This window comes from Dendrobates tinctorius, unplaced genomic scaffold (assembly GCF_039654945.1).
Source record: "Dendrobates tinctorius isolate UK_male_01 unplaced genomic scaffold, ASM3965494v1 ptg000029l, whole genome shotgun sequence".
In the NCBI taxonomy this organism is placed as follows: domain Eukaryota; kingdom Metazoa; phylum Chordata; class Amphibia; order Anura; family Dendrobatidae; genus Dendrobates; species Dendrobates tinctorius.
This window is the reverse complement of record NW_027361697.1, coordinates 55,451,768-55,591,175: the sequence shown is the minus strand read 5'-3', so window position 1 is coordinate 55,591,175 and position 139,408 is coordinate 55,451,768. Positions and strand designations below refer to the sequence as shown.

Sequence of the window (139,408 nt, the reverse complement as noted above, 5' to 3'; positions counted from 1 at the left end):
GTTCAGTAGGTCTGCCTAGCAGCTTCAGGCTGAGGGTAGCAGAGCACCCTTCGTGGAACCCTGCTTCGTAACACGAGATGTGCTGGGAGGTGGGTGGAGTTAGTATAAAAAAGAGGGGGAAAGTGGAAAATTGTAGGTCAGTCTGACAGAAGGTCAGTCTGGGGTGAGTCCCAGAGAAGTTCAGTTCTGAAGTTAGTTTTGAGTTCAGTTTAGAAAGAGTGCTGCAGCTGCCTCAGTGATCTGAGCCAGCTGGCACGGGAAAGAGAAGAGAAGGAGAAGGATGTAGACCTGCAACCTCGGCTTCCATAAGAGAGAGAAGAAACAGCGCGGAACGAAGGAGCAGGAGAACAGAGAGGAGTTGTGGGTTGGAAAAGGAACCCTGCCTATAGGTTCTCAGCGCAAGGCCGGGGCCCGGTCCCCAAGGTTGTATGGACACTTATGGTTCTGCAGCAGACACCGGTGGAGTAGTTGGCTGTAAATGCACTACTCCCATCAAAGACTTGGGACACAACAGCAACTGGATAGAGAGCCAGGACTTCTGAGAAGGGAGTCCCCGATAGAGGCTACAGGTGTCTGTCATACAAGTAAGGTTCTAGGAACATCTGACTCCTCCGGCCGCATCCTCCAGCACTGACAGGTGCAGCTCTCCTGCGGCCGCATCCTCCAGTCCTGACAGGAGCAGCTCTCCTCTGGCCGCATCCTCCAGCACTGACAGGAGCAGCTCTCCTCCGGCCGCATCCTCCAGCCCTGACAGGAGCAGCTCTGCTCCGCCTCATCCTCCAGCACTGACAGGAGCAGCTCTCCTCCGGCCGCATCCTTCAGCCGCATCCTCCAGCACTGACAGGTGCAGCTCTCCTCTGCCGCATCCTCCAGCACTGACAGGAGCAGCTCTCCTCCGCCTCATCCTCCAGCACTGACAGGAGCAGCTCTCCTCCGCCTCATCCTCCAGCACTGACAGGAGCAGCTCTCCTCCGCCTCATCCTCCAGCACTGACAGGAGCAGCTCTCCTCCGCCTCATCCTCCAGCCCTGACAGGAGCAGCTCTCCTCCGCCTCATCCTCCAGCCCTGACAGGAGCAGCTCTCCTCCGCCTCATCCTCCAGCACTGACAGGAGCAGCTCTCCTCCGCCTCATCCTCCAGCACTGACAGGAGCAGCTCTCCTCTGCCGCATCCTCCAGCACTGACAGGAGCAGCTCTCCTCCGCCTCATCCTCCAGCACTGACAGGAGCAGCTCTCCTCCGCCTCATCCTCCAGCACTGACAGGAGCAGCTCTCCTCCGCCTCATCCTCCAGCACTGACAGGAGCAGCTCTCCTCCGCCTCATCCTCCAGCACTGACAGGAGCAGCTCTCCTCCGCCTCATCCTCCAGCCCTGACAGGAGCAGCTCTCCTCCGCCTCATCCTCCAGCACTGACAGGAGCAGCTCTCCTCCGCCTCATCCTCCAGCACTGACAGGAGCAGCTCTCCTCTGCCGCATCCTCCAGCACTGACAGGAGCAGCTCTCCTCCGCCTCATCCTCCAGCACTGACAGGAGCAGCTCTCCTCCGCCTCATCCTCCAGCACTGACAGGAGCAGCTCTCCTCCGCCTCATCCTCCAGCACTGACAGGAGCAGCTCTCCTCCGCCTCATCCTCCAGCCCTGACAGGAGCAGCTCTCCTCCGCCTCATCCTCCAGCCCTGACAGGAGCAGCTCTCCTCCGCCTCATCCTCCAGCACTGACAGGAGCAGCTCTCCTCCGCCTCATCCTCCAGCACTGACAGGTGCAGCTCTCCTCTGCCGCATCCTCCAGCACTGACAGGAGCAGCTCTCCTCCGCCTCATCCTCCAGCACTGACAGGAGCAGCTCTCCTCCGCCTCATCCTCCAGCACTGACAGGAGCAGCTCTCCTCCGCCTCATCCTCCAGCACTGACAGGAGCAGCTCTCCTCCGCCTCATCCTCCAGCCCTGACAGGAGCAGCTCTCCTCCGCCTCATCCTCCAGCACTGACAGGAGCAGCTCTCCTCCGCCTCATCCTCCAGCCCTGACAGGAGCAGCTCTCCTCCGCCTCATCCTCCAGCACTGACAGGAGCAGCTCTCCTCCGCCTCATCCTCCAGCACTGACAGGTGCAGCTCTCCTCTGCCGCATCCTCCAGCACTGACAGGAGCAGCTCTCCTCCGCCTCATCCTCCAGCCCTGACAGGAGCAGCTCTCCTCCGCCTCATCCTCCAGCCCTGACAGGAGCAGCTCTCCTCCGCCTCATCCTCCAGCACTGACAGGAGCAGCTCTCCTCCGCCTCATCCTCCAGCCCTGACAGGAGCAGCTCTCCTCCGCCTCATCCTCCAGCACTGACAGGAGCAGCTCTCCTCCGCCTCATCCTCCAGCGCACAGCCACACACACTGACGTTTCGGCGTCTTGGTCTGCAATTTGCTGCACGTGCCACGAAAATAACGCAGGCTCCGCCCTCTTCCCGTGACGTCAGCTCAAGCAGTCGTCCCTATGGTGGAGGCTGAGCGGATGTGACGTTCCCGGATGTGTTCCCCCTGCCGTCCGCCAGTCTGTGCGGAGGACTCGGCTGCAGTCAGCTGCTGTGGCTGCTGCTGGAGAAGCGGAGGCTTCTGGGTCTGCGGTGGGGGGGAGGCGGCCATGTGATGGGCGGACGGTGACATCGGACGTGTCGGCGGGGGCAGTGTACCGGTCACACTGCGTCCTGGGCGCTGCCGTCTATGTCACCTGAGCCCGTCCTGTACCCCGGGGTGATGCGCTGAGTACAGCGGGCAGGGGCCATTTTTAGGATTTTAGATGCCACTTTTAACCATTTGCTGCCAGTCTAAATTTTAATGTTTTTTTAGACAATGAAAAAAAAAAGAAAATTCAGTCCAAAAACTGTTCCTCTGGTAGAAGCGAGTGAGACGGAGTCGGCCGCTGCCATGGCCGGTGTCCCCACTGATCCGACCAATGGTGCCGCTGATCCACACCCCCCCGATCAGAGGAAGCTCCTGAGCTCTCACCACTACAACCGGAATCTCCTGCGATACCTGAACGATGACCGTCAGCGGCAGGGGTCCTTCTGCGATCTGCTGGTGGTGGTGGAGGGAGAGGAGTTCCCGGTGCACAGGGTGGTGGTGGCAGTGGGCAGCAGTTACTTCCACGCCTGCTTGAGTAAGACCCCCGGCACCGAGGTGCTGACCTTAGAGCACGTCACCAGTGCGGTTTTCCAACATTTGCTTAACTTTCTGTACACGTCCGAGTTTTCGGTTCTGGAGAAGGAGATCGGCGCGTTGCTGGAGGCCGCAAAGTTTCTGGATATCATAGATGCCGTCACCTTGTTGGCTCCTGAGGATGAGCGCTTGTCTCTGGTCACACCAAACAATAAGCTGGAGAGCAACCATAAGTGTCCCCAGTGCCAGCGCAACTTCTGTTATAAGAAATCACTGGAGAATCACATGGACAGAGCCCACCCGTTCACCAAAACTGACGATGTGAAGGAGCCAGACTCCTCCACCAGGAAGTCCACCCGTCAGAGAAAGTGTCCAGCCAAGTTTGAAGATCAAGAGGATGGAGAAAGTGACAGTTCCTCAAGTAGTGACTCCTATAAGAGCAGTCAGGGTGCATCCAATTTGGAGGATTCTAACAGCGAGGGGAACGACGAGGGCAATGGAGCGGAGGAAGGGGACCAGTCTGTGCAAGAAGAAAATGGGGAGGCGGTATCGGAGGTTAGTCATGGACCAAGTGAGGACCTGGACAGACCTGAAGAAAGGAACGACAGTCCTGGTTCTCTTGGAAACTTTCCTGATGCACTGGCCCCTATCGTGTTAGAGAAAAGCAGCAAAAAGAATTTAAAGTGTCCAAAGTGTGAGAAAGTGTTTGATCGCGTAGGTATGTAGCATTTCTTACATGTTAGGAGGGGTGAGGATTGCGGGAGAGCATGGTGGTCTTCAGACTTGTCATTTACTCCCCAGGAAAATATGAAAGTCATACACGTGTCCACACGGGAGAAAAGCCCTTTGAGTGCGACATCTGCAACATGAGGTACTCTACCAAATCAAACCTGACCGTCCATCGGAAGAGGCACAGTGGTGAGACTGAGCTGCCCAGGAAAGACCACAAGTGTCCATTTTGTAGCAAGCTTCATGCAAGTAGGAAGACTCTCGTTAAACATGTCAAGAGGTGAGCGACATGATTAGTTTCTCGTGTCCATTTCCCGAGCGGATTGTTTTCTATGGGATGTTAAAGCAAAAGACTGAAGTCCCTGCTGTGTACTGTGTAATGGCCGTGTCTGACCGTGCAGGAACATGGTCTGATTACACCACATCTCCTGGGCAGGGGAGGAAGGAAAAGAGTATACTGACAGGGCAGTATGGGATCACAGCTGATTTATTTCTGTGAGGTAAAACATTACTTAAAAACAGGCAGAGAAATGTGTTACCTCACAGAATCAGCTCTCATCCAGTGCTTACAATGTCTGTACACTCTTTTATTTCCTCCCCTGCCCAGGAGCTGTGGTATGATCAGACCATGTTCCTGCACGGTCAGACACAGCCATTACACACTACACAGCAGGGACACATTTATTTATAAAATTATCTCCGCACAGGAACCCTTTTTTTAACGCATCCCATTTTGGAAATTATTATTCCAAGATCTATTGATTAAAATGTACTTTGATCGTGGGAAAACACCTTTTAAAGAGGTTGTCCATTCCTAAGCTACAAGTCTGCTGTCTCTGTGATGACAGACTCGTGAATCCTCACATTGCACGCACTGCTCACTCTGAGGAGTGGGGCGCGACCGCAGGTATACAATTTGAATACAAGCAATCACTTGTTGACTCGATTGTATCCGACCTTGAGTATACATATCGCATACTTCGGTCACATGCCCACCGTACCCGGTGCCGACATCGGCGAATCCTCAGAGTGCTCAGTGCGTGTGATGTGAGGATTCATGAGTCTGCACTCACATAGAGATGTTCTGCTGAAGGAGTTACAGTTCTCCATAGAACTTTATTTATTTTTATTTATTTTGCTCATTTATATAACGTCATCAGCACCAGCTGTCATGTCTTAACTCCTTATTGGGATAATCTGTGTTCAGTGAAGACACATTTTTACACGTTTTTAGACGTGAGGCGATAGGTGAGAGGCGCTCTGTCTCCCCTCCCAAATACAGAGAATCTTATCAGCAGCATCTGTCATCTTCTGTGGTCCTAATTGGGAGGCTCTTCTGTGATTTTCATATGGCCTAAGAAGTCAATTTAAAAGGGTATTCTTCACTGATTGCCAGATCTGAGGACCAATGTCCCCTGTTTTCCACTTGTAGAGATGGGCGGACACCTGGATGTTTAGGTTCGGCTGAACAGTAAAGGTACTGTCACACTTAGTGATGCACCAGCGATCCCGACAACGATATGGATCGCTGGTGCATCGCTAAGTGGTCGCTAGTGAGCTGCCACACAGGCAGATCTCACCAGCGACATAGCAGCTGTCGGGGTTGCTACTTGCCTGTCAGACAAGGCGATCCTGACGTCCTCCTCCCGCATCCACATGTCGCTCGTCGGCGCCACAGGAAGCCCAGCAGGAAGCTGACGACGAGAAACAGCCCAGGCCGTTCTCGCGCGATCAGCGATAATCAGCGGGGGAGCCGGTCGGAGGTATCACACACAGCGATATCGCTGCTACGTCACAAAACCAGTGACGTTACAGTGATATTGCTAGTGATATCGCTTAGTGTGACGGGGCCTTGACAAAAAGTTTGGGTACCAGGACAGGACCTTGACCCCATTCACTTGAATGGAGGGCCCCAAGCATCAGTGTTTGCCACGCTGTCATATGTATGACAGTTCAGCAAATAACGCTTATGATTGGGGGTAAAATCATCACCACCAGTCAGACATTCGCGACTCCCGCACACAGCTGTGATCAGAGGTATAAACTTTACCTCCGATCACTGGTGTCAGCTGATGGGACTACTAATAATGGGTCCACTTGTACATGAGGCCTAATCCTCAGATCCATGCTTAAAGGGAATCTGTCACTCTTTTGAGTTAATAATATGGGCATACAGGTAATATTAATCATTCCTGTAATTCTCCTGGATGTGGCCTTATGCAGTAAAAATCTTTTTATAGCTTTCATCTTCCAGGCTATGGGGCGTAGGCTGCCCCTCAGATAAGACTGCGTCCAGTCTTCATTATGCAAGATTTCTCTTCCCCCTTCTCTTCAGTGTCCATTTGACGTCATATGCGAGGCCAGAAATCCCGCGCCTGTGCATTCTTCCTGCTGTCGCTCCCCTTCCCTGCTACTCTTTTCTGTGGACACTGTCTTCAATATTAATGTGGCAGGCGAAGTAAAGTTCCTGTAACTTCTAGTTACAGTGGTGTCCAGCACAGAGTCAGAATGCACAGGCGCAGGATTGCTGGTCGCACGCATGATGTCAAAGGGACGTCTGAAGAGAAGAGGAGAAATCTTGTTTTAAAGGAACCTGTCAGGTCCTGCGTGTCCTCCACCCTAGCAGCATTCGCCTATGTGTGATTACACTCCCTCCCTAACCAGCCTTGTTTAACATAATTCAGTTAAATATATGCTTTAAAAACTCATTTATAACCTCCCCATTCCCTATGGTAATTAAGGCTTCAACTAGTTGATGGGCGATAGTTGCCCAGAATAGTCAGTCCTCTTTCCATGTTATCACTCCCCTGTGGGTGTGAGAACATAATTTGCACAAGCGGCGTCATCGCCACTCATGCAAATCTGGGAGCGTCACTGTGTCTCTGAAGCCAGGTGTACGCTTCCCGGCTTCAGAGGCGCACTGCGCATGACCAGGAGTTCAGAAGATGGCTTTTGGTTATGATCTGTGCGCGCCTTTGAATCAGGGAAGTGTACACCCAGCTTCAGAGACTCAGTGACGCTCCTGGAATGAGTGGTGGGCAGACTTGCATGAGCTGGTGATGACATCGCTTGTGTAAATTATCACACCCACAGTGGCGTGATAGCGTGGAAAGAGGGCTGACTATTCTGGGGAACTAGCGCCCCTTTGACTAGTCAAAGCCCTCATTAGCATAGAGAAAGCAGAGATGTTTAAATGCTGTTTTAAAGAATTTACGGTATTTAACTGAATTCTGTTATACAGGGCTGTTTAGGGAGGGAGTGTAATCAGTATATATACTTTACTTTTTCTAAAAGGTCACAGGGGCTACAACACCATTAACTTAGAGGCTTCACTAACCAAACACCAGTAAGACCAAATAGATTTCCAAACAAGTCGGGGACAAAGTTGTTAAGAAGTTCAAGTCAGTGTTGGGTTCTAAAAAAAAAAATATCCCAATCTCTGATGATCCCCCAGAGCACCATCAAATATATTATCATCAAATGGAAAGAACATGGTACCACAACAAACCTGCCAAGAGAGGGCCGTCCACCAAAACTCTCAGCCCTTGCATGGAGGGCACTAATCAGAGAGGCAGCACAGAGACCAAAGGTAACCCTGAATGAGCTGCAGAGTTCCCAGACAGAGACTAGAGTATCTGTCTACACAACCACATTAAGCTGTACACTCCATAGATGTGGGCTTTATGGAAGAGTGGGCAGAAAAAAGGCTTTACATACACCCAAATTGTAAGGCTTGTTTTGAGTTTGCCAAAAGACACATGGGAGACTCACCAAATGTATGGAGGAAGGTGCTCTGGTCAGATGAGACAAGAATTGTACTTTTTGGCTATCAAGGTAAATGCTGTATCTGGTTCCAAACCAACACAGATCATCAACACAAGTGCACCATCCCCACAGTGAAATATGGTGGTGGCTGCATCATGCTGTGGGGATATTTTTTGGTAGCAGGTACAGGGAAAATGGTCCAAGTCGAGGGTAAGATGGATGGTGCAAAATATGGGAATATTCTTGAGCAAAACTTGTTTGTCAGTGATTTGAGACTGGGATGGAGGTTCACCTTCCAACAACACAATGACCCAAAGCATACTGCAAAAGCAACACTCGATTGGATTAAGGGGAAATGTGTACATGTTTTGTAGTGGGCTAGTCAAAGCCCAGACCTTAATCTAATTGAGAATCTGTGGTCAGACTTGAAGATTGCTGTTCACTAGAAGAAAACTTCTAACTTGAAGGAGCTGGGGCAGTTTTGTCTTGAGAAATAGGCAAAAATCCCAGTGGCAAGATGTGGAAAGCTCATAGAAACTTATCCAAAGCAACTTGCAGCTGTAACTGGTACAAAAGGCGGCTCTACAAAGTACTGATTTTAGGGGGTGAGTAGTTAGGCACACTGAAGTTCTCAGATATTTTGTCCAATTTGTTTCGCAATAAAAAGAAAACCAAATGGTCACACTTGTAGGCATGTTCTTTACATGAACTCATGCAAACCCTCAAAAAAAACCCCAGTGAAATTCCAGGTTTTGAGGTAGCAAACCATGAAAACTGCAAGGGGGTGAATACCTTCTCACACCACTGTAGGAAACTGACCATCAATGCTGTCCGGCTTGTAAGCGCTGCACTGAAGCTAGCCGGGGTTATGAAATAACAGTGCTCCAGAGTTGTCTACAAAAATAATATCAAAGAGCTTGTAAACACTGCACGTCCAGCCACTGCAGCTAGACAGCAGTAGTGGTCAGTCACCTAGGCGACAAGCTGTATACAAAAGAAGAGTTCTAATATCATAAGAACGGCTAAAACTAACACAGTAAATTGCTAATGTGCTTTTTTTGTTTTTACAAGCCCTGTCCACATCATCCATTTTTGCATATGGGAATAACCCTTTAAAGAAGGCAAGATAAGACTCGTGCATAAATTCTATTTTGGATTGTGGAGTTAATTTTAATGACCGTCTGACGCCAAATGTCTCTTACATCCTTGTCTTCCATATTAAAAGTGATGGACTCCTACTAGAATTGTGAAACAAAGATTGTCCTCTGGCCCTCGGTAACCAGTGGGCACTGCTGTCATTTCTGTATAAAGGATATATTGAATCTTGGATACAAGGTGTTATTGGCGACGAGGCCACTCTTGTCTATAAGGCTAAGTGCACACGTAGATTTTCGTCCTGCAGATTTTTCCGCTCAGATTTGAAGAAATCCGCAGGTCAAATGACCTGCATTTTTCCAGCGGATTTCTTCCTTTTTTATTGCGGTTTTCCAGCGGTTTTTGTGCGGTTTTCCCCCTGCGGATTTGGAGAATGGAGCAGGTGGAAAACTGCACAAAAGAAGTGACATGCTGAATTTTTTGTACCGCGCGGAAAAAACCGCAGCGTCTGCACAGCGTTTTTTTTTTTTTGTTTTTTTTTTGCATTGATTTACATTGTACTGTAAATCATTTTGCGTTTCTGCGCGGTAAAATCTGCTGCGGATCCGAAGGAACAATGCATCGTGTGCACATGGCCTAAGAGAGTTATAATACATGAGGCCAATTATGTCTTATAGATTCCATGCTGAGAATGCTCAAGAGTTCCTCGCCATCAAAAGGATAAAGAGCGACGGATGGAAATGCGATGTGAGTAACGAGATCCTGCGTGCACACTAAGAACTGAGAAATACAGTATATTCAGTCCGAGTCACGCAATCTAACCACACAGGGGCAGATTTACTACAGATGTCTAATGTTTCTGCCACATGTACACTAGTCTTCAATGATGTTTGAATGACATCATTATTTTTATCATATAATCCCCTGAAAAATGGGGATGAAAAAAAATGCAGTGAAATAGCTCAAGTGCAGCATCGTTTTTCTGTTTTTCCTTCTTGCGTCATCCATTGTGTGGTACAAATGATCGGGCAGTGTGATTTTCCAGGTATGATTGCAGCAATGCCAAACTCTTTATCCTTTTGTATAGAGAGATGAAAAAAAGAATTAAAACTTTGGGGTGAGCAAAATTGGATTGTGTCGTCATTATCAGAAATCCATAACTTTTAAAGAGAATCTGTCACCAGGTTTTGTCATCTAATTTGAAAGCATCTAAAAGCCGTTCTCCCATCAAAATGTTCATCCTCTTAATATGTTGCAGTCATCATATTGTAGAGCACTGTGCACTTCCAATTGCTCATTTTGCCTTTCTATCCAGCTAATTCTCTTTTCCGTCAGGTCTATGACGTCACGTGATTAGCAACTGACTAGCTGAATTCTTTCTAAACGCTATGAAGAAGCAGGAGGTCAATTTTCCCTGTATGGCTCCTGAGTCACTGCAAAAGTCCCCAGGCAGGGAGAGAAGGGAGCAGCTGGGTCAGGCGTTGAAGAGGGGAATGCAGGGACAAGAGACTTCCTGTTTCTCCATCGAGCAGAGAAAAGAATTAACTTTGTAGAAAAGTTAATAGAGCAATGGTAAGCACACAGTGCTCTACTGTATAATTCAATAATTGCAATATATTAATAAACACTCTATGGGAGTGCTTCTTTAATGTGAGGACAGAGACCCTGATTCCACTTACTTGGCTGCTTGCTGTAATTTTGATAATTTCCTGCTGCTAAAATAGTGATTTTTGTTTTTTAAATTTTTTATCACTAGGGGACTAGTAAACCTGCTGTCATGTAGTCAATATTCACAAGCTCTGTATAACTCTGCCCCACCTGGTAGTTTTCTACTTATGCACAGTGTACACTTAAAGCTGCCAAACAGAGATGTAGAGGGGGTGGGGGGTTATACAGAGCTCATGATTTACAGAACTGGCAGATCGGCAACAGAGAAAAGTGATTTTATCACATCTTCAGCAAGTAGCTGCTCTCAAAAACCCAGTGGCACATTCTCTTTAATTATTCTGTGGACCTGTGAGGGCTTGTGTGTTTTTTTTTTTTTTTTACGAGCCCCGTGCTTACATCTTTACTGTTGCAATCATAGGGTTCATAACATTTTTTTTTAATTTTTATTACATTTTTAGGCTGGTTTCACACTAGCGTATGGAGGAGCTGCGGAGGGATGCGGACTTCTTCCATGAAGCTCCGCCCCCTGCCACGCCTCCTACGTTCAGCTCCTCCTCCATGGCCTGCATTGGGTACGCAGGCCATGCTGATGCCTCTGCATGCGTCGTTTTGACGGGGCTAGTGTGAAACTAGCCTTATTTTGGAGACCTGGTGAGCAAAAAAAAAAAAAAAAGATGGGGCTGAATATCCTTCTATTCCGACAAATGCATCGGCATCAAATATGGTATTTTTTATATATTTTGATATTTTTATTTGGAAAAACATTTGAAGATTTTTGTTAATGTTTTTCATGCTTGCCATGGTACAGGGATACATACACAGAGTTCATAACACACACTGAGCAGATATGACAGGTTTTATCTCCATTGATGATTCTGCTCGCCTGTCCTGTAATATTCAGGAATGCATTGTTGCGTGCAGCATGAACAACCGCACAGATCATCCTTGTGTTTACATAAATGTGGCGCTTGACATGTATGCCAGAATTGTAATGTGTTATAGAATCTGTCAGCAGATTTTTGTTATGTAATCTGAAAGCAGCATGATGTAGGGAGAGAGACCCTGATTCCAGGGATGTATTACTTAGTTTACTGGGGATAACAGTTGTGATAGTCAGTTTTCACCACTGTAGAACTAGCAGAGCTCGGAATACTGAGCTTTGTATAACCTTGGCACCACTGGCAGCTTTCTGTGTACGTTGTATAGTGACAGGGAGCTGCTAATCACTGGTGGAAGTGCTCTTGGACCAGGAAGCACAAGACCCCTTGTCCTGTAATAATAATCTCCTGCTGATAAAAAACTGATTTTCTTGAAACTTCGACACACAGCTGGCTAAGTGACACATCATTGTAATCAGGGTCTCTTTCCCTACATCACAGTGCTCTCAGATTACATAATAAATCTGCCCTAGTATGCTACAAATGGGATTATAAGCAAGGAAATTATTTGAGTATCAGATTGGGATTTTGTAGGTTACATTTGTATCAGATGAGCAGATGTGAAGTCTGGCACGCACACAGGAGTTCTTCCACAAATGTCCAAGCCTTTCCACTTTGCGCCTCTCCAGTGTTGGATTTCCGTTGCCTGTGGATTGCTCACGTTACTGTCGTTCTGCTTTTAGATCTGCAATAAATCGTTCACGCGGCGGCCCCACTTGCAGGAGCACATGATTCTCCACTCGCAGGACAAGCCCTTCAAATGCACTTACTGCGATGAACAGTTTAAATCGCGCTTTAAAAGGCTGAAGCATCAAGAAAAGAATCACCTGGGTAAGAACTTTATATTGTACACGGACATGAGGGGTTTAGTAACTGGAAACCCCAAACTGCTTGTCTGTTTATGAGAAGGAACAGTCAGCCAAGTTTTCTCTATAGTCCTCTCGCCACACATCTGCTACGGCCAGGCGGATCTCTGTGCATGTTATCACACAAGGGGAGGCCGTGGGACTATTGCTGCTGGTTGTCACGTCTTCCTCAGTAGATGACACCCACTTTAGGGTGTACTCTGAGAGCGCAGGGTGACAGCTAGGGCGGTACTACGCTGCATGGAGTGATCATACGTTTTTTACCCCCTGTCCTCTGTGTTGTGGTATAGAAACACCACAGGATAACTGATTTGGGAACTGATCGTCCTCATTCATCCAGGACATCAGTTATTGCGCTGGTTTAATTTACAGTTGAATCAGAAAGTGATACTTTTCCAACACTACTGTGGACGATGGACCGTTGCACAACTCTGCATTAATTGTGTTCAGCTCAGGCTTAAACAAATAGAAAAAAACTAGCTGATAATTGAAACCAACCTGTTCTTTGACTTTGTTCACAATAGTATAGTGGCTTCTGTAACTCCAGACAAAACATTAAAAAAATGTACATGGATATTATCTGGCTTCCATGTTTAAAAAAAAAAAAAAAAAAAAAAATGAAATATATGTATTGTTTTACTTTTAAATACGTGTATATTTCAACATACGTGACTAACATAATTCTTCTCCTATATGCACGTCCGTTAACAGGATTGTTCATCCTTTGAGTACAGGTCTGCAGTCCCTCTATGTGCTGCAGACTTGTGAACCTCGCAGTGCGTTCCATGAGCTTGTGGTCATGACCACAAGTGTGCAATTTGCATGCGGCGGCAAATGCATATGGGTCGCCCTCCCAGGGATGTGGGGTACTCGGTACCGGGCCCGATGAGCTTCAATGGGAGTTGTCACGGCAGCTGGGACCCGGAACGTGGCCCTGGGCGCCTATTGTAAAAGGGGGGAAAAGTTCAGTGTGATTAAAGTTTATGAATGAATGAGTCGTGACGCCACCTGTGGTGTTCGGCAATGAAGATGTTAAGCCGATGCTGCAGACAGATCCTCTGGGACAGATGGTGTGGTGCAGCAATGATGTTATAGCCCTCCTCAGGCTGTAGTTCCAGGGCAGTGAGATGAAGTGACACATAGATGGTGTAGTGTCGGGCGCAGGGGAGGTAGCAGTGCCGGGCAGGTTGACGCTGGAATAAGTGGAGGACACCAGGGCATGTAGTGCCAAAGCTTTACTCACAGTCTGTTGTGGCACAAGAGCCCGCATCCGTGCCGTGTCCTCCGGGTCAGGAGCTCAGCCAACCTCCAGGCAAGATAAAGTACTCCTTTCCAACACTCTGCCAACATATGTGCCTTTTCTGAACGTCTCCCTCTTGGCGCCTTTAGTGAAGTACTCCCAGACTGAGTTACACTGGAGTTCCTCCGGTCAGATGTTCCTATGAACTCTAGTTGTACGGCAGACAGCTGTAGCCTGCTTCGGGGACTCCTTACTACCTAGTCCCGGCTCTCATACGATGCTGTTGTGCCCCCAAGTCTGGTGTGGGAATAAAGTGGTGAGAACTTCTATTCCTCCGGTGTCTGCTGCAGGACCATTAGTATCCATACAACCTCGGGGACCGGACCCTGGCCTTGCGCTTAGAACTTGGGAAGGGTTCTCCTCTAACCCTAATCCTTAGTTCTCTTCTCACGTTCCGTACTAATCCTTTCCTTCTTATGGAGAGTCAGGCTTTCTATCAAAATCCCTTTCCTGTGCCAGTGGACCAGGGTCACTGAGGTCGGCTGCAGCACTTCCTTCATCCATCCCACTCAGGGGATCTTCTCTCCTCCTCTGACTCTGTCAGACTCACTAACTCACCAACTGACTGAATCCTCAACTCTTCCCGCTCTTTTAGTGCAGACTAAACTCCACCCGCCTCCCAGCACACTTTGTGTTCAAAGCAGGGAGCCACCAAAGGGTGCTTTGCTACACTACTGTGTTGTGTGGGATGCAGGTGTTGGAGCGTGGTCAGGTGTCTCCACCTTACCTGAATGGTGGGGTACCACACCTCAGGAGGAGGTGCAGTACCTCTGTGGCGACTGAACCCTCAGGGGCGCCACATACCCCCCTCGTTAAACACAGCACGTCCGTGGGCTGTAAAAAGAAGCAAAGATGGACAAATACAGGAACATACAAAATTTTGTAATGCTGAATAAACAGTTCTTATCTAAACTTGCCAATGTGGTAGGCACTGAGTCTTGAACGTTACAAACATTTTAACTATCTCTTACTACAGTTCCTAATTCAAAGTGCTATTTCAAGTCATCATCTCTTCTTTCACATTTTCTACTTTCTATTATTAATGTTAAGTGACAACCGCTGATGCCTGGTTCGTCATCTGCATTTTTCAAATCTTTATCTTTATTCAAATCCTTCATCTCTTTATTAACACATTCCTACTAGTCATTGCTATTAACTAGATTCTATATAAAAGCTGTTCTCTAAATATTAATACTTTCATAAGGCACATTATAAAATACTTCACATCAAAACTTCAATAATTCTTGTAAGTGCTGGACACTGCTCCCAGCCGGGATCTCTTGCAGTGTCCTTTAGGTGGGAGCCATACTCCAGGTGAGGTAGTCCTTATTCCAAAAAGGGCTATGTAAAACCAAGAAAGGGCACCTAAAGAGGTGCAACTATATTCATTAAAGTTCTGGATCATTCAGTGTCCACGATCTCCACAGTTCAGTAAGAAAAACGCTGCCAATATAACTGGGCAACAAAAACTGGAATCAACAGGGAAACAGCATGATAACAAAAATAGAAAAATAGAAAAACAGGCACAATGGTGCAAATACCCTCCTGGGTAACAAAATTAGTTAGTTATCTTTAGTGTTGGTGGTCCCCTCCTAGGGTACTGGAAGCTGAAGACTTGGGCTGCTTCCAGGGAAGAACTTGTGAGCATCCTCTTCCTGCTTGTGGGTTCACATAGGAGGAGGTGGTGGCAGCTGGGCTGATTGCTGCCTGAGGTACAGCGGGTGCAACTACCTGTACCATAGGGTGGCTAACAGGGGTGGAAGTAGTCTGTCTGACCTTGGCAGGTGTGATCACTACAGTGGGAGGTATTCCTGCCGGTGGGACATAGGCCTTCTTTTTCTTGTAGGCCGCAATAAAATTTTCTGGGATTCGGCGTATGTTCATGGCGTACCAGCCACGCAGCCCCCCATGCCGGGTAAAAGTAACGTATTCCCCCGGTTGCAAGTCTCTTGCAAGATGTCCCTTCCGGAGGTGTGACTCCACATCCCTCCTACTAAAGAATAGGTCACTGATCCGCTTGGGGTCTGCGATAAAACCAAACCCCCGCTCATGATTCACATTGAGGACCTGTCCCCATCCGGCTGAGTCCCGGGGACCGTAGTGACCGGCACGGACCTTTTCCTTCCGGTCCAGATCAGGGCCCTGCACAGCCAGCCTTCAGCCAATGCGCCGGGGAGGTTCAGCTCAACCTCCATGCGCTCTTCGGGCCTCCCTCCTTCTTCCATCATGGCGTTCTCTTTCTCTTCTTCCTGTCTGGACTGTTTTCCCGCCACCGGCCCTCGCTCCTCCTTCTGAGGGCGGCGTCTTCTTCCTACTCCTCCATACCAGGCCAGTATACGAACCCCTCGGGGGGTGGGCCATGTTGCAGTTGCATAGAAGTTCAGTCATGGGAGGCCCAGGACAGTTCGCAGTCTTTTCTTAGGACCACCCATATTGTCACGCCCTTCTCCGCGCCGGTGGCCGTTTTTGGAGTCCATTTTACAGTCTCTTAATTTGGTTATTCTGCACATTTTCAGCAATGTTTAAGTCCAATAAATCCTAGGCACACAGAACCCGGTGGCACCGGGCTTCGTCATCCTGCTCTTGACGCCAAGTTGGGTCGCCCTTCCAGGGCTGTGGGGTACTCGGTACCGGGCCCGATGAGCTTCAATGGGAGTTGTCACGGCAGCTGGGACCCGGCCCGTGGCCCTGGGCGCCCATTGTAAAAGTGGGGGAAAGTTCAGTGTGATTAGAGTTTATGAATGAATGAGTCGTGACGCCACCTGTGGTGTTCGGCAATGAAGATGTTAAGCCGACGCTGCAGACAGATCCTCTGGGACAGATGGTGTGGTGCAGCATTGATGTTATAGTCCTCCACAGGCAGGGCTGTAGTCCCAGGGCAGTGAGATGAAGCGACACGTAGATGGTGTAGTGTCGGGCGCAGGGGAGGTAGCAGTGCCGGGCAGGTTGATGCTGGAATAAGTGGAGGACATCAGGGCATGTAGTTACAAAGCTTTACTCACAGTCTGTTGTGGCACAAGAGCCCGCATCCGTGCCGTGTCCTCCGGGTCAGGAGCTCAGCCAACCTCCAGGCAAGATGAAGTACTCCTTACAACACTCCGCCAACATATGTGCCTTTTCTGAACGTCTCCCTCTTAGCGCCTTTAGTGAAGTGCTCCCAGACTGAGTTACACTGGAGTTCCTCCGGTCAGATGTTCCTATGAAATCTACTTGTACAGCAGACAGCTGTAGCCTGCTTCGGGGACTCCTTACTACCTAGTCCCGGCTCACTCACAATGCTGTTGTGCCCCCAAGTCTGTTGTGGGAATAAAGTGGTGACAACTTCTATTCGTCCGGTGTCTGCTGCAGGACCATACAACCTTGGGGACCGGACCCCGGCCTTGCGCTTAGAACTTGGGAAGGGTTCTCCTCTAACCCTAATCCTTAGTTCTCTTCTTCTCCTCACGTTCCATACTAATCCTTTCCTTCTTATGGAGAGTCAGGCTTTCTATCAAAATCCCTTTCCTGTGCCAGTGGACCCAGATCACTGAGGTCGGCTGCAGCACTTCCTTCATCCATCCCACTCAGGGGATCTTCTCTCTGACTCTGTCAGACTCACTAACTCACCAACTGACTGAATCCTCAACTCTTCCCGCTCTTTTAGTGCAGACTAAACTCCACCCGCCTCCCAGCACGCTTCGTGTTCTAAGCAGGGAGCCACCAAAGGGTGCTTTGCTACACTACTGTGTTGTGTGGGATGCAGGTGTTGGAGCGTGGTCAGGTGTCTCCACCTTACCTGAAAGGTGGGGTACCACACCTCAGGAGGAGATGCAGTACCTCTGTGGCGACTGAACCCTCAGGGGCGCCACACATACCTGCGCACAGCCTGCGTACCCAATGCTAAAGACACCTCTACAATGGAGAAGGTGTGAAACCGCTGCGGATTCCGCACAAAGAATTGACATGCTGCGAATTTGAACCCGCAGCAAATCCACGCGGAAAATTCTGCAGCATGTGCACAGCGTTTTTCAGTTTACCATTGAAAACAATGGTACTGTACAACGAAGCTAAATCTGCTGCGGATCTGCAGCAGAATCCGCACTGTGTGCACATAGCCTTAAGAAGCCTTTCCTCCACATGTAATGAGTGCCCACTGGTCCTTTGTGAGGTGTGTGGACGAAGTAAGGGTCGCGTTTCACTTAGCGACGCACCAGCGATCCCGACAACGATACGACCTGGTAAGGATCGCTGGTGCGTTGCTAAATGGTCGTTAGTAAGCTGCCAAACAGGCAGATCTCTTCAGCGAAACAGCAACGATCCAGCGATCCGTGTAACAACCTCGCCGGTCATTGGTACCGTGTCACACAGCAGCTGACGACTCACGCCTGCGTCCCTGAGTTCTGCGTCGCCAACGAGGTCGATGAAAAAATGGCCCAGGACATTCCAGCACGATCAGCGATATCCAGCGGGGGGGGGGGGGGGCGGTCGCCTCTGCGTGACACATGTAGCGAGATCGCTGGCACGTCACAAAATCGGTGACGCTTTAGCAATCTCGCTATGTGAGAAGGGGGCTTAAGTCATGGGCTGTTCTTGATAAGAGAGGATTATTATTAAGAGGTGAATTGCAACGTTGCTTGTTTTTATAAGCGCTTAGTGATTTTAATCTTTAAACTTGAGAATAATCCTTTGAACTGTTAGGGACATGCCTGACACTGAGCCTTTTGGTGGCTTCCAGTGGCAACCAGCAGAACTGTAAATGCAGCTCTTTCCTTGGAGACCCGTTTTTCTGTTGGTTTTCTAATAAATGCTATAACTCGGAATAAGTTCACAATGGTCTAAAGAAGTTTTACAATTTTTAAAAACTGTTTGCAGATCTTATAAATGCAGTATTCTTTATTACCTACCAATTTACAGAAGTAGCAAGCACCGGATGAACCACCTTCATGCTATTAACGTAGTACCGCTAATGCCTGTTTACTTGCTAATGCCAAGTTTATCAATGGCGCACTCTGTTATTGACTTCGAGTCATAATTTTAATTTATACGTAAGAAAACAGGAACCGGGGATTTCAAATGTGCTGCTAATTCCAAGATCTGAAGACAAGATGGTTAATTGAAAGTGGACTCCTTCCTCAGGGCAACCAGATGTCACGTGCCATGCAATCTCCTCTGTGCTGTTAATGGCACAGCTGGCAAAGTTCAGCTTCAGCAACTCTCCCTCTGTTTTCCTCCAGGTCTTGACATGTGATACACGGTCCTTACTCAATCAGTAAACCACGCTCTTGCTATATATTTGCTGCCTGTATGGTGTCCTATACTTAGGGCCCCATGTTTGAATAGGGATCCTATACTTTTAGAAGACCACGCTCCTGCTGTATATTTGCTCTTGTATGGTGTCCTATACTCTGGACCCCATGTTTGTATAGACTTCATGTATCACATACTATCAGAAGACCACTCTCCTGCTGTATATTTGCTGCTTGCGTATTGTCCTTTACTCAGGATCCCTACACAGAAATGGGGTTCTGAGTATCAGTAGACCACACTTCTGCTGTATATTTGCTGCTTGTATGGTGTCCTATACTCTGGACCCCATCTTTATATAGACTTCATGTATTGCATATTGTCCTATACTCAGGATCCCTACACAGAAATGGGGTTCTGAGTATCAGTAGACCACACTTCTGCTGTATATTTGCTGCTTGTATGGTGTCCTATACTCTGGACCCCATCTTTATATAGACTTCATGTATTGCATATTGTCCTATACTCAGGATCCCTACACAGAAATGGGGTTCTGAGTATCAGTAGACCACACTTCTGTATATTTGCTGCTTGTATGGTGCCCTATACTCTTGACCCCATGTCTGTATAGGGTTCACGTATTAAATGCTGTACAAATTGTTTTACAACTGTAAGCCTCAGTAGAAAATCTTCATAAATGGATATCTTTGTTTTATAGTTTAGCAAATAACTACCAGCCCAGAAAAATGACTTCCGTAAAGGCACAATTTCATGGATTGTCTTTGCCTTTTAGGACCCTTCCCCTGTAATATTTGTGGCCATCAATTTAACGACTCGGGAAATCTAAAGCGTCACATTGAGTACACACACGGAGGAAAGAGGAAGTGGATGTGCTTCATCTGTGGAAAATCGGTAAGAGAAAGGTAAGGAATGTGGGAAGTGGAGATCAGCAGGCAGTATGTTATATGTAGTGCGTGTGATAAGTCAGCCGGGTTAGACATGTTACGAGATCCTTTGTCTTGAGAAGTGTAAACCGCTCTGCTTCCACACCTCTCCTTCCTGCTGCAGGGAATTTTCGTTTTTGCGCTTTTCTTGTATTTTCTTTCAAGACTATAACATTTTATATTTTTTGATTTTAGGGCTTGTTTTTAGCACAGAGGTGTAATTTTGAGAGATTAAAAAATTCCCAATACGATAAAATAATGCAAAAATGCATTCCGATTGTGTTTTTTTTTTGGGGTTCTAGTCTTCTGGGGTCCTTTGTGTAAAAAAAAAAAAAAAAAATCTGGCAGTGTTATTCTTCAGTTTGGTACTATTGCACTGATTTTTATTATTTTTGAATAAAAGGTTTCAGACATATTGTATAAAATAAAAGCCATTGTTTGAAACCCCCGAACGTTTTGATTTTTCCATTGGTGCAGCTGTGTAAGGTCTTGTTTTTTTTGTTTTTTTTTTGCATGGAGCGTTAATGTTTTTATTGATGCCATTCTAGGATAAAATTCTTTTAATTGCTTGTTTTACATGAGGTACAGTGACTAAATTAAGTTAATGCTGATGTTTTTTCTTTATGGTGTTTACCAAAGGGGTTAAATAATTTTATAGTTTAAACAGACTTTACCCAAGATAAAAACATAACAAGGAAATACCCTGCAGTAAGTAAATAAATAGCAATGGTAAATGAAAATAATGTAGGATGCTTTGTTAACATAATTTTGATGAAAAAAAATCATAAAAGCCATCCCACCACGTCACGGTGACCCTATTCAGGGTGGTCCTATCCTCTAGTATTAAAACCTTGCCATTTGTCGTAAGTGACTTAAGAGCTGAGAAGGACCGAGACCCCCGGCTAATGCACACCCAGACATGGGGAGCTGCATGAGTGATATGTCCAGCTCAAAGAGAAGGGTGAACAAATCTTTATTTGCACAGAGCGCAAAAAAACTGAAACAACCTGCTAGGGAGATGAACTGGAATATAAGTTGGTGTGCATACAGCTTGTAGGCTCATGTTCACACTGTCCATTAAACAGACAAAACGTCACTTGACAAATGGTAAGGTTTTAAAACTAGAGATTAGGACCGTCCTGAATAAGGTCGCCGTGACAAGGTGGAATGGCTTTTACAGTTTTTTAATCAAAATTGTTAACTAAGCACCCTATATTATTTTCATGCACTATTTACTACAATGTATTTGCTTACAAAACCTAGAAAAGACAAAATGAAAAAACCCTGCTGTAATTAAATAAGTAAAAAGCAAAAGTGCATTTAAATCATATAGAGTTCTTAGTAATACTGTATTTAATCAAACATAGCATAAAAACCGTCCCACCATCGACAAGGTGACTCTGTGGTCGGGGCGGTCCTACACGGTCTAGTATTAATAACCTTATGTGTCAAAGTTGACGTCTGTGTGAATAAGGGCAGACAAGGACCGGGTCCCAACCACCGGACACCAGTCAGGGGAAGCCTTTAAATACAATTTCCAGCTCAGGAGAGGGAGGCCACACCCCAGCTTGCACAGAATGCAAAAATACAAAGAAAAAACTCAAAAACTGAGATTGGTTTGAGTTGGTACACATGCAGCATATAAATGCATGTTCACATGGCCAAAAAGCATACAAAACCTACAAAAGACAAAATGGAAAAAAAACCCGGCTATAATTAAATAAGTAAAAAGCAAAAGTGCATTTAAATCATACAGAGTTCTTGGTAATACTGTATTTAATCAAACATAGCATAAAAGGCTTCCCCCGACTTTCAGTATATTTGCTTATAATGTGTTTATCTTGGGTTTTCTCTGTTTATTGGCCTGTGTGAACATGCACTTACACGCTGCATGCAAACCAACTTGTATTCCAATTCATCTCTTAAGTTTTTTGTTTAAACAGACTTTTCACAGTTTCACAGGTGCAGTAACATGGCAGGCAAGTGGGCTTTCTGCATTCCTCCTCCTGCTATGGCATCTTATCAGCACAAGGCTCATTGTACGGGTGGTGATGGGCACCTGGATTGGTGCTTCCCTGAGGACTGCACACTTTAAATAATAATAATAATAATAATAATAATAATAATAATAATAAATTTTATTTCTATAGCGCCGACATATTCCGCAGCACTTTACATTTCAGAGGGGACTTGTACAGACAATAGACATTACAGCATAATAATAATCACATAGATCATAACAGATACCAAGAGGAATGAGGGCCCTGCTCACAAGCTTACAGTCTATCAGAGATTTACAGCAGCATAAAAGGGGTTATACAGCAGCGATCACTGCTCCAATCGCTGATGTTATGGGTAGATTGCTAACTATATAGCAAAACTCGCATTACCAAGAAAGAAGCAGGCTCAGTTTCTGAGCAAATATATATATACACACACACACCACACATCGGGAAGTTATTAAAGACTGTGAAGAAACGTTGAAGCATTCTAGAGCTTGTCACATATGGGGCCCATTGTAAGTTTCTAACATGCTTACTGAGGTGTAAACGTGTGCTACCCGCAGATTTCGAGGATTATCTGTTACTTTTTATAGGTCTTCGAAGATGCCCTGCACATCATTATATTATTGGGAAAAACATTTATAAAAACTTCCAGAATGTTTACAATCAAGTCAGGAAATGTGTATAAATGTACAGGAGCTGAAGTTTTATATTTTTTTTAACTTTTTCTGCAGGACAACATTAAAGGAGCATCTAAGAATCCACAGTGGGGAAAAGCCACATCTGTGCAGTATTTGTGGGCAGAATTTCCGACACGGTAGTTCCTACAGGTAATGAAATCGGCCGATGTGTAGCAAGTTCACAATGGTTAAGAGTTTCACTGTTGGACCTGTAAGGCCATGATCACACGTTCAGGATCTGCTGATACTGGCAGGTGATTGGAGTACTTTATACCCAGTCTGTCATAGCAGTGATTGAGCCTCAGGTGTAATGTGCACAGGTTCTCCATAGCTGTGCATTCAGTATGGAGAAGCTGCAGATCAGCCTCTTCTAACTCCACAGTGGATTTGTCCATAAAAAAAAATCCAACACGTGTGAGCATAGCTTAACCATCGTGTGTTTAAGATATATTTGTTTTAAATTGAAGCAAGCCAAAAAAAACCATGTCCCTGTCTCATAGACTCCATCTTCGTGTCCATCATGATGATAAACGCTATGAGTGTGATGAATGTGGGAAGACGTTCATACGCCATGATCACCTCACTAAACACAAAAAGATACATTCTGGTAAGGTGATGTTAACCATATATTAAAATAATCTGTATATTAGATTTCCAATTATTTTTTATAACTATGATGTAAGAAGGGCCAGAAATGTTAGCATTAGGCTGTATTGTAATTTTATCTCTAAGGGTTTTTTTTATAGCATTTGGAGAAATATTGTCTGGTGGCTCCATAGTATGGACTTTTTTTTCTTTCTTACATCAGTAAGGTTGTCCCAAAATCTTGGAAAGAGCTGACCACAGATCTTTTAGGCTTCCTGACAGCCTTCTGCTCAGTCTTGATGATGTTGAGATCAGGACTATGTGGAGGCCATATCCTCACTTCTAGAACTCCTTGTTCTTCTTTCCTCTGAAGACAGTTCTTACTGACATTGGCTTTATGTTTAGAGTCATTGCCCTGCTGCGTAATAAATTTGGAGCCAATGAAATGCCTCCTTTAGGGTATTGCATGATGGATAAGTATCTGTGTTCCTCACCATTTGAAGACACCAAGAAGTGGGCAATGTTAAGGACCGCAGACATTGCCCAAGGAAACTTGGTGGAGCAGATGTAAAACACATCATGCTTACTTCTCTTCAAAACTGGTAGATGTCCTGCAGTGCCATGAAGAGACAAAAAGACTTGTGCAGCGCTGCATCCACCAAAGATCTGTGGTTAGTTCTCCAAGATGTTTGGAACAACCTCCCTGCTGAGTTCTTTCAAAAACTGTGTGCAAGTACCTAGAAAAATGTATGCCTTTTTGAAGACGGAGGATACATGAAGCGTTTTAGACCTTATTGTGTTGATTTGTTACTGAGATGCTGCCACCTTGTGGATCAGCATGTGGCACCTATATAGGTGAGCCAATAAAGGGGGCTTGACTCCTAATTGTTTGTACTGTAGAGGACGCTGTGGGACGCACTCACCAGCCTGTTGGGTTTTAAGGATAACAACGCCGTGCAAACCACTCACCAGTGTAGCGAAGAGTGTCTCCTGCAACACACTCAGAAGCTCTGTACGGTGTGATGTAGGTGGTACCAAGCGGGGAGCTGTTTCATCCAAGATCAGATAGATATATAGTGCCATAATCTATAGACATTGAATTTGTAACCTCAAAAAGGAAAAGTTGTGGAATTCTATAAATCACAGGACTAATAGACATATTAATGATATGCAAGTTGTGAAGAAATGGAAACAACATTTTTAAAATGGTGAAAGTGGACTAAATTCTTCAAGTTTATTTCTGGAACATAAATGTAGACAAGACAGCTCAGCCAGCAAAACCAACGCGTTTCAGCTAGATGGATAGAATCATGATTAAGACCTGTTCGGAACGTGTTGGTTTTGCTGGCTTAGCTGTCGTGTCTATATTTATGTTCCCGAAATAAACATGAAGCTTTTAGCCCACTTACGGAGTGCCAGATATCGCTTCACCGCCTATGTCTGACAAGCTCCTGTGCCCGTGCACCTGTATGAGGATTATACAGCAAGACTGGTGAGCTGGAATCCCTGTTCCCTGCAAAATTTTCAAAACATCTCAGTTTATTCCGTATTAGATATGAGCGCCACATGCACGAATGCCAGCACTTACACACCTTGGCTGCTATTAAGGGTATTAATGGTTGTGTGAGGAATGTTCTGCCACACTGAATGCACTTGGGCAAATCATCAAGATCCGCAGCTGGCAGATACCTCTGTAAGTGCCGACCGATGATGTCCCAGATGTAATTGGTGGAAGACCAGTTCGGCAAAGCTGCAACGCTAATAACATGCGGCTTGGCGGTATCGTGCTGAAAAACGGCTCCTAGGACATTTTAAAGAAATGGCCTCACCGCTTGTTCCACAATTGATCCATTCTGTACTGCAAGTGAAATTGGACTTCACATTTGAAGCCTAAGGTGTCAGTGGTCACAGTGTTAAAGGGAACCTGTCCCGTGAAAAAACACTATTAACCCCAGCACTGCCTGACAACAGCTCAGCATTAGGGTCGGCTGTCAGTCAGTGCCATGGGCTCGTGTTACAGCTGCCGCTCTCTACACTGAGTGGTGATTGAACCCACGCAGCGCCACCCCTCCTGACAGAAGCCCGAACACTACAGGGAGGAATAAAGTTAATTTGCTCCCTGCAGCAGGGGTCTATATGATAGCGCTGTGCAGGGCCAGAATGCGATAAACCTGCAGATTAACCTCATATCTGCAGATTAATACCAGTTTTGCCCGTGACTGGTTCCCTTTAATACAGCCATTTTGATCTCATTGGTAGCATGTAAGTGCGGGTATTTCTGCATGTGGTGCTCATATGCCACACTGGATGAATTGAGAGGATTTCAAAATTTGGTCTCCATTTTTCACCATTTGCATATCATTAACATGTCTATCGTTCCTGTGATTTTCTATGAATATATAACTACGTATAAACACATACATACACTGTTTTTTCCCCTTATGTTAATTGCAGAAAAGGGCTGTATATGTGGCTACATATTGATGCCACAGTAGTATAAGTGTATTATTCATAGGCCTGCCCTACAATAGCTCCTGTTATTGAGTGTAGATCTGTGCGACCTACATACAGTATATACACATAGATATTTGGAGTAGGAACGTACATTGATATAAAAGATGAGAATTTGTTTTATTTTTTTCGAAGGTGAGAAAGCCCATCAGTGTGAAGAATGTGGGAAATGCTTTGGCCGTCGAGACCATTTAACTGTCCATTTTAAAAGTGTTCATCTGGGAGAGAAGGTTTGGCAGAAGTAAGTCTGATATAACCCTATATATATGACGCTGTGCCTCGTCCAGTTGCTGTGACCATCGCAGCTAGATGTGCAGTGTGTAATGTGTGTACATGTTTGCATACTTACATCATGCTTGCTCTCACTATTCTATAGGTTCTTGTAAGTTGGGCTTTTATTAAACATTCATTTACACTTAATAATTTTAAAGGGAACCTGTCAGCAGGTGTCAGGTCGGCGCCGTTATACTGATTAAAATTGTGATGTACAATGTCTACAAGATATGATGTTTTCGGTTGGAACTTTCCAGCAAAATCCGGCATTCTATGACATTGTAAACTGCCAGCCTGGCGGTGGGGCTGCAGCCCCCTCTCTTCCCCTTCTGAGTTACATGGTACACTGTAGTAGTTTCCCCTCCCCCAAGTGTTATAAACCAGGACACTTCCTGTCACACCATTTGGCTTCTCTCAGCCTCAACTGAAAGGAAAAAAAAAAGTGCGGGAAAAAAAAAAGTGCGGGAAAAAGGTCTTTGTCTGAAATAAAGGTTAGAAGTAAACCTTTAAGAGCCTGCCCTGCGAAAGCCCTATAACATAGAGATATAATAACCATATCTCTGTGATCCGAGCGGTCCCAGCTCCGCTACAGTGTCGCTTCCGCAGTTCTACCATGTCCAGAACCTGAGATATGATTTGCTCCCAAATGGACTGTCATATCGCATAGATGTTTGATGTTTTCTTGATGGGCTCGTTACGCTGGGAAACATGATACCACTGATGAGTCCATACCAGCTTCTCCCATAAAGTTATAGCTAATCTAAGTTTTGTAGCCAAATTATAACTTGGATGAGAGAGGTGGGATTAACCCAGAATGCACTTCTCCGTGATGTCGCATCGCAGAGTCTATAAAGCATTCCCTTGGCAAAACCAGCAGAAGAGCTCCAATCCTCGTGCTGACAAGAACTCCAGATGAGTGGAGATGTGTGGCTCCGCCTTCTTTCTCCGCCGCATGGTTTGGCCTAAAGAGCCATGAACAACCGTGAGTGTTCTTTCTATGTTCATCCATCTTTTATTTTATATTTGTAACTGTACATAATTAATGTCTGAACTTTATAGCAACTTTTATCTGTAATCACTGTCCTCTTTCAGAAAATAAATGATTTGATATTTAGTCTGCCTCCATGCTCTAAGAATCGAACTATACGCCTTTGATAGATAATCGCTACTAATTCAAGGGGTTTGCCACGGACCCTCTTAATTTAACACTGTGAATTAAGTAACCGTGACTGGTGGCAGCGCTTTGTGTACGTCTATTGCGGCTTGCTGGCAGTACAGAAGGGTCTTATATTGCTGAATGAGGGGCTGCGGCCACAGCATTGATAATTCCCTTACTGCAGAAGCCTAATTGCCGGTTCACAACAGGCAGCCCGTCCGGCGACTAATTATCCTAGGTGCAGTTCCCTGACTGACCTGAGGGTAAGGGGGGTGCCGGAGAGCTGCGAGTTCCAAAGTGGAACTGAGAAAGTGGGATATACATAAATCCCTGCAGTACTTGGAAGATTGATAGCAGTGGTGGGGCATCCAAATTAAACTCCCCCTGCGGCAAATTGTCAAAGCGAGATTAGCTTGCTGGATATTTTTGGTCACATGGTGCCAGTGGTGGGATAACTAAGATAAGCCCCCACTGTGCCTGTGATAGCGGTGTGCTGGCAATGTGTCTCGTCCCTCCGTCCGCTGATACACCTGTGTCAGTGGTGGGACTGTGACATAGTGGTGACACAGGGTCCGCTGTCCGTCGCGTTTTGGTGGCAGCGGGACCCCCGTCAGTCGCCCGTAAGTGGCGAACAGCGGTGGGCTGTTCGTCACATATTGGTGGCACCGGGTGGATCGCCACCGCCGTCCCTCACAAAAATGATACCCTCTTGTGGTTGTTATTTAATCTTTATTTCCAGGACGTCCACCTGACGGCACCATGGAGGATGTCCTCCTCCTGCTTACAGGGACAGGAAAGCACACGAGAGGTTAAAAGGTCCCATCACACCCCCTTTCCCTCAGTGTCTTTCCTGTCTCTGCATGGAGGGACACGCGAGAGGATTGCTCAGGAGCTTACCGGAGGGCCCAGGGGGATCGGGCGGCCAGTCCAAACCTTCCCCCTGTCAAGACGCCCGGGGCCGAAACTTCCCGGTGGGGTGTCCCTCTGCCCCAAAGGCCAGGAGCAGGACGACGCTCCTGGAGGGAGCCACGCCTGGCGCAGACCACCCTCCCCACAGGCATCCCCGCAGCCCAGGACGACTGACTTGACTATCCCCATCTTATATCAATAGGATAAGGGAACCCCAGCAGCCCCCCCGACAGTGACTAAGGACCCCGCCAAGGCCACATCCAAGTCAGTCAGATGCCTTGTATGCAGGGTAAAGCTGCCAGACACTCATAGCAAAATCCTCTGTGGACCCTACACATCAAGGGTCATAAAAGATGAGCAGCCATCCCTCCTCTCGGAGATGAGACCCCTGATATGGGAGGAAGTCCAAGCCTCCAGATCCAGCCTCGCATGGCAGCAGTCCCCCAGTCCAGGGCCAAGCCACAAGCGTCCGAGGTGGGAGGCAGAGCCAGTGTCTGAAGCAAGCTCTATCGAAGGGTCAGACTTCTGGGACTCTGATCCAGAGGAGGAAGGGGAGATCCCGGCGGACAGGCAGGACCAAGGCAACAAATACCTGTTCAGGCTAGAGGACACGGACGAGTTTGTCCAGGCGGTGAGGAACACTATGCAGATTGAGGAAGTTCCTAAGCCGCAATCCAGACAGGACCTGATGTTCGGAAGACTGGTGGCTCGGAGACGGACTTTGTTCCCTGTAAGCGAACATATCAAAACGATGGTCCTAGAGGAGTGGAAGGAGGCAGAACGCCGACTCGTACTATCCTGTGACTTTAAAAGTCGACTACCGTTTGATCCCGAGGAAACACGATTGTGGGTGGAAATTCCTAAAATCGATGTTCCCGTAGCTAAGGTCACCAAAAAGACCGCCATCCCGTTCGAGGACTTATCAAGTCTCCGGGACCCGATGGACAGGAAGGCGGACGTTCTATTAAAGAGGACATGGGAGACGGCGGCAGACCTCATTAGGGCCAACATAGCAGCCACTTCGGTGGCCAGTTCCATGTTCTTATAGATGGGGCAGTTGGAGGAGCACCTAACCAACAAGACTCCGAGATCCTAGCATCCCTTCCCCTCATGAAATCGGCCACGGCGTTCCTGTCAGATACGTCAGCCGAATCAGTAAGGTTTGCAGCCAGGAACAGCTCCCTTTCTAATGCAGCTCGGAGAGCGGTCTGGCTTAAATCCTGGTCGGGGGATAACACTTCTAAGGCGAAGCTATGCTCCATCCCCTTTTTGGGCCTAAGGGTGTTCAGACCAGCCCTAGATAGCATTTTAGAGCTAGTGTCCGACAAAAATAAAGGTTTCCCAGAGGAAAACTTAAGCGGCCCCAGTCCTTTCAGAGAGGCCCTTTCCCCAGGAGACAGACCGAATTTAGGAGCCAGGGTAGGTCCAACAGAAGCTCCTATAGAAGCTCCCACAGCCAGGGTGGGAGAAGCAAGGGCTCCCTTTTCTTGTCAGCCTCCAGATCTAGGAGGCAATGACGCCATAGGTATCGGGGGAAGACTTCACAACTTCGCAGTAAATTGGGCCCGGGTTACCCACAACCAGTGGGTTCCCAGAACCATTGTGGAGGGCTACAACATAGAATTTTGCTCCCCTCCCCCCGACAGATATATTGCCCCTACCGTAGTCCCGGCGAACTCCGCCATGTGGACGGACCTACAGGACATGCTCAAGTCAGAGGTTATAGTACCAGTTCCTCTGACAGAGAGGGGAAAGGGACACTCCTCCCTGTTCTCCACTGCAAAACCATCCGGCGAGGCCCGAACTATTATAAACTTAAAACCTCTGAATGCCTGGGTCAGGTACAAGAGGTTCCGGATGGAATCAATTCGGTCGGCAATACATCTAATAGACAGGGATGCTGTCATGTGTACCCTCGACTTAAGGAGTGCGTACTATCAGTTCCCTATCCATCCCTCATCCCAGAGACTGCTAAGATTCACAGTCAGACTACCGACCCGGACCTGCCACTTCCAGTTCCAATGCCTTCCATTCGGACTGGCTTCAGCCCCCCAAATATTCACAAAGCTGGTAGCCGAGGTAGTGGCCTACCTGAGAAGTCAGGGTATCGTGATCATACCTTACCTAGACGACTAGTGGCAGGATCCGAAGAAGACAGGAACAGAACGCTTAGAGTAATGTAGTTCCTCGGCTGGGTGATCAACTGGCAGAAGTCAGACCTGATACCAGAAAGCAGAACTTCTTCCTGGGAGTTCTCCTAGACTCAGGGGGAAGAATATCTTTTCTACCAAGAGAGAAGCAAAAGACTATTCAAAACAGAGCCGAAGACCTCTTGAAGCACCGCTCCTCCATAAGAGGGGCAATGGAGGTTTTAGGCCTAATGACGGCTTGCATTCCGTGCATCAGATGGGCCCAGTTCCATTCGAGACCCTTACAAAAGGAAATCCTCGCAATATGGGACAGGCATCAGGCTTCACTCGACAAACCCATAAGACTGCCAGGATCGGTGAAAAAGTCACTACGGTGGTGGACACAGCCCAGGAGCCTGAAGGTGGGCATACTATGGACAACCTCTCCATACGTGGTAGTCCCCACAGATGCCAGTATGTGGGGATGGGGAGACCACATAGAAGGGGATATCTTTCAGGGAAGATGGCCAGTAGACATCAGAGACAGATCCTCCAACTTCAGGGAACTGTATGCGGTCTGGGAAACCCTGAGGCAGAATCGGTCGGTCCTGAAGAACCGACATGTCCGAATATTGTCCAACAATGTAACAGTAGTTTAATTCCTGAAGCACCAGGGAGGCCCAGGCATCGACCACTCCAAGCCCTAGCAGAACGAATATTCACCTGGGCAGAGGGAACTGTCCTCTCAGTAACGGTAATCCACCTGGAGGGTTCCCAGAATGTGGTAGCGGACTACCTAAGCAGACAGCAGGTCTGCCTGACAGAGTGGGAACTGAACAAAGAGATTTTCCAACAGCTGTCAGCGTTGGGGCACCCCCAGAATAGACCTATTCGCAAATTGAAAAAACTGAAAGGTCTCCAGATTCCACTCCCTGAACCCGGCGGACCACCCGAAAGGCGTAGACGCCCTGAGCCAGGCCTGGGAAGAACCCCTTTCTTACGCGTTCCCACCACTGGCGCTCATACCAGCGGTACTCAGGAAAATCCGCGAGGACCGCGCGAAGGTGATAATGATCGTTCCATACTGGCCGAGGAGAAGCTGGTTTCCCCTACTAGGGGCCAGGGCAGTGGAAAGCCCAGTCGAGCTACCCCTGGAGAAAGACGTCATCCACCAGGGCCCGATCCGCCACCCGAATCCAACAAAACTCCACCTCTCGGCTTGGATCCTGAAAGGGACATCCTGAAGGCAAAAGGCTTGTCCGATCAGGTCATATCTACCCTACAGGCCAGCAGGAAACCGGTTACATCCGCAATTTACCAGAAAATATGGAAGAGATTCTGTCTGGACAGTGGCAGGTCCGACCTCGTGGCAGGTACCCCTGACCTCCCTAGTGTCCTAGACTTCCTACAGTCGGGGTATAATAAAGGCTTTAAGCCCAGCACTTTAAAGGTCCAGATTTCGGCCTTGAGCTCCTTCTTTGATTACCCTTTAGCTTCTCATGTTTGGGTAGTAAGATTCATAAGGGCCACGCAATGTCTTCGCCCCAGGATTAGACAGCTCACCCCGCCTTGGGACCTTAGCCTGGTCCTCAGATCCCTATGTAGGGATCCCTACGTCTCCAGTGAAGAGATGACCATCTCCGCTCTCACTCGCAAAACGGCCTTCCTCGTAGCCATTACCACGGCCAAGAGAATAGGGGAAGTCCAGGCCCTGTCCACCAAAGATCCATATCTCCAGATTAGAGAAGATCCTATAATCTTGAGATTAGATCCGGCATTTATCCCAAAGGTAGCCTCTTACCAAAATATAAACCAAGAGATAGTGTTACCATCCTTTAGTGACAATCCCCGTAACGAAAAAGAACAGCGTCTCCACTCACTGGATGTGAGACATGCAGTTATAGACTGTCTAGAGCATGGTTCCCCTACTCCTGTCCTGAAGGCCCACCAACAGATCATGTTTTCAGGATTTCCTTAGTATTGCTCAGGTGATAATTGCATCATCTGTGCAATACAAAGGAAATCCTGAAAACATGATCTGTTGGTGGGCCTTGAGGACTGGAGTTGGGGAACCCTGATCTAGGGGCCACCAACAGTAGGTGTATTGACCCAAATCTGTTCATCCTTTTAGGGGGTAAGAACAAGGGGAGAAAAGCCTCTAAGGCATCCATCGCAAGATGGATTACTTCAGTAATCTCAGACGCCTACCGATCGGAAGGCGCAAACCTGCCAGATACTTTAAAGGCCCACTCTACAAGGGCAGTATCGGCCTCTTGGGCCGAGCGAGCGGACGCCTCGGTTGATCAAATCTGTAGAGCAGCAACCTGGGCCAGTTTTAATACATTCTGCAAGCACTACAAGCTTGATGTGCTATCTGGTCAACAGACTGCATTTGGGAGAAAAGTTCTCCAGGCGGTAATCCCACCCTGAGCAGGTGCTTTGGTACTCTCCATGGTGCTGTCAGGTGGACGTCCTGGAAAATAGGTATTAGACCTACCGGTAATGATGTTTCCAGGAGTCCATCCTGACAGCACGGGTAGTTCCCTCCCTGTTCATGTTATGTCATATGCTGTAATATGATTGTATCATTAAATTGTTATTGCATTATCCACGCTATGGTACTTGTTAAATCACTGAGGGAAATGGGGTGGGACGGGACCTTTTTAACCTCTCGTGTGCTTTCCTGTCCCTGTAAGGAGGAGGAGGACGTCCTCCATGGTGCTGTCAGGATGGACTCCTGGAAACATCATTACCGGTAGGTCTAATACCTATTTTTCAGTTTTGTGTTAATGATATGCTCGTGCTCTGGGGTCGGCCTGTAGGTTACTGTGCACAATCCTGCTGACACGTTCCCTTTAAAGCCCCGATTCAGGCTACAATTCTGTTGTAAATTACTTTGAAAAGTTGGAAAATTTTGGGTGGGGATAGGGGGGAAAACAAGCAGTTAGGAAGGTGCATTTAAGGCCACGTACACACTATCGCTATTTGGGTTTACCTCAGTATTTGGTCGGTATTTTACCTCAGTATTTGTGAGCCAAAACCAGGAGAGGCACAATTAGAGGAAAAGTATAATAGAGACACGTCAGCACTTCTGTATTTATCACCCACTCCTGGTTTTGGCTTACAGATACTGAGGTAAATTACTGAACGTGGCCTGACTATTTGGCCCCCCACCATGATGGACCGCGTGGCTGGACTTAGATTGAGCTGTCATTCTGTACTGACGAGTCCCTTTATGAGGTGAGCGCCTCTTCATGACTCAGGAACGTCTGACTCCATCACGCCACTTGTTAGGACCGGCGAGAAAATGTATGTTTTTGATGAATTTGAGCCAAAGAGTCTGGCATAAAAAAATAACTTAGTTAACACCCCTATCACAGCTTCTCAAAATGCTAATTTTCTGCCTAAACTTTGCAGCTAAACACCTGCCAAGTGTTTTTGTGACAGTTAAAGCCAGTTTACCCCTGAGCCTGTTTTCACCATCATGATGAGGCCAATTTTTACAATTCTGACCACTGTCACTTTAAGGTAACAACTCTAGAACGCTTCAACGTATCCCACTGATCCTGATTTTTTTTCTGTGACCTATTGTACTTCATGGTAGTGATAACATTTGTTCGATATGACTTGAGTTTATTTCTGAAAATATCAGAAATTTGGTGAAAATTTTAAAATTTTCAAACTGAATTTTTTATGGCCTTAACCACTTAACGACCGCCGATACGCCTTTTAACGGCTGTAATTAAGGGTACTTAAACCACAGCGCAGTGAATTCACGGCGCTGTGGAGTAAGTAAATAGCGCCCCCCAGTGTCGGATTTTCTTTGGGGTCTCGGCTGCAGGGGGCTAGACGAGACCCCAGAGAACATGAATCGGGTCGGTTTTTACCAACCCCGCTTTTGCTATCGCCGTTATTAACCCTATAACGGCAATCGCAAAAAAAAAAGCCGTGATTTTGCATTTAAATTCTCTTTCCTCTGATGTGATCGCACATCAGAGGAGAGAGAAATAGGGTCCCCTCCCGGTGGTCCTGTGTCCCGCCGGCGTCCTCCGGTGGGCGCCGCCATCTTGGATCCGGAGAAAATGGCGGGCGCATGCGCAGTGCGCCCGCTGGGAATCTGCAGGCTCCGGCTGGCAGATTCCATTCATTCATTTTGATTACTATGATAAACTATCATAGTGATAAAAATAAAAAAAAATAGTAATTAACCCCCCCATTTATCACCCCCTTAGTTAGGCAAACATAATAAAATAAAGAAAATATTTTTTTTTTTTACATTTTTCCATTAGGGTTAGGGCAAATTAGGATTAGGGTTAGGGTTGGGATTAGGGTAAGGGGTGTGTTGGGGTTAGGGTTGGAGCAATAATTGAGGGGTTTCCACTATTTACCAACTTTGGAGGTCTAAAAATTGGGGGCTAAAAAAATCACTTTTGTGGAAATAAAAAAGACTTTTTATTTTCACGCCCGGGCGTTATAAACTTCTGTGAAGCACTTGGGGATTCAAAGTGCTCACCACACATCTAGATAAGCTCCTTGGGGGGGGGGGGGTCTAGTTTTCAAAATGGGGTCACTTGTGGGGGTTTCTACTGTTTAGGTACATCATGGGCTCTGCAAAAGTACATGACGCCCGCAGACCATTCCATCAAAGTCTGCATTCCAAAATGGCACTCCTTCCCTTCCGAGCTCTCCCAAGCGCCCAAACAGTGGTTCCCCCCCCCGCATATGGGGTATCAGCGTACTCAGGACAAATTGCACAACAACTTTTGTGGTCCAATTTCTCCTGTTGCCCTTAAAAAATTAAAAAATAGAGGGCTAAAAAATCATTTTTGAGGAAAAAAATTATTTTTTATTTTCACGGGTCTGCTGTTGTGAGTTCATTTTTCCCTTCATCATTGAGGTCTGATGAACTCCCTCCTCTGGTGAAGGAAGGTAGTGAGGCTGATTACCAAACACCTGGGCAGCTAGATGATAACTGGGTGGCTGGAATTGAGGACTGGATATAAGGCTGCCAACGCCCTTCTTCCTGGCTGGTGATTTTCCTGCTGGATTCTTGGAGACCAGTCTGATTCCTGCATCTCAAAGCTAAGTTTTTCTGCTCTGCCTTGTACTCTTCAGTTTTGTTTTTGTTTTGCCTTGTTTTTTTGGGAGTTCTGCCATCCCCGGCCGGGGGTGAGCTGAATTCCATTTTTGTCTCTGATCTGTTGATCTTTTGCTCTGTCTTCAGAATATACCTGAGTGCTGATATAGTCTTTTGAAGCCTAGCGACTTCAGGGCCTGTTTTTCCTATCAGTCGGTTGGCTCATTTTGATAGGGTTTTTGCGGATGGCAGACAGCATCTTTCCTATCCTGTCCTATGTAGTTAGCTTGGGCCCCATCATTTGCTCAACCTATCTTTCTATCTGTGTTAGTGTTTTCATCTTGCTTCAACGTCATTATATGTTGGGGGCTGCCTATTGCTTTGGGGTCTGCTCTGGGGCAGTTTAGTTTTTTCCCCTTTCTGTCTTTAGGCTATGTAGTTCTCCGGCTGTGATCGAGGGGTCTAGGGCACCGTAGGAACCCCCCACGGCTACTGCTAGTTGTTGTGGATAGGTTCAGGGGTCTGCAATCCGATAGCTGCCAACATCTCTGGTTTTTCTGGACTTAGCTGGTATTTTGTTTTTTCCTCCTTCGGTGACTCATCATAACAGTCTGCGTTATAAACTTCTGTGAAGCACTTGGGGGGTTCAAAGTGCTCACCACATATCTAGATAAGCTCCTTCGAGGGTCTAGTTTCAAAGATGGGATCACTTTTGGGGGGTTTATACAGTTTAGTCACATCAGGGGCTCTGCAAACGCAACATGACGCCCGCAGACCATTCCATCAAAGTCTGCACTCCAAAATAGCGCTCCTTCCCTTCTAAGCTCTCCCATGCACCCAAACAGTGCAGCGTACTCAAGACAAATTGCACAAAAACTTTTGTGGTCCAATTTCTCCTGTTACCCTCGTGAAAATAAAAAATAGCGGGCTAAAAAAATCATTTTTGAGGAAAAAAAATTATTTTTAATTTTCACGGCTCTACGTTATAAACTTCTGTGAAGCACTTGAAGGTTCAAAGTGCTCACCACACATCTAGATAAGTTCTTTAAGGGGTCTAGTTTCCAAAATGGGGTCACTTGTTGGGGGTTTCCACTGTTTAGGAACATCAGGAGCTCTCCAAACGCAACATGGCATCCGATCTCAATTCCAGCCAATTCTGTGTTGAAAGAGTCAAACGGGCTCTGCTGTGCGCTGAAAAAGTGGTTTACCCCCACATATGAGGTATCAGCGTATTCAGGAAAAAATGGAAAACAAATTTTGTGGTTCATTTTCTCTTTTAACACTTGTGAAAATAAAAAAAATTGGTTCCGAAGTAAATTTTTTGCAAAAAAAGTTAAATATTAATTTCTTCCTTCCACATTGCTTTAGTTCCTGTGAAGCAAGTAAAGGGTTAATAAACTTCTTGAATGTGGTTTTGAGCACCTTGAGGGGTCTAGTTTTTAGAACGGTGTCACTTTTGGCTATTTTCTGTCATGTACACCCCTCAAAATGACTTTAAATATGATGTGGTCCCTAAAAAAAAAATGGTTTTGTAAATTTTGTTGTAAAAATGAAAAATCGCTGGTCAACTTTTAACCCTTATAACTTCCTAACAAAAGAAAATTTTGCTTCCATTATTGTGCTGATGTAAAGTAGACATGTGGGAAATGTTATTAATTAAGAAATTTTTGTGACACATCTCTCTGATTTAAGGGCATAAAAATTTAAAGTTTTAAAATTGCAAAATTTTCAAAATTTTCGCCATATTTTCGTTCTTTTCATAAATAAACACAAGACTTATCGAATAAATTTTACCACTAACATGAAGTACAGTATGTCACGAAAAAACAGTCTCAGAATCAGAGGGATCCATTAAAGCATTCCAGAGTTATAACCTCATAAAGTGACAGTGGTCAGAATTGTAAAAATTGGCCTGGTCATTAAGCTGCAAACTGGCTCTGTCACTAAGGGGTTATTCAGAAAGTGGTGTCACACAAATTAGTTAATAAGTAACATTTCCCACATGTCTACTTTATGTCAACACAATTTTTGAAGCATCATTTTTTTTGGTTCAGACATTAGAAGGGATAAAAGTTGAAGAGCAATTTCTAATTTTTCCACCAAAATTTATAAAACTCTTTTTGTTAGGGACCACCTCACATTTGCAGTGACTTTGGGGGCTCTATGTGACAGAAAATACCTGAAAGTGCCACCATTCTAAAAAATGCACTTGTCAAGGTGTTCAACACCTCATTCAAGAAGGTTAGTAGGCCAGGCTCACATTGCTTTAACACAGCCCGTTCAACGCATAGCATTGATGGGCTGCATTAACGCTATAGCATAAGCATGAATGACGGCACATCGCGAACGGTAACATGAGAAAATGAACCATACAATTTGTTGTGCAATTTTTCCTGAGTACGCCAATATCCCATATGTGGTGGAACACTACTGTTTTGGGCGCATGGCGGGGTTTGGAGGGGAAGGAGTCACAATTGAATTCTGGAGCGCTATTTTGGCCGGAATTAATTGTGGACACTGTCACATTTGCAGAGCCCCTGAGATGCCAAAACAGCAGAAACCCCCTCAAGTGACCCCTTTTTTTTTTTGAAACTACACCTTTTTAGAAATTCATCTACTGGTGTAGTGAGCATTTTTAACCCTTAAGTGATTCACAGAATTGTATAAGCTTGTGCTGTGTCAACAGAAAATTACCATTTTGTCGCTAAAATGTTACTTTGGCTCCAAGTTTTCAATAGCTATAATAGGAGAAAATGGGCCACAAAATTTCTCCTGAGCACACCACTACCTCGTGTGATTGAAAACTACTTTTGAGGCACAGGGCAAAGTTCACAAGGTAAGGAGCTCCATATTGCAGGGCAGATTTTGCTGGATTGGTTTGAGCGTGCCATGTTACATTGGCAGAGCCCCTGAGGTGGTAGAAGAGCAGAACCCCTCCCTGAAGTGACCCCATTTTGGCAATTATACCCCTTTGGGAATTTATATACAAGTGTCGTGAAGATTTTGACTCCATGGCAAATCTGCCAGTGTAGTGCCCTGTGTGTTGTATTACCTATACATTGTGCCCAGCTTGGGATTCTGGAGACATGCACCTGTAAATTAAGCAGGTGTGTTTTTTGCAGAATGAGGCCATTTTTATTGGTACTATTTACGGTCATACAACATTATTTTTTTTTTTAAATCATTTTTTATTCCGATTTTTGGGAGGTGGAATGAGTAAAAATCAGCAATTGAAAAATAAGTTTTTGCTTTTTTTGCCGTTCACTATGCGGTAATATTGATAAGGCAGTTTTATTCTTCAAGTCAATGTGGATATCAATACCACATTTATATAATTTTAGGTTTTGCTGCTTGTACACAATAAAAGAATAGTTTTTTGTCACTTGTTTAATATATTTTTTATGGTGTTCACGGTTGTTCCGGACACAGCAATACCAAATTTATGCACTTTATTAATTAAATATATGTATTTATTGGATTTACTTTTTTACCTTGCCCCAGGATGGGACATCAAATTTCCCTGTCCTGATCGCTGATCTAATACTCTGCGATGCTCTTGCATTGCAGACAGGGAGGAGGCATCTCGGCTCAGGCTCTGAGCAGGAGCTTACAGGATACCGTCCCTGGGTGACCCTGTGGCCATTTTTCCTCCCAGGGTCACCATGGAGAGCAATCAGAGCAGAGAGGGCGCTTCCTTTCTCTGCTGTTTTGTTCCTGATGTTACCTTTTGGCTTTGACCCGGCTTGCAGACCCTTCCTGCCTCTGGTTCGCTCCTCTGGGAGGAAGTCCTTTTCATAGAAACAATTGAGTAGGCCCGTTGTAAGACCAGATCCCTGTACAGGAGTTAAAAGGTGAAGGTTGACGTTCCTCTGGAATCTGCCGGACGGAGTGGCTTGTACCATGTCTTTTCACACTAACCTTTTTGAGCCTGTGACCTCTGACAGATATCCCATAATGCAGCGCTGATTTAGGGGCTGCCGTCACCTCACTGATTTCCCCTGCACAGTGGCGCCCTCACAACCCTTCGTGCAGGCCACTGCGGCAGTAAATGGGGCCGCGCTGCTGTTTTTGGAAATGGTTATGAATGAATGCTTAGAAGGAAACATGGCGCTAAATCAGAGCTGCCCTCCCTTCCATCCCGGAATTGATTGATGCCCATCTATTAGAAAGTGGTATGTTGACCCTTTTCTAAAATTGGAATGACCCAAGTTTTGCAGGAAGTTACATCCTCTGACCCTGAGGATGAGAAATGTTGTTCTAGAAAATCTGAGCTTTGATGATGGACATTTTGGTTATCATTTTGCTTCCTAGAAACAAATTTCAAGCCCTAACTGGCTAGGAAAATGTATTTTTGGAGATTTATGACCACTGGCGCATTGTATGAATAGTGTGCCAGTTGTTACCCCTGTGAAGCCTTCAACAGATTCATTACCCAGGTACAAGCTCTATTGGTGTCTCTGCTGTTGGCTTAACACAAAGCTAAAGCAAGGTGTGGCCACAACTTTAGACATCTTTGTGTATTTGGATAAAAAGTGCCCAGACGTCATACCCTTGTGTACACCATATGGAAATTCTCCAACATGACTGTGGGTGACCGTCCTACCGAGATACCAGAATATCTGTCTTGTCGCGGCATCTCTGACATGTCCGCCTGTTCCAGGCACGCTCTGTGGAGCTCTTGTCCACGTGTCACTTTCTCCACTCTGCAGGTACAAGGCCACGTTTCATCAATGTCAAGTATGCAAAAAAGTCTTCAAAGGAAAATCTAGTCTGGAAATGCACTACAGGACACACTCCGGTAACTAAAAGCATATATTTTAATGCATCATGTAATAAAGTGTGATATGAAACCAGAGAGTAACAAAAGTCGCCATTGTTTAGTTTAACCCCTTCCTGACGTGTGATGTACATATACATAAAGTTAAAACAAAAAAGGGTTTGGTACAGTGTTGCCAGTTGAGAAAAAGAACTCTCTCAGTGGGAAAAACAAAATACCGTATTTTTCGGACTATAAGATGCACTTTTTTCCCCCAAAATTTTGGGGGGAAATGGGGGTGCATCTTATAGACGGAATATGCTTACAACTACTGTGGCAGCAGCAGGAGTCAGGCGATTCTGCGGCTCTCCCGGTCCAACGCTGCCGGGCAATGATAACACTCCCTTCCCAGGCAGGTTCGGCGGTGATGCACTGTGGTTTGGGAGCGCTCCACCGGCATTTTGTGAAAACCTGGAGACCCCGCACATCCATTGCTGTGATGTGGTGGCCTCCAGGAAAGTGGCCGTCTGGGGGGGCGGTGCCTGCTCAGATTGAGATCTCGGGAACGGGATCTCGTTGCCAAGATCTCAGTCTGCTGTGATGCAGTAGCCTCCAGGAAAATGTCTGCCAGGGGGCGGCACATGCTCTGATTGAGAACTCGGCAACGAGACCTTAATCTGAGCATGCACCGCCCCCGGCGGCCATTTTCCTGGAGGCCACCGCATTGCAGCAATGGATATGCGAGGCCTCCAAGCTTTCACAAGATGCCGGCGGAGCCCCCCGCACCACAGAGCACCACAACCGAACCTGCCGCAGCAGCCTGGGATGGGAATCATATCGCCGGACCACCGAACACCCCCTGTCACCCCGCTCCACCAGCACTGCTGATCCCCCCCCCCCGGGTAAGCTGAATTTGGACTGTAATACGGACCCTCATTTGACACATTAATTTTTTTTTCACCATTTTTCTTCTGAAAATTTGGGGTGCGTCTTATGGTCCGGTGCATCTTATAGTCTGAAAAATACGGTAATCTTGTTGTAGTTACCTTTCAATGGCTAACAAAAACAAACTAAATGCAAGCTTTCCAGATTCCTTAGGTCTCTTCCTCTGGCAGGGTATAAGGCAGAGTTCCATCATTTATTTTACTTTTGTTAACCTTGTAGTTATGATACCTTTTAATCGCTATCTAGTTTCTCCCACTGATAGCGTACATATACATCACACGTGTGGAGTTCGGCCTGCTCCGTACCATACTGGTTCCAGCTGTCCCTACTGAAGGTCCACGTCACTGCCATCTCGGTGACAACTATACTGCCCAGTATACAGGGAGGGGCTGCTCTGGCTTCATACATTATCCGGCCTCTGACTGAGCTGATGACAAATGGGTCCATGGTGGTCTGAAAATTGAAAAAAAAACACTCATCAGACTCCAGCCATTCCTCTGGTTGTTGCCTTTATTGATCACTGGTCTCCTAGTTTTGGCTAAGGCTGGAAGGCTATGGCTGTAACATTCTGTCCGAGCCTAGAGGGATCTTTAGGAGACTGATGGAGGAACAATGGGGTTTAGTAAGTGACTAGGTGATGGCTTTAAAACAATTAGGTACAGGAGGGGAGAACCCCATTTTGTAACCCTCACTAACAGGCAAGAAAGCATCAGGATCAAAATAAATAAGAGTATTACTAGTAGTAAGTAGTTAGAATCTGCCCCTGATCTGCTACTATCGCACTGCTTCTGATAATCACATGATGGCACCCCGGGCTGCCACCGCTAATAAGCAGAATAGGACATTTAAATTAAACAACAAATCACCCCAACATGTTTCACCACATGCACGGCGTCATCAGGGAAAGGGACTATAGCAGCAATTACTGTTTTATCAGCAGGAGGTTATCACTAAAGGACCAGTAAATCTGCTGCCAGGTAGTCCTCCATATTATTGAGCTCTGTATAACCCTGCCTTCCATTACTGAGTGGCAGCTTTCTGCCTATGCACAGTGTACACAGACAGCTGCCAATCAGTGTGTGGTAAAATAATGGTCATATCACTGGAATCAGGCTCTCTGCCCCTACATCATGCTGCTCTCATATGGGGCAGTAAAATCCTGGTGACAGATTCCCATTGTTTTAATAGTTCTTTTTTTATGGCATTGGGATATGTAAGTGTTGTAAAAAAAGAAATTCTTGTATAAAAGTGTTTGCCCTTGTTATAGACCCAGCATACTCTAACAAGCCATATGGGTTCTCCAAGCTTAGGTGAATCCAATATTACTTATCTTTGGGTTCAGATTTCATAAAATGAAGATTTCCGAGGTGAGAGTGACTATTTTTTTCATCCACAGGGGAGAAGCCATACAAATGTCAGATTTGTAACCAATCATTTCGCATTAAGAAGACTCTGACTAAACATTTAGTCATCCATTCGGACGCCCGTCCCTTCAACTGCCAGCACTGCACCGCAACCTTCAAAAGGAAGGACAAGCTCAAGTACCACATTGACCATGTTCATGGCTCCAAGGCGGCGGAGGAGGAAGGTGCTGGAAGAGAGGACACCAAGGCCTACCCCGCTGCTCCTCACAGCTCAGATGCTGCAGACATTTGTGTCCCAATCACACTGGTAACGGTGGAAATGGGGGACCATGAGGCCGAGCTGGAGACGCAGCCTGGTTCTTCTGTGCTGTCCCCGCCAAATGACTACCAGCGGCCTCCGGAATTGGCTTTCTTGGAAAAATACACTCTTAATCCTCAGCCTGCAACTATTTTACACCCTGTGAGACCAGAGCAAATCATGGAAACCAGAGAACACTCGTATTTGGGGACATTGTTTGGGATGGACCCTCAGCCAACTGTGCAAGCTGTGTCCAGCACTGAGCAGCACTGATATTGGGGAGACACCCCACATTCATCAATCAGAAAGCGGCGGCTGCACTACAGGGGTTAAAGGCAGGCACCACCCTTGGGATGCACTTGTAGCTCCATTTTTTTTTTTCCAGGTTTATTGAAGTAGTTCTTACACTGCTGTATTTTCTGTACAATATGTGAAGGTTTGTGGTTGGGAGTCCAGAATGTGCTGCAACAAGTTGCTATGGTATTTACAAGGTATTGGGTAGCACAGTGACAAGTAGTAAGGCCGGGGGTCCCCACAGCGTGAGGGATCCTTCATTGGGACAATTCCATTCTAATGAACTGGACCCAATAGATGCCAGACGGATCCGAAGGATGCAAAGCGGACCGTATTGATATTTAGTGGGGTCAGTCATTTTACCAACGCTCTGCAGAAATCCCGCACTATTTCCTCTGGTCAAATGATTGATTCTGTCTCGGAGCATATGTGATCCTGCCCCAAAGTGTTCCCAATACCCCAATTAATTTATAGTATGAAGATTAAACCCACTCCCTGATGCCAAAGATTAAGGGTACATTCACACACAGCGGTTTTATTTCTCTGCTGGCAGGAAAAACACCGCGTGAAATATGCATGGTGTTGCAGCATTTTTACTCGTGTTTTGCCATTCATTAGAAAAACGCTGGAGGAAATGACATGCTGCAGAATAAAACCCCCTCAAAAAAGTTAATGAGCTCAAAAAAAAAAATGCAATTTAAAGAAACAAGTATTGTGCATGAGATTTTTTTTAAATTGTATCTGGTACGGTAAATGCAGCATTTTTTTTCACAGGGAAACGAATAAACGTGGTTTGGTACCATGTTTGGCTACTTTCATATTAGCGTCTCTGTGCTCTGCGCATCGTGCGCAAGTAGAAACGCATGCAAAAACATCATGCATTTTTGCATGCGTTTTGCGTTTATGCTCATTTGTTCTCTAGGTGTCACACCAGTGTCTACACATGTTTACTCGTAAAATGTATGCGTACGCAAACGCAGGCGTATGCATGTCCATGCGCAAGCCTGCGTTCCCATAGACTGTAATGCGTTGTTACGATGCATTCCGTGCGCAAGTGAACGCATGCGTTTTTTTGACGCCTTTGGACGGACCCAAAAATGCAACATGTTGCGTCTAGACGCACACCTTGAAAAAACGCATGAGCACAAAACAGACGAACACATGCAAACGCAAGACCATGCGTATGCCATGTTAAACATAGGTACGCATGCGCACGATGCTCTGTGCGAAAAGAACGCTAATGTGAAACCAGCCTTAGCCAGTAGAAAAAAAGATATAGAGTGCTCTCAGTGGGAGAAACAAAATAGGAATCTTGTGGGTATGATGCCTTTTAATGGCTAGCAAAATATAGTGACTGATGTTACAAAGCAAGCTTTCAGGACAGCTTACATCTCCTCATCAGGCTGATATAACAAAATATTTGAAGAAACCTAATTATATACAGTAAAGAGCACAGGCATGGTGTGATACATGGACATTTCAATAAACAAACACTGAGCATCCTTAATTAGGTAAGATTAGATAAGTGGTGTGAAAGTTTTGTGGACCCCATATGCATGTGAGATCAAAGGGCTGGTGGAGCCTTCATTGTTTTTGGAGGAAATAGCTCAGATTTGGTAGTGGGCCCATAATAATAATAATCTTTATATAGCGCCAACATATTCCGCAGCGCTTTACAGTTGAACAGTTTCAAACACAACAGTCATAAGTAATAACGTTAACAATACAATAATTAAAGCGAAATAAGACGACCCTCGTGGGAGCTTACAGTCTACAATGAGTTGGGGGCGATACAAAGCACAGGTTTGTATTTACAATGATGTATTTACAATGATGGTCCAGCCATCTTCAGGGGGTGGGGAATAGATGGAGATAGTGAATGGGCTACACACACAAGCATAAAATGACTTTGATTACTGAATGTGATAGGCCGCTCTGAACAAATGTGTTTTGAGCGAGCGCCTAAAACTATGCAAATTGTGGATGGTCCTAATATCTTGGGGTAGAGCATTCCAGAGAATTGGCGCAGCACGGGAGAAGTCTTGGAGTCGGGAGTGGGAGGTACGGATTAGGGCAGAGGTTAGTCGAAAGTCATTTGCAGAGCGCAGTGGTCGGTTAGGCCGATAGACAGAAATGAGGGAGGAGATGTAGGGGGGTGCCGCACTGTGGAGAGCTTTGTGGGTGAGAACAAGTACTTGGAATTGTATCCTGTAATGAATGGGCAGCCAATGTAAGGACTGGAGAAGAGCGGCCTATAAATCCTCCTGACAAATTGAGTCCTGTGTGAACAGAATCAAAGATGGACAATCCACATAGACAATATGAACGTTGTCATTTTGAAAGGCAATTTCTTTTTTTTTTTAATCAGATAGTTTTTATTAAAAGTTTTAGAAATGACAGGCATGTACAACTTACAACATGTTGTCAAACATTCCCTTCCCCCATAACACCCCCCTCCCTTTGTCCGATGGCATATGAACTGGTGCATAGCGAATAAACCCAATTCCATCACACAACCATATCATAGGAGAAATGACGATAAGCAACCGACAGGAGACCACCTTCAGGGCCCACCCATTAATCCAGGAGCTTTGAGGCAGCGAGGCCGGGAACCTTCAACCATTCCTCCCAAATTTTCCCAAAAATATGCGGCACACCCCTCCTGAGGTACACAGATTTTTCCCTATATAATATTTGGTTCAACCTATTAATGTATTCTTTTCTTGAGGGGATTTTAGCAGAAATCCAATAATAAGCTATCAGCTTTCGGGCCACAAATAGCATTCTGGCTACAGCAATTTTAAGGTATTGATCCCCTCCCACCTCATCAACATAACCCAAAACACAAACCTTGGGGTCCCTGGGAATATCCTGTCCCGTGACCAAGTGTATCAGGCTAAGGACCACGATCCAGAATATTTGCAGGCAAGAGCATGTCCACATCATATGTAAAATGTCCGCATTATCCATCGTGCACCTGGGACACCTCAAATCCAACCGCAGCCCTCTACTGAACAACCATTCGGGAGACCTGTATGTCCTATAGAGCAGGGTTTCCCAACTCCAGTCCTCAAGGCACACCAACAGATCATGTTTTCAGGATTTCCTTAGTATTGCTCAGGTGATAATTGCTTCACCTGTGCAATACAAAGGAAATCCTGAAAACATGATCTGTTGGTGTGCCTTGAGGACTGGAGTTGGGAAACCCTGCTATAGAGGACATATAGCTGAGACAGGCGGCCAGGCTCATTAAGAGATAATCTGGGAATCATCTGTAGAATCGAGTCCCACTGTTCCGCTGATATCGAACCCAGCTGTTGTTCCCACTTTGTCAGTGCACCAATAGGATGCCTTGACAGGACCTGTCCAAGTAAGCCACCATACACCATCGAAATCAGACCCCTGGTGGACCCCTGCATACCAAGCCTATGGACAATGACGTCGTGGTGTACGGATAAGTCAACTTTTTTACTCTGCACCATATACGCGTGACGCAGCTGCAAATATTGATAAAACAGAGCGTTGGAGGGGAAATTCCCGTCCCAATTGCTCAAAAGTCTTAAAGACCCCTCCCTCCACCAGCTGCGACACCCACCACATGCCAATCCGCCTCCAGTGAGCAAAGCCTCTGAGCGTTTTCATACATGGCAAATGCTGATTGTCCCATATGGGGGAGTACTTTGTAAGACCGCGTATTCCTCTCAGCTGTCTCAGCTTATCCCATACCCTAACCATTAGAAGCACCGTAGGAAACCTGAGTGCAAGGGATCGAAATCTACCCGACTCCAGACTCGACACCAGTGATCCTCGCCCCACTAGAAATTGAAGGATCTTCCGACCTCCCACCAGATCCGCCAACTCACCCTCCATTCCTTCCGCTACATGCTGGCATTGGGAAGACAGAAAATAAAGCCATGGGTTAGGCAACGTAAGTCCCCCCTCTTCTTTAGGTTTTTGCAAGTGTTCAAGTTTAATTCTCGCGCCTTGTTTCAGCCAGATGAGCTCTCTAAAAATCATATTAATTTTATGAAACCTGTTCTGGGGAAGCCAGACAGGGGAGTTATGAAGGACATATAATAGTTGCGGCATAACTACCATCTTCAACAGATTCACTCTTCCCACAATAGAGAGGTGTAACTTTGCCCAGGCCTTAACCTTCTGTTTGATCCTGTCCAACAGCGGAACAAGATTTAGGCTCTCATAGTCTGTCAGCTTATTGGATATTCTTATGCCCAAATATTGGAGGGACGTTGCAACCGGCACACCTACCACACTGCAGGAGCTTGAGTCCAGTGGGAGGAGCGCAGACTTCTCCCAGTTAATAACCAGACCCGAGACCTCCCCAAACGCCCCAAGAAGTGCCATCGTGTTTTGTAATGATCTGTTCGCGTCCGCTAAAAATAACAACAGGTCATCCGCATATAATGCTACCTTCTCCTCATGCTCCCCATACCGGAATCCCTCTATGCCAGCATCCGATCTTATCCTCAAGGCCAATGGCTCCACCGCGAGAGAAAACAGCAGCGGGGATAAAGGGCATCCCTGCCTTGTTCCTCTATGAAGTGAAAAAGGGTCAGACAACTGACTATTAGCCCTCAGCCGGGCACTCGGCTCCGAGTACAAGAGCTTGACCCAGCCAATAAAACCCGGGCCAAAGCCCATACAGTGAAGCGTCGCCCATAAATAGTCCCACTCCACACTATCAAATGCCTTAGCGGCGTCTAGGAACAGAACCACCCTCTTCCCGGCATTGTCAGCCCCCACCTGCATATTCAGGTACAATCTCCTAATATTCTTAGCCGTCGATTTGTTGGGCATAAACCCCGTCTGATCGGGGTGTATTAACACAGCTACTACCTTTGAGAGTCGAATGGCCAGGACCTTCGCTAAAAGTTTAATGTCTAGCGTCAACAGGGAGATGGGCCTATACGACGCGGGCAGAGTTGGATCCTTATCCTTCTTCAACAGCACGGCAATGACAGCTTCTCGCATAGACGGTGGGAGAACACCCCGTTCCAAACTATCATTAAACACTGTCAATAGAGCAGGGAGCAACACCGTTCTATACCGTTTGTACACCTCAGCTGGCAACCCATCTACCCCAGGTGCCTTACCATTGGACATGGTTCCCAGAGCCTCCTCCAACTCGTCCAGACTTAGAGGTCTATCTAGAAAATGTCTGTCCTCAGGAGTCAGCCTTGGGAGATTGGCAGCCTCCAAAAAGGCAACAACATCCTCTGTCGGGGCCCTAGCATGCGAGGAGTATAAGTCAGCATAAAAAGTCTCCAGAATTTTTAAAATCCCCGGTGCGTCAGTGAGTAGTCGCCCATTCACATCCTGAAGACCCGCTATAGTCACAGACCCTCTCTGTGCCGATGTCACGACAGAAAGCAAGTGCCCCACACTTTCCCCACTCAAAATATTGAGTAGATTGAAACAGCCGTTTTTGCGCCGCCGCCTCTAATGTCTGTTTGGTCACCTTTGACTGCGCCTCCCCCAACCGCTTCCGAGTGGCAGGTGTGCTCTGTGTTGCAAGGGCCCTTTCCGCATCTTCCAGTTCCTTGAATACAAGTTGTGATTTTGCCCTGGAGGCGGTCTTTATTTTAGAAATCTCTCGTATGTACATTCCCCTCAAGTACGCCTTTAAGGCCTCCCAGACAATCCCACTAGAAGTCGAGCCTCTATTAAAACTAAGATATTCCTGCAACTCAGGGATAAAGCCGTTATTCTTATCAATTAGCTGCAGCCAAAACGGGTTGAGGCGCCAGAGAGGTCTATCACTCCTCCTGTTCCCGCCCCCCCCAAGCATGACTGAAACAGGCGAATGATCAGATACCGTTCGCGCCAGATATTTAACCTCTAAAGTTTTTCCCAGCATAAGATCATCACCTAGGGCCAGATCAATGCGAGACAGGGAGGAGTAGAGGAGAAGCACGAGAATTGATGGACACCAGGGTTACGGCATCTCCACAAGTCAGTCAAAGCTATCTCCCGCACGAGCACCCCAAATGGCGTAAGATTACCTCCTGGCCTCAAAGGTTCATGGCTACCCCTGTCCCAGTGTGAATCCAGAATATTATTAAAATCTCCTACCAACATATGCGGGACCCCCGGAAAATCTCTCAGAATGGTAAGAACTTTGTAGATAACTCTACTGCTATATGGCGGAGGTATATATATAGATATCAACACCAGTGGGGTAGAAAAGATTGTACAAGATAAAAGAACAAATTGCCCCTCTGTGTCCACCACCACCCGGTGACACTTAAATTGAGTCCTGGAGTGAATCAATATACTAACCCCCCTAGAGTATTGGGAATGAGTAGAGTGAAAGCCCGCCTGTACCCATCTCTTATCCAGGATTCCCAGCGTCTCCTGTGTGAGATGCGTCTCCTGCAAACAAACAACCGCCGGCTTCTGGTCCGCTATGAAGGAGAATATGGCCTGTCGTTTTACCGGCGACTTCAACCCCCTGATATTCCAACTAAGTATCTTAAAGTCAGCCATTATCATACCATAGCATATTGCCTACCATCTCCCCCCCGGCCGTACCATAGCCAATATTGAAATGTACAAGTATGCCAAAGGACATTTTGAACCTAGTCCCTCCCCCCTCCCCCCAAAGAACACCCTCCAACAATTCCTTGGGCTGAACCAAGGGTGCAACAAGTAAGGGTGCTGTCGAACCCTTCCACCCCATTCAGCAGGCGCTTCAGTTCCTTTTCACTACCCGCATTTTACAGGATATAACCCCACAGCACTTTGCATTTTTCTTTATCCGTATTCAGACCAAGGCCCCATAAGGACCATAAATTCTTAAAAAACAGCATATAACAGAATAATATAAGAATAAACAAAAATATATCTTCTTAAGCAGTCCATTGCCTCAGGACCGCAGACTTCGACCGCAAGGCTCCATAATAACTGAGCGAGCCAAGATACCATCAGCCACATTCCTGCTCCTTCCTCTCCTTCCTCAACTGTCGCTCGTTAAGGTCCAACCAGTCCACGGCTTCCCTGGGGTCCAGAAAAAAGTGGATTTTATTCCAGGCCTCAACACGCAGTTTAGCCGGGAAAAACATGGAGTACTTGACGCCACAGGCTCTCAGACGCTTCTTGATGTCTGTGAACTTCGCTCTCATCTTCTGAACTTCCGGCGAAAAGTCCGGGTAAAAGGAGACTCTGGATCCTTCTATTGTAAGGTCAGGGTGTTCTCTTAAGTATCTAAGAATAACGTCTCTATCCCTATAATGGAGGATTTTAGCCAACACAGGTCTTGGTGGATGACCAGGGGGGGGGGCCGAGCTGGGACTCTGTGTGCTCTTTCCACTGCATATAGGTGTGTTAGATTGTCCTCACCTACTTTTTCCTTAAGCCATGTTTCAATGAAAGTAGTAGGATTCTTTCCCTCACAGCGCTCTGGCATGCCCACAATACGAACATTGTTCCTTCTGGATCTATTTTCAAGGTCGTCAGTTTTAGCCCAGACAGCTGCCATGTCCTTCTTGAGCTCTGTACAATGCTGTCCTGAGTCAGAGGCCGAATTCTCCACAGCACCCATACGTTTTTCCAGCTGGCTTGTTCTGTCTCTAACACTGTGCAGTTCATGTCGCACAGTCTGCATGGACTCCTGCAGAAAGCCCAGTTGTGTCAGGACATGTGAGATCGCAGTCCCACAGTGCACCACTGCCAGCATTACATCTTTGTTGGTGGGCTCGTCTGGAACTTGTAATTGCAAGGCTGTGAGGTGCTGTTTATTTCTTTCCACCAGATCACTCCAGCTAGGCTCAGCTCCCTTCCCCCCCTGCACTCCGGCATGGGCAGCCTCCTCCTCCTCCCCCATTCCCGGGCTCATGTCCTCTGCCACATTCTCTTGGTCCATATCAGAGTCCTGGAGAGACTCCTGCTCTGCCTCGGCCGTGCGGGCAAAGCGCTGCAGCCTGGCCGCCACTGCCCTGTTCCTAGCCGCGCTGTCTTCTGCGGCCTCCTCTAAAGCGCGCGCTGCGGCGGCGCCGCCATCTTGGCTCCCCGCTCCGGCCTCTCCTGCCACCCTTCTCTGACCTCTTTTCCCCATATCCTGGGGTGAAGCAGCGATCTCCGGTGCCCCGCGGTGTCTACCGTCTCCGGTGCAGCCTCCAGGGGTTATAGCAGCCGTGCTGTGGGGATGGAACGGCTGAATTAAGCAAGTACATACGGGAGCTCAGCGGGCACACGTCCTCCTCACATGCCGCTCAGGCCACGCCCCCCCTGAAAGGCAATTTCAAATCACAGAAGCATCAGAGTCTGGGAATATAAATTCATTACAATCTTTGAATTGTTCATACCGGAAGCAGTCTCGAAAAGCTTGCTTTGTAACATCAGTCACTATATCACACCCACAAGATTCCTATTTTGTTTCTCCCACTGAGAGCACTCTCTATATCTTTTTTTTTTTTTTTTTTTTGGTTCACAGGGAAAAAACACAGTAAAAAGAAAAGCTGTGTGTGAACATACCCCAGTTGTAAACTAGATTGAAGTGTATCGTTTTAGGCCTAATAAATCGGTGTATCACTTATAAACGTTATAAAACCTTAAAACGGATTATTAAATGCAATAGATGTGACCAGGATACGTCTTCCTAACAAAGGCTGAACTGTACTTTTCAACATATGTACTTGACGATCTCAAGTGCTCTGTATTAGTCCTCAGAAACGGGCAAAAGAAAGCATTGGCCTGGAATAATCTGGTGATTTGCACCTAAAGCCTCCTGTGATAGAGTGGCTGGCTGAGCCCACGTTTATACCGGAAGCTTTAAGGGCCTTTTACACGGGGCGATTATTATGTAAAAATTCTCAATCATTGACCAGTGCAAATCATGATTGATCAGACCTTTAAAGGGTAGCTGCATTTTCCATCACATTTTTAGAATAAGCTATCGTGTGTACATGAGGAATAATGCTATATCTGGCCATTATAAGACATGCGTCCTGTGGTGTTTTTTTGGTTTCTTTTTTTACCGGTTTTGCCCACTGCAGGCTCCGTTTTTAGATTAACAATTGACTACGAGCTACACAGCACACTGAGCCAGGATTCCTGCTCTGTATTCCTTCGGTAGCCTATAGACAGAGGCAGCAGTAACATGGAGGAAATTATTGAGAAGGACTGAGCAGTGAAGATGTGAATCCAGCTCTAGGGTGGGCTAAAAGACTTGTTTGAAAGCTCAGCACAGTATTTTTGGGTCTCCCTTTGTGTTCTCACTCAGCTCCTCACTTTCCACCCTCCTTCCCTTTGCATAGAGCAGGGATGTCAAACTCAAATACACAGAGGGCCAAAATGAAAAGCTTGGACAAAGTCTGAGGCCAACGTTGATATTTATTAAAAAAAAAAAATGTCTACGATTGAGGAAGTTTTTCCTTATCAAGTATAACAATTAACTTTTTCATATGGAAACAAACGTAAAGAGGTTGTCTCACGAACAAAGTACATTTTAATTAATAGTTCTTAGAGTAAAATGTTATGTAAGAGCAGTAAAAAGCATATGGTCCAGTGGCCTAATTTAAATATGTAATAACATAATACAGATAAAGTATGATGCTAACAAAATGGCCCCCAAACGCAGTAAGATACTCCCCACAGTGAATTCCTCCACTGTACCCTCCGCATGCATTGTATGATGACCCTATGACATCCCCCTCAATTTCTCTGGCAAATAACGGTGACCCCATCACATTATTATTCTCCAATTCTAATTCCCATACAGCTCTCCACACAGTACAATGGCCATATATACTCCTCCATACAGTATAATGGCTACATATAGTCCTCCATACAGTACAATGGCCATATATACTCCTCCATACAGTATAATGGCTACATATAGTCCTCCATACAGTACAATGGCCACATATAGTCCTCCATACAGTACAATGGCCACATATAGTCCTCCATACAGTACAATGGCCACATATACTCCTCCATACAGTACAATGGTCACATATACTCCTCCATACAGTACAATTTCATCAAGGAAAAATGGATTCAGGTCATTGGGGAAAAAACCAACCTCTGCCTCCTGCACCAGACATCAGTATCTGCTGCCCTCAGAAGGTTCCTCCCGAATATCTGGTGGGACATTGGTGGAATGTTGGATCCCTGTGCTGTGAGATAATTTTTTGGCTAAGAATGGTGACTTTGTGTATGTTTTATGACTGGTGAAAGGAATCGTACATTGCACCTGCTGGAACGTGATTTTTTTAAAGGGCTTGTCCAAGCCTTATATATTATTGATGGTCTATCCTTACGACACGTCTGACTCTCACCAATATTTTTTAAGGATTTAGATGTCCTCAGGATAGGTCATCAATATATAAATCCCGGACAACCCCTTTAAGGCTATGTGCACACGTTGTGGAATTTCCGCGGGAAATATGCTAGAATTCTGCATGCGTAATTCCCGCGATAAACTAGCGTTTTGCAAGTGTAATTAGCTTGCAGAATGCTAGCGTTTTCCAAGCGATCTATAGCATTGCTTGGAAAACTGATTGACAGATTGGTCACTCATCAAACACAGTGTTTGACAAGTGTGGCCAACTTTTTACTATTGAGGCCGCCTATGCAGCATCAGTAGTAAAAAGATATAATGTTAAAAATAATAAAATAAAAAATGGTGTTATTCTCACCTTCCGGTGTCCCCAGGCCTCAGCGATGCTCCCGCCAAGTCCAGATCCCAGTGATGCCTTGCAACAATGACCCCAGATGACGTAGCATCTTGCGAGACCGCTACGTCATCAAAGGTCTTTGCCGCAAGGCATCTCTGGGAACGGGACTTGGCGGGAGCATCGCTGAGGCCTGGGGACACCGGAAGGTGAGAATAACACCATTTTTTTTATTTTATTTTTTTAACAGGGATATGGTACCCGAGGCCTGGAGGAGAGTATCCTCTCCTCCAGACCCTGGGTACCATCCGCACATTTTCCTCTTACTTTGCACATGGTGGGCACAGCCACATGCAGAAAGTAAGCGGAACAATGCATTCGTATGTGTGCGAAATTGCCGTGATTCCGCACAAAGAATGAGCATGCTGCGATTTTATCCGTGATGCGATTTAGCAACGGAAAAATACGCAGCATTAGCACAGCATGTGCGGAACGCCATTGGATACAATGGGTTGCTTATTTTATGTGTTTTCACAGCGTTTACGCCGTGAAAAAACACATAAAATCCGCGGGAATTCCGGACATGTGCACATAGCCTAATAGTTACTTTATTGCACTTCTCTGTATCTGTCCTTGCTGTCGGGGGTGGGTTATGTCAGTATATTGTGCCAAATTCTCGTGCATCTGTGTTATTTTTCAGAAAGTGGCACTAATGTTACAATTTCACAGATGTAGAGTAATGCCAAAAATCGCACTTTTTTTTGTGCCTCATTGTTTTACAGAAAGGAGCAGTAATATCAGGAGAGGACTGATCTCTTCATGGAAGTTGCCGTTGATCTGACTTGGTTACGCAAAACTCTAAGGGAGTCTGGCAGCAGATTTTTGCTATGTAATCTGACAGCAGCATGTTTAGGGGCAGAGACCCTGATTCCAGCTATGTGTCACCTTAGTTTGCTGGCTGCAGCAGTTGTGATGGAATCACTGTTTTATCTGCTGAAGAGCGAGCAGAGCTCAGAATGCTGAGCCTTATATGACCTACCTACCCCATTGGCAGCTTTCTGTGTACAAACAAAGTGTGTCAAAAAGCTGCTGATCGGCGGTGGGGATGGGGTTGGGACTAGGAGGCACGAGATGCCTAGTAATGTAGTGATCTCCTGCTGATAAAACACTGATTGTATTCAAAAAGCAAAGCACATCCCAGTAAGTGACACATACCTGGAATCAGGGTCTCTTCCCCTACATTATTGTGCTTTCAGATAATATAGAAAAAACCCGCTGACAGATTCCCTTTTATAGATCTCCACTTTAGATTTAGTTACATTTTGGCATGTTTTTGCACCGCATGCTGTCTAGGTTCCAGTGGTCATTCATTTTTCTTTATCGCCTTATTGGGGGACACAGATGACCATGGGTGTATGCTGCTGCTGCTAGGAGGCTGACACTATGCAAAACAAGAAACTTAGCTCCTCCCCGGCAGTATACACCCACTGACAGGCACCAAGCACCTCAGTTTGTGCTTAGTGTCTGTAGGAGGCGGACCGGGATCTCCCCAGATCCGCATTTAATCCTTTTCTTTTCAGGTTTTTGTTGTGTTTTTTTAATGATTTCCCCTTTCTTTTTCAGATACAGCTCAGGTAACGGGTTGTGAGTTCATCCTGCTTTTCCTATTAATGCGGCTGAGCGAGCAATGTGGTATCGCCCACATCGCAACTCTCAGGCCCGCAGGCAGGACATTCCCCTATCACCCTCGGGTACTAGGGGCCATGGATGGACGGTCCTAGCCGATTCCCCTCCTCACCCCTCTCCCAGGACAGGGCTGAGAGGAAGACGGCGGTCGCCAGCGGTGACGTTTCCCTGATACGGGGATTGGAGCCGTCTTCTGCACCATACGGCGGTGCGGGTACGGAGGATCACCTCTCCCAGCGACCTGCGTTCTATCGCGGGCCCCTGTGGTCAGCCTCTTCAGGGACATCAGGTATGTTTTTTTCTGAATGTTCCCTGCAGCCCTGCGCTCACATGCCAGTCTAGGACAGCAGAGTACCTCTCCTCCTTTTGAATTTCCCGCCCCTTGAACCAGCGCTCTGACAGGCGCGCGTCCCTCTTGTCGCGGGGGGGGGGGCGCGCTTCCTCCGTCAGCGCTCCCTCCATCAGCGCTCCCCGTCCTCATCAGCTACAGGGAGGGAGCGCTTTCAAGCCCGAGCGCCGTCGCTAGTGAAAGTGAGGGAGCACTTTCACTTTCATTTTCAAAAGTTCCTCCCTCTCCCTGCGCGCGCTTTTTCAGCCTATCTCAGGGCTACTTTCACTTCAGCCCTGTCACTGTCTTTGGCCGTCCCCCTCCCCTCTGGGGTCTCAGCCAATCGCGCCGTGCGGTGGCTTAGCCCCGCCCACCGCCAGCGTTTCTTCCTGGATTGCCGATCTTCTTCCTCCTCTCCGGACCTCGCCTGGGGGACACATCGCTTCTGATCTTCGGTAGGCTAGACGCTGACTATCCCTGGCACCTAACTTAGCTCCCCCCCCCCCCCCCCCGCAGTTTCCTCAGGCTGTGTTTTTTCTGCCACTGAGACTTATGCACAACCCCGCAAGGGCCTTTTGCTCCAGACCCACCGCTACCCACTACGCCTGCGCGCGCTGTAAAAAGAAGTGGGCTTCGGGTCAGTCGTCTCCCCTCTGCCTCTCCTGCAGCCCTTCCACCATGTCGGCCCCTCAGGAGCACTCCGAACCCCGGGCGGAGACCACCCCACCCCCGGAGTGGGCCGTGGCGATGTCTCAGTCAGTTTCGGAGCTGACAAATCGCTGGTCCAGGTCTTAGAGCGGTTACCTCAGTTATCTGCTGTCACCTGTGCACCGACCGCCTCGCATGGTGAGTCGCCAGCACCGGACCGTGGCCCTCAGACGGACAGACCAAGTCGGGCTCTAGGAAGCGGGTCCTGTCTGGCTCTTCCTCCGGTTCGCAGGGTCCCTCTGCTTCTCTCAGGCTACGCTCCTCGTCCCCCTCATCGGCAGACGATTCGGGGTCAGACGAGGATTCACTATTTGGATCAGACTCAGAGGCGAACGACATAGCTAGAACTCTGGAGATGGTAGATAGTCTCATATTGGCTATATACCAAACACTCAAGATTAAGGAGGATAAGGCCCCCCCCTCAGGAATGCTCTGTTTCCCTTAAGAAGGCAAGGCCTCCGTCTCGAACCTTCCCTAATAAGGATTTCGACACTTCCTTAGCCAACCACTGGCAACATCCTGAGAAACGTTTCTCAGGCCGCAAGTACTTAGATGTACTTTATCCCTTTGATTCGGAGCTAGTCACGAAATGGACCAAAGCTCCCGAGGTAGATCCACCAGTTTCTCGTATTTCCTCTAAGACGGTCCTTTCCCTTCCGGACGGAGCTTCTCTCAAGGACCCATCAGACAGGCAAATAGAGTCGTTGGCTAAGTCTATCTTTGAGGCTTCCGGTGCATCCCTATGCCCTATCTTCGCTTCCGCTTGGGTGGCGAAAGCCATTTCGGCTTGGGCAAAAATTCTGCGCAGGGGCGTTTCAGCGGCAGCTCCTCAAGACGAGCTGGCAGATTTAGCAGACCAAATTAATCACGCAGGCAAGTACCTTCTGGCCGCCTCCTTGGACGCGGCAGGGTGCGTTGCTAGAGCTAACAGCAACATTGTGGCAATACGCCGCATTCTTTGGTTGAAGTCTTGGAATGCGGATACTACCTCAAAGAAGTCACTCACCAACCTGGCATTTCACGGCACTAGGCTCTTTGGCGCCAAGCTGGATCAGTTAATCTCGGATGCCACGGGTGGAAAGAGCACTTCCCTTCCTCAGTCCCGTCCTAAGAGGTTCTTTAACAAGAGGGCTTCTCGGCCTTTTAGGTCCTTTCGCCCCTTCTCTCCCACAGACGGTTCATCCCAGCAGGACCGTAACACTGCTTCCAATGACCGGAGAAAGCCATCGTATAAGCCAGCCCCTCGCTGGAGATCCAGGGGTCAGCCTTCCAGGTCCTCAGGCGCTCGATCCGGAAGGTTTTCATCTAAGTGACGGGTCACCCCCACCTGGAAAGCTTTCCAGGGTGGGAGGCAGACTTTCCTTTTTCAAGGACGCGTGGCTATCCGTTGTCGACGACGCTTGGGTCAGGGAAATCATCACGTCCGGATACAAAATCGAGTTTTCTTCCCTACCACCCAAGCAGTCGTTTCTGTCTGTCCCGATCCCCAAAACAGCGATCACAGGTTCCAGGGTTCTTTCAGGCCGTCTCCTCTCTCCTTTCCGCCGGGGTCATCGTTCCCGTTCCTACAAACGAGCCGTTTTTAGGGTTCTACTCGAATCTCTTTGTAGTCCCAAAAAAGGACGGCTCACTTCGCCCAATTTTGGAACTCAAACGGCTCAATCGCCACGTGAAGATCCGCCATTTCAAGATGGAGTCTCTGCGTTCGGTAATAGCCTCAATGGAGCCCGGAGAGTTTCTCTGCTCGGTGGATATACAGGATGCCTACCTCCACATCCCCATTTCTCGCCAGCATCAGAGATACCTCCGCTTTGCGATTCAGAACAACCATTATCAGTTCGCGGCCCTTCCCTTCGGCCTAGCCTCCGCCCCTCGTGTCTTCACGAAGGTGATGGCAACAGTCATGGCCATTCTTCGATCCAGAGGGATCCTTATCATCCCTTACCTGGACGATCTTCTGATCAAGGGCTCGTCCCGACAAGACTGTCTTCACAGCCTTCACATAACCTTGGATGCCCTCGGACGCCTGGGATGGATAGTCAACAAGGACAAGTCCATTCTGTGTCCTACCCAGCGACTGACCTTTTTGGGCATGGAGTTCGATACGAATCTGGCCCGAGTGTTCTTACCGAGGGACAAGTTTTCAACCCTTCGCAAGGGGATACAGTCCCTTCGGCGCTCGAGGGTCATGTCCCTTCGGTCCTGCATGAGAGTCCTGGGGAGGATGGTGGCCTCTATGGAAGCAGTGCCATTTGCACAATTCCACTCTCGCCCTCTCCAGCTGTTCCTCCTGTCAGTCTGGGACAAGACCTCGTTTTCTCTGGATCGCCCCATTCTTCTTCCGCTCAGAGTCAAACAATCGCTAACTTGGTGGACGTTGTCGACGTCATTTCTCCGCGGAAGATCCTTTCTCCCGCCTCGGTGGCAGGTCATCACCACCGATGCCAGTCTCCTAGGATGGGGGGCGGTCTACTGTCAGAGAACGGCCCAAGGGCGTTGGAACGCCCAGGAGACTCTTCTGCCCATCAACCTTCTGGAGATCAGGGCAATCTTCCTCGCTCTCCTTCGTTGGCAGCATCTTCTAGTAGGCAAGCCGATCCGCATTCAGTCAGACAATGCCACGGCCGTGGCGTACATAAATCACCAGGGCGGTACTCGCAGCAGGCAGGTGATGTCGGAAGTGGCAAGGATACTTTGTTGGGCAGAGCGTCACGTGCCGGCGATTTCCGCCGTTCACATTCCAGGGGTGGAAAACTGGGCAGCCGACTTCTTGAGTCGCCAAGGGCTAGCGTCAGGCGAATGGTCCCTTCATCCCACAGTCTTCAGTCAGATATGCCAGCGCTGGGGCACCCCGGACGTCGATCTCATGGCCTCTCGGATGAACAGCAAGGTTCCTCACTTTGTAGCCAGGTCCAGGGATCAATTAGCCGTCGGTTACGACGCCCTAGTAATCCCGTGGTCCCAGTTCCACCTACCTTACCTGTTCCCTCCGCTTGCCCTAATCCCAAGAGTGGTCAAATAGATAAAGTCAGAGGGCATCCCGGTCATCTTAGTGGCTCCAGACTGGCCGAGACGACCTTGGTACGCGGAGCTGGTGAACATGCTCACGGACGTCCCCTGGAGGCTTCCAGACCGTCCAGATCTTCTCTCGCAAGGCCCCCTTTACCACCAGAGTTCTCAGTCTCTGAGTTTAACGGCATGGCCGTTGAGGCCGCGATTCTGAAGGAATCAGGGTTTTCCAACCGGGTCATTCAGACCTTGATTAAGGCTCGGAAGCCTGCTTCTTCCCGCATTTACCATAGGTACTGGAAGGCCTTTTTTCGTTGGTGTGACGAAAACGATGTTTTTCCACTATCGTTCTCAATTCCTTCCATTCTTGGTTTCCTCCAATCCGGCTTGGATGCGGGCCTATCCCTCAGTACTCTCAAAATCCAGGTATCTGCCCTAGCAATCCTCTTCCAGACGGATCTGGCTTCCTTACCGCAAGTGAAGACTTTTCTCCAAGGAGTCGCCCATGTGGCTCCTCCTCATCGTTCTCTGATAGATCCATGGGATCTCAATCTTGTTCTTGGCGTTCTCCAGAAGGCGCCGTTCGAGCCGATTCAGGATATCCCTCTGTCTCTTCTTTCATGGAAGGTGGCTTTCCTGATCGCCATTACATCCATCAGGAGAGTTTCTGAGCTGGCGGCCTTATCCTGTCGTTCTCCTTACCTTATCCTCCACCAAGATAAGGTTGTTCTCAGGCCAGTTCCTTCTTTCCTTCCGAAAGTGGTTTCCCCCTTTCACATTAACGAAGATATCGTCCTTCCATCATTTTGGCCTGCGCCTGCTCATCCTCTGGAAAAGTCGCTCCACAAACTGGATGTAGTGAGAGTCTTGCGTGTTTACCTTGCCAGGACCGCTTCCTTTCGCCAATCTGATTCCTTGCTGGTCATTTCTGAGGGTCGCCGGAAAGGTCTTCCGGCTTCCAAGTCCACAATTGCTCGTTGGATTCGGTCTACCATCCTGGAAGCCTATCGTCTTCAGGAGAAACGGCCCCCTCCGGGGGTGAAAGCCCACTCCACCCGAGCTGTAGGGGCATCTTGGGCTGTGCGACACCAGGCTTCGGCCTTACAACTTTGAAGAGCCGCGACCTGGTCATCTTTGCACACCTTCGCGAGGTTCTACAGGGTTCATACCCAGGCCTCGTCTGATGCAGCTCTTGGTAGGAAGGTTCTGCAGGCGGCGGTGGCGCATCGACCGACCTAAGCCCTTCATTATTTCGTTCCTTTATTGCTGTTCCCACCCTCGGGACTGCTTTGGAACGTCCCATGGTCATCTGTGTCCCCCAATAAGGCGATAAAGAAAGAGGGATTTTGGGTTCTTACCGTAAAATCTCTTTCTTGGAGCCTTCATTGGGGGACACAGCACCCGCCCTGTTTAAGTAGTACCGTGTTGGGTCTGAGAGTCCCTTGTTGAGTTGGTACATATGTTTATGGTTTTGGTTGCTTCTCCTACTGCTTTTTTCACCAACTGAGGTGCTTGGTGCCTGTCAGTGGGTGTATACTGCCGGGGAGGAGCTAAGTTTCTTGTTTTGCATAGTGTCAGCCTCCTAGCAGCAGCAGCATACACCCATGGTCATCTGTGTCCCCCAATGAAGGCTCCAAGAAAGAGATTTTACGGTAAGAACCCAACCCAAAATCCCTCTATTGCTTTTAAACCCAAAGCCCATAAACTGCATATTATTCAGCAGGAATGTTGTAAAAATAAACATTTATTCTCTATTAGGTGTTAAAAAGCTGCACTCCATCCTACCAAGGGGTTTCTACTTAAGGGTCCAGGAGGCTGAGCAGAGACGCTGAGCTTGCCATTTCTTTCATGTCGGTGCTGCGTTATAATGAAAGCAAATATTCTGTATAGAAAATGTGACGCTGATTTGAAATTTGCAATCCAAACTTGTGTGTGAATTAAAACCATGAAATAAAGGATTCCTGGATGATTGGTCGGTAACGGAGTGAGAGATCTGAATCTTGGTATCACAGTGCCACTTGTCGGCCTGTTGTGATACCCAGGGTCTGTCACCATGAAAACTGCCCAGATGACTGCAATGTACGGAGTGCCAGCCACGTACATTCTCTCTGAACCAGTACCAGCCCATGCTCTATGGTAACACACCCGGACTCCTCAGCCATGACATGGAGTCCTGATGTTACTATTGGGGTTCATACCCATCAGCATTATTAAAATTGGTCCGCTGATGTTCCTGAAAAGTCGGACATGTGTCATGTGAGTACAATGTGAATTTTGTCATCTAACATCTGTATGACATGCATACACAGCCCATCTGCAATGTGATTTTAGGTTTTACATAGAAAACCATCTTACTCTAACAATAGTCTTCAGTACGTAGATGAGTAGAAATATGTGAGTGAGGTGTGTAATCGTTGCTTTGGGTTTACTGCACATGCATTTAAGTCATATATTAAAGAAACAAATGGCATAGCGTCCCCTGAAAATGTAATAACCAGCAGAGGGGATGTGGACAGCTGGGGGCAGCTGTTTATAGCCTGGGAAGTGGGTATTGCCTGTGGAGCCTCCCAGGCTATTAATATCCGCTCACAGCTGCATACTTGGCCCTTACTGGTTATTAAAATGGGGCACCCCCAAAACACAATGACATGGGGGCTCCCCTAGAAGTAATCTACAAAGGCTAGATGGAAAGCTACAGGCTGGTAATATGTTAGGAAAAAACCGTGGAAATTGGCCGCCTCCCAGACTGAAAAAAATCAGCTCTCAGCCGCCCCAGAAAAGGGGCATCCATAAGGTGCACCACATCGGGTGATTGGCCTCCACTCTTTCCACCTGCCCTATGGCAAGTGGGGTAACAGTGTTGGGGTTGATGTCAGCTTTGTATTGGCAGCTGACATCAAGCTCTGGGGTTAGTAATGGGCAGGCATCTATAAGACAGCTCCATCACTAACCCCATAGTGAAATTGTAAAAAAAAAACCCAGCAAGAATAAAGTCCTTTGTCTCTTGCTGATTTATCTTTTCATACTGCCGTTTATTATATCATCATATCACATGGCTGTTTGGTTACTGATCCATGCCGCCTCTGATTTATACCACGTTTATCCTTCGCCATCTCATTTTTTGGCGCATCATGGGGACATGTGGACGGGGTGTTGGGCTCTTGTGACGATACAGTGGCGTGTTTTGCTGCATTCTATTGCAGGCGTCAGGGTTGTGGGGTCTAACATGGAATCTGTGTGTAAATCAGGCAGCATGTGCCCGCCTTCTCCCAAGTGCACAGACACGCCCCCAGTGCACTACCTGCCTGATTTACATATGTCTCCCGCACTGGATTTCCATCACTGTTCGCTCCGCCTTCTAAGCGTTGTTATTGGGGCGGTGGCCTATACGGACATACCACCACTCCCGTATAGGAAGCCCTGCCGCCTGGGATCCCTTGAAGAGCATTTCCTTGAGCAGGTGACAGTGGCTCTACTCCAGTTTATTCCTCAGCAATCCCAAACTGAAAGGAGGGTGGTGCGCATGCGTAACACCTCTGTCTCCTGCCAGGGGACTGGTACAACCAACGTCACCTCATCGGTCCCATATAAGTAAATGGGGGGTGATCACGCAGGCGCACTACTGAGCACTCCTGCTTGGCAGCTGCGGGTCTCATGCTGCGCTGCTGGCCGCCTCCAGAAATCACCACTAGATTCTCTGCTGCCAGTCACATGACAGGGGCGGAGCGCCACTCTCAGTGATGCGGTTGTTATGGAGATGTTGTCTCTGTTGCTACCACGTGACCACAGCGCACGCCGGATGTTGCGTTTTAAATAAATTTCCAGCCTCTCATTGGTTCTTTCTTTCGGCCTCGGTTTATCCGAAATGGTACGTGCGCTGATTGGCTGGAACGGTCGTCCACTTCATGCTCCTATTGGATGATTTCAGAAAGTGGACGTGGAGAAAGAGGCAGCAGGACCTATCAGCGCGCTCCGATATTTGAAATCTGTTTGTGACCGTAGCCGGAGATAGATCGGCGTATGTCAGCGGTGACTAGAGCGGAGCTGCCCCGGCCAGACATGCTGAGCATATCACCCCCGACTGCCGCGGGCAAGGCGCTGCCCCCGGAGGATGTACCGGTGCTGGCCCTCACGCACTTCTCACGGCCGCCGTTCGTCAGCTTCGGGTGTGTTCGCCCCGGCTCCGCCCGCACGGCGGTCCTTCTGCTGCAGAATCCCTCAGCGGACCTGGCCCAAGTGATCGTGCACAAGCTGCCCCAGCACCGAGGCTTCAGCGTGCCGGAGAGCGAGCTCCTAGTGCCGGTATGTGGGGCGGCAGCACAGGACCGTTATGTGCCCGGGGGGGTCCCGAGACGCTGGGGGGCTGCGGAGTTTCCACGATCTGTGTGTGAACACTCCCTTATTCCAGAAAAACCCCAGCAGTGTGGCTGCGTCTGCCTTCTGGGAACCTGTCAGGCTGGATAAAACTGTTAGCCAGGAGGTATAGGGTTAATCTGGGGGTACACACCGCTATGGAGGGGCCCAGCCGCCACACGGTCATGTGAGCGCATGTATACCATCTCCAGGACACACTCTGACTAGACCTGCTGGGCTCACTCAGTGTAATGCACTGGGGCCACACACGTCTAGTGGGAGTGTGTCCTGCAGGATTCAAATATGAATCAAAAACATCTGTGCATTTATTAATCCAGTAATAAAACCTTCCAGAAATGTTCCCCAAAAAACAACTTTCTAGCACAGTCAGAACCAAGCGCCCGGGTTGTGGGATCCCAATATGCAGCGCGGGATCTTTGAATGCTCCTCAGTGATTGGGCCGGATCATGCTCTAGACCCTGCTGTGCTGCATACATTACTGAGCTGATGCTGAACCGCTGTGCTCCTGTTACTGCCCTGTTGCTGCTTAGTATGGGTGCGGCGGTGCTGTGCGCCTGTTACTGCCCTGTTGCTGCTTAGTATGGGTGCGGCGGTGCTGTGCGCCTGTTACTGCCCTGTTGCTGCTTAGTATGGGTGCGGCGGTGCTGTGCTCCTGTAGCCGCTTAGTACTGGTACGGCGGTGCTGTGCTCCTGTTACCGCCCTGTAGCTGCTTAGTATGGGTGCGGCGGTGCTGTGCTCCTGTTACTGCCCTGTAGCCGCTTGCAGCGCTGTGCTCCTGTTACCGCCCTGTTGCTGCTTAGTATGGGTGCGGCGGTGCTGTGCTCCTGTTACCGCCCTGTAGCCGCTTGCAGCGCTGTGCTCCTGTTACCGCCCTGTAGCCGCTTGCAGCGCTGTGCTCCTGTTACCGCCCTGTAGCCGCTTAGTATGGGCGCTGTGCTCCTGTAGCCGCTTAGTATGGGTGCTGTGCTCCTGTTGCCGCCCTGTAGCAGCTTAGTATGGGTGCGGCGGTGCTGTGCTCCTGTTACCGCCCTGTAGCCGCTTAGTATGGGTGCTGCGGTGCTGTGCTCCTGTTACCGCCCTGTAGCCGCTTAGTATGGGTGCTGCGGCGCTGTGCTCCTGTTACCGCCCTGTAGCCGCTTAGTATGGGTGCTGCGGCGCTGTGCTCCTGTTACCGCCCTGTAGCCGCTTAGTATGGGTGCTGCGGCGCTGTGCTCCTGTTACCGCCCTGTAGCCGCTTAGTATGGGTGCTGCGGCGCTGTGCTCCTGTTACCGCCCTGTAGCCGCTTAGTATGGGTGCTGCGGCGCTGTGCTCCTGTTACCGCCCTGTAGCCGCTTAGTATGGGTGCTGCGGCGCTGTGCTCCTGTTACCGCCCTGTAGCCGCTTAGTATGGGTGCTGCGGCGCTATGCTCCTGTTACCGCTCTGTAGCCGCTTAGTATGGGTGCTGCGGCGCTGTGCTCCTGTTACCGCCCTGTAGCCGCTTAGTATGGGTGCTGCGGCGCTGTGCTCCTGTTACCGCCCTGTAGCCGCTTAGTATGGGTGCTGCGGCGCTATGCTCCTGTTACCGCTCTGTAGCCGCTTAGTATCGGTGCTGCGGCGCTGTGCTCCTGTAGCCGCTTAGTACGGGTGCGGCATCGCTGCACAGCTCTGAGATCTGGCCCTATCACTGTGGAGCAGTCAGAGATCCCACAGCCCGGGCCCTTGGATCTGACTTTGCTAGAATATTGGGCGTTTTCGGGGGACATTATGGACACTTTGGAAAGGCTTTATTTCTGGATTATATTTAGGAAGACGTACCTCTTCCTCCCTTCTATGGATGCTGCATTCAGGGATCTTTCTGCGCAAGCTCCTGCGAGTCACTGTGACCTCCGGTGTGCGCTCTGATAAGATGCTCTCCACACTTCTTCCCGCACAGTTATCGCTAGGAACCATGGGTACATAACGATGACTATGCAGGGAGGAAGTGGGCAGAGCACCTTATATGGCGCACACCGGAGGTCACAGCGCCTGCGCAGAAGATCCCGGAATACATTCCCCATAAAGAGAGGAAAAGGTGTGTATTGTGCAGGGAGTGCAGGTGCCGGATTCCGGCACCATAACTGACGCAGATGGAAAGTTTAATATAACAATGAGGATAGGAGGCAGGAGTTTATTTTACGCACCGCACGCCCAGGAGCCTGAAAGAAACCATTAGCATGAAGAAAGAGAATGTAACACTTCTCCCCAACAAGACCAAAAATACGAGGCAGACAGGTAGGACCAGTGTAGATTAATAGGTCATATACGTTCCTGGGGTGACAGGTTCCCTTTAATGCTATAACACTGAAACATATGTAACTGGCTGCCTACGTTTCGTTGTTCTGTCCCCTGGAGATTGGACTAGAAATAGAGGTATCCTGGATAATCTTGTCGTGTTTGGAACAGCTGTCTCATATTCTTAATGTCTCTATGGTGGATACTTTGCCCAAACCAGCCATGTGGCGCTATTTAGTGTACTCGTGAGACTTAGACCAGTGGATTCTGGGGGTTTCTGGAATAAATACTGATTAATGACACCTTGGATGATGAAATCCGTCTTGTGGTTGTTGTTTAATCTTTATTTTCAGCTTTGTGTTAATGATATGCTCGTGCTCCAGGGCGGTCTGTGGGGGTCTTCATGTGGGGCGCTGCCCCCTATAGAAGACATCATTGTACATACACACCTTCAATTCTGATATTTTCTTATTTTTCTCCTGTGCAGCCGTTTGAATCTCTTCCGCTGACAATCACATGGACCCCGTTAGAGGAAGGAGGGATCCGAGAACTAGTCACATTCGTTGTAAATGATGTGGTGAAGCACCAAGCTGTATTGTTGGGACGCGCGGAGCTTCCGGTGAAGAAAAAGGTACCGGTCTAAATCGATGAACTTATTTATATAATATAGTTTCTTGGATGAACAGGGGATTCTCCAATGTTAGTTTTGCTTTAAAGGGCTGTACATGTCCTCTGTCAGGGCATATGGGTACAGTAACTTCAGCTGAGCCGCATCGGATGCCTTATGGTGATGCACTGCTCTAAGTTACCTGTCAGCTGCTGCTAATCACTGGCTGCAGCGGTCCAGCTTCTGTTGGAACAGTGACACCGCCATCCTGACTCTGTGGAGCTTGGGAGACCTGCGCTGCTTTCAAGTTCATGCTGGTTGATGAGTGTGTTATTTTCTATGTATCTTGTCCCTTGGGTAAAGCGTGATTTTGCTCAGACAGCCCCTTTAATTGGCTGCCACAGAGCACTTCAGCAGCTTTATCTGAAAAGTCAGTGGATTCCCCCTGTATGAGATATGCGAAAAGTCCACCCCGAAGTGGAGATGCTAAGTGATACTCCGGGTGATTATGAATTATGAGGCATTTACATGATTTATATTGCCTGGAAAATCCATGTAAAGTGGATTGTAAATGGTGACGGTTACCGTCATTATGAAATGCACCCTACTACTTGTCTGGGATATTGCTGTCAATAGTGCCCATAAAGTAGCCTTTACTACTAACCCAAAGTGCTCGAGTAAATAAATCATGGGCAGTAAGTGTAAAGGAGACCTACTACTTATCGTTTTTTATCCTGATTTTCGCTTAAAAAAACCTGCGTCATAAACCCTGAAACATGTTGGCATCTGATTCCCACACAGATTGTGTCATGGTGCCAGTATGATCACATCTGATCCGGCGCTGATCGTTGGCAAGCTCGGATATGGAGATGTCTTGCCATCAGACGCCATTACTTTGCATCCTGTAGTAGATGTGACCTCAGCTGTCGTCTTAATGAACGGCCAAAAACCTGAAAAGCAAAAGTTACTGGCACCGTTTCATCTTTAGGATCACAGTTTCTACGTTTGTCCAAAAGTTTAGCAATTTCTCATAAAAATGTTCTAAGTTTTAGCCATTGTGCTAGGTGTCAGTGAGGACAGACGTTTCTGCTTTGGTTTGGGTTGTGTTCATTATTAATATTGTTCGTTGTCTTCCAGAGAAACAAATGGACTATCGTAAAAAATAAGTATTCGCCAGTGGGATCCAAAGCCTCTGTGCTGAACACCAAGGGACTTTGTCCTAATGGCGGCAAAACCAAAACTTTCAGTGTAACACACGAGAGCGCACATGGGACGTTACAGAGGACAAGAAGCCCCCTACAGGCCTGTGAGAATCTGTCCATACCAGTGTGCGGACCCTCTCCAGTGACGGAGTCTAGACAAAGTGTGGAGAACAGGGTCCCGGCTGACGTTATCAGTCCGATCACTAACCAGCTTCAGGATTTTGCTCCTGGATCGCTAAGAAGATCGAAAACCTATTCTGTCCTGTGTAGTACGGAGTACAGCGAAACCGTTCAGGAAGTCACCACTACATCCACTATACAGAGGGACGTGCTCATTGAGGAGCAGTGGACCCTGAGTGATCAGAGGGTGAACAGAGTGACCGTGTCCCCAATTATCTCTACACCCAGCCATCAGGATCACTTTATCTGTACCCCGAGTGTCCGTGAGGCTAGAGCGTCCTCTAAGCCCGGGCGCTGTAGCAATGAGGTCACAGTGACACACTCTCAGACTTCTCACTCTGTTCATGAATCTTCACATGAACACTGCAGTTGTGTCCTCTCCAGGAGTCGGACCCCACCGACAGTTGTCCAGACCCCACAGAGACACCCACTAGACTCCTTTGTACACCATGGATACGCAGTCTCGGATGACTATCTAACCGCGGCTACACAGTCTCCAATCCTGTCACCAGATCAGTTTGTGAAAGACAACTTTACACCTGAGTCGGCAGCTTTTCATCCTTTATCCTTCACTTCACCTTCATGTAAGTGTTCTGTTGTCCATGAAGAGGTGAAGATGACGCAGTGTGTAAGGGGGTGTATAAACCAAGAATTGCCCGGCAGAGCTATACAGGATCTTGAGCCGCCAAGTGCCAGACTGACGTTTTGTGTAAAGAAGCAAAATGAAAGGTTTTCTCCATTGAAAAATGATAGAGCTGGTTCTAATGCTCGTGTAATACCACCAATCCTATCTTCCACTGTTACAAAACCGAGCAGTGGGGATGGAAACAGAAGACCATTTAGTGCTGGTGGAACTGGTACCAAAATTCCCGGAAAACCACCCATAATCACATCCACTGTTACTAAGGGCCAGCAGCATGGGCTTCATTCTCCACAAAATGAGGAGGTGAAAGGTCTGCCCATAATATCGGGCATTGTTGCTAATGTACAAGCTGGGGAAGACCATGACAAACGGGCTAACTCTCTGCTGATGAATGATAACACTGGCACCAAGCGTCCTGTAAAGCCACCCATAGCATCAGCCACTGTTGTAAAAGTCAAGGCGGCGGATCGCAACGAAATCCATGATAAACCTCATCTGAAATCCCGCCGAAGACTGAGGAACATTGAATCCGATGGTACTGTGGACCTTCAGGTTGTTCTCCCAGATCTGCCTGTGGTTTCTGTGTCAGACTTCTCCGTTCTAAATGTGCCAGATGCCATCGGGGCTGAATCCTCTGTGAAAGCTTCCACACCGATCTGTGGTCACAAGAGAAAAAGTCAGGAAATCTCTAGAGATGCCTCGGGGTCCTCCAGTGACTCCCTGCAGAGTGCTGCCACCCAGGCCAAGAAAATACAGGTGTCCAGACCGACCGTCCAGGCACAGCATGGCAGCAAGCAAGCCCCGCCAGCCAGAACAGGTAAGGAACATGTACAGGACAGTCTGACTGCCGGCCTGTCATGCCATTACGTTTATATACTTTACCAGTGATCAGCCATAGGTTGTCTGACACTTGGCTACTTCTGGTAGCACCAGATCAACAGAACTTTATAGCCTATACACAGATATAATTAATTGTCCCCATTGGAAAGTTTACAAATCTCTAAAAATGGTGACGTAAATTAACATCTTTAGGTGGTTTAAAAAAACAACAACAAAAATTTTTTTTATCTACTTTCAGGAAAGTGTTCTCCATACTAAAATCCAAACTCTGCAGTACCTGCCTTCCCTGGTCCAGGTTGCTGGCTCCCCACCACCTGTGTCCCCTGGGTTGCTGGCTCCCCACCTCTGTCTCTGGTCCAGGTTGCTGGCTCCCCACCACCTGTGTCCCCCGGGTTGCTGGCTCCCCACCTCTGTCCCTGGTCCAGGTTGCTGGCTCCCCACCACCTGTGTCCCCCGGGTTGCTGGCTCCCCACCTCTGCCCCTGGTCCAGGTTGCTGGCTCCCCACCACCTGTGTCCCCCGGGTTGCTGGCTCCCCACCTCTGCCCCTGGTCCAGGTTGCTGGCTCCCCACCACCTCTGCCCCTCGTCCGGGTTGCTGGCTCCCCACCTCTGCCCCTCGTCCGGGTTGCTGGCTCCCCACCTCTGCCCCTCGTCCGGGTTGCTGGCTCCCCACCACCTGTGTCCCCCGGGTTGCTGGCTCCCCACCTCTGCCCCTGGTCCAGGTTGCTGGCTCCCCACCACCTGTGTCACCCGGGTTGCTGGCTCCCCACCTCTGCCCCTGGTCCAGGTTGCTGGCTCCCCACCACCTGTGTCCTCCGGGTTGCTGGCTCCCCACCTCTGCCCCTGGTCCAGGTTGCTGGCTCTCCACCACCTGTGTCCCCCGTGTTGCTGGCTCCCCACCTCTGCCCCTGTGCTGGCTCTTTGGCTGCAGGAGTTATGTCACGTCAAAAGCTCGCGTCGCTGCACTAGCCACCCACTGGGCTCTGCTTGTAACCATTGAGGGTGAATACCTGCTGGTTTATCTTTTCTTAGTTTGTGGCCCACTTTCCTGAAAGTGGAACACCCACTTAAATAAACTATAAACATTTGGGGATCGCCCTAGTTATACTGACCAGGAGAATTGTATTGTCAGGTATTTTTTATAGTGTAATAAACGCTGTAAAATCGGAGCTAAAAAAAATCTATGGTGGAATTGCTTTTTTTTTTTTTCCCAATTTCCCCACACCTGGCATTTTCCCCCCTTTTTATGAACACTGGGAAATGAAATTGGGTCATGAGAAGCTACAATTTGTTTTACAAAAATGAAAGCTGGTCCTCACGTCATTAGTTGTTGGGAATGGTCTGTACTACTGTCAGAACCAAATGACTGCCAGCGATACCAGGTACAAACATTTATCGCAGATACTTCCGTTTTGGAAAGGTCACTCGATGTAGCTAGGCCACTGTCAGCCAGCTACGGTTTATATTCCCGAACCACTTTAGGCCACGTTCCCCAGCCAGGGACTTGCTATGTGAAGGTGTGAGGATCTGCTTTTGCTACAATATGACTTCTGACCAATATTGCAGGCTCCCCTATCCCCAGAGACCCCAGAATATTACCAACTTTAGTGGCTGAAATAAGTTTACTCAAGTTCTTAAAAGGGTAAAATTGAAAAGTGCATGTAAAGGCTCTCGCCTTTGCAATCCTCTTCATTCTCAAGATCATAAAGTTTTTTTCTAATTTTATAGTTTACCGCCCATTGCTAAGGTTAAAGGCCGCCTTGCAGTTGGAGTGGCTGGTTATATAGGTAGAGAGCACGGGCCGCTACAGCCTCTATGCTTTAGGATGATGAGATGTGTGTGTTCAGTTCAGACCTGCAGTGCGACCATGCCGCTGGTCCATATCGTCAGTCTTCGGCAGCACAGCACCCCCAGAACGGGCGTCTGGTGGGAACGTTGTGCTCCTGAAGATACAACATGCCAGTGCCCCTTTTAAATACCACAATGTCTTTAAAGGAAATTATGAAGTGGCCACTTCTTCTATTATCCAGAGCAGTTTTTGTTTTAGAAAAATGTTCATCAGTTTGAGTCTTGTCTTTGTTCCATCTGAAACCACTGACATCAGTGTATTATCATTATTACAGCCAATTCGGCAGTGAGAAATGCTGGAAAAGTCCATAAGGTTAAAGCTGAAAGTATGAAGGCAAAATCCAGCTTTGTCAAAACTCTTCAGAAAGGTATGGAAATGTTAAAGGGGTTTTATTCCAAGGAGGATTAAAGACCTCCCGTCACCCTTTCCGTACAGCGGACCGTCATTAATTAAAGGAGCAATCTTTTGATATTTTTTTTAATATTCCATGTCTTGTATTAATGTATTCACTTCTACAGTCTTCTCCGGGATCCAGCGCCGTTCTGCTCCTCTTCTCAGTGACATCACCACACTGTTTGAGCTGGAAGGAGATGTAATACCGTATTTTTCGGACTATAAGACACACCGGACCATAAGACGTACCCCAATTTTCAGAAGGAAAATAGGGAAAAAAATAATAATGTGTCAAATGGGGGTCTGTCTTACAGTCCGAATTCAGCTTACCTGGCAAGGGATCTGGCACAGGTGGAGTAGTCACAGGGGTCATTCAGTGGTCCAGGCTCGTGCGGTGGCGGCGGCTCTGTGCTGGGGCGGGTGGGCTGTGCTGGGGCAGGGGCAGCTGTGCTGGGGCAGGTGTGCTGGGGCAGGGGCAGCTGGGCTGGGGCAGGTGGGCTGGGGCAGGGGCAGCTGTGCTGGGGCAGGTGGGCTGGGGCAGGGGCAGGTGGGCTCTGCGGTGGTGGCGGCAGCGGGCGGCGCTCTGCGGTGCGGTGGTGGCAGCGGGCTGTGCTCCGGTGCAGGGGCGGCGGCTCCGCCGGCCTTTCTTCGCAGCCCGGAGGCCCCCGCACACCCCTTGCTGGGCGCCGCCATGTTGCGGTGGCCTCCGGGAGCATGGACGCCGGCAAGATGGCCGCCGGTCCGGGGACGGCGCATGCGCAGCTTCAGATCTCGGGGGACGAGATCCAAATCTCGGCAACGAGATCTCGTCCCCCGAGATCTCGGGACGAGATCTGAAGCTGCGCATGCGCCGTCCCCGGACCGGCGGCCATCTTACCGGCGTCCATGCTCCCGGAGGCCACCGCAACATGGCGGCGCCCAGCAAGGGGTGTGCGGGGGCCTCCGGGCTGCGAAGAAACGCCGGCGGAGCCGCCGCCCCTGCACCGGAGCGCCGCCCGCTGCCACCACCGCACCGCAGAGCCTCGCCCGCTGCCACCACCGCACCAGGTACCGTGCATTGCGACCATAAGACGCACCCCCACTTTCCCCCAAAATTTTTTTGGGAAAAAAGTGCGTCTTATGGTCCGAAAAATACGGTAGTTTGTTGTTTATGGAGCATCAGAGCCAGGCTTCATTACATTGTATAAGGGACGTCCGGCTCGCACCTAGAGCGACTTAGAGTCTGAAGAGCGGTGGTGACATCACTGAGAAGAGGAGCAGAATGGCGCGGGATCCTGGAGAGCGCAGCGGTAGGTGACTATACTAATACTTACATGGGTTTAGGGAAATAAATGACAATCCTTAGGTTGATTTAATACTTTGTGTTTGTATACTTATATTATAGCCATATAAAATAGTATGTGACTTATAAGGACTGCAGTAATCCTTTCCTCCTTACTTTTCGGCTCTAGAGCGCACGGAGCTGCCACCACTGCAGTCGGCTGTCACGTTTAAGAATTCCAAGAGGGTAGTTGCTGTTGCTCAGTCCAAGCTGATGTTTATGAAGCCCCCCAAAACAGGTACCAGATCTGCCCTTCTAGAGTAGGATTCAGGATGACTGTTTGGTTTTATAGTGCAGGACTGTATTAGTCCTGTGTATCCCTATAATATCTGCATTATGTGCTCTTTACATTTATGTATAGATTGCATTCAGTTTACGCTTGTACAGTGTAAGCAGCATTGTCCCCTGAAAGCCATGTACAATCGTCCGCTGGACCTGGTAGTAATAACACCTTGCTGTGTATTAATATGACGCTGTGCCTGAATCCAGGCTCTGTGATCATTACTATGTTCTTAGGTGGTGTCACTCATTGGAGGCCAACTCTGTATTTTTCAGTTATCCCTCGACACCCCATGCCGTTCGCTGCCAAAAACATGTTTTATGATGAACGGTGGATGGCAAAGCAGGAACGGGGCTTTACCTGGTGGCTGAACTTTATTCTCACACCTGATGACTTTGCTGTCAAAATGGATTCTATGAAAGGTCAGTAACATGAGATCTGGACATGCTTGAGTTTCACCAAAGTTTAGTATTTATTTCTATATCATACATTTCTGCCATATACACAAGATAGGGATCTGCAAATATCTCTAGAATTGGGTTCTTCTTGTTCTGCTAAGAAATCAGAGGTGGCGGCATATGGACGGCTCTCTCTATTCACTTCGGTGGGAGTTCCAAAAATACCCAAGCATGCGAAAAGTGAACGTGCACGTGTGCTGCTTCTTCTTTACTCCGGGTTTTACAAGACCGCATGGTTAGAGCAGGATTGTGTCTGTAGTTAGGGAATGAAGACGTTACCTCTTGTGCGTTGTGGTGTCTGTCCCAACGCACTTTTTGGCTACTGCCTTCTGGGTGTTTTATCACACCAACAAGAACAGGGTTATATAGTTTATAGCAGACCAATCAGTAACTGAGTTACATAGAGCGATTTACTAACAGCAGTTCCGTGTGGTCAAGGATATTCAGGCAATTGTCCATGTGGAAAATATATATGTGTGTATTTTTATGTTAATAAAATTTGTATATTTTAATCTTTGCTTGTTGTGTACATTTTTTCTCTATCGCTTCATTGGGGGACACAGAGACCATGGGTGTATGCTGCTGCCACTAGGAGGCTGACACTATGTACAGAAATAGGTTAGCTCCTCCTCCGCAGGATACACCCCACCAACCGGCACTATTTTCCTCAGTTTAGCTTAGTGTCAGTAGGAGGTGGACACGGGTCTTTCATTAGACCCATATCTACCTCAATATGCGTCGTTCCTTTTCAGGTTTCCGGAGGGATACAGAGTGAATGGTCATGTCTGTAGTCCCACACAGAGACTGATTACGGCGTGTACTGCCACCCCGTATCCTCACAGCTCTCTACAACAGGACCAATAGCCTAACACAGGTGTGTGCCAGCCATTTGGTCCTCGTCCCCCGTCTCCCACTCGCCTACCAGAGCCTGTCGGTTAGGATGAGATGCGGACATCCCTCTACAGGAAGCTTGTTCGCTGGATAATCAAGGTACTCTTCTTGCTCAGAAGAACGGATCAAGACGGTGGGTAAGTATAGGGCCCCTAAATCGCTATATAGGATCACGGCACCCATCTCTAGCACCAGGGGGTCTCCCTTTGTCACAGACTCCCATGCGCAGCTTCTTTTCACCCTGCCTCCGTTTTTCCCCAGGCTGCTCTTACTCATTTATCCTGCAGCCAGGCTCCAGACAGGTGTTCTTTGGGAGCGGGTGCCGCGACTGTTCTACGGGCCTCCGCGCCGCCCCGCGCTTTCTGGCGGCCGCAACATCTAATCTAGGCCCCAGCTTCATTTGGGGCCTTGTCCTGCGTCGCAGCCACGCGCCCCCCCCCCCCCCGCCTTCTTCCTTAGTCAGGCTTCTCTCCCGCCCGCTCTAAGTCCGCCCACCGCGTTCTCCCCTCATGTTAGGCGTCCCTGAGGCGGCGCTCTCTCCACCCACCCCCAGTCTGGCTATTTTCAGCGGGCGGCGCCATCTTTAGCATCGGCGGTTAGCCCTGCCCATCTTCCTCGGTCTCTGCAGGAAAGCGCGCGCTTCCTGCTCTGTCCCTCTCAGGCTGCTGCCATTTTCACAGCCTGTCAGCCGGATGCTGTTCCCTCTGCCGTGCCCCTGCAAGCCCAGACGAGCCGTGCATCTTCAATTGCTGGAAGCAGCTACAGGACATCGGACCGTGAGTAGCTCTGCAACTGCAGACTGACACCCTCCTCTGTCTCCTGTCCCCCAACCGCCCGGCACTGCTTCAGTGACTTTCTGTCGTTATGTCTAACTCTAAGTCTAACCGTGCTCGTCTTCCTGCTTCCTCTTGCACCTTAGTCAAGTACTTTGCATGCTCTTCTTGCAATCGCAAACTTCCCTCAGGTCAGTCCACTCCCCTCTGCCTAGACTGCAGCAATCCCATTGAGCTTGCCGCTCAGGAGCTCCCTAATGTTCCACGTGAGAGTGAATCCCCCCGCTTCCTGGATGGGTCTCTTCTCTATCTCAATCAGTGGCAGATCTCACCAGGGTCTCTCAGTCCCTCATGGCCGTGCTTGATAGGTTGTCCCTGGACACTTCTGCAGGGCTCAAGAGCCTCTCTCTGAACCAGCCAGCATGAGCCGCAAAAGGCCCAGGCAGGATCTCTGGCCGGATTCCTCCCCTTGCCCCATCTCTCTGCATAGTTTCCCCCCCCTCCAGCAGTCTCCTTCCCGTCCTTCCTCACCCGAGTCAGGCGAAGCGTTCTCGGATGCTCCATCCGAAGAGGTCTTAGAGCTGGATTCGGACCATGCCGCGGACATGAAGGTTACGGTACAGAACCTCATTGCAGCGATTAACCACACTTACGAGATCACAAGCTCTCATTTGAAACCCTCGGATCAGGAGGTTTCGTTCAGACGGGCAGAAGCACCTTCCAGGGTCTTCGATCCTCACTCTGAGTTTGATAAACTCCTTACCAGGGAAAGAGAAAATCCGACCAGACGCTTTCAAAGAGGGAAGCTTCTCGGCGTGCTGTATCCATTTTCTCAAGAGCTCACCGACAACTGGTCGGCTTCTCCCTCTGTAGACGCTCCTGTGTCCAGAGTATCTAACAACACAGTCCTTCCAATTTCAGGTGTGGCGTCTCTAAAAGATTCTAATGACAGGATCATAGAATCCTTAGCTAAGTCGGCATTCGAAGCGGCGGCGATGGTGCTAAACCCAACCTTTGCTTCTACTTGGGTAGCCAAGGCTATTGCTACTTGGTCGGAGGATCTACGCCAGGGCATTCTTGATGGAGCCCAGCCAGAGCGACTGGCTGAGCTGGCCAACCAGATCTCCCATGCAGGGGAATATTTGGTCTCTGCCTTCTTAGATGCCGCGTCTTGCGCAGCTCAAGCCTCCAGCAACGTAGTTGCAATCCGGCGTACAATTTGGCTCCAGGCTTGGCAGGCGGATTTGTCATCAAACAAGTCCCTTACCAATCTGCCTTTTCAGGGAGCGCGTGTTTTCGGATCCCAGCTGGCTCAGATTATTAAAGACACCACTGAGGGCACAAGCTCTCTTCTCCCTCAGTCCAAGCCACGTAGACCCCCTCCAAGACGTTAGTTTCGGCCCTTCCGCCGCGTCGCGACGGCGGAAACCTTTTCCAACCAACAAAGGCCACAGGCACCCCAGGATAGGAAGAAGGTCTCCTTTAGGCCTACTCCCTCCTGGCGATCTTGCTCCTCCCAGGGCAGATCCTCCAGGTCCAGAACCAGACGATCCACATCGGCATGATGATCAACAAGGTTACGAGGCGCAGCCCCAACTGGGCGGGCGACTTCTTTTTTTCAGAGACGTCTGGCTTGCATCGGTGGAAGACGCTTGGGTCAGGGAAGTTGTATCCTCAGGATACAAGATAGCGTTCGTCTCTCGGCCCCGAGATCGCTTCTTCGAGTCTCGACCTCCAAAAGACCCTGCCTTAGTTCTGGGCTTCTTTGCATCCATCGCCTCTCCTCAGTTCCGGGGTGATTGTGCCTGTTCCCGAAACAGAACGATTCACAGGGTTTTACTCAAACCTGTTTTGTAGTGCCGAAAAAAGGCTGCGCAGTTCGGCCCATTCTGGACCTCAAACTGCTGAACAAGAGAGTCCGCCTGCGACATTTCAGGATGGAGTCCCTTCGTTCTGTGATCGCTTCCATGGAGGCGCAGGATTTCATGTGCTCAATAGACATTCAAGACTCCTATCTGCATGTCCCCCTCTTTCACGGTCATCAGAAATTCCTGTGTTTCGCGATTCATCAGGACCACTACCAGTTTTTCGCCCTGCCGTTCGGTCTCGCCACCGCGCCCAGAGTGTTTACAAAGATCATGGCGGCGTTGATGGCCCTGTTGAGGATCAGGGGTCCCGTACTCTTCCCGTACCTCAACGACATTCTAATCAAAGCTCCGTCTTTTCACCAGACTCTCCAAAGCCTTACCATCGTTCTCAACACCCTATCCTGTTTCGGGTGGCTCGTAAACAAAGGAAGTCCTGCCTCGTTCCGACTCAACGTCTTGTGTTTCTAGGCTTATTGTTCGACACCCTTCGATCGAGGGTCTTTCTCCCGGAAGAGAAGTTGATTTCCCTGTGGCGAGATGTACGATCGCTGCAGAGACCAAAGCTTCCATCTTTCCGGTCAGCCATGAAGGTCTTGGGAAAGATGGTGGCGACGACCAAAGCAATTCCCTTTGCTCAATTCCACACGAGACCGCTTCAACACGTCATCCTGTCTCGGTGGAACAGGTCCGTTCTCTCCCTGGATCGTCCAATTCGCCTCTCGTCCCAGGTCAAACAGTCCCTCAATTGGTGGCTGACGTCACCTCTCATCTCACACGGCCAGTCATTCCTTCCGATTCACTGGCAGATTGTGACAACGGACGCCAGCCTTCTCGGCTGGGGAGCTGTGTTTCGAAACCAGACGGTTTAGGGTCGGTGGTCGACTCAAGAGACAACTTTGCCAATCAACGTCCTCGAGATACGAGCGATTTTATCTCTCATTCACTGGGAAAGGCTTCTCAGGGGTCTGCCGGTCCGGATTCAAACAGACAATGCCACAGCGGTGGCATATGTCAACCACCAAGGGGGGACTCTGAGCTCCTCGGCTCTAGCGGAAGTGTCCACGATTCTCTAATGGGCAGAGGTATCGGTCTCAGCGATATCCGCAGTGCACATTCCCGGCGTGGACAACTGGGCCGCCGATTTTCTCAGCCGCGAGGGTCTTGCGGCGGGAGAGTGGTCCTTACATCCGGATGTCTTTCATCAGCTTTGCCGTCTTTGGGGGACTCCGGACGTGGATCTGCTGGTGTCTCGCCTGAACAGAAAGGTTCCTCAGTTCGTATCCAGGGCCCGAGATCCTCTCGCAGTGGGCGCCGATGCTCTGACCATTCCCTGGTCTCAGTTCAAGTTTCCCTATCTGTTCCCTCCCCTGCCTCTTCTTCCCAAGCTGTTGAAGAAAGTCAAGGCGGAAGGGGTACCAGTCATCCTCATCACTCCGGATTGGCCCGGAAGGGCTTGGTCCGTGGACATCGTCAACTTTCTCACGGACGCCCCTTGAAAGCTTCCAGACAGAGCAGATCTGCTGTCTCAAGGCCCAATCTGCCACCCCAATTCTCGGACGCTCAATTTAACGGCGTGGCTGTTGAAACCGCGGTTCTGAAACAGTCAGGTTTTTCGGATCGGGTTATTCTCACCATGATCCGGGCTAGAAAGCCATAGTCTTCCAGAATTTATCGTACGTGGAAGGCTAATTTCACTTGGTTCGAGGCCAATGACGTTCCGCCCATGTCCTTTTCTCTCCCCTCTATACTGGCGTTCCTCCAGGCAGGCCTAGATGTGGGCCTTTCCCTCAGCTCTTTTGAAGGGTCAAGTCTCGGTGCTTTCCTTTCTTTTTCAGAAGACGTTGGCTTCCTGTCCGCAGGTCAAGACCTTTCTTCAGGGAGTGGCTCATGCGGCACCTCCGTACCACGCTCCCGTGGACCCATGAGATCTCAATCTGGTCCTGGAGACTCAACGGTCTCCCTATCTTTTCTCTCCTGGAAAGTAGCCTTTCTGGTGGCCATCACCTCCATCCGGCGCGTGTCGGAATTGGCGGCCTTGTCTTGTCACCCCCCCCCCCTTCTTGGTGCTTCATCAGGATAAGGTGGTCCTGCGGCCTCCGCCTTCCTTTCTTCCTAAGGTGGTGTCCACCTTCCACCTAAATGAGGACATTGTTCTTTTGTCCGGGTCCAATCCACCCTCTGCAGCGCTCCTTGAACAAGCTGGACCTGGTTAGGACGATGAAGGTTTATCTGGCTAGGATGTCTCCCTTGCGGAAGACAGACTCTCTTCATCATTCCAGATGGTGCGCGGAAAGGTCAGCTGGCCTCCAAGGCTACCATTGCTCGCTGGATCAGATCAGCCATTTTGGAAGCCTACCGGGTCAAGCATCGAGTGCCCCCTCCTGGAATTAGAGCTCACTCTACCCGGGCAGTGGGTGCCTCCTGGGCGGTGCGTCAGAGCTTCCGCTCTGCAAAGCGGCAACCTGGTCTTCGATCCACACGCTTGCCAAATTTTACAAGGTCCACACCTTCGCATCGGCGGACTCCAGCCTAGGCAGAAGGATCCTGCAGGCGGCGGTGGTGAGTCCTCAGACCTAATGGAAGTTTGCTTCTCCCTCCCCAGGGACTGCTTTGGGACGTCCCATGGTCTATGTGTCCCCCAATGAAGTGATAGAGAAAACAGGATTTTTGGGTTGCTTACCGTAAAATCTGTTTCTCGGAGCCTTCATTGGGGGACACAGCGACCTCCCATGTTCTGCAACTCCTGTTCTTATGTTGTTTGCTGATTACAGTTGAGTTGTCCTGTTTTCATTCTGTTTTGTTTCTTCTACTGCTTTCTCACTAACTGAGGCAAATAGTGCCGGTTGGTGGGGTGTATACTGCGGAGGAGGAGCTAACCTTTTTCTGTACATAGTGTCAGCCTCCTAGTGGTGGCACCAGCATACACCCATGGTCTCTGTGTCCCCCAATGAAGGCTTCGAGAAACAGATTTTACGGTAAGCAACTCAAAAATCCTGTTTTCTTTATGATGCGTGGTTGGAACAGGAGTAGCGAAGATTCATGCTATGGTTTTACTGGAAAAAAAAAATTCTGTATAAGGCTTCATTCACACGTCTGTGTGCTGTTCGTCTCTTTTAATCTGACTGCATAAAGACATATTGCGTATATCCTACTTTGATCTCCACAATCTGGATCTGGTTTCATGGATCTCATTGTTGGATCCGTCTTTTATGGAGGTCTGAATAGATCCATTTAACTCTAAGGGTCCTTGTGCTTTCTGATAAAACATTGTGCATTATTCGGACATTGGTGAATGCAGTCTTGCTTGTATTTTATTAATTGTAATCCCTGCTGTGTCTGTGCTTAGAAGTCCAGAGGGCGGTTTTACTGAATAACTGACAGACATCCCCCATATGGATGGGCATACACAGATGGCGGTCAGTCATTGAGTAGGGCCTCCCACTGGACTCCTAACACCAGAATGAGCAGAGGTGGAACCAACACCATTACTAGTAGTTTTGTGGGGAAAGATTTGGTATCTCATTCTGCTCAGGTTCTATGTATGGAGCGTCTCGTAGATCAGACTGCGCCATCAGCACTATGACAGGCTCCTGATACCCTTGTGCAGTCATCTAATGTGCTTCCATCTGTCAATAGTTAATGCAGCCGCTTTGATCCTTGGGGCCGAGAACAGTCATAAAGCGAGCGTGCCAAAGGCTCCCACCAAGGAGGAGGTCTCTCTGAAGGCGTACACCGCTCGCTGCAGGTTGAATAGACTGAGGAGATCCGCTTGCCGCCTCTTTACCTCCGAGCCTGTGGTGAGGGCTATTCGGAGACTGGAAGTGGAGATCGAAGCCCGCCGTCTTCTAGTGAGGAAGGACCGGCACCTGTGGAAGGACATTGGTACGGAGAACCATTCCATCTTACCATTACCTCTCCTTACACCTATGTGACGCCGTGCTGTGACTGCTCTGTGTGTCCGATGTTTCGCCAAGGCGCTTTATCTGGTTCACTCATTTACATCCATACATGCATGGCTGTAATACTTATGGGACGAAGGGGATGTAGGATCAAAATCCCAATTATGACTGAACTGATCCCACATAGCGTAAATACTGCTTTCTGTCACTGCGGTGTTGAATGTTGTGTGTTTTTTACGCAGAAAATCTGCTTTTCACAGTCCATTCAGAGTGGGTGTGATTTCATCAAAACTTCTGTCCATTTATAGATACTTTTGAATTGTGTGGATTTTTTTTTTCTTTAGAAGTGCAGAACCAAAGCTCTTCTGTATTAAGAAACACCGCTTCAGATCTGCACCCAAATAAAGGGGAAAATGCAGTAAAAAAAGGTCATCCCGTAATACTCGGGAAGATCGTTATTACGTATTTTGGCGCAGACTCCTTCAGGAAAAAATGCTGCATCATTGTTACATGTGAACATAGCCTTAAATGTTTCCATCAGTTTTTGAAGATCTGGTTTGAGTGTTTATTGCCTAGACTCTACTCGCTCATATACAAAATTCACATTTGTCCTTTTTGTAGCTTCTGAGTAGAAATCTAAACGTTCCCACTGATTTTTAAATAGTTAAAACTGGAAAATTCCTTCTTAACAATTTTTTCTCATTGAGAAGAAAAGCTACCTAAATGGATCCTGCCACCATGTGTGGTCGATATGAGATACGGCCACCACCTTTCAGGCCTGATATGCAGCATAGTCTATAATGCTGTATATCTGCCCCAATCCAACCTGTAAGAGAAGAAAAACACCTTTTTGTTGTACTCAATACCAACATAATGAAGTGAGATCAATAATAATCTGTACGGAGACGCACCATAAATACCAACACAAAAAGGTGCTACATTGGTCTCGTAAAAATATACAGTTTATTGGAATATATATTAAAACAATGCTATAAGACCGGGAACAAAATGTAAGGGGTGTCACTAGACCACAGAATAAATACACATAGAAGTACCTAGACCATAGTGTATCTGCCTACACCTCACAGCTAAAGCTGGATAAGAGAGAACGTGGAAAAGAAATGTGAAAGGCGCAGGCATGGTGCTTACATCAGGTAGTTTTAGTAGTCAAATGACAGGTCTGGGGTTTAGTCCCCAGCCCCAACGCGTGTTTCACCGAAGCTTCGTCAGGGGGCGTGATTTTATTATACTCTCCTGCGGGGCGGTCCGGTCTGAGGGGTGTCACTGGTCTTGGTCCAGTGTCTCTTACAATCACCGTCCTCCTTGTTTCGTGTGGATGATGCGTCCCCATGTCATTCACAAAGTCTCCCCGGCATCGCGCTCCTGCCCAAGCGTACGTCTCAGTCCTGTTGATGGCAGAGTAAAGTACTGTAGCGTGCAAGCACCAGAGCATGTTGACCTTTCCCGGCGCCTGCGCACTGCAGTGCTTTACTCTGCCCTCAAAAGAACTGAGCAGTACGTCTGCGGGGACTCTGTGTGGGTGACATAGAAACGAGTCATTCACATGAAGCAAGAAAAAGGGACCAAGACCAGCGACACCCCTCAGACCGGACCACCCCGCAGGTGAGTATAATAGGTCTTTCTTGCAGGTCGGGTTGGGTGCAGATATCTACAGCATTATAGCACATTGTATATCAGCCCTGAAAGGTGGTGGCCGCATCTCATATGGGACAAACCTGGTGACAGGTTCATTTAAAGTGACGTTTACTTTTTGAATCATTGTGTCAGTGAGGGGCGCTTTGTTTTTAGTCTTTGGTGGCATTTCTCCTGTTTAATTTTGAAAACTCGTAGAAATCGCAGCATGCACATTTCATCAATGGATCTGTGTTTTTTTTTTTTTTTTTAGGTGAACGTCAGAAGCTCCTGAACTGGCTGCTCTCCTATAATCCACTGTGGCTCCGTGTAGGTCTGGAGGTAATACTATCACTATATACTTTTTCTTTGTGTGTAACTTTCCTGAGTTCTCTTCTAGATTTCGGTGCGGCTGCTTGTTGCCGGTTTCATCTCCATTACCTTTCCAGTTACTCCTTGTTCTGGTGAGAGTTGTAGGTCCTCGACAGTATGAATCTATTCGCCCCATTGTTTAGATTGGATATTCCTGGGCAGAATTGGAAGCTATTCTATTTTTCGTTTCCCTGCCCAACAGGGACATATTTTCTTAAGTTCCCTCTCTACCTTTCCAAATTCTATCTTTTTTAATCAAATGTGGGTGATCCCTGAGCTTCACTGATTCTTTTTTCCAGTTTGGGTTGCGTCACGCCATTGCAGAGATATTGGCATTTGTTTCTTTTCCAGTGCATTATGTGAAATCTCTGCTTGTAGTGCAACTGGGCGTTTCTTCAGATTCTTCTCTAGGGGTGCACACATTCAACCCTCCAAAACGCTGCCAATCACAGCTCAGCATCTGATCTAGGACTCTACTACTCTTACAGGCAGCCAAGCTGTGATTTTGGAGGGGGCAGAGTTTTCACATGCTGCTCTCCAGAAGAAACACATTTTAATATCTCTGCAGTGGAGAGATGCAGCAGGATCCGGAGAGTTCAGAGATTTTTACAAGGTGTTTAACTCCATTATTTTTTTTTTTTTTTTTGCGCAAGTGACAGGTGGCAAAAGCCATATACGAGGGGCGATCCAAAAGTAATGATAATCAATAATAAACACAATGAATATAGTCAAATTTTTTTTTTATTTTTCTACATAGTCTCCTAACAAGTCTATACATTTAGTCCATCTCTTTTCTAAACTTAGAATTCCCTTCGAAAAAAATTCTTGATCTTGACCCTCAAAAAACTCCCCAACAGTGGTTATCACGTCGCTATTGTCAAATTTCTTGCCCAAAAGGTGTTCCTTGAGCCGAGGAAAGTGAAAGAAGTCACTGGGGGGCTAGATCTGGCGAATAGGGGGGGGGGGGGGTGTTCCACCAGTTCAAAGCCCGCTTCTTGAATGGTAGCCATGGCAACTGCAGCTTTGTGAGCCGGTGCGTTATCTTGGTGAAACAGCACTCCAGCCTGCAGTTTGCCGCGCCTTTTCTCCTTGATAGCCTCCCGCAATCTTCTTATTTGTTCTGCGTAGTAGGAGCCCCTAATAGTGGCTCCCTTCTCCAAATAGACCACCATAATAATTCCTTCAGCGTCCCAAAAAAGGACGCCATAACCTTCCCTGCTGAGCTTGACACTTTGAATTTCTTCGGCGTCGGTTTGTCGGCTCGTTTCCATGTCATCGATTGTTGTTTCGTTTCGGGATCAAAGTGGTGGATCCAGGTCTCTCATCCATGGTCAAAAAACGTGACAAAAAATTCTCGTCTGCTTGGAACTTTTCGAGATTTGCTATTGAAATGTCAACTCGTTTCTTTTGCTCGTCGGTTAACATTTTTGGCACCCAACGCGCGGAGACCTTTCTCATATGAAATTCTTTTGCAAGGATTCTTTGAATACTGCCATATGAGATCCCTGTGACCTCAGCTACATGCCTGATAGTCACTCTTCGATCTGCCAACACAACTTCTTCAACTTTTTTCACGTTTTCTTCATTGAGGGACGTGGATGGGCGTCCTTCGCGATGTTCATCTTCCGTTGATGTTCTTCCCAGCTTAAATTCCTTGGCCCAACGTGCAACTGTGGAATATGGAGGAGAAGAGTCCCCCCAATGTTTCCACCAAGTCGCTGTGTATGTCTTTGGTAGACATTTTTTTCAAGCAGAGGTATTTGATGACAGCTCTGAGCTCGTTTTTTTCCATTTTGATGTTCACTCCTTGGCAGTTCATATTCAAATGAATGTAGCTCCCGGGAATCGTGGCCTATTTAAGTGATTTTTTTTTTTTTTCCTGGACTAGTGGGTACCTAAGAGAGAAGAAAACATTTTCTGTGACAAAAGAAATGTCTCTTTGTAACTGTTAGATAGCCACAACACGTGCGGCGATTGGCCAATGAACAGGCAATCCCTGCATGTGTTGCGGCTGTCGAACCGTCGTGAATCATGCAGTGCAAGGACTCGGACATATTAATCAAGCCCTTCCGTAGACACACTGATAACACCCGAGCATGCTCGGATAATACGTTTTCCGAACATGTTTGCTCATCACTATTGAGCATCTCTGGACCACACTATGCACCTCCACTGTCCCCTCAATCTCTGTCCTCTTGCCTTGATTGATGGTTCCTACGGGATCCACAGTCTGTCTAAATCTCGTCCCTGTGTAGTAGGGAACAGGATCTGTAAGGGCACCACAGACTATGGGGTTGACGTCGTCCACGTCCGTCATGGCAAAATGCAGGAAGACTGCGTTTGCGTGGACAGCATAGGAGCTGAGCTGGTCCAGAGACACCCATTGGACCAGACGGTACCAATTAGCATGTGGTGTTGGATGATTGCAAAAGTTATTTTCTTAGGCCTCTTTCACACTTCAGTCTTATGACTTCAGTTGAAATCCGCCAAAGTGTTAAAAAAATGGATCCGTTTCTGCTATGTAAAAAGCGGATACCCCTGATCCGTTTTGTGGACGTATCCGCTAGTGTATGAAATTTAAAGGAACATAACTCTGGAAAAAGGAGAGAGAGATTTTTCGTCTGTTCCAGAACATTTAGGGTTAAATTGGTCCCTTTAAAAACAGGGTGGCACATGTTAAGGAGCTGAAACTCCTAAACCCTTCATCCAATTTTAATGTGGATACCCTCAAATGAAAGCTGAAAGTCTGAACTTCAACTGCATCTGAATTGTTTTGTTTAAAATTCATTGTGGTAATGTCTAGAGCCAAAATTAGAAAAATGTTGTCTGTCCAAATATATATGGACCTAACTGTAGTTTATACTTGGGGAAAACCTGGTGACCTGTTCCCTTGAAGAAAAATTTGAGAGGAGAACCTGTTTAAGGAAACCCATATATGCTTATTAGTACCATATTTTTCGGACTAGAAGATGCACCGGACCAGAAGACGCACCCCAAATTTTCAGAAGTAAAATAGGGTTAAAATATAATGTGTCAAATGAGGGTCCGTCTTACAGTCTGAATTCACCTTACCAAGGGGGGGGCGGATCAGCACTGGTGGAGGAGTGGTCACAGGGTGGTTCGGTGGGCCAGGCTAGTGCGGTGGCCTCCGGGAAATCCCATCCCAGGCTGGTGCTCTGTGGTGGTGTTGCTGCTCTGTGGTGTGGCGGGGCTCCGCTGGTATTTTGCGCCAGGTGTGGTGGTGGTGCTCCTCTGCGGGACGATGGGGCTCCGCTGGCATTTCGTGAAAGCCCGGAGGCCCCCGCAGATCTAGTGCTGCGATGCGGTGGCCTCTGGGAAAATAGCAGCCTGGGGCGCGGCGCATTCTCAGATTCAGATCTCTGCAACGAGATCTCGGGACGAGATCGGAATCTGAGCATGCGCCACCCCTGGCTGCTATTTTCCCGGAGGCCACCGCATCGCAGCACTGGATCTGCGGGGGCCTCCGGGCTTTCATGAAATTCCGGTGGAGCACCACCGCAGCGCCACAGCCACACCAGCCTGGGAAGGGAGGTTGTATCGCCCTGCAGCGTCGGACCGGGACCGCCGCCACAGTATTTGTAAGTATATTCCGACCATAAGACGCACCCCCATTTCCCCAAAAGTTTTTTGCGAAAAAAGTGCATCTTATAGGTTGAAAAATACGGTATATGCACCAGTATTACTGTAAACGTTAATATGGCCTCATAGAATATTTTTTTATCCCCATCACTGAGGGTGAGGCCTTTTCTTTAGTGTTTTGAGCTTAATGGCTGAGTTTCATGCATGTTTTCCTTGCAGACTATATACGGAGAGCTAATTCCATTGGAAAGTAATAGTGATGTTACTGGTCTTGCCTTGTTCATCCTGAACCGCTTGCTTTGGAATCCTGAAATTGGGGCAGAGTACCGGCACCCCTCCGTGCCTCACTTGTATCGGGAGGGTAAGTTTGCAGCCTCATTGCTGTACTGGAGCCGCTGCTAAATGCTGGGGTTTCTAGGAGCAACTTAGCTGGTCAAATGGCCAACATCTTGTTGGAAAATGGCCCATAAATGTATTCACCACTACTAGCCTACACTTAGATGTCTCCACTACGTGGCTCCTGCCATTTGTCCGGTCTTACCATAATGTCTTCCTGAGTTTTCTTGTCTTTAATTATCTTTTCAGGTCATGAAGAGGCTTTGTCTAAGTTCACCTTGAAGAAGTTGCTACTGTTGGTTTTCTTTCTTGATTATGCCAAACAGTCCCGACTCATCGATCATGACCCCTGCTTATTCTGTAGAAATGCGGAGTTTAAGGTCTGTATATTGTGGGAATCGGCCAGTTTTCTAATAACCAGGCATGTGTGTTGTCCACATCTGTGATGGTCTGTGCTAGAATATAGTCCCTGTGCATTGAAATGGTATATAGCAGCATTGGTGCTTCAGTTAGAGGTCCCATAGAAAATAAAACAATGTATGCTCCCGTCCCACAGCAGCCCCATGCATCCACGTCATCGCTTCTTTTCTCAGCGGGTTGACACGACGTTGGCTTGTGACAGTGGCCCAATTGGCGGTTGCTGATCGCTCTGGAATACTGAGGAGTTGCAGTGGTCACGTGACAGTCACCCGCCAGGAGCTGCAGCGTAGACCATGATAAAATGGCACTATTGCAGAAGGCGATCACACATTGTTTTTATTTCTACTGTGCCCTAAATTGATTGAGCAGGGGTTGTCAAGTATCCGACAACCCTTTTGACTGCCAAAATTGAACCTGGAAGAAAGAAAAAACTCCCAAGGGGAGATCTTCCATTTGCACTATATATATTCCCACTGAAAACCATACATGGGACAATACAGGATGAATGTTTGCTCCCAGTTGTTCACTTGTCACTGCAGCCATTATGGAACAGAATTTGGTAATTTTCACAACTTCCTTTACAGGCTAGTAAGGAGCTTTTGCTGGCTTTCTCTCGTGATTTCTTGAGTGGGGAAGGAGATCTCTCGCGCCATCTTGGCCTTTTGGGTCTGACCGTTGGCCATGTCCAGACTCCTCTAGATGAATTTGACTTTGCAGTGACAAACCTGGCTGTGGACTTGCAGTGTGGTGTTCGGCTAGTGTGAGTAATGACTTCTCTTCACCATTGTAGAAGACCTAGCCTCGAAATCTACACAGGTCAGCTACAGGGAGTTTTTAAAAGCCTCCATGCAAAGATAATGGTGAGCCACAGTTTTTCTGGGGTCGGTGCCTGTAAGGCTAGTTTCACACTAGCGTTTATTCGACACAGCGCCGCTAAGCCCCGCCCCATCCCGGTCATCGCCGCCTACTATCGCACATGGACGCTTGCGATCTGCGCACCCTATCTTTAGCATAGGGTGCGCAGATCGTGCGCTGGCCGTGCGCTGGTAGGATTTTGGCGTGCGCTGCGCATTTTTGAAGGTGCGCCTGTGCGCCGAACGCAGCATGTTGCATTTCGGCGCACCTTCAAAAATGCGTAGCGCACGCCAAAATCCTACTAGCACACGGGCCTGCGCACCCTATGCTAAAGATAGGGTGCGCAGATCGCAAGCGTCCATGTGCGATAGTAGGCGGCGATGACCGGATAGGGTGGGCAGGGAGCCGGCAGGGGGCGGGGCTTAGCGGCGCCGTGCGCTGCGTCGAATAAACGCTAGTGTGAAACTAGCCTAACTCAGGAGCTTATCAGAGGCCTTTGTTCAGGCATAATACTTGGGCCTGCATAGCTCTCCTGGGCCCAGAAATCGCCATATACCGTAATTGTTTAGTGATCTATGCCTCACTCGGTAGAAATGTGAGAGGTTCTAGAATTGAACGTGTGTTTTGGAAGTGATCATAGTGTCCCAATAAAAAGACAAAGGTCCCCAATCCTCAGCCCGCTAGATTTTTAGGCAGTGTTCATAAATCAGTTTACTCTGTCGCCTAATTGGGGGACACAGAACCGTAGTTTTTGCTTAGTGTCGCAAGGAGGCACACCTTTTTTCTTCCGTTTTTTCCTTTTTTCGTCCGGAAATACAGATGAAGAAAAGTGGGTCTCCAGCGAGACTCCCGGCATGGCTCCCTCCTCGGTCCCCTATCAGGGGTACCCGGTTGAGGTCGAGGTGGCTATTCCCCATGTCGCTCCCTCCCCAGTCCCTCGGGTCCTGGTTCGAGGTCGAGACCCCCCTCCTTCCCCAACCCCTTTAAGGGGTCTGGGTTGAGGTTGAGGCGAGGATGAAGACCCCCTGACGGTGACAGACGCACCCTCCCTAATCCCCCGCAGGGGGCATTAGGTTGAGACGCCTCAGGTAGGGTCGGAGATCAGGCAGCATTCCGCAGCTTCCAGGGACCACAGGCCGGCTGAGGGATCCTGTTGGGGCCGGGGGAGGGTGCGGACTGGATGGCACAGCAGAGACAGGGCTTTTCTGCGTCCCTGTCTCTGCAACAGCAGCGGCTCCATAGCGCTTCAGGGGCCCCCCATATAGAAACCGCTACCCCCACCGCTATCCAGTCGACCATTCTGGGGGGGGGTCTGGTACAAATCCGCCCCCCCCCCCCCCCCGGACTACCGCGCCGCTCTGGAGCCCTCCCGGGCATCAGGCCTCTAATTTAGACCGCGGCTTCGGCCTAGCCGAAGCCGCCGCCTTTTCCCCGCCCCCCCGGATGACCAAAATGACACGCTGGAGTGTCATAGAAGGGGCGGATTGAGGCAGAAAGGTTCTGTGTCCCCCAATTAAAAGCTAAGAGAAAGAGATTTTATGGTGAGTACACAAAAATCTCCTTTTTATTTTGGTTTTTATGATACTTTTAAGGAACATAAAAACGGAAATAAGTTTCAATTATTGGAACCATCCCCTTGAATGGTTTGTCATCAGTTTTTATCTGTTCTATCCGGAATGCGTTTTTCAGATCGACACAGAACTGTCCTTTTATCTACTGGATTTTTTTACAGACAGATGCCAAACAGACCTCTAAACTGATCCTTTAAAGGGGTTATGCAGGGCTATATTAGTCCTTGGACACATTGTAAAACATTAACAAGCAGGTAGTTGTTGCTTACCTGCCTGTTCTGCGCAGCACAGAGCTCTGCTGGCACAGCGCGGTCACTGATCACTTCCGCTGGCGTTTCTGCGGCTTCAACTGATGAAACTTCGAGCGAGCAGCGACTTCTCTTCTGCTCTGCTCTGTTGATGTGGTGTGACTGCTGGTGTCATGCCGATTGACAGCCATCTAGCGCTGCATAACTGCAGGAATCCGGCTGTCGATCAGCATGACGTCAGTCGTCACGTCCCATCAGCAGAGCAGCCTGGAAGAATAAGAGCTGCTCTGTTGACGTGGAGCTGCTGAATTGCCGACAGGAGCGGTCAGTGATTGCTCTGAGCCAGGTAGGTAGTTGGCAACTGCCTGCCTGTTAGGCTATGTGCACACACTGCAGATTCGTCTGCCGATTAATATCTGCGGAACCGCAGGTAAAATGACCTGCGGTTTGCCACCTGGACAATGGAATAGGTGGCAAACCGCAGCAGAATCCGCAGAAACAATTGACATGCTGCGGAAAAAAACCCGCAGCTTTTCCGCAGGTAAAAATCCGCAGCATGTGCACAGCAGAATGTTAATCCCATAGGATAACATGCTACTGTACACTGTCTGCAGAACTGCTGCAGTTCTGCTGCGGTCAAAACTGCAGCAGAACCGCAGCAAAAACCGCAGCGTGTGCACATGGCCTTAGTCTTTTGGCTGATGGTAAAAAAAAAAAAAAAATCTAGTCCTGGATAATCTCTTTAAGTTCTCTCCGTGTAATGTCATGTGTGTCACAAGTGTATGTGTCCTCACTTGCCCTATATGGTTACAAACCACAAGTGACTAAGGCCTTTTTCACATTTCCGTTTTTTGACGTCAGTGTAAAGCCGCCAGAATGTGAAAAAACGCAATCGTTTCCGTTGTGGCACAAACGGAGGCCACCGGATCTGTTTTTTTTTGACGGATCTACATTATCAGCTAATGGTGGAAATTTAAAGGAACACGAGGAGAGAGAGAGAATATTTCGCCGCCTCCAGGACGGTATTTCAGGGTTAAAATGTTTTCTGGAGCAAATCTCCCGGACGTGCGCACTTAAAAATAGCGGACCGTCAATCCAAAACAACGTTTCTGGGTCCGCCCGGGAACCAGTAAATTTTTCACGGATCCGTCAAAAAACGGATGCAACGGACGACCGTCAGTCAAAATCCGCCGATAATGCAAGTCAATGGGGGGAAAAAATAGATCCGCCAAAAAAAATGGCGCATCCGTTTTTTTTTTTTTTTTTTTGCAAAACGGCGGATTTTGACTGATGGCAACAAACGGAAATGTGAAACAGGCCTAAGCTGACGTTTCTTTGAAAACATAAAGCTTATTAAACAGGTGACCATTTCCCCTTATAATTGCCTTATGTGCCTGGAGAACGCCATAGTCTGGTTTGCTGTATGCCTTTTAGGCCGTTTACTGTATGTACAGTTTGTGTATAGACAGATACTGGTAAATACCCCAAAAGTATCTAATAAGGGTCCCATGTATTTATTTTTATTTTTTTTTTATTATGTACATACAATTCTGCTGACACAGGTTTTGGACCCATTACGTTAGGCAGTGTCTATGACTCTGTGTGGATGCCATCCTAATATAGATTGGCGGTCTCATTTTTCATTGTTTTTGACCAGTGATCATGGTCACTGCCGGCACACAACATTTTTGGTCAAATTAGAAGTAGATGTCTATACATGACTGAGGTCCGTTCTGTAAAGCGTTTGTACACATCCATAGATAGACCATTATTTCCACTCTCCCTATATATTTCCCTTCTGTGACCAGGAGAACAATGGAGCTTCTAACTCAAAACTGGAGCTTATCGAAGAAGCTGAGAGTGCCGGCAATAAGTCGCTTACAGAAGATGCACAATGTGGAGGTAGCTTTTCAAGCTTTGTCAGAAAGGGACGTACAGCTGAAAGATGAACGTGGTAAGCGATGAGCTGTCTGTATCATTCCTGATATCCTATGGGACTTGTACCTTCCTGTAATATACATGCCCGGATTTAGAGTCTATCATGATATAACACTACTACTACTTCCTTAAAGGGAGTCTGTCAGATGGTTTTTGCTATTTTACATTCCAAGAATGCAACTTGCTCAGCAGCTTGCTGTAGTTTCAATACAATCGGTGTTTTATTGGCAGGAGATTATCACTGCAGGACTAGGTCTCTTGTGCAGACCACACCTTATAATCTGTGATCACGCCTCCACTTGTGATTGGCAGCTTGCTAACAGTGTATACATAAGTTGCCAATCAGTGGTGTGGGCGGGGTTATACACAGCTCAGCATTCTGAGCACATCTACAGCAGAGAAAAGAGGGATTGTCTTAAAACTGCACCAAGCAGCCCAGTAAGTGACACATCGCTGGAATCGGGCTCTCAGCACCTACATCATGCTGCTGTTAAAGTGATGGCATATTGTGTTAGATGAGACTCCTTTTATGATTATCATTTCTACCTCTATAGCCTATTTTTTCTGCCAATCTATAGGTTTTTCTCTGCCTGTACTTGTATTTTGGTGAAGACAATGGTGAAATCGCTGCTCTAGTTAGAATTTTGAAGAATTGCTATGAATTTCCAACCAAAACTATACATCTAAAAGATTATTACCATCTGATAAATCTGGACCCTCGGTAAACCAAAGAAAGAAGACAGCAGGGTTTCCCAGGGGTCGGGCCTGGATAGTGATGGCGTTTCCCAGTGGTGACCCATCACTTTACCAGATGGCGAAAAACCTGTGCTGTGATCAGTGGTGTAAAAGGGGGGGAGATCAGTGTAAGTAGTGTAGGTTATATTGTGCTGAGCCACGTGGCACCCCTAGTAATGACCAGAGATGTGGCATCACCATTCACATATCACCAACTCCATGTTGAAATGCCGTACTCTTCCATTGTGTATTGTAATCTGTTGTTCTCTGCAGGTGTCGCTATCACATCCAAGGACATTGTAGACCGACACCGTGAGCGGACGCTGGCCTTGCTATGGCAGATTGTATTCACATTTCAGGTACGTTCTTTCACTAGTAAAAATCACAGATGGAAATCCATATGTAAGGAACTGTAGTCTCTATTCCCTCACAGTTGTTCCTACAAAGGATTTTGTGAATGACTCTACTGCTAAGTTGGGTATAATTAAACCTCTGAAGAACCTCTGCGGCTCCACCAGTAGTGACCTAGAAAACCACCGTGCAAAGATAAAAATGGGCCTGTGCTCGTCGCAGAAAGCCTATAACCGCTTTGGCCACATCCCCCCCCCTCAAAAAAATAAAATTAAAATTAAAACTTGATTTCAAACAATCATTCTTAAGTTTTTAACCCAACAAACAGTTTTGGTCCAAACTGTTCTTTTTTTGCCATCTTTATTTTATATGGAGACGCCTGAAAATATAATCTACCTGTTGAAAGTCCAACCCATTCTCAAGACCGGAGGGTTTTTAATCCTGATGTGCTAACTGCTATGGTAACAGATCACCACCTCAATCTCGGTGAAGTCTCCTAGGTGAGGACCGCAGTGCTTACAAGCTCTTTTCTATATTTTTATGAAGCTTGTAAGCGTTACTCTGCAGCTGGTCAGATTGCTGGATCCTGCCAGCTTCACTGCCACGTTGCCTCTTGCAGCATTCGGACCAGCGGTGCGACCATGCCACTAGCCGGAGCTGTCAGTGAATCGGGAGCACATCCTCTGTATAGCAGGAAGCCAGGAGGCAGGGGAGCGCTGCGTTCCTGAAGATCAATGTTGACCTTTCAGACTGTTATGAGAAACGTCTCCCTGGTGGAGGACCACAAGTGATCTACATAATGACGTAACTGGACCATTTCACAAAGGAAAAAAACAAAACCTGATTTTACCTTTAAATGTAGTGGTAATCTGAAAGTAAATGGCGCTTACGTCATGTTAGGCTTGATGGAACCCCGGCTATAGGGAAAAAGTGACGTTCTGTTCTCATTGCAGCCGCTCGCTTGCAGTCCTCGTGGTGGTGTAGGGAGATGTAACCGTCACTGCTTGTTGGGCCGGCTGTCACACCGGGGCGAGTGACTTCAGCTCGCTCACTGTAGTGAGGGGGGACTATAATGGCCCCTGCATCAATGACTACAAGCAGGCGGCTGCAGGGACAATATAGCTTCATTTTCTCCCTATACCCGCTACTCCAGTAACTCATGCAGACATGATTTAAATGCTATTTACTTGCAACAGACCACTATATCTACAGGTAAGCTGCATCTCTTGTAGGTGGTTCCTTTACGTATGTAGTGTTAGATTTATTGCATAAAATGCTTTGGCTGATAACTTAATGAATTGTTGCTAATACCATTATAGGTGGATATCTTACTCAATATCGATCATTTGAAGGAGGAAATCGGGTTCCTTAAAAGCAGCTGCAGTGTGCAGAAAAAACTCGCCGCGCTCTCTGCTTTCTCTGCACCAACCGTGTCAAAAAAGCGAGACAGCGAGCCTTTTGTGCCGGACAACTACAGCGAGCGAGTCCTCCTGCTCCTGGAGTGGGTTAATGCAGTATGTGCCTTCTATAGTGCAAAGGTAAGATCAATGCCCGGATTTACCGTTTCACCTGTTAGTTGCCCTCGACATGTAGTGTTGTTTATTTTTTTTTTTCTTTGTGTGGAAAATGCAGTTTTTTACAGTAGCAGCAGAACGAAATGAGATTTCTAAATCTATCATTTTCGGTAGGTTGAAAACTTCACCGTTTCCTTTTCTGATGGCCGGGTGTTCTGTTACCTAATAAATCATTACCATCCAACTTACGTGCCATCCGATGCCATATGTCAGAGGACAACTCAGACCGTAGAGTGTAGCAAGACAGGAACGCTAGGACTCAACTCTTCCTCTGACTCGGACAGCTCTCTGGATACGTGGCCGCGAATGTCTGATCAAGGTAAGCCAAGGTTTCTAATGGGAAAGTGTACAACATTGGGGCAGACTTCTTACCACTAGCCTAAAATATGGCAGAACACACCAATAAACTGCGCCTAGTGGTCTTTGCTGCGTAAGAATACGTGGTTCTTCTTGAGACTGGTTAGAGAACTTTCCCATCCCTGCCCCGTCTTACATTGATGTTTGCCTGACATGGTTTCTCAGACCCTGGTGACAGATTCCCTATAACTAGAGCATTATTTTATTCTTTATAGCCGGGTTCCATTTTTTATCATTTGTAAAACTTTTAGTTTAGTTGTAAAAAGGACCTAGAATGTTTTCTGGCTGGTATAAACTTGTGAATAGTTATAATATTGGATATATGTTATTTCTATCCTCTAGGTATCGCATCTTCCTCAGCTTTATTTGAGGAGCTACTGGGAAATGAGAAGACAAACTTCAGCCTTGTGCAGAGAGCTACATCCGACCTCGGAGGGATTCCCGCAGTCATTCACCACTCGGACATGTCCAATACAATACCAGATGAGAAGGTATGGAAAAAAGGAATAATTGCCTGAAAATCCATTATCTATATGCTAATCTAACGACGTGACATCAGCAGAAGCCTGCAGGAGTGGTCTATGACCGTGTTGTGCTGGCAGAGATCTAAACCGGGCAGAACAGGTAGATAGTAAGCAACTAGCTGTCTGTTAGTTCTCAAGCCTATATTAAAAAATACCGGACAACCCTCTTAAATGTCTTGCTTCTCTAAATGCGATGAATGAGATGAGCACGATCATAAGATGTGCAAAAAAAAAAGCCTTCATCCCATTTGCATCTCCAACAAGTGGAGTCAATGTCTGGCATAAGCTTGTGTCATTGAGAAAGTACTCTTCACCCGAGTATGATTAATTTATAGTTTGGTAGTTTAATCGAGGGGATATTTATCAGCAATCCAATATAATGCTTCAGTCAATAGCTTAGACCTTCTGCAAACACACGGTCTACATATACAAGAGGCGTGTATGATGGAGAATTGCTAGTAGCATGGTGTCATAACCGCCATGATCACATCGCCTTACACTGACTGCATGCATACGAGTTTGTGGTATCTGGAGACTGCCTAAGTCCTTGACTGAAACGTTCTATATGTTCGACTGCTAATAAAGATGGCCTCAGTTTAACTAGAGTGCCTGGTTATTTTTGGTCTACTATAATGGGTCAGACCTCATAAGTGCACCAGAGACTGAGTGCTGTGATCTACATGCTCATGTAAGCGTTGGCTGAAGATGGACATATGGGTTGGCTTGTCTGGAGAAGAGAGGAGGCACTGGACCGCCCTATAGGAGAGTATAATATAAGGTCACATTTTAGCCTTGCAGGGCGAATTGGAGTCATATGTGCAGCATTATAGAATGCTGTCACATGGGGCTGAAAGGTGGTGGCCGTAGGTTATATCAGAAAAAAACTGGTGACAGGTTCCCTTTAAAATTGCAAAGTGCTTGTAAAAATACATTTTATAGTTTACTAATTACCATCTACCTAAGCAGTGGCAGATTTCCAAGACCAGGTACGCACTTGGAAATTGTTTGCTGTATAATCTCACTCTCTTCATTTTTACTTATTTCAGGTTGTGATCATTTACCTTTCGTTCCTTTGTGCTCGGTTTCTGGATATTTGTAAGGAAACTAGGGCAGCCCGGATTATTCAGGCGGCTTGGAGGAGACACAGACTGGCAGTAGAGGAACAATTATTGCAGGTGGGTTTCTTATGGATCTCTCTTTTATAGGTTCTCAAGTAATGGGGGGAAAAAAGCTAGTCAATCTCAAATCCTTTTTTAGTTAGAAAATCACACTTGTTTTGTTGAGGTTTATGATCATTATATTACAGTAATATGGCAGCTGCCTTGACTATGTAATGTCAAGATATCTCCAAGCCACAGCAGTCGCTCAGTATTCAGATAGTCAGGGTGGACAGCAGTGTGAGCAGCCTCTTCTTACCTCTGCACCCCTGCTAGCTCCAGTATTGGATCAGATATATGGGGTGGACAGCAGTGTGAGCAGCCTCTTCTTACCTCAGCTTCATGGCTCTAGAGTCTGAGTCTGTATCCATTTTGGTGGAGTCGGTATAAAATGGACTGACTTCTAGAATATTTAATAAATTGAGAACAATAGTTCAGTGCAGGATGCGCTGTAAATGGTTTCACAAGAATTTGGGAAAGTTATAAAATGTCCTATAAATATCATAGAATCATAGAATCGTAGAGTTGGAAGGGACCTCCTGGGCCATCTGGTCCAACCCCCTGCTCAAAGCAGGATTCGCTAAATCATCCCAGTCAGATGTCTGTCCAGCCTCTGTTTGAAGACTTCCATTGAAGGAGAACTCACCACTTCTCGTGGCAGCCTGTTCCACTCATTGATCACTCTGTCAAAAAGTTTTTTCTAATATCTAATCTGTGTCTCCTCCCATTCAGTTTCATCCCATTGCTTCTAGTCTTTCCTTGTGCAAATGAGAATAAAGTTGATCCTTCTACAATGTGACAGCCCTTTAGATATTTGTAGACAGCTATTAAGTCTCCTCTCAGTCTTCTCTTTTGCAAACTAAACATTCCCAAATCCTGCAACCTTTCCTCATAAGACAGGGTTTGCAGACCGGTCACCATTCTGGTCGCTCTTTTCTGAACTTGCTCCAGTTTGTTGATGTCTTTTTTTAAAATGTGGTGCCCAAAACTGGACACAATATTCCAGATGAGGTCTGACCAAAGAGGAGTAGAGGGAAATAATGACTTCACGTGATCTAGACTGTATGCTTCTGTTAATACATCCTAGAATTGCATTTGCCTTTTTTGCTGCTGCATCACACTGTTGACTCATATTCAGTCTGTGATCTATTAGTATACCCAAGTCTTTTTCACATGTGCTGTCACTTAGCCCTATTCCTCCCATTCTATATATGTTTTTTCCATTTTTATTGCCCAGATGTAGTACTTTGCATTTCTCCCTGTTAAAAACCATTCTGTTAGTTGCTGCCCACTTCTCCAGTTTATTTAAATCTTTTTGAATCCTCTCTCTCTCTTCTCTAGTATTAGCTATCCCTCCTAGCTTTGTGTCATCAGCAAATTTAATCAGTTTACCCTCAATTCCTTCATCTAAATCGTTGATAAAGATGTTGAACAATACAGGGCCCAGGACAGAGCCCTGTGGTACCCCACTTGAGACATTCTTCCAACTGGATGTGCAGCCATTTACGACCACTCTTTGGGTCCGATCACTAAGCCAGTTATGAATCCACCTAACAGTTGCCTTGTCCATTCCATACTTAATCATTTTTTCAATAAGGATTGTATGAGAGACTTTGTCAAATGCTTTGCTGAAGTCAAGATATACTATATCTACAGCATTTCCTTGATCCACCCAATCAGTGATACCGTCATAGAAGGAAATTAAGTTAGTCTGACATGACTTATTAGTTACAAACCCATGCTGACTCTGTTTAATCACTTCATTCTTATCCAGGTATTGACATACATGTTGTTTAATAATTTGTTCAAAGATCTTTCCTGGTATAGAAGTCAGACTCACCGGCCTATAGTTACCTGGGTCCACCTTCTTCCCCTTTTTGAAGATAGGAACAACATTTGCTCTTCTCCAGTCTTCTGGCACTTCTCCTGTTCTCCAAGAATTTTCAAAGATTATAGAGAGGGGTTCAAAAAATTTCTTCTGCTATCTCCTTCAGTACTCTGGGGTGTAATTCATCTGGACCTGGAGACTTGAATTCATTTAGGCTAGCTAAGTGTTTCCTCACTATCTTTCTGTTTATAGATATCCTGGATTCTTCTATTCCCTTAATAGGACAGTGAATAACAGTTGTTACATTTCCTTTCTGAGAGAAAACAGATGCAAAATAGGAATTTAAGAGTTCAGCCTTCTCAACATCCTGTCTTACCATTTCATTATTTTCATCCTGTAAAAATCCTATAGCATCTTTGACTTTTCTTTTACTTTTGACATATCCCCAAAATCCTTTATTATTGCTTTTGACATCTCTTGCAAGCCTCAATTCATTTTCAGCTTTAGATAATCTGATTTGTGCCCTGCAGGTTCTGCAGACAGCATTATATTCTTCTTTAGATATGCCTCCCTCTTTCCATTTTATAAACATTTTTTTCTTCCTTTTTAGCATGTGCTTAAGTTCTGTGTTCATCCATCCTGGTTTCCTTAACTGCTTCCTATTCTTCCCTCTTTTCGGAATTGTTAACAACTGTGCTTTGAGAATTTCATTTTTCAAGATTTCCCATCCTTCCTGGACATTTTTGTCTTTAAGGATATCCAGCCATTGGATCCCTCCAATTCTCTTTCTGAATCCCTTAAAATCTGCCTTTCTGAAATCTAACCTTGATGTCTGAGTCTTCACAGGTCTTCCGCCTCTAGTTATCCAAAATTCTAAAATAGCATGGTCGCTACCTCCTAGGGTCCCAGCCAGTTTTACCTCCTCAACCATTTCCTCCCTGTTTATAAGGATTAGATCCAAGGTAGCAGTTCCCCTTGTTTTCTCCCTTACCTTTTGGAAGATAAAGTTGTCAGCAAGAGAGGATAAGAATTTCCTTGACCTGTTAGTTTTGCCTGAGAGAGATTCCCAACAAATGTCTGGATAGTTGAAATCTCCCATGACAACTATGTCATATTTTTTTGAGAACTTGGCCATTTGATGCATAAAGAGTTCATCCATAGCTTCAGCTTGCACAGGCGGCCTGTAGTAAATGCCTACAATGGTGTCCTTTCCATTGTTCTGTCCTTGTATTCTTACCCAAACAGTTTCCACAGAACTCCCAGTCTCTGAAGCTTCAATCTCTGTGCAGATATACGCGTTTCTAACATACAATGCGACACCCCCTCCTCGTTTATCAAGTCTGTTTCTTGCAAATAAGTTGTATCCTTCTAGTCTAGTCTTTTAGTTTGTGATTGGTTTCTCTTTCTCCAATATTTTTATTAATTAGATTCTTTCGTCTTTGTTCTTCCTTTCCACTTCTAATAGCAGAGTTCTCAGTAGCATTTGTCAGGTGTATGGCTTTTTCTGGTCTTTTGCTTCCCTTCCCATGTTGTTCTAGTTTAAAGCTCTCCTTACAAGTGTAGCAAGGCGACTTCCAAATACCTGTTTTCCAGTCTTCGTAAGGTGCACCCCATCTCTAGCAAGTAGTCCATCGTATAAGTAGTTCACTCCGTGATCCAGAAATCCAAATCGTTGCTGATGGCACCATCGACGTAGCCAGTTATTCACCTGCAGAATCTTATTCCACCTCCTTGTTCCATGGCCATCCACTGGGAGGATGGAAGAGAAGACCACCTGCGCTCCCAGTTCTTTCACTTTCTTGCCTAAGTCTTCAAAGTCTCTGCAGATGGTTTCCAGGTCGTTTCTTGCAGTGTCATTTGTCCCCACATGTAGTAGCAGGAATGGGTAGTCATCTGTAGGTCTGAAGAGTCCTGATATCCTGTCAGACACATCTTTAATTTTTGCACCTGGAAGACAACACATTTCTCTTGAAGTTATATCCGGTCTGCAGATAGCGGCCTCTGTTCCTCTCAGCAGGGAATCCCCCATGACTACCACTCTCCGTTTCTTCTTCACAACATTTTTCTTTCTCCATCCAGGAGGACTCTGAAGGCGTACAAGGTTGCTGCTTGTTGGCAAAGTCTTATCCTGATGTATTTCTTCATTGTTTTCCTGCGTGAGAGCCTGGTACTGGTTTCTGAGCAGTATGGGTGCTGACTGCCTCCTGATCCTCCTGCTTCTCTGGGTCACATGTCTCCATTCCTCTGTTTCTTCAGGTGCACTTCGAATTTCTTCTCTTTCTGTAACATGAAGAGATAATTCTGCTCTGTCCAAGAACTCTTCACCTTCCTTAATGATCTTCAACGTAGCTAACCTCTCTTCGAGATTTTCCAACTTTTCCTCCAACAGGGACACAAGCTTGCATTTGTGGCATGTGAAGTTTGGCTTTTCCACTGGTAAGTCAGTTCTGTTCTTGATCTAAGGATCTCCGCTTTTAGTTGAGATGAATCTGTGCTGCACTTTATGTCCATGCTCAGTAGTGACCAGTGCTGTGGAGTCGTAGTGGAGAAGAATCTGTGCTGCACTTTATGCACATGCTCAGTAGTGACCAGTGTTGTGGAGTCAGAGATGAGATGAATCTGTGCTGCACTTTATGCACATGCTCAGTAGTGACCGGTGCTGTGGGGTCGGAGATGAGATGAATCTGTGCTGCACTTTATGCACATGCTCAGTAGTGACCAGTGCTGTGGGGTCAGAGATGAGATGAATCTGTGCTGCACTTTATGCACATGCTCAGTAGTGACCAGTGCTGTGGGGTCGGAGATGAGATGAATCTGTGCTGCACTTAATGTACATGCTCAGTAGTGACCGGTGCTGTGGAGTTGGAGTCAGGGAAATCGAGGAGTCACAGGTATGGCTTACCGACTCCACAGGCCGGCTCAGCACCTCAGCTATTTCCAATATTAGATCAGTTTATGTATGGGAGCATATAATAAAAGATGGTGGAGTATTAGTTACATGTGGTAACTTCCTGATGAAAAAGTAACTTATACTTTGAAACGCGCAGAATAAACCACCATCTTTTATTTCATCATATCTGGATTAATGCTTTATTCAGCAGCGCGGATCATATCCACATTCCACTGCACTCTAACACGAAGAAGGAAAAACTCCATCGAGTTATGAAAATCACAGCATCAATAGACATGGTAATGATATGCAACTGATGAAAAAGGGAAACCAAAAATGTTCAAAACCTCTTGATGCGCTCTATATTGAGTGAGCACCAAGTGCAGAAACAAACGTACTTAGGCTAGTTTCACACTAGCGTATTTTACATGCAGCGCACGGCGCCGCTAAGCCCCGCTCTCTGCCCGCCCCGTCCGGTCATCTCCTCCTACTATCGCACACGGCCGCGTGCGATCTGCGCACCCTATCTTTGGCCGTGCGCTAGTAGGATTTGTGCGTGCGCTGCGCACCTTATACTAAAGATAGGGTGCATGTACCAAATATGACTAGGACACATGGTAATAGTCATTACATATAATTGGTTTAAATCCCCATGTGTCCATTCGGATTAGTTATGCCTATCATCAAATATAACATATCGAACGAAAAGGAACGATGATTAAAAGGCTTTTATCACTGATATAAAAGAAGCTTTATTATTTAGAACCACAAATAAAGTATTACATATCACCAATTAGGGGATTAAGGGGAGGTAAACATACACATATGTATAATGTGATTACACATCTAAAAAGACGCACATAACCAGCACCTGAAGGTATAACCTATACACCTCTAATTATATAACTGTCCACAATTAACAATTTAGCCGAAAAATAGTACCTCAATCTCAAAGTTGACACTACAATATTATGTCCTCATATCCCTCGGCTAATTAAAAAATTCATATTAGATGACTACTATATCATGCTTCCACCACCGAACAAATGACCGCTATATATACCAAGGGCGCAATCATTTATAATAATAGACTATATATGGTGTGATACCTAAATGTAACAACTAACATGGCTAATCACCTATAATGTTATCTACAATATCGCCATAAAATGGCCACTAAATATGCCATAGTGATTATCCCCGGCACTGGCCGTTCTATACAAGGAATCACTTCACACCATAATGGCCATTAACAGCAATGGCCGCCATAACTATTAAAAGATTACGGTCCATATTAAGCAAGTTATTACCGGCGGTGGTAGTCAGGAGGTGTGCAGGTGCCTGGTTAGCGCGTCCGCCCCGACGCGTGTTTCGGACCTGCCTTTTTCAAGAGGCCTAACCAGTGTGTACACCAGCGTCCTTAAATAGTGTACCCGGACGCCGCGAGATCGGCGTTACCGGAAGTGATGTCAGCGGCCCGGAAATGACGCACTCCGTCACCGAGGCAACCACAACACCAGTCAGCACCGGCGTCACACAGTGGGAGTGGCCGGGGCGGGCCAACCCCACCATGTAGAGACGCCACATGCAGACGGGGGCAGCGGTGACAGGGGGACAGGCGAGTACAGGGCCGCTGGCACCAACCCACAACTATACAAAAAACATACATAAAGCATATCATTATAATATATACATACAGTTGTGGCCAAAAGTATTGACACCCCTGCAATTCTGTCAGGTAATACTCAGTTTCTTCCTGAAAATGATTGCAAACACAAATTCTTTGGTATTATTATCTTCATTTAATTTGTCTTAAATTAAAAAAACACGAAAGAGAATGAAGCAAAAAGCAAAACATTGATCATTTCACACAAAACTCCAAAAATGGGCCAGACAAAAGTATTGGCACCCTCAGCCTAATACTTGGTTGCACAACCTTTAGCCAAAATAACTGCGACCAACCGCTTCCGGTAACCATCAATGAGTTTCATACAATGCTCTGCTGGAATTTTAGACCATTCTTCTTTGGCAAACTGCTCCAGGTCCCTGATATTTGAAGGGTGCCTTCTCCAAACTGCCATTTTTAGATCGCTCCACAGGTGTTCTATGGGATTCAGGTCTGGACTCATTGCTGGCCATCTTAGAAGTCTCCAGTGCTTTCTCTCAAACCATTTTCTAGTGCTTTTTGAAGTGTGTGTTTTGGGTCATTGTCCTGCTGGAAGACCCATGACCTCTGAGGTAGACCCAGCTTTCTCACACTGGGCCCTACATTATGCTGCAAAATTTGTTGGTAGTCTTCAGACTTCATAATGCCATGCACACGGTCAAGCAGTCCAGTGCCAGAGGCAGCAAAGCAACCCCAAAATATCAGGGAACCTCCGCCATGCTTGACTGTAGGGACCGTGTTCTTTTCTTTGAATGCCTCTCTTTTTCTCCTGTAAACTCTATGTTTATGCCTTTGCCCAAAAAGCTCTACTTTTGTCTCATCTGACCAGAGAACATTCTTCCAAAACGTTTTAGGCTTTTTCAGTTTTGGCAAACTCCAGCCTGGCTTTTTTAATGTCTCGAGGTAAGAAGTGGGGTCTTCCTGGGTCTCCTACCATACGGTCCCTTTTCATTCAGACGCCGACGGATAGTACGGGTTGACACTGTTGTACCCTCGGACTGCAGGGCAGCTTGAACTTGTTTGGATGTTAGTCGAGGTTCTTTATCCAACATCCGCACAATCTTGCGTTGAAATCTCTTGTCAATTTTTCTTTTCCGTTCACATCTAGGGAGATTAGCCACAGTGCCATGGGCTTTAAACTTCTTGATGACACTGCGCACGGTAGACACAGGAACATTCAGGTCTTTGGAGATGGACTTGTAGCCTTGAGATTGCTCATGCTTCCTCACAATTTGGTTTCTCAAGTCCTCAGACCGTTCTTTGGTCTTCTTTCTTTTCTCTATGCTCAATGTGGTACACACAAGGACACAGGACAGAGGTTGAGTCAACTTTAATCCATGTCAACTGGCTGCAAGTGTGATTTAGTTATTGCCAACACCTGTTAGGTGCCACGGGTAAGTTACAGGTGCTGCTAATTACACAAATTAGAGAAGCATCACATGATTTTTCGAACAGTGCCAATACTTTTGTCCACCCTCTTTTTTATGTTTGGTGTGGAATTATATCCAATTTGGCTTTAGGACAATTCTTTTTGTGTTTTTTCATTTAAGATAAATTAAACGAAGATAATAATACCAAAGAATTTGTGTTTGCAAAGATTTTCAGGAAGAAACTGAGTATTATCTGACAGAATTGCAGGGGTGTCAATACTTTTGGCCACAACTGTACTATCAATTATACAAAGGACCAACAAAGATATTATTATTATTATCCTTATAGATCTTTGTTGGTCTGCATGTGGCGTCTCTACATGGTGGGGTTGGCCCGCCCCGGCCACTCCCACTGTGTGACGCCGGTGCTGACTGGCGTTGTGGTTGCCTCGGTGACGGAGCGCGTCATTTCCGGGCCGCTGACATCACTTCCGGTAACGCCGATCTCGCGGCGTCCGGGTACACTATTTAAGGACGCTGGTGTACACACTGGTTAGGCCCCTTGAAAAAGGCAGGTCCGAAACACGCGTCGGGGCGGACGCGCTAACCAGGCACCTGCACACCTCCTGACTACCACCGCCGGTAATAACTTGCTTAATATGGACCGTAATCTTTTAATAGTTATGGCGGCCATTGCTGTTAATGGCCATTATGGTGTGAAGTGATTCCTTGTATAGAACGGCCAGTGCTGGGGATAATCACTATGGCATATTTAGTGGCCATTTTTGTGGCGGTATTGTAGATAACATTATAGGTGATTAGCCATGTTAGTGGTTACATTTAGGTATCACACCATATATAGTCTATTATTATAAATGATTGCGCCCTTGGTATATATAGCGGTCATTTGTTCGGTGGTGGAAGCATGATATAGTAGTCATCTAATATGAATTTTTTAATTAGCCGAGGGATATGAGGACATAATATTGTAGTGTCAACTTTGAGATTGAGGTACTATTTTTCGGCTAAATTGTTAATTGTGGACAGTTATATAATTAGAGGTGTATAGGTTATACCTTCAGGTGCTGGTTATGTGCGTCTTTTTAGATGTGTAATCACATTATACATATGTGTATGTTTACCTCCTCTTAATCCCCTAATTGGTGATATGTAATACTTTATTTGTGGTTCTAAATAATAAAGCTTCTTTTATATCAGTGATAAAAGCCTTTTAATCATCGTTCCTTTTCGTTCGATATAAAGATAGGGTGCGCAGATCACATGCGGCCGTGTGCGATAGGAGGAGATGACCGGATGGGGCAGGGGGCGGGGCTTAGCGGCGCCGTGCGCTGCATGTAAAATACGCTAGTGTGAAACTAGCCTTACAGCCTTGACTTCTGTCAATTAAGTTATTAATGGTTGTCTGAGGAACGTTCTGCCACACTGTGTGCACTTGGGCAAATAGTCAAGATCAGCTACTGGCAATTGCCGTCCAATGATGTGCTCGATGGAAGTCAAGTCTGGAGACTCTGCAGGCCAAGGTTGCATGTTTAGGCCACTCAGGCTGCCTATAGTAATACACAGCCTGACGTTATCTTGAAAATGGCTCTTGGGACAGTTTGGAGATGAGGCTGTACCACTGGTTCCACGGCCAAATCAATGAAATGCTGAGTGTACATGGAAGGAAATTTAAAGGGTCTGGCTATGGTGCATTATTCCTCTCCACACCATAATCCTGGGAGTAGAACTGGTGTGACATTTGTATGTGAACACCTCGTCATTGCTTTGGAGACCAGAGGGTGAAATGAAGCCTTGGAGGTCTTGCCACTTCCTGGATGAGCCAGTGCTTTGACCTGGGACACAGTTGGGGTTTGATCTGGAGACCACAGGGGCAATGCCACATGATTTTATTTGGCCATGGAACCAGTCCTTTTCTCCAAAGAATACCACAAACCTGTTGCTTGGCATTATCAAGTTGGAAAACTGCTCCTGGACCAGTGAGCAGCATGCGTGGCCTGTAGTGTCTCTGGACTGGTCTCCCCTGGAGCACATTGATCACATCATTGGTCGTCAATTTCAAACAGAGCTGCCAGCTGTGGATCTTGATGATTTGCTGCCCAAAAGCATTAAATGCAGCAGAACATTCCTCACATAACCAATAATAACATCACTAATGGCAGAGATGCAAGTGTGTATATTTCTGTGCATAATGATGATACTCCATACTGAATAAATCAAGATATTTTGACCATTTTCCATTTTTTTCATCATTTGCATATAATTCATATATTTATTGTTCCTGTGATTTCCATAATCCCAAAACCTTTCCTGTCTGGTATTGCAATTTTAATTTTGAGTATACTTATAATGGTGTTTTTTATATTTATATTTTATATATTTTTTTTTTCTCCGTAAGATTCCTTAAAGAAGCCCTCTCATTAACGGTGTGTGTGGTTTTGCATTAAATTTAACTTTTGCATTTAATTAAACTTTCTCTGATTTAATTAATTATATTTATGCTTAATTGACTGAGACCATGAAAATACCTCTGGCTGCCGCCGCCATGTATGTATGTATGTACTTACCCGGTTTATTCTCTCTGCCCCCCCAATTTGTTTTACAGAGGAAGCACAAGGCCGCCTGTGTCATCCAATGTGCTGTACGCAAATTCCTCTCACGACGTAGGGTTTTAAAGAGAACTTCTTCTGCCATCTTAATCCAAAAGCACTGGAGAAAATACCTGGCCTGCAAGACGCTGGTGACATTAAGATCTCTAAAGCAAAAAGAAATTGAGACCTCTGCAGCCGTCGTTCTTCAGGTGTGTAACTGACCATTATTCTGCGTTTGCCTTTTGATTGACATTTCCTTTGTTAGCGGAGTGCTGATTCAATCTGTTAGCATAACTAACTCCATTTTCCTTTTGCTTTACAGAAACACTGGAGAGGTTTTGCTGCTCTGAAATATTACAGATCTCTTAAAGGATATGTTGTTCTCATGCAAGCAAGAGTCCGAGCTAAGATTGCCATCTCTTCCTATGAAAGGACTATGCGCGCTGTGAGAACCATTCAGGCCCATGTGCGCGCTTGGTTATTGGCTACGCGGGAGCGTAACGTCTATCTCCGTCTAAAATCCTCAGCTGCTGTTATCCAGGCTGCTTACAGGAGGTGGAAACTGGATAAGAATAAAAGGGAAAACAAAGCTGCATTGGTCCTTCAGAAAGCCTACAGGAGATGGCGGCATCGCAAGCTGGAAGCCATGATGAATGCCGCCATTGTGATTCAGTCTCAGTATCGTATGATTAAGGAACGATGTAGATACCGGACCATTCGGGCAGCTGCAATAAAGATACAGTCCTTGTGTAAGATGTGGCAGGAAAGAAAACATTACCTTGTGCTGAAACGGACAGTTATTTCTGTACAAAGACTCATCCGAGCTAAAATGTTGATGCTTAGAGAGAGAGAGACCTTCATCAGGAAACGGGCGGCTTGTGTTGAAATCCAGTCTGCTGTACGAGGATACCTGGTGAGAAAGCGGATGAACGCCAGGAATAGTGCTGCCACCACACTCCAAGCTTGGTACAGAATGCAGAAGGCGAGAGAGCAGTATGTACGATTGCGCAGAGCAGCTGTGATCATACAGAGGAGACTCCGGGCACACAATGATTGTGTCCATCATAGGGAGACGTTCTTGTTAATGAAGCGGTCTGCTGTTAGATTGCAAGCAGCCTACCGGGGGTGCATGCAGCGCAGAAGAGCGAGGATCCGGCACGCTGCAGCACTTCGTATACAAGCCAAGATCCGATGTTATATGGTAAGGAAGCGCTATCTGATAATGCGACAATCTGCACTGACTATTCAGAGCTGGTACAGAGGTCAGAAACAAATGAAGAGCGAAATGGAACATTTCCAAAAAACAAAGAGGGCGATTGCTGTGATTCAAGCTGCATACCATGGTCTCCAAGTGAGGAGGCAACTCCACGAGCAGAATGCCGCTGCAGTCATTATTCAGGCAGAGTTTAGAAGATTTCTTGCCCGAAGAAGGTTTGAAGAAACTAGGAAGGCAATAATAACCATCCAGCAGCACTACCGGGCCTTACTGACTGGTAGGAAGGAACAGCAAAAATACCTTCATGTCTGTCTGATGGTAAGAAAGGTCCAAGCCATCTGGAGGGCCAGAAGAGTAAGAGGGGAGATCCTGAAGCTGCACAGAGCTGCAAGTGTAATCCAGTCTTATTACAAAATGCATGTCTGCCAAACACAGTATAGGACCTTGAAGCGATCGGCTGAGATCATTCAATGTCGCTACAGAGCGCATCTTTCACGGAAATTTCAGCGATTCTATTATTTACAAGCAAAAGCCGCTATTACAGTCCTTCAAGCTGCTTATAGAGGATGGAGGACCCGGAAGAATATTTTACGTATTCGTAAAGCAGCCTGCACTGTTCAGGCCTATTACCGCTCCTACAGAGCCCGCAAGCGGTACCTTAAATTGAGGATGAGCACAGTAACCATACAGAGGTGGTTCCGCAACGCAGTGGTCGCTCGGATGCAAAGCACAGAATACATCCACCTAAAGAGGAATGTTATCAGACTTCAGTCCGTCTATAGAGGGGTGAAGACGAGGCAAAGATTGCATCTAATGCGAAAGTCCGTGACGTTGATCCAGTCGATGTACAGAATGCAAATGCAGAGAATGGCGTACCAGACAATGAGGCGGGCGGCTGTGGTGATCCAGCAACGCTACAGAGCATTGCTGCAACGCAGAATGGTGCAGAGCCAATATACTGACCTTAAGAAGGCCGCGTGCACTATTCAAGCAGCATGGAGAGGGAGAAGCCTTAGGAAGCAAATTGGTCGCATGAATACTGCTGCAGCTGTGATACAGGCACAATACCGAATGTTCAAACAGCGATGTTACTTCACTAAGCTAAGAAATGTCACCATAGCGGTGCAGCAACGCTACCGCGCGTCCCTGGAGAGGAACCAGCAGATGCAGCAGTACCGCGAGATGAGACGTGCTGCAGTGTGCATTCAGTCATCTTTCCGGGCAATGAAGCAGCGGCAAGAAATTAAAGCCAAGCGAAACGCTGCAAGGGTCCTACAAAGGGCGATCAAAACATTTATAGAAAGGCGCCAGTTCCTTACGCTGCGGAAGGCAACCATTGTCGTTCAGAAAAGATATAAATCCAAAAAGCTTGGCGATCATCACAGACAAGAGTTCATCAAATTAAGAAAGGCTGCCGTTGTTTTACAAGCTGCATACAAGGGTTTCCGAGAGAGAAGGAAGCTGCAGGAGATGCAGTCTGCTGCCACCGCCATCCAAGCTGTGTTCAGAATGCACAAGACGCGTGTTGGGTATCAGAATCTACAGCGTGCGTGTGTCACCATACAGCAATATTACAGGTCCTATAGATCCGCCGTACAGGAGCGAGAAGCATACTTAAACCTACGGCAATCTGCAATAAAACTTCAGGCTGCTTACCGTGGTGCTAAGGTGAGGCAGGGAATAACTGAAATGAACCGGGCCGCCTCCAAAATCCAAGCAGCCTACCGGATGTACTTGTGCAAGTGTAATTATATCAAAATGCGGTGGGCAGCACGGGTGATGCAGCAGAGATACCGGGCAAAGAAGATCAGAGACTTTGAAGTTTTACGCTATTCTTTTATAAAAGATGCCGCTGTCTGTCTCCAAGCTAGTTATAGAGGCTGGCACGTCAGAAAAGGGCTAAAAACCCAGGAAAAAGCGGCCACAATCATCCAGAGACAATTCAGAACGTATATTGAGCGCAGGCGCCACCTTACATTAAGGGAAACGACCATTCGTGTACAGAGACTATACAGAGCAACTATTCTAGCCCGCCGACATTATCGAGAATACTGGTCAATGCGGAAAGCTGCATCTTGTATTCAGGCTTCATACAGAGGATATAAAGCAAGAAAAGACCTTGATAAGAAGAATAAAATGGCCACTAGAATACAATCCTACTTCAAGATGCGCAGAATCCTAGCTTTGTATAGGGCCCAGCGCGAGTCGGCTCGTACCATTCAGATGTGGTACCGTTCGGTTGTCGAGTGTAGACGGGTACGGGGACGATTTCTCCGATTGCAATACTCGGCCATCACTATTCAGGCGGGTTTTAGGGGAATGAGGGTGCGGAGAAGTATGAACGCCATGAATAAAGCCGCCACTGTAATCCAGTCCAGTTATCGCAGGTACGTTCATCAGAAATGCTACAAAAGCCTAATAAAGGCCACCCAAACTATTCAGCAGCGATACAGAGCAAAGAAGGCAAGGGACCTGGATTTGTGTTTGTATCAAACCACCAAAAAATCTGCCATACTGCTTCAAGCAGCCTTTAGGGGCGTGAAAGTAAGACTACAGATTAGAAGAATGCACCAAGCGGCTACAATCATCCAAAAGTGCGCTAAAGCACACATACAAAGAAAGAAGTATATACAGCTTAGGTCTGCCACAGTTCATGTCCAGAGACGATACCGAGCCCTCGTTCTAGCCAGATCACAGCGCACGCGGTTTCTCACATTTCAAAAGGCGGCAACTTGTATCCAATCCGCATGGAGAGCATATAAATCACGCAAAAGACTGGCGCAGAGAAACAGAGCTGCAGCCGTGATCCAAGCCACTTATCAGATGTACAAACGGAGGAAAGCCTATATCGCCCTGCAACAAGCCGCAAGAAGAATACAGTTATGCTTTAGAGCAAGCGTGTTAAGAGACGAGGCAGTTGCGCAATTTACCGCCCTAAGGAAAGCGACGACATGCATACAGGCTACTTTCCGAGCTATGAAAGCGAGAAAAGCTTCACGGAGGGCGGCGGCAGCTCTAGTAATCCAGGCAGCATTCAGGATGTATCAGAAAAGGAAAGCCTTCTTCCAGATCACGTCTGCCGTTCTGGTTATCCAAGCTGCCTTCAGAGCCTATCTGGTTAGAAAAAGGCTCAAACAAGTGGAAGGAGCTGCTGCTTGTATCCAAAACTGGTTCAGAAGGTGTCGCCAAGTTCGTCTGCAGAGATCCCGGTATGTGTCACTGCGGGCATCCGCTGTAGTAATTCAGACTGCTTATAGAGGATTGCTGGCGCGCAGGATGGAGCGCCGAGATAAAGCCGCACGAAAACTACAGGCTTATCTGCGTATGGCTGTGTGCCGGAAAAGATTTCTGATTCTCAGACAATCGGCTGTGACATTGCAGTCCTACTACAGGATGCACAGAATGAAGAACCTCTATGACAGGCAGAGAGCCGCCGCCATCGTCCTTCAGCAGCAGTATAGGGCTCTGATTATTACCAGACAGCGCAGGATGGCTTACCTGGATGTCAGGAGACGCGTAGTCTGTCTGCAGTCAGTGATGCGAAGATTCTGTGCTCGAAGAAGGTTCATGAAGGCTCGGTGTGCTGCAATAATAATCCAGGTGTGTGTCTAGGGGTTTTCCTTAAAGGGCATATAAAGAAAATACCATACATCAGTTCAAAACACTTAAAATTTTGCTTACAGCTTCTATGGAAAGCTATTTCTATCCATGGTTACCGGTGTTACTTTTTCCCATGCTTTCCTAACAGTTTGATGGACTTGTTTCTTTTATAGGCCTGCTGGCGGAGATATGTGCAAAGAAGTCTTTTCCTTCAGTATAAAATAGCCGCTCTAACCATACAACGGAGATACCGAGCTCGCTGTCTCCGGGCGCTCCATCGCTATTACATGAGGCGCAGGACCGCTGCTATTGTTCTACAGGTCTGTCTACATCGTGTCGAGGGAACATTGGGGAGGAGGATGTCTTATTGGTGATCGGTGTCAGGAGTGTGATGCATATACTGCTGCTATACAGACATAATTATGTACAGGCGCCCTGCTTCATCTCTGAAATGCAGGGTATAAATTATGTATAATAGAGCTGGAATACTGCAGTGAACCTTACTGATTATGGAACATTAAGGACCAATCAACGGTTTTATTTCTCCTACTCCTCATTGGGGGACACAGGACCATGGGTGTTCAATCTGAGACAGCAGGAGGGTGTATACTGCAGAGGAGGAGTTAATCTTTCTATGTTCGCTTAGTGTCCTAGTGGCAGCAGCACACCCATGGTCCTGTGTCCTCCAATGATTGAATCGGAGAAAAGGATTTTATGGTGAGTACTCAAATCTCTTTTTTTGTTACTAATCAGTAGTGTATGTGGATCAGCATACTTGCCTATCGCTGTCTTCTGCAGTTTCCAGGGCTGCTCTGGTTCTCTGCTGCATCACGTGACCACATGACCGTTGTGACATGCTAATTTACACGGTGTCCTCTGTGTGGACTAGTGGGCACTTTCTCAAATAAGTCTATAAGATGGATCTGGGCTGTGGTCCCATGATGTAGGAGAGGACACGAGCAGCGCTGGAAACAGCACAACAGAGCAAGCGGTAAGTATTCTAATACACATGCTACACACATTACTGATCGCTAATAGAGGGACAATAAGAAATGTCCTTTTTAAAAATGACAGCATTAGTCTAATACTTGTGTTTTACTGTAGGGAACCATGTCTCTTGGTTCCATGTATCTGATCCACCTCTTATAGAATATATATATATAGGCATTGCTGACTGACCTCTCAATGAGATGGGGGATCTGGGGCCTATTTTTTTTTTTTTTTTTTTTTTTAACACTGTCTAATTCTTAGACTGTAACATCATAAACACAGAAAATGTAGGAGTTAATATGAAAAAGGTCAAAAATCAATTGTACTATCCAGGAGCCTTACATCAGCTTAATGTCTGATATACATTATATAAAATATAACATTATTGAACCTTTTAACTAAAACAAGACAACCACACAGTGAAACAACCAACCGTGCCACCTACCGTGGCCCTAGATAGCCCTAACGTAGAACTACCTGACAGCAGAAGTTGGCACCCTGAACACAATCGAGATTGGCGCCCCCGCTCCACGGCGGCTGTACCCTAAATCTCCTATATACCCCTGGGTTAAAACGCTCAGGAAACGGGTCTCCTTCCCAGAAAACGCGCGGAAAAAAAGCTCATTTTTTTTCCGAGATTTTTGCGGGAAAACGCGCGTTTTTGATGCTTTTTTTTTTTTCTGCGCGTCTTCTGGGCTATAGGAAATAGCCAAAAACACGGACCTAAGCGGAAATTAATGAACATGCTGCGTTTTTTACCGCTAAGCGTTTCCTTAGCGGTAAAAAACGCATCCATTGGCACCAAAATGCATTAAAATGAATGGGATGCTTCTTTTAAGCGTTTTTGATGTGGCTTGACCCCGAAAAATGCATCAAAAACGCTTAAAAAACGCAACGTGGGCACACAGCCTAAATTAGATTACATTTTTTGCCATTTTTTTTTTCTTGTCTAAAAACACTATTGTTATAACACAGGCGGCCTATCAGGGGTCCCAAGTCAGGTCATTCTTAAAAAAGGAGAGAGCGGCTCGTGTGATCCAGCAATTCTACAGATCCTACACTATCCGAAAAAACTACATGACCCTTATCAGGACTGTGAGGAGTCTTCAGAGACGTGTGAGGACCAAGCAAGAAAGGGCAAGGTGAGCGGGGGCTGCCAGGGCAGGGTCACGACATACGTAGGGTCTGTATGTATGGAGATGGTAAGATGATCTAGACAGTGAAGTATTGGGAGCCTAATGGTGATGGCCGGCTTCTGTCTGTGGTCTTAGGTTTACTGAGCTTCGAAAGGCTGCCGTGGGCATCCAGAGGAGATGGCGAGAGACCCTCGTTACAAGGAATATCCGCAAAGGGTTTCTGCAGCAGCAAGTGGCTGCAACAAGACTTCAATCTGTGTACAGAGGATATGTCATCAGAAAAGAGCTTCATGAGGTATGAGATCTCCCATATTATCCCTAAAATATGATGCTGACGATGGGACCACCAGACCCTTCGGGGAGGGTCACTGATATCACTGGCTGTAGGATTGCACTAACTAAATCCGGCCCAAGATCTGCAGTAAAGTCGAGCGTCTATAAGCTGAAAGATCCACATAAACACGCATATTGAAGTCTCTTACTAATTCTTTATTCAGTAGCTACATTTTTTTTTTTTGGGAGCAGAAGCTCAAATTTAGTCTGAGGCTGTGAAAAAAAAATACATTAAATATGTAATACAGAACCATATGTACTATAAGTGTTTCTGAAATTAAAAAAGTTGATTCAAAGAGTATTTAAAGTATATTTTGGAGCATTTTCTTGAGTGCTGTCTGTAGTTTCACAGATGGCATTGGTACCTATGATATTCGATGGGCCTGTGCACATGTCTGTTTATTTTTTCTTTTGTTTTTTTTGTTTTTTTAACGCTTGAACTGAGTGGTTAATGGAGAAAAAAAATGGAAACCTGTCCAATTTTTAATCCGAGTGTTGTCTCAAAATTGGCAGTGCAAGTCTATGGGTCATTGAAATGAATTGGGGGCACTCGGATTAAATCTTCTCTCCACGGCCGAGAAACACTGATGTCACTATGATCGAAGGCTGACTGGAATAATCGGTTTTGGAGAGATTGGTCGTGTGAACCTTCCCTTGTAAGAGGTTTGCTACTTCAAAGTTTGAATTGCAAAGACTCGATGCCTGCAATGGGGCTGCCGCTAAAACATCAAATAATTTGCTTCAAGAAAAACGTCCCCAGCGTGTTCATGAAGGGTCTTTGGATTGGGAAACTGCACGTACACCGGAGTCTATAAGACACCCCATGTGCCCATACCAGATCATGGCCTGTTTGTTCAATTTAGTTACTTTTTTGAGAAATGTAATACGTGATTGAAGAGCACAGCTTATCTCCCTGTAACAAGCGGATGTCCTTTTCTGTAGAAGCGGCGTGCCGCATGTGTGATACAAGCCGCCTTCAGAGGCTTCAGGCAGCGGCAGCGGTTCCTCCGCCTCAGAGGCGCAGCGGTGACTCTACAGCAGCGCTTCAGGGCTTTGCAGCAGGGACGGTGTGAGCTGTTGCGTTACACACGGCTGAAGAATTGGGTGATCAGACTGCAGGCGCGTACCCGAGGCTGGCTGCTCCGAAAGCAGGTGACTGCCGCAGACCCCATGGACTGATCGTTGTGTTTGGTGAAATAATATTCATTCCCGGCTTAGAGATAGCTGGGTGTCTCTTCTCACTGATTAATACACAAATTGTCAAAGGCAAATAAACATCCCTATTAACGGGAATCTGTCACCTCATTTTTGGCCTATAAGATGCGGCCACCGCCATCATTGGCTTATCTACAGCATTCAGTAATGCTGTAGATAAGCCCCCGATGTAACCTGAAAGATAAAAAAAAGTTACATTATACTCACCTGGGTGTCCGGTCCAGTACCTCCCATCTTCTAGCGATGATGTCCTCCTCCCTCGGCTCCTGCGCAGGTGTACTATATCTGGCCTGTTGAGGGCAGAGCAGAGTACTGCAGTGCGCAGGCGCTGGACCTCTCTGACCTTTCCTGGTGGCTGCGCACTGCAGTACTCTGCTCTGCCCTCAACAGGGCCGATAAAGTACGCTTGCGCAGGAGGCGCGGCAGAAGTAAGGCCTTTTTCACACTTCAGTTTTTTGTGTCAGTTTAAAATCCGCCAAAAAGGTGGAAAAGCGGATCCGTTCGTAACTGATGTGAACGGATGCCACAGGATCCGTTTTGTGACGGATCCGCTGAATGAAGAATTTTAAAGGAACCGCTGGCAGAGAGAGAGAGAGAATTATTTTCGCCTGCCAGGTCCGTCCAGGCATGCCAGCGGATGAAAAAAAATTTTGCAGATCCTCACAAAAACGGATCCAACGGATGGCCATCCGTCAAGATCCGCCAGTAATGCAACTCAATGGGGAAAAAAACGCATCCGCAAAAAAAAATTGCGGATCCGTTTTTTTCAAAACCTGGCGGATTTTGACTGATGGTCAAAAACGGAAGTGTGAAAGAGGCCTAAGAAGGAGGACGTCATCGCTAAAAGATGGGAGGCGCCGGACCGGACGCCGGGGTGAGTATAATCTAACTCGTTTTTCTTCTCTTTCAGGTTACATCGGGGGCTTATCTGCAGCATTACAGAATGCTGTAGATAACCCCCTGATGGCGGTGGTCGCATCTCATATCGGAAAAATGAGGCTACTGATTCCCTTTAAAGATCCTAAATTAAAACTTTTATTTAATTTTAGCAATGGAGGGGACACACTATTAAGAAACACATGACAATTACTAGAAAGTGCTGGTGCTTAGACGGACCAATTGTTAATTATTTCTAATTGCACTACTAGTATTACTAGTATATTGTTCGTTTCAATGGGACTATCAATCTTGATGGTCTTCCAAAGTGACTTAATTTCCTCTACAAGATTATTGCCCACCAGAGCATATCACAGTCTCATGGTTAGAGCTACTGTTATTACCCCCATTGTATTCATATGGTCCTATATCAAAAGGGGCGCCCTGACACTTATATTTATATTGTGCACTTATTGTCACACTAGAAGAGTCAAGTCCGCAGCCATTAGCCTCATCAGGATTGATAGTTTTCAGCTTTCAGTTTTGTATTTTTACTTGAATGCTTTTTCTTGCAGGTTGCTGGCGTAAAGCGAGAGCGTCAGCTTCTGAGGTTCAGCTCGGCCGTTCATCACCACCTGTGTGCTATCAGGATTCAGAGGTTTTTCCGAAATCACCTGGTTCTCAGTAGGGCACAAAATCATATTACCCATGTGATTTACATACAGGTATGTACCTTGTTCAGGTACACGGGGGACATAACGTACATGTAATGCATCATGGTTGTTAGGACCAGCTCTGAGACGTGGGCTGGGACCTGTGGTGGCACAAGTCCTAATAAGTGGCCGTTTTTGCAGAGATGGTATCGTTCCAGAATACAGAGAAGAAACTTTCACAGCACCCAGGAAAAGATAATCACCCTGCAGCGTACAGTGCGGCGATGGTTACAGCGCCGGCATGAAGCCGCCACTAAAATCCAGAGAAATGTCAGAGTTTTCCTTCAGCACAGAAAACGTGCTAAAGTGGCCAGAGGAATCCAAAAATTTCAGGTACCCTTTACAGTCCCCCTAAGTAACACTACAGTGAAAGTGTTTTTATTCTTTGTCTTTTACTGATTGTATGAGACACACAGGACATAACTGAGGTTTCCTCTTACTGGTAGGCCTTGTGGAGAGGACATCAGTGGAGGAAAGCGCACGATACCAAAGTACTGAAAAAGTTGCGACTGCGTCTAAACTCACTAAATGAAGAAATAAAAGAGGAAGATAAACTTTGTAACAGAACGATGGTCGCACTGAATTACCTGCTGACTTACAAGCACCTCTCCTATATCCTGGCAGCTCTGCAGCATCTTGGTGAGCTTGGACGGCCATCAGAAGGTTGATACTGGGATCTTACTAAGTCACTGTCAATCCTAAATACTGACTGTTTCCCTTTATTCTCCTGCAGAAGTCTCCACCAGACTGTCCTCTGTTTGCTGTGAGAGTATGGCACAGAGTGGGGCAGTGAAGACCATATTTACCCTGATCCGTAGCTGTAACCGGAGCATACCTTGCATGGAAGTAATCAAGCTGGCAATTCAGGTGCTGCTAAACCTGTCAAAGGTGAGCGTACAGATCGGGATTTCTACTGTCAGAGCTGCGTGTGTTAGAACAAAGGGATGAAAGGTTATTAAAGAGGTTGTCTGGCCTTAAGCTATAAATCTGCAGTCTTTGTGACTGGTGACACGTGAATCCTCACTCCGATGCAAGTGTACGATTAGTATACATGCGATCACATGCCGACTAGACATGCACAGCCTCGCTCAGTGCAAATGGTATTGATTGAGGTTGGACACGTCTAGTTAGAATGTGGCTGGAAGTTTGTAAATCGCATACTTGTGATCATATGACCACCTGCTTCCAGCACCGGAGAATCCTCACAATGCACTGTGAGGATTCGCAAGTCTCCAGTCACTCCAAGGCCGGACAACCCCTTTACGTCTGGTGCACTATATAAATTATGCTATGCCTTTTTTTCCAGTATTTGTTAGAAAAGTCCTTACAGCAGTTTCATACATATGACTCCTATCTCAAGTGCTATATTTGCACCAAATAACTACCACAAATACTTGGATATATCTGCGTCCTAGTTACAGTCCATTAAAGGGTTACACCAGCTCTCTTCCTGGCCCGTATCGGTAGATGAGACGTCACCAGCCGCACTCTTTCCCCCCCGTGCCCAATATGCAAGATGAGGGATCTGAAATACTAAATCACATTAAAGGGTATTTGTAGCAGTGACACTTCGCTGTCATTTTAAATAAGACCCCGACCTGTCCTAGCACTGTATACCCGAAGTGGGGTTGGTTGAGAAAAGAAAGCATTGGTGCTCAGATGTGAGTCCGGGCGTGCCGATCACAATGATCATAACTCCTGACGTGGCTGTGTTTTCTCGTTCGCCTTATTGGGGGACACAGAGACCATGGGTGTATGCTGCTGCCACAAGGAGGCTGACACTATGCACAAAAAAGGTTAGCTCCTCCTCCGCAGTGTACACCCCACCGACCGGCAGGAAGTTCCTCAGTTTAGCTTAGTGTCAGTAGGAGGTGGACACGGGTCTTTCATTAGACCCATATCTACCTCTGTGCGTCGTTCCTTTTCAGGTTCCAGGAGGGATACAGTGTGAAGAGTCACAACTGTACTCCCACAAAGAGGCTATGAGTACGGCGTGTACTGCCACCCCGTATCCTCTTAGTTCTCCGGGCGGACCACAGGCTCAGCACAGGTGTCGTGCCAGCGAAAACAGATGGTCCTTGCCCCCCGCCTCCCACCCACTCGCCCACCAGAGCCTGTCGGTTGGACGAGGCGCTAACACGTAGAGGATGAGCAGACAGCGTGGGATACAGAAGGTACCTTTATTGGAGCACCGGAACATAAAGCCACAAGATGACCCGGGAGCGGCGCCAAAGTAGCGCTGCAGATTCTTGTACTGCTCGCGCCGTCCGACGGTCGCCGCATCCCTTTTTGGCCCCGGCGGCGGTGCGGGCCTTCTTCACCCCACCGCCGGTATTCTTGTGAGGGTTGCATCTGGGAGCAGGGCTATGGCGGCGTCTCCTTTAGGGGCGGACGCAGCTGCACCGCAGTTCTTCCGCGCCGCCCCGTGCTGACAGGCGGCCGCCGTTTCAAATTTAGTCCCCGGCTTCAGTTTGGGCCTTCGCGCCCATCGCGGCCACGCCCCCCGTTCATTATCATAGGCCAGCTGCGCTCCCGCCCGTTCCTAAGCCCTCCCACCGCCTCTCTAGTCTTGTGGCTGGGAAGGGGGAGGAGGAGGTTCTTCCCTCTGGTGCAGGCGGCTAGCTCCGCCTTTCTTCTTACACAGAGACCGCGCTTTTTGAGTCCTCGCATCAGGCTGCCGCCATCTTTGCAGCCTGACAGCCGGAGACTACAGCAGATTCCATATTTCGGGGACACCGGACCGTGAGTAGTTCTGCAACTGCAGACTGACACCCTACCCTTCCTTTCTGTCCCCCAACCCTCCAGCACTTCCGCAGGTTTTTTTCGCATGCTCCTCTTGCAATCGCAAATTCCCCTCTGCCGGGACTGCAGCAATCCCGTTCAGCAGGATGCCGTCCAGGAGCCATCTACTGCGCCACGTGAAATCGAACCCCCAATTCCTGGCTGGGCCTCGTCCCTTTCACAATCTGTGGCAGACCTCACCAGGGTGTCTCAGTCCCTATTTGGCCGTTCTTGATAAGTTGCCCCTGGACACTTCTGCAGGGTCCAGCAGGTCGCAAGACGTTCCATCTGAGCCAGCTAGCAGATGCCGCGAAAGGCCCAGGCAGGATCCACGGCTGGAATCCTCTCCTGGTCTCTCATCTGCACCTAGTCCTTCCCAGCAGTCGCCCTCCCGTGCCGCCTCACCCGAGTAAGGTGAAGCGTTCTCGGATATGTCCTCTGAAGGGATTTTAGAGCTGGATTCTGACCAGGACGCGGACATGAGGGTTACGGTACAGAACCTAATTGCTGCGATTAACCACACCTTCGAAATATCTGACTCCCCTGCAAAATCCTCAGATCAGGAGGTTTCGTTCAGACGGACAGAAACACCTTCCAGGGTATTCGCCTTCCACTCTGAGTGTGGCAAGATCCTTGCCGGGGAAAGAGAAAATCCGTCCAGGCGATTTCAAAGAGGGAAGCGTCTCGGCGTGCTGTATCCGTTGGCTAAAGAGCTCACTGACAACTGGTCCGCTTCCCCGTCGGTGGACGCACCCGTGTCCAGACTTTCTAATAACACGGTTCTCCCGCTTTCAGGTGTAGCGTCACTAAAGGATTCTAATGATAGAATTATAGAATCCTTGGCAAAGTCAGCATTTGCGGCGGCTGCAGCGGCGCTATGTCCAGTCTTTGCCTCATCTTGGGTGGCAAAGGCCATAGCCACTTGGGCAGAGGATCTCCGTAAGGGCATCCTAAATAAGGCCCAACCTGAGCAATTGACCGATCTGGCTAACCAGATTTCCCATGCAGGGGATTATCTACTTTCTGCTTCCTTGGATGCCGTGTCTCGCGCTGTTCAGGCGTCAAGCAACGTTGTGGCAATCCGACGTACAATTTTGCTCAAGGCTTGGCAGGCGGACTTGTCTTCTAAAAAGTCTCTTACCAATCTGCCTTTTCAGGGAGCGCGTCTCTTTGGGTCCCAGCTGGACCAGATTATTAAGGACGCCACTGGAGGCACGAGTTCTCTCCTCCCTCAGGGATACCTGGCTGGCCTCAGAGGACGCTTAGGTCAGGGTGCTTGTATCTTCAGGGTACAAGATAGAGTTCATTTCTCGTCCACGGGATCGCTTCTTCGAGTCCCGTCCTCCAAAAGATCCAGCCTTAGTTCCGGGGTTCTTGCATCCATTGCCTCTCTCCTCAGTTCCGGGGTGATTGTGCCCGTTCCCGAATCAGAACGTTTCACAGGGTTTTATTCAAACCTGTTCGCAGTGCCGAACAAAGGCGGGACAGTTCGCCCCATCTTGGACCTCAAATTACTCAACAGTAGAGCCCGACTGCATCATTTCCGAATGGAGTTTCTTCGGTTAATCGCTTCCATGGAGACGCAGGAGTTCATGTGTTCAATAGACATTCAAGATGCCTATCTACATGTTCCCATATTCTCCGGGCATCAGAAATTCCTGCGATTCGCCAGGAACATTACCAATTTTGTGCACTGCTGTTCGGTCTTGCCACCGCACCCAGAGTATTTACAGAGATCATGGCGGCGTTGATGGCCTGGTGGGAGAATCAGAGGTCTCGTTCTTTTTCCGTACCTCAACGACATTCTGATCAAAGCTCCGTCCTTTCGTCAAGCTCGCCAAAGTCTTACCTGCCCAATTTCGGGTGGCTCATCAGCGAAAAGAAGTCCTGTCTTGTCCCAACACAACGTCTTGTGTTTCAGGGTCTATTGTTCGACACTCGTTGATGGAGGGTTTTTCTCCCTAAAGAGAAAATTGGCTCCCTGCAACGGGATGTACGATCGCGGCAGCTCATGAGACTTCCATCTCTCCGGACGACCATGAAAGTCCTGGGAAAGATGGGGGTGGCAACAGAGGCGGTCTCCTTTGCCCAATTTCACTCCAGACCTCTCCAACTCGCCATCCTATCCCGGTGGAACAGGTCTGTCCTTTCCCTGGATCGCCCATTTCGTCTTTCAAACCGTGTCAAGCAGTCCCTCAATTGGTGGCTGACGTCTCCTCTCATCTCCCTAGGACGGTCATTCCTCCCCTTTCACTGGCAGATTGTGACAACGGATGCCAGCCTCCTCGGCTGGGGGGGCAGTGTTCCGCAATCACACTGTTCAGGGTCATTGGTCAACTCAGGAGTCAGCCCTGCCATTCAACGTCCTCGAGATACGAGCGATTTATCTGTCGCTCGTTCACTGGGAGAGACTTCTCAGGGGACTGCCTATCCGGATTCAGACAGACAATGCCGCGGCGGTGGCATATGTCACACGCCAGGGAGGGATGCGGAGTGTCTCAGCCCTGGCAGAAATGTCCAAGATTCTTCATTGGGCGGAGGCTTCAGTCCCGGCAATATCCGCGGTACACATTCCCGGCGAGGATAATTGGGCCGCCGATTTCTCAGCCGCGAGGATCTCGCGGCGGGAGAGTGGTCCCTACATCCGGAAGTATTTCTTCAGCTTGCCATTGTGGGGAACCCCGGACGTAGATCTGCTAGCTTCTCGCCTCAACAGGAAAGTCCCACAGTTTGTATCCAGGGCTCAAGATCCTCTTGCGGTGGGCGCCGACGCTCTGGCCATTCCTTGGTCGCAGTTCGAGCTCTCCTACCGGTTTCCTCCCCTGCCTCTTCTTCCCAGGCTGCTGAAGAAAATCAAGGCGGAAGGAATTCAGTCCTCCTCTTCGTCCCGAATTGGCCCAGTAGGGATTGGTTCGCGGACATCGCCAACCTTCTCGCGGACGCCCTCTGGAAGCTTCCAGACTGAGCAGATCTGCTGTCTCAAGGTCCGATTTGCCACCCCAATTCTCGGCCGCTCAATTTAACGGCGTGGCGGTTGAGGCCGAGGTTTTGCAACGATCAGGATTTTCCGATCGAGTTATTCATACCATGATCCGAGCCAGGAAGCCATCGTCTTCCAAGATTTATTGCCGTACTTGGAAGAACTATTTCACTTGGTGCGAGACCAATGACCTTCCGCCCATGTGTTTTTTCGCTCCCTTCTGTCCTGGCGTTCCTTCAAGCGGGGCTGGATGCGGGTCTTGCCCTCAGCTCTTTAAAGGGTCAAGTGTCGGCGCTGTCCATTTTATTTTGGAAGACGTTGGCATCCCGTCCTCAGGTTAAAACCTTCCGTCAAGGTGTGGCTCACACGGTTCCTCCGTACCGAGCGCCCGTAGATCCATGGGATCTTAATCTGGTTCTTGAGGTTCTGAAAGGTCCTTCCTTTAAACCTCTCAGGGATGTTTCCCTTTCTCTCCTTTCGTGGAAAGTAGCCTTTCTGGCAGCCATCATCTCCATCCGGCGCGCGTCGGAATTGGCGGCCCTCTCTTGCCGCTCTCTTGGTACTCTACCAGGACAAGGTAGTTCTGCGGCCTCCGCCCTCTTTCCTTCCTAAGGTGGTGTCCACTTTCCACCTGAATGAGAACATTGTTCTGCCGTCCTTTTGTCCGGGTCCAGCTCACCCTCGGGAGCGGTCCTTGAACAAGCTGGACTTGGTCAGGGCGATGAATGTCTACCTAACTAGGACGACTTCTTGCGGAGGACAGATTCTTTCTTCATCATTCCAGATGGGGCGCGGAAAGGTCACCCGGCCTCCAAAGCTACTATTGCTCGCTGGATCAGATCGGCAATTTTGGAGGCCTACCGGGTCAAACATCGAGTGGTCCCTCCGGGAATTAGAGCGCACTCTACCCGAGCAGTGGGTGCCTCCTAGGCGGTACGTCACAGAGCTTCCGCGCTGCAGCTTTGCGAAGCTGCAACCTGGTCATCGGTTCACACGTTTGTGAAATTCTACAAGGTCCATACCTACGCTTCGGCGGATGCCAGCATAGGTAGAAGGATCCTGCAGGCTGCGGTAGTGAGTCCGCTGGCCTGATGGAAGTTTGTTTTTCTCACCCCAGGGACTGCTTTGGGACGTCCCATGGTCTCTGTGTCCCCCAATAAGGCGAACGAGAAAACAGGATTTTTGGGTTGCTTACCGTAAAATCTGTTTCTCTGAGCCTTCATTGGGGGACACAGCACCCTCCCATGTTCTACAACTCCTGTTATTATGTGGGTTGGTTTGAGTTGTCTGTTCTGTTTTCAATCTATTCTGTTACTTCTCCTACTGCTTTCTCACTAACTGAGGAACTTCCTGCCGGTCGGTGGGGTGTACACTGCGGAGGAGGAGCTAACCTTTTTTGTGCATAGTGTCAGCCTCCTAGTGGCAGCAGCATACACCCATGGTCTCTGTGTCCCCCAATGAAGGCTCCGAGAAACAGATTTTACGGTAAGCAACCCAAAAATCCTGTTTTTACATATCTTCCACCCTTTGCACATTTGTCCATTGTTTTGTTCCCTGTAAGGCAAGTGCCTCTTTACATTTCCTATGTTGTCATGTTCACAAAGCCCAAAACTGGAATTCATGTACATTTTATCTACAGTATGAAAGAACGGTGCTCGCAGTCTACAAGGTGGACAACTCTGTCGACATTCTTCTCGATTTAATGCAGATCTACAGGGAGAAAGCTGGCGATAAAGTCTCCGACAAGGGGGGCAGCATTTTTACAAAGACTTGCTGTCTCCTGTCAATCTTTGCATTGAACTCCCAAAGAGCTCGGGTAAGTGCTTGATTTAATGCGATTGCATTGTGCTCAGTGCAATCCTTCATATGATGCAGCTGTGCTGTGAGTCCATGGATCTCTGCGCTTCATATGATGCAGCGGTGCTGTGAGCCCATGGATCTCCGCTAGCTTCATATGATGCAGCGGTGCTGTGAGCCCATGGATCTCCGCTAGCTTCATATGATGCAGCGGTGCTGTGAGCCCATGGATCTCCGCTAGCTTCATATGATGCAGCGGTGCTGTGAGCCCATGGATCTCCGCTAGCTTCATATGAAGCAGCGGTGCTGTGAGCCCATGGATCTCCGCTAGCTTCATATGATAAATGTGCAGAAATACCTTGCAGTAAGACATATGACAGTATGTGTGACATGCACATTAGGAGCTGTCTTGCACCACGTGCCCATACTAGAAAGCGCCTGTCTTAATCCTGCTCATTTAGACACTGTTCATATGTTCAGGTTTTAAATACATTGGATAGGGACTGCTTCAATACGGGTTACCTTGACGAGGTGGAGCAGCTTGGCATACATTTTTTGCAAAAAAAACTTATCGACTAAATACCCTGTATTTGTTGTTACCTTTTATCAGCATTTGCTGACTACTGTCATATGTCTTACTGCAAGGTATTTCTGCACATTTGTCATTCTGTGCTTTTTGTTTGTGTTTCGGTCAGTGGGTGGGGTGAACATTGTCCTACAGACTTGTTCACATTTGTGTATGTCACATGTGTTTTTAATCTAGCTTCATATGATGCAGCTGTGCAGTGAGCCCATGGATCCCCCACTAGCTTCATATGATGCAGCTGTGCAGTGAGCCCATGGAGCCCCCACTAGCTTCATATGATGCAGCTGTGCTGTGAGCCCATGGATCTCCGCTAGCTTCATATGATGCAGCTGTGCTGTGAGTCCATGGATCCCCCACTAGTTTCATATGGTGCAGTTGTGCTGTGAGTCCATGGATCTCCGCTAGCTTCATATGATGCAGCTTGCTGTGAGTCCATTGATCTCTGCTACCTTCATATGATGCAGCTGTGCTGTGAGTCCATTGATCTCCGCTAGCTTCATATGATGCAGCTGTGCTGTGAGCCCATGGATCCCAGCGATCTCCATATGATGCAGCGGTGCTGTAGCCCATGGATCCGCGCTAGTTTTATATGATGCAGCGGGACTCCCATCCCTTCCTGCATCTCCCCTGGCTCACTTTCCACATTTGATCCCATCACAGAAGAAGTCGTCTCCAGACTCCTCTCGTCCGACTACATGCACTACCGACCCCATTCCCTCACATCTCCTCCAGTCGCTCTCCAGTCGTCACAACCCACCTAACTACAATCTTTAATCTCTCACTCTCCTCGGGTATTTTCCCATCCTCCTTCAAACACGCCATCATTACTCCATTACTAAAGAAACCCGCTCTCGACCCATCCTGCACAAACTACTACAGACCAGTCTCCAATCTCCCCTTCATCTCTAAACTTTTGGAGCGCCTAGTTTACTCCCGCCTTACCCGTTACCTCTCCACTCACTCCCTTCTAGACCCTTCACAGTCCGGCATCCGCCCCCTACATTCGACTGAAACTGCACTCAGCAAAGTGACCAATGACCTTCTGACAGCAAAACGTAATGGTGACCACTCTCTGCTCATTCTTCTTGACCTATCTGCAGCTTTCAATACTGTTGACCACCATCTCCTACTCTCTAGGCTCCAGTCACTAGGCATTAAGGACACTGCTCTCTCCTGGTTCTCTTCCTATCTTTCTGACCGCTCCTTCAGTGTTTTGTTCTCTGGCTCCACTTCATCTCCTCTTCCTCTTGCTGTCGGGGTACCTCAGGGCTCAGTCCTTGGCCCCCTTCTCTTCTCTCTCTACACAGCCCCAATTGGACAGACCATCAGCAGATTTGGCTTTCAGTACCATCTTTATGCTGATGACACACAACTATACACATCATTCCCCGACCTTACCCCCTCTGTACTACAGAACACCAGTGACTCTGTCCGCAGTCTCCAATATCATGTCCACTCTCTATCTGAAACTCAACCTCTCCAAAACTGAACTTCTTCTGCTCCCGCCATCTAACCTCCCTAAATCGGACATTTCCCTCTCCGTGGGTGGTACCACAATAACACCCCGGCAGCAGGCGCGCTGTCTAGGCGTTATGTTTGACACCAACCTCTCCTTCACATCCCATATACAATCTCTTGCCCACTCTTGCCGCTTACACCTAAAGAACATCTCTAAAATCCGCCCTTTTCTCACCATGGAAACAACAAAAACCCTCACTGTAGCATTGATCCACTCCCGCTTGGATTACTGCAACGCTATTGGCCTCCCTGTCACTCGACTATCCCCTCTCCAGTCCATACTTAATGCAGCAGCCAGGGTTGTCCATCTGGCTAATCGGTACTCGGACGTGTCCTCTCTTCGTCAGTCATTACACTGGCTGCCCATTCATTATAGGATCCAATTCAAAGTGGTTTGAAAGACCAGCTCACCCACGTCTGACCTCACCGCACCTCAGACTCGGATCCGGCCCTGCCCTGGCCGCACAGCAGTAATAAAAGAAGAAATGATCCAGCTGAAGTGCTCTGGTGATTTGAGTGCTGTTCAGACAACAGAACATTGTTTACGCGTTTATGGCTAGACGCCCTTAATCATAATTAAGGGCGTCTAGCCAGAAACGCGTAAACAATGTTCTGTTGTCTGAACAGCACTCAATAAATCACCAGAGCACTTCAGCTGGATCATTTCTTCTTTTATTACTCCAATTCAAAGTACTTTGTTCTCACCCACAAAGCTCTCCACGGTGCGGCACCTCCTACATCTCCTCCTCATTTCTGTCTATCAGCCTTGCCGATCGCTGCGCTCTGCAAACTACTTTCGACTAACCTCGGCACTAATCCGTACCTCCCACTCCCGACTCCAAGACTTCTCCCGTGCTGCTCCTATCCTCTGGAATGCTCTACCCCAAGAAATTAGGACTAACCACAATTTGCATAGTTTTAGGCGCTCCCTCAAAACACATTTGTTCAGAGTGGCTTATCACGTTCACTAATCAGTCATTCTATGTGTAAGTGTGCATGAGTAGCCCATTCACCATCTCCATCCATCCTTCACTCCCTCAAGATGGCTGGACCTTCATTGTAAATATACAGTCATGGCCAAAAGTTTTGAGAATGACACAAATATTAATTTTTACAAAGTCTACTGCTTCATTTTTTCTAATGGCAATTTGCATATACTCCAGAATGTTATAAAGAGTGATCAGCTTAACAGCAATTACTTGCAAAGTCAATATTTGCCTAGAAAATGAAATTTATCCCCCAAAACACATTTCAACATCATTGCAGCCCTGCCTTAAAAGGACCAGCTAACATCGTTTCAGTGATTGATCTCCAGCCCTGTCCTCATCAACACCCACACCTGTGTTAATGGAGCAATCTGTCATGATTAAGTAAGAATGACACCACTGGACACTTTAAAAGGAGGCTGGTGCTTGGCATCATTGTTTCTCTTCTGTTAACCATGGTTATCTCTAAAGAAACACGTGCAGTCATCATTGCACTGCACAAAAATGGCCTAACAGGGAAGAGTATCACAGCTAGAAAGATTGCACCTCAGTCAACAATCTATCGCATCATCAAGAACTTCAAGGAGAGAGGTTCCCTTGTTGCCAAAAAGGCTCCAGGGCGCCCAAGAAAGACCAGCAAGCGCCAGGACCGTCTCTTAAAAGTGTTTCAGCTGCGGGATCGGGCTACCAGCAGTGCAGAGCTTGCTCAGGAATGGCAGCAGGCAGGTGTGAGTGCATCTGCACGCACTGAGGCGGAGACTCTTGGAGCAAGGCCTGGTCTCAAGGAGGGCAGCAAAGAAGCCACTTCTCTCCAGAAAAAACATCATGGACAGACTGATATTCTGCAAGAGGTACAGGGAGTGGACTGCTGAGGACTGGGGTAAAGTCATTTTCTCTGATAAATCCCCTTTTCGATTGCTTGGGACATCTGGAAAACGGCTTATTCGGAGAAGACGAGGTGAGCGCTACCACCAATCTTGTCTCATGCCAACTGTCAAGCATCCTGAAACCATTCATGTGTGGGGTTGCTTCTCAGCCAAGGGAATGGGCTCTCTCTCAGTCTTGCCTTAAAACACAGCCATGAATAAAGAATGGTACCAGAATGTCCTCCAAGAGCAACTTCTCCCAACCGTCCAAGAGCAGTTTGGCGATCAACAATGCCTTTTTCAACATGATGGAGCACCTTGGTGATAACTAAATGGCTCAGGGAACAAAACATAGAGATTTTGGGACCATGGCCTGGAAACTCCCCAGATCTTAATCCCATTGAGAACTTGTGGTCAATCATCAAGAGACGGGTGGACAAACAAAAACCTTCAAATTCAGACAAAATAAAAGCATTAATTTTGCAAGAATGGACTGCTATCAGTAAGGAATTGATCCAGAAGTTGATTGAGAGCATGCCAGGGAGAATTGCTGAGGTTCTGAAGAAGTAGGGTCAACACTGCAAATATTGACTTGCTGCATTAACTCATTCTAACTGTCAATATAACCTTTTGTTACTCATAATATGATTGTAATTATATTTCTGTATGTGATAAAAACATCTGACAAACACACATAAAAACCAGAGGCCGGCAGATCATGTGAAAATATAATATTTGTGTCAGTCTCAAAACTTTTGGCCATGACTGTACAATTGTAAATACACACCTGTACTCTGTATCTCCCCACCTCATTGTAGATTGTAAGCTCTCATGAGCAGGTCGTCTTATTTCGTCTTATTTTGCTTTAATTATTGTATTGTTAACGATGTTACTTATGACTTGTGTTTTGAAACTGTTAAACTGTGAAGCGCTGCGGAATATGTTGGCGCTATATAAAGATTATTATTATTTGATGCAGCTGTGCTGAGAGCCCATGGATCCCTGCTAGCTTCATATGGTGCAGCTGTGCTGTGAGCCCGTGGATCCCCACTGGTTTCATATAATCTAGCTGTGCTATGAGTCCATGGATCCCCCACTAGCTTCACATGGTGCAGCTGTGCTATGAGTCCATGGATCCCCCACTAGCTTCACATGGTGCAGCTGTGCTGTGAGCCCATGGAGCCCCCCACTAGCTTCATATGATGCAGCTGTGCTATGAGTCCATGGATCCCCCACTAGCTTCATATGATGCAGTGGTGCTGTGATCCCTGCTAGCTTCATTATCATGCAGCGGTGCTGTGAGCCCGTGGGACCATCCACTAGCTGAATGCAGTCTGCAATATATCACAATGTGTACATTTTATGCATGTTGTGGAGAACAAATATAGTGAACTTTAAAATTCTGAGAAACCACGGATCTATATTTCTTTTCCTCAGGAAATCTGTGCCATACCTAAAGCTCTGGATCGTATCTGCAGCATTTACAAATTAACCGCACGAAAACACAGCATGGACAATGCCAGAAATATCAGACAGCAGCGCATGAGCAGTGCTCATAGTCCTGGGAATGTCTCGTTTCAAGCAACACCGGTGCGGACAAGAATTGTTTCAAGGTATGTCCCATCTGCGGATACTGATGTAATACACGTCTATTATGCCCCCATTGATTACGGTTGACTGTCAGAAGTCTTGTACTGCTGCAGAGAGGCTTTTTAATTAGTCCAACGGCAAAACTATAAGGATGGAGATGTTAAAAGGACACTTCAGGCAGAAATGATAAGGTTATTCCTACTACAAGGGGCACACGATGACACTTTTGTGTTCTCTAAAGGGCATTTATGGCGTTCAGTGAATATAAATGCAAGATTAACATGAAATATATTTTGCCATTTTTTTTTTTTATCTGCAGCTTTTCTTCAGATCCATGTGTCTCTCTAGTTATTCCTATATGGTCCTGTATCTCCACCGCCATCTTGGCAGCTTGTCCTACCATCCCTGCACCTTATCTTTGGCAGCTTATAAATATTATTGTCTCCATTGTATATTTTTGTAAAATAATCGCTGAATCTCTTTACAGAATAAAGCCGGACTGGGTGCTAAGAAAAGACAACATGCGAGAGGTGGTCGACCCCTTGAAAGCCATTCAGATGGTGATGTTAACCTTCGGGATGTCCATCTGAGTCGATCCCACAGTGAAATGGATCCTGGAAATTAAGTTTTAAAGATTGTAAATGAGAATATTTTTTTATTGTTAAAGTTCTGATAAAATTATTTGCTTCCAGCTCCAGTACTATGCTGCTATTCTCAGCTTAAAGGGCTATTCCCACCGCCGCCTCCATCCAGGCACCAACCACATGAGGTTGAGTCTATGGAAGCAGAGCAGTGCTGTTTCTGTAGCTCACTCTTTCCTTATCGCAACCTCCTGTATTTGGCCTCTGGACACTATATCCAGCCTCAGACATGAGAGGCTGAGATGGAAAAACCCTTTAGGCTCTGTGCACACGGTGCGGATTCTGCTGCGGATCCGCAGCAGAACTGCAGGTGATGTACAGTACCATTATTGGCTATGTAAAAAAAAAAACTGCACATGCTGCAGATTTTTCCTCGCGGATTTCACTTCTTTTGTGCGGTTTTGCTGCAGTTTTCCACCTGCTCCATTCTAAAAATCCGCAGGGGGAAAACCGCACAAAAAATGCACGTCATTTGACCTGTGGATTTAGTAAAATCCGCACGGAAAAATCCGCGGGAGGATCCGCACCGTGTGCACATAGCCTTAATAAAAAAAACTAAAAAACAAAACTAAACTGTTGGAAAGCTTCTGTAATATACATTTCCTGCTGTAAATAGCCTTTTGTACAATTAAAATATATAATGTACTATAAAGAACAATGCTTAACATCTCCGACTCTAGAGTCTTCTGCTCACTTGGTGCCTTTTGGTCTCACTGGGTTTAATTGGACATTGGAAAGTTCTTGGCAAACACAGATCTGAACAGTTCCCATTAGAATAGCTGTGGGGCGGCAGCAGATCACCCAGGACCCAGCCGCTTCCAGTGATCCCAAAAATGATGAGCTACACAGTGTCTGTAACTCATAGCCACACCGGGCTGTGGCCTTAGCCCGGCCTCCTGTGGCTGCCACCTGAAATGTCCTGTCATAATAAAGTGCAGGCATGCCTGGCCACCGCTGAAGTCTGGCAATGTATTACAGGTGCCAGCCACAGGCGGTCGGACCAAAGTATCAACCCTGTCTCAGTACATTGTGAAGAGTAACAGCTAGTATAGTCAGTCTATCTGTTTGACTTGTAAGCCAAAAATTCATCTATTTGCATAAAGGGGAATCAGGGAGGACAACAGAAGATGCTTACTATACAATCCATACAGGAACCATAAAATATTTAGCTGGGCGTTAGAGATAAGTTATTCTTTTTTGATCACATTACACAAATGTAGAAATGTATCTGCAATTTATATTTTGACCGCAAGGTGGCAGTGTAAGTGATGTTCCCATATTGTGTGACTTCTGCCTTGCCTCAGGAATACAATGGAAGTGCTGTACAGTGAGGGTCCTGCAGCCTGAGGCGTAGGGGTCTTGGTTATGTGTCCAAGCACTGTGCAATCACTCTGCTCCATCGTTGCACTCTAAAAACTAGTGACCCCTGCTAATTGTAAGGATCTAAATTTTCAGTACCTCTGTAATTGGTGGTATTCTGCAGATGACAGCCATTGTTATCTCTTGTGCTGATTGTGGCCAAGCACAGAGTCCTCCATCCTACGCTGTGTGTACCAGGCAGGGACTAGCAGCATTAGGATAGGTTCACATCGCATTAGTGCCATCTGTTTAACGGATCCGTTACTAAGCGGCACTAACGCAATGTAACGGATCCATTAACGCACCCATTGCCATCCATTATCGTAATGCATCCTAACGCATGTCAAAATCGGCATGCGTTAGCGATGGTCCGTTACTTTGCGACGCACCCTCGAACGTGGTCTACCGGATTTTCGGGTACGTTGGGTCGAACGGATGCATTCACTGTGCCATAGACCTCTATTACTAACGCATGCCTAAGCAATGCTACCATACGTTAGTGCATGTGTTAACGCGATTGTAGAAAAAAAATAGATTTTGGGCATCATCTTTAATGGATCCTTTAAACGGATGGCACTAACGCCATGTGAGCCTAGCCTTACAGCGGCTGGATGAGGGAGAAGGGATGAACCACAGAGTATTTTGGGAATGTAAAATCATTCTGTCAATATTTAGCCACCAACTGTCCTGATTTTTCTGATGCCATTCCAGTAAATTCGTGCTGTCCAAAGTGAGAGAAAGGAAGAGGTTAATGGAACATCACCCAGTATCGGGCAGTCCCTAAAAATTCTGAGACTGCCAACACTAATTCCTATAAGAGGGTGAGACGTAGAATTATTTACCTGGTTACACCTACTGGCTGTGGAGGGACAGACTGAATGAATGTAAAATACAAGCTGCCAAAGCAGAGTGCTTGTTCTTGCCTTTAAAACCTGCAGTATGTCTTCTGGGGCACAAGCTGAGCCATGGATTTTGGGAACATCGGTGGAAAAATAGGGATTTTTGTGTACTCACTGTAAAAATCCTTTTCCTGAGCCATTCATTGGGGGACACAGACAGTGGGTTGTTATGAATGGGTCACCGAGGATGAAAAAACAAAACAAGCTAAGTCCCAGAAAAACCAGAGAGGTTGGTAACTATGCAGATTGCAGATCCCTGATCCTAACCACACAACTAGCAGCAGCCGTGGAGCGTTCCTACGATGATCGTAGACGACTCGTCAACGCCGGAGGACTAAATAAGCCTAAAGCAAGAAAGGGGAAAACTAACTGCCCCAGAGCAGACCCCAAAGGAAAGACAGCCCCCACACATGTTTTGACGGTGAAACAAGATGAAAACACAGGCAGGAAAATAGGTTGAGCAAACGATGGGGCCCAAACTAACGAGAAAGGAAAGACACTGTCTGCAATCTGCCAAAAACCCTACAAAAATAATGTCCAACACTTCTGATAACAAAATTAACCCTGAAGTCACTAGACTCCCACTATATCAGCACTCTGAAATATTCTGAGACAGAGCAAAAAGAGGCCAATCTAATAGGGGACAAAAAGCAAATTGGCAAATACAGATAAATAAGAGGTGGAAATTCAGCACAGCCGGGGCTGGCTGACCACACAAAAAACTGAATAGACCAACAAAATCAAGTGTGACCATTAGCAGAAAAACTTAGCTTGAAATGACTGGAACAGAGCTGAACACCAAGAGCTGAAAAGCCAGAAGGAATCACCAGCACCAGAATAGGGCGTCGGCTGACTTAAATCCAGTCTGAAATTCCTGAGGTTCAATCGTCATCCTCATTATCAGGTGGCAGATCTCTACTGATTAAATCAGCCTCACTACCTCCTGTTACCACCAGAGGGAGCCTGAAAGGAGAACTCACAACTGGTAGACCAGAAAATGAACTCACAACAGTGGGTATTATGCTGCTTGCCACTAGGAGGACACTAATTAAACCAAGAAAAAGTTAACTCCTCCCCTGCAGTATACACCCTCTCGCTGGCTGAGATATCTCCAGTTCTGTGAAAAAAGCAGTAGGAGCTTAAACAGTCAACAATAACCATAACTATGTCAAAACTTAAGAATGCTACAAATGAGCCAGTAGGCTATACAGGGCGGGTGCTGTGTCCCCCAATGAATGGCTCGGAGAAAAGGATTTTACGGTGAGTACACAAAAATCCCCAATGAGGCGTAGGAGAAATAGGGGGCACAGACAGTGGGACGTCCTAAAGCAGTCCCTGGGTGGGGAGTATACATCTGCTAATACCCCATGTACCACTGAGTCAACACTGAGGTACTGCCGAGTGCAGGATGCGTCTGCAGAGAGCTGCATCCGCAGAGACCTGAGAATGAATTTGGTAATGTTTTGTAAAAGTATGTAGACTGGACCAAGTCGCAGCCTTGCAGACCTGTTCTGCCGAGGTCTGGTGCTGAATGGCCCGAGTGGCACCCACTGACCGGGTAGAGTGCGCCTTAATCCCCGCTGGGACAAGCGCGTTCCTGACACTGTAGGATTCCTGAATCGCTAAGCGAATCCACCTGGCTAGTGGTGCTTTTGAAGCGGCTAGACCCTTCCTATGCCCCTCTGGAAGTATGAACAGGGCATCTGACTTGCGGAAGGGAGCCGTCCGCTAGATGTACCGTCTCAGCGCCCTAACCACATCCAGGGTGTGGGAGGGCCTTCTCAATGCGATGGACTGACGCCGGACAAAAGGAAGGCAAAACAATTTCCTCATTGAGATGGAAAGAGGAGACTACCTTGGGCAGGAAGGACGGTGACGTCCTGAGAACTACCTTGCCCTGATGAAAGGTACGGAGAATGGCAGGACAGGGCTGTCAATTCTGAAACATGTCTGATTGACGTAATTGCCACTAGAAAGACCACTTTCCAAGAGAGGACGGTCAATGACACGTCCTGCAGCGATTCGAAAGGTGCCTCCTGTAAGGCCCCGAGAACCAAGTTAAGGTCCCATGATTCCAATGGCCTTCTATAAGGAGGCGCCACATAGGAAACTCCCTGAATGAACATCTTGAGCTGAGGTTTGGTGGCAATTTTGCGTTGGAAAAGCACTGACAAGGCCGAAATTTGGCCCTTGAGCGAGCTAAGCGCGAGGCCTGATTTTAATCCGGATTGAAGGAACTCCAATATGGCCGGAATGGAGAACACAGCTGATTGGGAAAGAGTCTGCGCTGCCTGTTGTAAGGCTTGGGTCTTTTCTGGAGGGAGAATGACCAATCCGCAGGAAGTGTCCCAAGATCATTCCTAAAAAGGAAATCTGCTGAGCTGGTTTCGGGAAAGACTTTTCAAAGTTTATCTTCCACCCCAGGCACGAAAGTGTATTTACTGTTATATCCACGGATTCCTCACAGGCTGGAAGGGACAGACCCTTGATGAGCAGGTTGTCCAGATACGGTAACACCACTACTCCCGGAGAATGGCCATGACCTTGGTAAAGACCTTGGGGGCGGTGGCGAGTCCGAAGGGCAAGGCAACGAACTGGAAGTGTTCCTCGTGAATTGCAAAACGCAGGAACTGCTGGTGGGATGGGCAGATCGGAATGTGAAGATAAGCGTCCTTGATGTCGAACGATGCTAGGAACTCTCCTTTTTCCATGGAAGCGACAACTGATCGGAGAGATTCCATTTGGAAGTGCCGTACCCTGACAAACCGATTTAACAGTTTGAGATCCAGAATGGGTCGCATCATCCCGTCCTTCTTTGGAACCACAAAAAGGTTTGAATAAAATCCTCTGAGCCTTTCGTGATGAGGGACCGGAATAATGACTCCGTCCCTTTGCAGAGCCTGAACAGCCCGAAGCAAGGCTCTTGTCTCTTTCTTGGGGGGAGAAGGGAAAAACCGAGTTGGAGGTGGAGAAGAAAATTCTATCTTGTATCCGGAGGACACCAGCTCCCTGACCCACTTGTTGTGGACGACCGCGAGCCAGGTGTGGCTGAAGGAAAGTAGGTGACCGCCTACTTTCTCGATGTCTGCCGGATACCGCAACAAGTCATTGGGTAGATCTGATATCTGGCTCCCCTAGATCCCGAAGCTGTAGGCCTGGGTTTCCAAGAGCATTTAGGTCTGTATGAGGCCTGGGAGCCTCTGTCTCCGCACGGGGACTGACCTGATCTGGTAGAGGAGGACCAACCGGAATTGTTGCGAAAAGATTAAACGTGTCAGCTGTTGGTTGCGAAACAGCCGAACAGCCTTTTGTTGAGGAAGGAATTTTCTGATGCTACCGGGGGAAAAAGTAATGAGCTGGTCCAGTTTCTCTCCAAAAAGACGACCCGATTGAAAGGGGAGAGAAGTCAACGCTCTTTTAGATGTGGCATCCGCTCGCCAGCCGCGGAGCTATAGGGCTCTTCTAATGGAGATCGCATTAGCGTCAGTTTGAGCAACGCAATTGGCGACATCAAAAGAGGTGTCCACTACAAAGTCCGCTGCGTGAATTATCTGCCTGGCGACAGTGGTTGCCTCTGGAGGAAGATTGGTGCCCTGGAAGGAAGTAATCAAGACTTCTGCCCAAGCGGCCATTTCCTTAGTGACCCAAATTGCCACGAAGGATGGAAAAAGCGCTGCTCCTGAAGCTTCAAAAACTGAACGGGCAAGGTTGTCAATTTGACGATCAGACGGGTTTCTGATTGAGGAACCCTCAGAAACGGATAGGAGCGTTTTAGAAGCAAAACGCAATACAGGAGGGTCCACCGGAGGGGACTGTAACCAATCTTTCATTAGGTCCAGATCAAGAGGGTATTTAGCCTGAGTAGACTTTTGCCCTGTGAACCGCTTATGTGGACGATCCCTATGTTTCTGGACAATTTCCTTAAAGTCCGGATGGCTGGTAAATAACCTGCGCACACGCTTGGTTTTCTTAAGTGATAGGATGTGCTGGAGCGGGAATATTTTCCTTATCCAACTTCAGAATCCTGTTGACTGATTCTATAAGAGAATCAAGCGACTCTTGATCAGTTGGGGGATTCTGAGGGGCTGACGTGTCAGATTCGAATTCAGAGTCGTGCTCGCTGTGCACCTCAGGAGAGGGAGAGCGAGAGACGGGAGTCGCAGATGCTGAGGTGCGACCGAGACTAGGGGACGCGTCATGGGTCTGCTTTCTAGAGACTTGACCATCCCTTGAACGAGTACGGCCCCTGCTGGTGGACTGTTCCCGGCCGACGCCAGAGGCCTTCTCGCGAGGTAAGGACACTTTCTGACTTAGAGTCCTCCTGGAGGGAGAATATAGCCTGGAGCAGAGACTCCACTGACCGTAACAGGGACGCAGCCCACTCAGGGGTACTAAAAGCAGGAGGCCCGTCAGCAGCAGCGGCGAGGGCCGTGCATAACGGATTAGTCTGTGCACTGGGTAAGGCAGACTTGCAAGAGGTACACACGGTAAAAAACGCAGTGTGCTTCTTAGCAGCCCGTTTAGCCTCCTTAGATTGAGACATAGCGGTCCTGAAAGGGTTAACGGCAGTCTGTCTGCAGCTGCAGGGAATGTGTCGTGAAGGGGTTAAGCTTTAATCTGAGGGCAGACGCAGCTTACCCACGGTCCTGTGCTGTGTCCCCCGGGAGGAATAGCGGTGGCTCTGTAGTGACACCCGGTATCCGGCAGTGTGCAGGCCTCACAGCTTGCATCCAGAGCAGGCTGAGGTGAAAGACATGGCCCCCGAGATTAGGATTGCGCGTCTCGTAAGTAATGAGAGGCGCCAAGAGGAGGGGGCGGGCGACGTTATTTAAATTGCGGCCTAGTAGGCCGGAAAAGTTGGGGACTAAATTTTTGGCCTACCTGAGCGGGGGGGGGGGGGGGTCGGTGCACCGACGCTGAAGCTAAATTAGCGCTTCTCCTGGGGGCCAGGACCCGACCCCATACCTCCACTCCAGTGCTCGGCAGGCCGCGCTGTCTGGGGCTATCCATGCAGGTCTTCTCATCCTCCTTGCTGATGAAGCAGAGCTGGAGTGCTTAAAGGGGTATGCCCAATCGATCCTCCCTATGGCAGGGGGACAGAGAACTATGGGGCTGATTCCGGGCAGTCGGAAGCGCTGTTCCAGTCTTCTCCGCTGCACTCCTTGTGCCTGCCCTCGCATCCGTGGAATGCAGGAAAGTGTACGGGGAGGTATACTCTGCGTGATTGCCTGTTGTTGGTTCGGGGGAGAGTGGGCCGTAGAAAGGAACTGTCGCCCCCTTCACTCCATTAATTAAATAAAAATTTACAGAAAATTAAAAAATAAAATAAAAACAGTGGGGTCTGGAACCAGACCCAAGTGCCTCCTATAGACGCTAAGCAAGAACTGGAGATATCTCAGCTAGTGATGTGTCGTTCGTGAACGAACCTTGACAAAGAGCCAGCTCTTTCAAGTGACCGACGGGAGTCGACTCACCACTGGGAGCTGAGCCAATTTTTTTATTTTTCCCCTGCTGTTTGCGTAGCTTCTTCCTGCCTGGCTGGGGATGGGAGGAGCTGAGGAGTAGACTTAGAGCAATGAGCACAAGTGGGGAATGACTGGCAAGGCTTTGACCTGTGACTGGGCTCCTCCCACATGAACACATAGCTGTACTGTGATCGGCTGCTCAGTGCAGAGAGTGCACACACATGATCTGTGATAGATCACAATGTGCAGTCACAGAGACTGTCACTGTCTGACATAACAGTGGATGTCCAGCAGCTGCAGGATGAGCAAGGCACTGAGGTCAGGCACTGACAGCCATCTTATCCCTCACTATTTTCTGTAGTTCCTGCTGCTCTACAGTGGGAAAGTAATAATATAAAGCTGAGGCAGAGAAACTCTGTGGACAGATCCCGGGTATATGTATAATATAACGCTCTAAGCATCACTCTGTCTGAAGCCTTTATAGACTGCACAAATGTGACACACCTGCGCAGTCTGTCTCCAGACAGAGTGACGCACTCCCCCCCCCCCCCCCCCCCGAAGATCGCGGTATGCGTAAGCACTGAATGCATACCGCAATCTCTGGCACAACACCTTACCGATTCGGTGTTGCCGCGGGGTCTTGCGTCTGGCGGTGATAACAGGAGAGGGCGGGTTGTGAGGGGTAGCATGCACATCAGGATAGGGGGTGAGGAGACCATGCATACCAGGAAAAGGGGGGTGAGGGGTCCATGCATTATTGGGGGCGAGGGTTAGCATGCATACCAGGATGGGGGGGGGGTGAGAGGACCATACATATCAGGATAGGGGGTGAGGAGACCATGCATACCAGGATTAGGGGAGAGGACCATGCATACCAGGATTGGGGGGGTGAGGGGACCAGGCTTACCAGGATTGGGGGGGTGAGGGGACCAGGCTTACCAGGATTGGGGGGGTGAGGGGACCAGGCTTACCAGGATAGGGGGGGGTGAGG

At 47.5% G+C, this 139,408-nt stretch overlaps 2 protein-coding genes across 2 annotated transcripts; both read left to right on the top strand.

The window, feature by feature from the left end:
- Window positions 1-2,480: 2,480 nt before the first annotated feature.
- ZBTB41 (zinc finger and BTB domain containing 41) lies at window positions 2,481-44,148 on the top strand. The gene is made up of 10 exons (XM_073571721.1): window positions 2,481-3,851; window positions 3,935-4,142; window positions 9,400-9,469; window positions 12,012-12,159; window positions 19,511-19,640; window positions 22,399-22,494; window positions 22,845-22,951; window positions 25,576-25,681; window positions 39,694-39,782; window positions 42,082-44,148. Exons 1-10 carry the CDS (start codon window positions 2,828-2,830, stop codon window positions 42,618-42,620), a joined length of 2,517 nt encoding a protein of 838 aa, XP_073427822.1. The 5' UTR covers window positions 2,481-2,827; the 3' UTR covers window positions 42,621-44,148.
- An 18,715-nt stretch (window positions 44,149-62,863) lies between these two features.
- ASPM (assembly factor for spindle microtubules) lies at window positions 62,864-131,361 on the top strand. Its single transcript, XM_073571720.1, has 30 exons — window positions 62,864-63,308; window positions 66,121-66,264; window positions 67,378-69,082; window positions 71,229-71,321; window positions 72,799-72,906; window positions 73,224-73,370; window positions 80,575-80,820; window positions 82,744-82,811; window positions 86,661-86,802; window positions 87,027-87,157; window positions 87,782-87,957; window positions 91,680-91,825; window positions 92,818-92,903; window positions 94,215-94,433; window positions 94,584-94,788; window positions 95,169-95,317; window positions 96,397-96,525; window positions 106,885-107,079; window positions 107,193-111,686; window positions 111,860-112,006; window positions 113,652-113,818; window positions 113,948-114,107; window positions 115,088-115,297; window positions 116,812-116,961; window positions 117,091-117,282; window positions 117,396-117,588; window positions 117,683-117,837; window positions 124,350-124,526; window positions 129,901-130,076; window positions 130,541-131,361. The coding sequence occupies exons 1-30, from the start codon at window positions 63,027-63,029 to the stop codon at window positions 130,641-130,643; spliced, it is 10,695 nt and encodes a 3,564-aa protein (XP_073427821.1). The 5' UTR covers window positions 62,864-63,026; the 3' UTR covers window positions 130,644-131,361.
- The last annotated feature ends 8,047 nt before the right edge of the window (window positions 131,362-139,408 follow it).

Bases quoted from the DNA above. Each gene is read 5' to 3' on its own strand.
- ZBTB41 (XM_073571721.1), top strand. From the start codon at position 2,828: ATGAAAAAAAAAAGAAAATTCAGTCCAAAAACTGTTCCTCTGGTAGAA. The intron at 4,143-9,399 runs GTGAGCGACATG...TATGTCTTATAG, and splicing joins CTCGTTAAACATGTCAAGAG to ATTCCATGCTGAGAATGCTC. The intron at 22,952-25,575 runs GTAAGGTGATGT...TTTTTTTCGAAG, and splicing joins ACACAAAAAGATACATTCTG to GTGAGAAAGCCCATCAGTGT.
- ASPM (XM_073571720.1), top strand. From the start codon at position 63,027: ATGTCAGCGGTGACTAGAGCGGAGCTGCCCCGGCCAGACATGCTGAGC. The intron at 95,318-96,396 runs GTATGGAAAAAA...TACTTATTTCAG, and splicing joins ATACAATACCAGATGAGAAG to GTTGTGATCATTTACCTTTC. The intron at 117,838-124,349 runs GTGAGCGTACAG...TTTTATCTACAG, and splicing joins TGCTGCTAAACCTGTCAAAG to TATGAAAGAACGGTGCTCGC.